General features: G+C 50.2%; 2 protein-coding genes and 1 pseudogene across 7 annotated transcripts; 2 read left to right on the top strand and 1 right to left on the bottom strand.

Annotated features, from left to right (window-relative positions):
* Nucleotides 1-2,396: 2,396 nt before the first annotated feature.
* LOC131746319 (F-box/WD repeat-containing protein 10-like) lies at nt 2,397-49,650 on the top strand. The gene is made up of 20 exons (XM_059047543.2): nt 2,397-2,980; nt 8,928-9,023; nt 11,966-12,199; nt 14,610-14,775; nt 15,210-15,305; nt 18,968-19,538; nt 26,478-26,575; nt 26,757-27,278; nt 29,218-29,394; nt 30,427-30,630; nt 30,735-30,862; nt 31,561-31,683; nt 35,911-36,020; nt 37,611-37,811; nt 38,919-39,040; nt 39,576-39,724; nt 40,687-40,829; nt 43,742-43,900; nt 45,579-45,844; nt 48,778-49,650. The coding sequence occupies exons 1-20, from the start codon at nt 2,477-2,479 to the stop codon at nt 49,596-49,598; spliced, it is 4,890 nt and encodes a 1,629-aa protein (XP_058903526.2). The 5' UTR covers nt 2,397-2,476; the 3' UTR covers nt 49,599-49,650.
* A 1,739-nt stretch (nt 49,651-51,389) lies between these two features.
* TVP23C (trans-golgi network vesicle protein 23 homolog C) lies at nt 51,390-78,132 on the top strand. Of its 6 annotated transcripts, XR_009332652.2 has the most exons (11): nt 51,405-51,553; nt 54,915-54,997; nt 56,183-56,327; nt 60,527-60,616; nt 61,842-61,973; nt 66,568-66,696; nt 68,062-68,191; nt 69,311-69,468; nt 71,353-71,443; nt 76,482-76,523; nt 78,010-78,132. XR_009332652.2 is itself a non-coding variant. In XM_067022008.1 (8 exons), the coding sequence occupies exons 2-8, from the start codon at nt 54,456-54,458 to the stop codon at nt 68,086-68,088; spliced, it is 651 nt and encodes a 216-aa protein (XP_066878109.1). In that variant the 5' UTR covers nt 51,726-51,959; nt 54,366-54,455; the 3' UTR covers nt 68,089-69,245. The 6 variants fall into 6 exon arrangements, 4 of the variants coding, with proteins under 4 accessions (XP_058904465.1, XP_066878111.1, XP_066878109.1 ...); XM_067022008.1 differs by lacking the exons at nt 51,405-51,553; nt 69,311-69,468; nt 71,353-71,443; nt 76,482-76,523; nt 78,010-78,132 and adding exons at nt 51,726-51,959; nt 54,366-54,500 and having other exon boundaries at nt 68,062-69,245; XM_059048482.2 differs by lacking the exons at nt 69,311-69,468; nt 71,353-71,443; nt 76,482-76,523; nt 78,010-78,132 and having other exon boundaries at nt 51,390-51,553; nt 68,062-69,245.
* A 42,787-nt stretch (nt 78,133-120,919) lies between these two features.
* On the bottom strand, nt 120,920-121,572 carry LOC131746783 (DDB1- and CUL4-associated factor 16-like; annotated as a pseudogene).
* Between the last annotated feature and the right edge of the window lie 19,505 nt (nt 121,573-141,077).

A 141,077-nucleotide genomic window follows, 5' to 3' on the forward strand; every position in this document is an offset into this window, starting at 1 on the left:
GTTTATGTGCTTTAATCCAGATCCTGCCAAATCACACGGGGTGGGGGGTGGAGAGCCATGGGGGAGTGCCATGGCTTGGACCCACCCCACCCCTAATCTCAGGGAGGAGCTGGACCAGCCCCCACCCCATTCGCTCCCTGTCCCATTAGTTTTCCAAATCCACTTGAGTGTATATGAAGAAGTCCTGCGGGGGAGCTGTAGAACCTGTCCAGGACAGGGGTCCCCAAGCCCTGGGCCACGGACCAGTAGTGGTCTGTGGCCTGTTGGGAGCCAGGCTGCACAGCAGGAGGTGAGCGGTGGGAGAACGATCGATCGATCGATCGAAGCTTCATCTGTATTTACAGCCGCTCCCCACCGCTCACATTACTGCCTGAGCTCCGCCTCCTGTCAGCGTGGTGCCGAGTTGTATAATTGTTTCATTATGTATTACAACGTAATGATAATAGAAATAAAGTACACAGTAAATGTAATGCGCCCCCGACTCATCCCGAAACATTCCCCCCACCCCGACCCCGGTCCGTGGAAAAATTGTCTTCCGTGAAACCAGTCCCTGGTGCCAAAAGGGTTGGGGGCCGCTGCTCTAGGGTACAAACGTTGGGGGTCAGGTACCCTGGAATAGTCCTGGGCTCCTTGGTGCCCACCTGGCATCCCCACCCAGTGGTGATGCCCAGGAGCACCTTTCTTCTGAGGAGCTAGATGCTTCCCACCTTATCCCCTGGCATCTATTATGGGCTGAATTGTGAACCGCCCGCCCCCCGCCAAAACCCCCGCGTCGTATGTTGAAGTCCTAACTGATGCTGAAAGCTCAGCTTCTCTGTACTGGTGCCGAATTGAATCTCGGAGTTTTGGGTGAAGCAGAAAGAAAAGAATAGCTTTATCGCTTTGCCAGGCAAAGGGTGGGGGGGGGGCACAGCCAGTGCCTGCCTCAAAGAACTGTGTGTCCCAACCTGGGAGGATCTGTTGAGGGCTTTTACAGCAGTGGTCAGAGGTGAGGTCTCTGACAAGATGAGGGTGTGTGCGGGGTCTCAGGTGGGTCTCCTAACCTTGGTGAGCTGCTCTGGTCCCTTGAATCTTGCCTCAGGTGGGTTTTTGACTCCTCCTCCCTTGGTGAGTAACTGTTCAGCAGGCATCTGCCCTTTGGATCTCAGGGAAGGTCACGGAGGCTGCAGTCTTGCCTCCAAGAAATGCGGGACAAAGGAAAAAGCCCTCCATGTCTGGGAGCCCCGTTTGGCTTCATAACCCCCAGTACCTCAGCATGTGACTGTATTTCGAGACTGGACTTTTTCAAGAGGTCATTAAGGTAGGATGAGGTCATGAGGTTGGGCCCTCGTCCAAATCTGACTGCTTGCTGTCCTTATGCAAAGAGGAGATTAGGACACAGATGTGTACGGAGGGGAGAGCATGTAAAGATAACAAGGAGAAGACGGCTGTCTACACGCCAAGGAGAGAGGCCTCAAGAGAGACCAACCCTGTCGACGCCTTGATCTTGGACTTCCAGCCTCCAGAACTGGGAGACGATAAATTTCTGTTGTTTAAACCAGCCAGTCTGTGGTACTCTGTTACAGCGCTGGCAGGAAAACCGTACAGCACGTCTAGGAAAACCTTAGTATGTGGGTAAAGCGCCCACCCCTGTCTAGGAGCCACCGGGCAGGTTCTGCAGCCCGGGAGGGCTGTCTGCTTAGAGCTTTATGTGCAAGGAGGCATGTTCTCCCTGAGCCTCCGGATCGCCACTGACTCCCCCTCCGAGAGAAGTCCATCTCCGGGAATGGGCAAGAAGGCCATATGGAAAAGGTCAGGGTCAGAGACCAGGGAGCCTCTTCCCAGCCGTGTCACGTCCAGTTCTGCGAGGTGGGAAAGGATGAGGGCTGCCCTATCGCTAAAGTCCTTACATTCTGGGTCCCTTTAAAAATCGAAAACGGGGGACTTCCCTGGTGGCGCAGTAGTCAAGGTGTATGCTTCCATGGCATGGGGCGCGGGTTGGATCCCTGGTCAGGGAACTAAGGTCCCCCATGCCACGCGGTGCAGCCAGAAAAAATAGATCGAGAAAAACTGAAAACAAAAAATCGAACCTGTCAAGCCATGTACAGCAACGTCGGCTTTGACTGTAGAGCTCAGGAATCTCCAGTCCCTTCCAGACCGATCCCCCAGCTTGGCTGAGGTTACGGGGGGGGGGGGCAAATGATTCACAGAAGAACAGCAGTCTCAGGTCTGGGCTGGAGGACGGGTTGGAGCCTGTGGGGAGCCAGCCTGGGCCTCCCTGAGCCCGAGGACTCGGGCTGCCTTGTGGCCACTGCAGCTGGCCGTCCTCTAAGCCGAGCAGAGTAATGGCGACCTACCGGGCTTCCTCTGCGGGGAGGAAACAGTTAAAATCCTGCCGCAGCTGCACCCAGCTGGGCGTGGTTCTCCCATCTGACTGGGGCGGCAGGATCCTGGGCCCAGGAGTGGAGGAAGCCCAGCTCCGGCGCAGAACTTCCACATGGCTGAGTTTGATCTGATGGCTCCAGGGCCGCTGCCCGGGGTCCCTGCTCACCCTCCGGCCGCTCTCAGCCCAGACTCTGGGTCGGGCAGCCCAGCAGAAGAGGACGCAGCCTCCCCGGGGAGCTCCCCGGGGGAGAGCGGGGGACAGAGCCATGGCTCTGCCTGGCAGGGGGGTCCTGGGACGGAGGTGGCGGAGGAGGAGGAGGTCCTGTGCGACTTCTGCCTCGGGGCCAACAGGGTGAGGGCCGAGAAGTCCTGCCTGACCTGCATGGTGAGCTACTGCCAGGAGCACCTGCGGCCGCACCAGGAGAACAGCAGGCTGCACGGCCACCAGCTGACAGAGCCCAGGAAGGACCGGGACCTGCTCGTGTGCCCGGCCCACCACAGCCCGCTCGTTGCCTTCTGCTGCCCCGATGGCCAGTGCATCTGTCAGGAGTGCGGCCAGGCCGAGCACAGGGGCCACGCCTCTGTCTCCCTTGATGCCGCCCACAGGGACAAGGAGGCAAGTGCCGGGGTCCGTGCGGAGAGGGAGGTGGGGAGGCCGTGGGTCAGGGAGAGGCCTGGCCTCTGCCTCGGCTCCTGGGGCTGCCGGCTTCACTCCTGTGCTCTTAGCTTTGGCCCCTGGCTGTGCAGCCAGCATCCCTGTCTCTTGCACTTGGCTTTGGAAACCGGTTACTCTGTCGCCATCTCGGTCCTGCTCTCTCTGTCTGCACCTGTCGCTCCCGTGGCTAGTTTCCTGCTATTTCTCACTCAGCTTTTGGTGACTGATCCGTGGGTGGGTGTTGGGTGCAGAAGGTGTTTCCCTCAGGCTGGATCTGAGTGGCAACGAATGCCATGTAAAGCTTGGCAGAAATTCAAGAGAAAAGAGCCAGAACTTTGCCTGAAGTTCTCTTTTTCCCTTTACCCCAAGCAAGAGATCAGTAGCAAGGGCCCCTCTGGAGATACCGGGTATGAAATCCCAGAGCTTGAATAGTGCCGAGATAACAGAGAACTGGAAACTTCCCTCCGGGTACAATGTCAAGGACTGCTTACCTTTAGGAAAACTCTCCTCATCAGATAGAGGTATCAGGAGAGACTGAGAAATACTGCGCTCATAGCCTGTAATTTTATTCCCATCAGGTAGGGCAACCGTTTCTAGAACAGCTGGTTTTTCTTGGCCCTGAGAAAGCTGAGAGCCTGGAGAAGTTCCTGGGAATGGATTCATAACGCTTCGTTTCTCATACTCTCACTTTCCACAAGCACGTTTGTTCTCAGGGGGGAAGTGCAGTTCTTTTGTCCCACATTTCTTGTGTCCAGACGCTGGGCAGCTCCCTGTCTGCACTGAGCACGGCCACCAGGCCCGCGGCAGCGTCTTGGCCCCGGGGTTCCTGGGCTGCAGACAAGGAGCTTCCTGGAGGAGGACCCGCTCCTCCACCCCCTCCCTTAAGTGTGGATTTTATCCAGCATTCGTGGGAATTGTTCCAGAAAGCTCTGTATTCCAGATGCCAGTAAGTCACCGTTATCAAGTCTACAATCCACTTGCCGACAGTTCCCAGCCTCTCCAGTGCCAGGAAATGTCCAGTCAGGAGAGCAGGTCACCGCCACCCACTCCCCACGTTCACAGCCACGTTCACAGAGGCGGCTCTGGGTCAGCAGACAGGTCAGAGGATAAAGCTCCATGTAACTGACTACGTGACCTTCATGGAGCCTTGCCCTGTGCCGTGTGCTTTCCGGGGATTTTCCCATCCAGTCCTGGAGTAACTCACTGAGGTGGTGACTACTTTCCTCTTCACCAAATTTGTCCAGACTCATACAGATGACTAAGCCATGGAGTGGGAATGGAAGCTTCTGGAAAGCCACCCCACTGGAGGAACACAGGGAAGGACCCCAAGCTCACACTCTTATAACCTTACTTTATTTTTTGCCCCCAAACCCTGCCACACATGTCGTAGAGAGATTAAAGCAGAGTGTACTGCTTTTCCCTTGTTCGGGGTATAATATCTGAATTCTGTTACATTTGACTGGAAAAGGGGTGCATGTCCCCGTTCAGGAACAATCTCCACCAAATGCTGAGATAGATTGTCGCAGAAAAGCCCTCCCACCCAGCCTGGATCTGCCCGTCTCCCTCCTCAGAGGCAGATACACCACGATCTACTCTTCCTCCTGTTGCCTTTCAGCAATTCTATGCCTGTAGCAGCGTGGATGCAATATGAATTTTAACGTAGTGGAAGCTGGTGCGTTACAGAGACATAGGGTAATTGTCTCTCTGAGCAGGGAGGGTTGTGCTGCTTGTGTGTGGAACCCCACATTCAGACATCCCAGGAGGGAGCCGTGTCAGGTAACATACAGACCACCGGGGCACTTCTTGGTGCCGAAAGCAGGCCGGCCGCGGCTGTGAGGCAGCAGCCCCGCACCCCAGATCCTCGGTGCGGGCCCAGTTCCCAGCCTCTGCTCCCTGGTGTGTCTGTCACAGCTCCTGCCTTTCCACCCTGCATCCTTGCTTTCAACTCTGAGAGTGACTGTGTGTGCTCTGTAAGCGCTTTTGGGGTGGCCCTGCCGCGGCTCAGGAGCCAAAAGATTTCTTGCGAGGAGCCCGGGAGCCCAGCTCCGAAGACACGGTACCTGGATGAGGCTGCAGCCACCACCGGGATTATCTTGAAAGTCTTGTTAGACATAAGTAAGGCTCCAGAAGCTCCATCTTTCCTCCAGCCCGCGCAAGCCCGCTGGAGTCACTTGCTGAGATCACTTTGGATCAAGTTAAGCGCTAGTCACTCAGGCATGTGGTGCAGGGGAAACCGTGAACAGGGGGTCAGCCACAGGGCCACAGAGCGGCCGGGAGCTGCTTCGGGGCCACAGAGCGATTGATTTCTCAGTTCACCGGCAGGGCCCCTTCTGAGGCCCCCACGGCCTCTAGCTATGCCAGTGGGCAAAAACTCTGGATTCAGGAATTCTGGGTGTTCTCTGATTATTTGTTTTGTGCCGCTGGGCTTCCAGCTCTTCCCGGGGGGCACTCAGCTCTTCCCCTTGCGCGGGCCAGCGTCCCAAAGCCTCTTAGTTTTTTTTTTTTTTTTAATTGAAGTGTAGTTGATGTACAATGTTGTATTAATTTCTGCTGTACAGCAAAGTGACTCAGTTTTACACATATAGACATTCTTTTTAAAATGTTCTTTTCCATTATGGTTTATCCCAGGAGATTGGATAGAGTTCCCTGTGCTCTACAGTAGGACCTTGTTGTTTATCCATCCTACATGTAATCGCTTGCATCTACCAACCCCGAATTCCCAGGCCATCCCTCTCCCTTAGCTTTCTTTTTCTTTTTGGCCGCACCCTGCAGCACACAGAACTTCCCCGACCACTGTGCCCCCTGCAGTGGAACTGCAGAGTCTTAACCACTGGACCACCAGGGAAGCCCTTCCCTTAGCTTTTTTTTTTTTTTTTTTTTTTTTTAATTTATTTATTTTATTTATTTTCGGCTGCGTTGGGTCTTCGTTGCTGCGTGCGGGCTTTCTGTAGCTGCGGCGAGCGGGGGCCACTCTTCATCGCGGTGCGCGGGTCTCTCACTGTCGCGGCTTTTCTTGTTGCGGAGCACGGGCTCAGTCCTCAGCTTTGAAGAGCAGCTGATCTTAACTCCACTCACCTTCTCTGAACTCAGGCTCGCTGCTGGGAAACGAAGCTGTGGCATGCGTGTGCGTGAGTTGTGAAGTTTGCACTCTTTCTGTGCCTGCTTTCCTGTTTGTTCTTTTCTGTTCCTTTTCAAGTTGATCAAACCTCACCGAGCACTTCCTGTGGGCCAAGTGTGCTGCGCTACCTCGGGGAGCGTGGGCTGTAGTCAGGAAGCCAGGGCAGGTCCACGTCTCCCTGGATGCCAAAGGGCCGGGGCAGCACAAAGGCCCTGCCACGTGCTCCAAGGAGGAAGACCCCCGGCAGGGAGGCCAGGGCAGGTATCTTGGGGGAGGGAAGGCTCGGCTGGGCCCCGTCTTAGACCTTCGGGTCCATGAGTGGCAGGTCACTGCATCCAATCTCAGCATTGGTTCCAGAAGGCTCAGGATGTGGTGGGGATCTCGGACGCAGTCTCCAGGTGGAGCGGGAGCCAAGTTCTGAGAGCCACAAGTGTTCCTGCTTCTTTGGGGCGCCATTAACCAGCATTGTTCACGGCCCGTCTGCTGCCAAACGGCGGATGGCTTGAGGCTGTTCAGGAGAATTTCTTCTAGAAGTCCCGAGGAGTGCCTTGGACTCAGTATTATGCAAGTTGTTTTATCCTGAACATTCCACCAGGCTGTTCGTCTTTCAGGAGCAGGGACAGTGTCTTATATAACTCGACTGGCATGTAGTGAGCTCTGATCAGCTGGCCAAGGGGTGAAGTCAGGGCCCAGCTGGGACCCTAGTGGTCCCAGACACAGACTCTGCAGAGGGAAACACAAAGCAAATGACACCATCTGGAATTTCCTTCTCTCTTCTCCCTGCTCCTGCTGTTCCAATTTGCATCTCTAACCCGACCCTGGCCACTGAGCTGGGTACCACCTTTGCCCTGGAGACAGAAGCAAGAACGATTTTGTGAACGTATTCTTGAGGCAGAGGAGGCACTAAACCATGTGATGAGGGTCGTAGAGCCTGAGAGAGGCAGGTCCTGTACCCCAGACATGGTGCCTTTGGCACAACATCTGTCCTCAGCCTGCTGAAGCAGGGTGAGGACTCTCTGTGCCCTTGGACACGGGGCCGTCTACTCTCACTGGCACTGCTGTCCTGCCTTTGTGTGGGGCCTGCCTGGGCCTGCGGTGCGCGTGTGGCTGACGTCTTGGGACACCCCGGAGCCAGGGTCTGAGGCACCCTGTCATTTCCTGGGAAGAGAAAAAACTGGAGATGCTGGTCTCCCAAGTGGCCCCACCTCTTGTCGTAAAAGCAGGAGTGCCTGCTTGGGGGGTGACTCACTCAGAGGTCCCCGTCAGGCACTTGGGAGTCCCTTTCTCCTTTTATGGCAGTCCGCAGACAGTGCAGAGAGGCCCCCTCCCTGGACACTCTGGGGGGCTCCTCCTGTGTCCCCGGATGGTGCTGGGGCCGACTGCTTTAACACGCTCTGCACTCGTTGCTACCGTGTGTTCTGTCGTGTCTCCCACCACCTTTCAACAAGCAGCTCATGTCCCCTCCCGCCCTGGAGCAGGCCACTGGGTAATAAGCCTTCTGGACAGACCAAGATTCCACGTGACCCCCAAACAGGCCGGACCCCCTCAGCTTCCCTGCTTCCCCCACTCCTGGCCGTCAGGTCTCAGGTCTCAGGGGCGGGAGGTCACCCGGGCTCCCTCGGCTCTGAGTCAGGGCCGCAGGGCCTGAGCAAACGTTCCCGGGCTTCTGCAGAGGGAGGCGAGTCCCCTGCCTGCCTGGGCTGCCGCCACTGGGGCCCGGAATTGCCCGCGGGCTTCAGTGGGAGGAAGGGGAGACGCGTCACGGTGCCCCTGCACCCCGAGTTCTGTTAGGGCGCGTGACGTCACAGCTGGAGCGCGGACACACGCTGCTGTGAAAATCGGCGAAAGCTCTTCTTTCTGTGGCTGCCGTCTCGTGCCCTCGTGGACGCAGAAAGTGACAGGGCCTCTCAACTGTGCAGAGGCTCTGGTTTCATGGCTTGGCACGTTCCAGGCAGACCGTGCTTGGGGCGTTTCAGGAGGCGAGAGTGGGGCTGGGCAGGGGCGTCGACGTGGGCAAACCCGGGGTTCTCGGGCGGGCGCTTGCCTCGGCGCGGAGGGTTCGCTTTGCCTGCATCCGGCAGAGAGTAAGAGTCCGTGATGGCAAGCAGCCGAGGTAGTGCCAGTAACGATGATGCGGATGATGACGCCGCCCGCACGGATGGGGCACCTGCGGCGCGCCCGCTGCCGTACAGAGTTCCTGCTGACACGGCTCCCATCCTCGCGGGAACCCTGTGCATTGGGCACTTTAGCCGCTCCCACCTCACAGGTGGAGAAATGCAAGTGTGGAGGCGTTAAGTAGGTTTTCCCGGAGTCTCATCTGCTAAGTAGAAACCCTGGGATGCCCACCCCCGACTTCCAGCGCTCCGCGCTCCTTGTCAGGCTGTTCCGGGGCTGGACGGGCTGGACTCAGCTCCACTGACAGCCGCGTGACCTTGGAGAGGTGGCTCCGTTTTCTCGTCTGGACAATGGAGATGATGTGTTGACCTGCTGTGGGCATGGTCAGGATGATGGGAGGTGACACAGAGAGATGCTTGAAGCGATGCCCAGCGCAGCGTTAGCTCTCCCTGCATTTTAGCCAGTTCGCCCCAGGAAGTGCCGGCGCACAGCTGACCCTCTGTGCCTCCACCGGGGCGGGGGGGGGGGGGCGGTGCTCCAGCCTGGCTTCTGAGAGCAGCTTCTGAGACAGACTCCCCTTTCCGTGGAGGAAGGGCAGACGGCGCCCTTGCTCCTGGGGACCTGCCGAGTGCCCTGGGCTCCTTCCTCCTTGACGCTGACCTTTCCTCTTCTTAGGCTGAGCTTCGGAGCAGCCAGTTAGACCTGGAGCGGAAACTCAAGTCGAATGAAGACGCCATCGCCAGGCTCCAAGCCAACCATAAGTCCGTTCTGGTAAGGCTGGCCGGGGTCACCTGCCAGGCTTTGGCACACCTGGCAGCTGCTGCACGCCCAGCCAGGGCCAGCCGGGGTTGTGGGGTGCAGGGTGCAGGCCCGGCCCCCGTGTCCACGGGCCCCGTGGGTGTTGTCACTGGGTGCGACCCGTGTGCACAGATAAGGTCGGCCACAGCGAAGGGTGGCTTCACCTTGTTATGGGGGTTTGCTATGAAGTTAGCTCAAGGTTCGGAACTGGCAAGTGATTTACTTTTTAATGTTACAGGGTAGAAGCAAGCTAGTCCTGTAATGACGGTGCCCTTATTTGTACACGTGCATATGCTTTCTTGACCGGGAGAAAAGGGTGTATGTGGGCGTCAAGGGGGCTGGTTAGCCAGAGCTCCAGAAATTATGCATATAATCTTGGATTCTTCCAGCATGGGAGGGTGTTCTGCATGTGATTCATTCTCACCGGTCCTAAACCCTGGCAGCCAGAAAAGAGAGGTGAGAGCTGCTGGATTAGTGGATGGTACTTGATAAGGTCAGTGGCGTGCCAGGCTACTTAGTTTTAGTCTCTCTGGTTCATGAGCGCTTTCTGTAATAAACTCTAAGTAGACCCAAACAGTTCCACAAAGGTTTGTCATTAGTGGCAAGCCAGTAAGCACAACTCAGAGGAGAATGCAAAACAACTACCCTATGGCAGTCAGTCAGCGGCAGCCTCTTTGCGTATCAAGAATGATTCTACCCATTCATCCATCCATCCACCGACGTATCCACTTTCCATCCATCCATCCATCCATCCATATCTAATACATGTAACCATTTCAACTTAATTTCTTCCTCCTTGGTGTTTATAACTAACTAGCTGTGGAAGAATGAACACCTATTTCTTACCCATATACTCTTAGGAAAAGAAGAACAATAATTATCCCTTTAAAGTCTTGGAAACCTTCAGAGATTGTTGATTTCCACGCGCAATGGAATCTGGAGAACCTCCTGGAGCATGTTGCCTTTTTTTTTTTGCGGTACGGGCCTCTCACTGCTGTGGCCTCTCCCGTTGCGGAGCACAGGCTCCGGACGTGCGGGCCCAGCAGCCATGGCTCACGGGCCCAGCCGCTCCGCGGCACGTGGGATCCTCCCGGACCGGGGCGCGAACCCGCGTCCCCTGCATCGGCAGGCGGACTCTCAACCACTGCGCCACCCGGGAAGCCCTCATCTTGCCTTTTTCCAGCTCTTTATTTTCCAAACACTTTGATCCCTACTCAGCCCTTCTCTTAACTGCATGGTAACCAGCTGAGGTAGTTACCACAGTGGCCACCACGTAGGAGGTACCTGAGGACACAGAGACGACAAGAATTGTCCAGGGCCCCTAGATGGATGGGACAGGAGAGCCTGGGAGTGTCCCTTGACCTAAGAATGACTCAGTCCGTTGACATGGTGGTGCTTTAGTTTCTTTATCTAAGAAATGGGGACTGTAGTAGTGCAGTCATCCGTTGGTGTCCTCTGGGGATTGGTTTTAGGATAACCCCCAGTCCCCCCACCACAGATACCAAAATCCACAGATGCTCAAGTCCCTTGTATAAAATGGCCTAGTATTTGCGTGTAAACCTGCGCACATCCTCCCGTATACTTTAACTCTTCTCTAGATCACTTACAGTACCGGATACAATGTAAATGCTATGTAAATAGTGGCCAGCTTGGCAGAGTCTAGTTTTGCTTTTTGGAACTTTCTGGAATTTTTTTTTCCCCCAAATATTTTCGTTCTGTGGTTGGTTGAATTCGTGAACGTGAAATCCGCAGATGTGGAGGGCCATCTGTATTTACCTTCTAGGGTTGCCATGAGAGACTGTGTATGCAGTGCTCAGAAGAGCGCCTGGCCCACGATAAGCACTTACTAAATGTGACCGTTATCGCATTACTATGTTATGTAACTAGAAAGTGACCAGGCAGGTGGCAGGACCCCAGGAGAACAGAAAACAGTGCCTGGAGGGGCTGCTCAGAGGGTTCGCAGGTGGGGTGGTCATGGAGGGACATGGGGGAGATGGAGGCAGGCAGGTCATGGGCTCCGGGCTGTGGAGTGGGGTGAAGGGGGCGTGAGCAAAGGAAAGTGTCTCGAGGAACTTTACTTAGCCAGGTAGTTTGTGTTGGGGCAACGATCTGGAGTTGGGCGTGAGGGAGCCGTCAGCACCAGGACCTAAGAACTACCAGAGAGAGGTGGAAACCGTTGGAAACGTGGATTGAAGTTGTAAATGTGACACTGACTGAAGGCATTTGTAAACGATGTGGAAGGATAGAATCCCACATGCACAAGTGCCATCATGCAGATCCTTGCTGTTCATCACATGGGACTTGTTTTCTATATTTTTGAACGTGGCATTCCATTCTGCACAGGTGGGCTGGTCCTGCGGTGCTTAGGTGCTGTGGACACCTGCACACACCCTAAACATTTTGTGCCTGGCACAGACACCATAGGGTTAGATGTGCTCTGGGCTCAGATGGAGCCGGTGGGCAGTTTAACTGGACATACATGAAATGCTGAGAAAGCAACTTCATGCTACTGATTTGTACAAAGAAGCCAAATTATTATTTTACCGCAAGAAACGTGACTGTCAAGTGTACTGAATACGCACATTGTCCTGGTTGGAAGATTGATGTCACAGACTTGAAGAGCAGCCCAAGTGTCAGAGCTGGGCTCAGAAATCAGAGAATTCACTCTCTCATCTGATGGATGAGAGACTAAGGGAATGATTGGAAAATAAGTACTTATACCCTGGAGAGTCCTTCTTGTTTCCGGGAACCCAGGATTCAAATGAGAATAAAGGCCTCCCTTTGCAATAGGAAATCTCTCCCTGATGTGCGGGTTTCTCCGGTTTGATTTCTGAGAAGGTTGGACGCCTCACTAACAGGTTCTTCACCCCCCACCCCCACTCTCCCTCCCCCCCCACCCCACCCCCCGCCGCCAGGTGTCGGTGTCGGAGGTAAAGGCGGTGGCCAAGGAGCAGTTTGGGGACCTCCTTGCTGCCGTGAGGAAGGCCCAGGCGGACATGATGCTTTTCTTGGAGGAGAGGGAGCAAGCTGCCCTGGGCCAGGCCAACGGCATCAAGACCCACCTGGAGTACAGGAGCGCAGAGATGGAGAAGACCAGGCAGGAGCTGCACAGAATCGCTGCCATCGGCAACCCCGTGCTTTTCCTGGAGGTATGGGCCGCCGCCGCGCCGCTGACGCCAGGGAGACCTTCGCGCTGCTCCGCTGCTCGGCCTGCGGCGGCGCACGGGGGGAGGGAACTGCCCGCTGATACACGGGTGCGCAGGGAGCCGTGAGGACGGAGCAGCTGAGTGCGGGAGCGCGGGAGGGAGGGCTTTCCGGAGCGGAGAGGCTGGAGCCGGGTGGTGGAAGACGCATCGTGTGCCAGCAGAGGCAACGGCATGTGCAAAGGCAGAGAGGTTTGAGACAGCGCAGCTGATTTGGGGTGTGGGACGCTTGGGCACAGAGTGATGGGAGGCGAGGCTGGCGCTGCTCTTCATCCTGAAGTCACAGCAGCCCAGCTTCAGGTGAGGGCTGATGAGCTCAGGCCTCGGTGTGCTTTACAAACCACTCCAACAGTGGAGGGATGCTTGCTGGGCCGGGGTGAGACCGGGGACCTGCTGCCTTTCGGAGAGGGCTGCACGTGCTGGGGTGACTGAGGGCAGACAGCCCAGCAGAGGAAATGAGACCCTTCATTACAATGTGCCGTTCATTGTATGTTAAGCCGCCTGCCATCAGACATTCCATCCTCCTGGATCTGTCACTAGAGCGCTTGTAGTTTTTAGCAAGTCACTTAACCTTTTTGGGTCTCAGATTCCTCATTTATAAACAAGCAGGTCGGAGTCAGTGATTTCCAAGGCTCCTTCAGTGCTAATATTCCTACATACAAATAATTCCTTTACTGCATTTTGGGAAGAGATTCCCTTCTAGTTAACGGCAAACGTAAATGTTTATTGTGAAAAAAAAACTTGGAAAATATGGAAAAATATAAAGGAACCCGATCATTCATATTCCCATCACCCAAGATATTCACCGTTAGCCTTGTAATGAGTGAGAGAAAGAGAAGCAGACAGAGACAGACAGACAGACATACCAAAGAATGTCTTTCAGTTCCTTTACTTTTCAATATCAAAACAAAGAAACTATGAAGAAAAATTTGGCTTCCCATGTCATGAGTTTCTTAAAGAGCATATAAATAATTTAAACAAAGAAATAAAATCTCTTTATTTTTTTCTCCTTTTGTAACTTTAACATAAAAACTTTAATATGTATAAAATGTATTTTAGTATAGGACAACTTATTTTAGTTAAACATAACTTCTTTTTCCACAAATTTTTAGCCAATCGAAATGACCTGTATTGTTCCCCAGTGATTCTTTTTTTTTTAGAAATAGACCATTTTATTTTATTTTATTTTTGATTTTTTCGCTGTGCCGTGCGGTATGAGGGATCTTCCTGCCCCGACCAGGGATCCAGCCCTCACCCCCTGCCTTGGAAGCATAGAGTCTTAACCACTGGACCGCCAGGGAAGTCCCCCCCAGTGATCTAAAATGTTACTTTTATCATATATGGCACTAACTCTACGTATGGTGTTAAAATGTTTATTTTTCTCCCTATCTACTCTCTGGCTTGGCCTCTTTCTTCTCTTCCATTAATCTAACCATTCTGGTACAACTGTTTTCATCACTAAGTTTTCTGCTGTACCCAGTCTGTAATTCGGTGCTTCCATTGCATTTGCATTTTGATAATGTGTCACACCTGAAAGCAACCTTTCCTGATCACTGCAGAGTTTTTTTTTTTTTTTTTTTTTTTGTGGTACGCGGGCCTCTCACTGTTGTGGCCTCTCCCATCGCGGAGCGCAGGCTCCGGACCCACAGGCTCAGCGGCCACGGCTCACGGGCCCAGCCGCTCTGCGGCATGTGGGATCTTCCCGGACCGGGGCACGAACCCGTGTCCCCTGCAGCAGCAGGCGGACTCTCAACCACTGCGCCACCAGGGAAGCCCCACTGCAGAGTTTTGAAGCATGAGAGGCTTAATGTGTTTATCTATGTGAAAACACTTTTCCAACTCTAAAGCACAGAACAAGAATTAGAGAACACACCGCGTATTGGATTGAACCGACTAGCAAAATGCAGCAGCAAGCATTCCCGCCTGGGGACTTGTCTGTGAATCTTCCAAGTGCTACACCCGTTCCTCCGTCCCTGTCGTGGCTTGTGTTTAAATTAGTTTAAAAAAAAAAAAAAAAAGTACTGATAGAATGAAGGTTGCGGGAATGTTACCGCCATCTGTGCTGTTGGTGTAACACATTTGCTCTTCGATTCCCTGTCTGGGCTGTGCATCGCATCTGCTCGTGGGTGCCTAGTATCTCTTGATTTTTAAAAGTCCACTTTCCCAGTTAAAAAACACAAATGCTTTCTACATTATCAGACGCTGAGCCGGACCCATTACACGTACGCTTTCTTTGTGAAGTGCACGTCACCATCAGCCTATTTTAATGACGAGGGAGGTGCCGTATTGAGGAGGGCAGCCCTGTTTCAGAAGCACAGAAGCCGGGGCAAGCTCTGCCGTGTGTCCTTTCCTGCAGGAGTACTGCAAGTTCAAGAACATGAAGGACGATGCTTTCCCCAGCGTCTACATTGGACTCAAGGACAAGCTCTCGGGCATCCGCAAGGTCATCATCGACTCCACCGCGCACCTGATCCAGTTGCTGCAGAACTACAAGGAGAAGCTCCAGGAGTTCTCCAAGGAAGGTGAGAAGCTGTGGCTTGTAGTGTCCCGGAGGGGCTGACGGGGGAGGTGGGAGTCGAGAGGGAGAGCAGAAGCGGGGAGCTTCTCATTTTCAGAGCCGTCCTCTGGCTGGCCGTGCCACTGGTGGACACTTACCTTGACGACTGAGACCTGAGAACCTGAGTCAGCCGCCTCACGCCCTTGGCCAGCATCTCCGAGACTAGCTTCTGCGGTTGCTGATGCCTGTACTTGCAAGTGAAATCCAAGTCAGGCTGGGGTCTTTCCTCAGCGTGTTCGACTTTAGTGTGGTCCATCGAGCAGGGGTCTCTGACACGTGACTAGTGTCCGGGCCCCTCTTCCCCGAGGAAGCCCAGGGAAGAGGGGCGGAGGGTTCCTGCTTCTTAGGTTCTCCTGCCCACCCGGACAGGTGTGCATTCACAATTCTCTGATCTTCTAGAGGAGTACGACATCAGAACGCAGGTGTGTGCCGTCACTGAGCACAAGCACTGGACCTCGGAACCCGAGCCCAGCACCAGGCAGCAGTTCCTCCAGTGTAAGTCGTGAACCGCTTCCCTTTCCCCGGGTGTGGAGGTACGTGTGAGGCTTTGGAAGCGAGGATGCCGTCCGTCTCTCACGTAGGTTTCAGGTTCTTGCGACATCAGGGCCTGTGCCCAAATGGTACGTTTTCAAAAGCTTAATTGTTAAAAAAAAAATCTGAACTTTTCATTTTGAAACAGTTTCAAACTTACGAAAACATTGCAGAAAGAGGACCAGGAATTCTTGTATACCTTTCATCCAGTTTTTCCAAACGTTAACACTTTACGTTACAACGGTCCAACTGATCCAAACTGGAAAATGAAATCGCTGCAAGCCTATTAACTAATCTATGGGATTTATTCAGGTTTCACGAGGTGTTCCTCCCAGTGTCCTTTTTCTGGCTGGAAGTCCGGTCCGAGGTCACAGATGTTTCTTTGTCTCCAGTCTGGGTCCAGTCCCTTTGTCCTTCTGTGTCCTTCATGACCTTGGCCCTTTCAAAGATCCTGGCTAGTTCCCAAATGGCTCCCTGTTAAGTCTGACTTGGCCAGAACTGCAAAACCCATCGTCCCGTCATGATGTGGGAGTGTCCTGGTCTGTCAGCATTTTTGAAAACACATTATTTCCAATCAATACTTCCTTCGGGTTAACAAGGCAGGGAGGTTTCATCTCCCAGGAGAGGAAGGGCTGCATCTGGGTACTCAGGGCTCACTTTTAGGGCATGCAGCTGCTTCATCTCTTTGCGACGTGCCGTTGAACCCTGCTTCTGCTTGCTTTCTGGGGGTGAGCGCTGGCTGACCAACTCCAGCGCTGGCTGAACCCCTTTTGCTCTGGTCGTGACATGGAGCCTCGGGTTCAATGACTGTCTCCTGTTCTTTCCACAGCTCCTCATTTTCCCCAGGACCTCTCGGTTTCCACACAGTTTCCTTGACTTATTCTTTCCTGCTTCCTGACACCAGCACATCTGTGTTTTTTAAAAAAAATAAATTTATTTATTTATTAATTATCTATTTTTGGCTGCGTCGGGTCGTCGTTGCTGCACGCGGGCTTTCTATACTTGCGGCGAGCGGGGGCTACTCTTTGTTGTGGTGCACGGGCCTCTCACCGCGGTGGCTTCTCTTGTTGCAGAGCACGGGCTCTAGGTGTGCGGCTTCAGTAGTTGCGGCGCCTGGGCTCAGTAGTTGTGGCACACGGGCTTCAGTAGTTGTGGCTCGCGGGCTCTAGAGCTCTGGCTCAGTAGTTGTGGCGCACAGGCTTAGTTGCTCCGCGGCACGTGGGATCTTCCCGGACCGGGGCTCGAACCCGTGTCCCCTGCATTGGCAGGCGGATTCTTAACCACTGTGCCACCAGGGAAGCCCCACATGTATGTTTCACTAACAGATACAGTTAATACGAGAAGCCAAACACCTTTTGTGCTTAATGTTAAAGTAAAAGTGAACCACATCCTGTTATAATCTGTTTCTTGTTGCATGACAGTTGTCTTTTTTCATGCATGACATTAACTTTTGCTCTTAGAGTATTGCTGTGAACTTTTAGCCTTTTATGGACTCATATCATGTCACCTGTCCAAGTTCTGTCAAATTGCCAGCTTGACTGACCAGTGGGAGCCACTTGTAAGCTGGCCTCTTTGTCCTTGAAGCATTGACCTTTTGCCCTTGACATTCTAAAAAGTATTGCTGCTTTCTGGCACTAACAGAACCTTCCAGACCCGTTCTGGTGTTCTTGTCCCAAGGCAAAGAATCACCTACCCTGTAAGGAGCCCTGGGTCCCCCTAGATGAGAAGAGCACTAACGCAGTCATTCATTTGGCACGTGTATACCGAGCATCTTCTCAGAGCTAGAACCCCAGCATAGAGTCCCACAGAAAATATGGAGCTGATCGAATAAAAGGAGAACATTCATGAAACAAACACACTGGTAAATAATTGCACATTGTGATGAGTACCAGGAAGTTATAAAGCCAGGGTGCCCTGAGAGACATTGACAGGCCGGCACGGGGACCTCTTTGAGGACAGACTCACAGCCACAATCCGAACAGTTCACTCGGGATCTCCCCTGACTCCGGTCAGGGCGAGGACCCCACCGCGGAGGGAACGGTCCGTGCCGAAGCCGCCCGAGCGGGTTCAGCGTTGGGGGGGTCTGAGGTCAGGGTGCTGGGGTGTGGAGGTCAAGGGGGAGAGGGCAGGAGACGAGGTTGCCGACGCAGGCAAGTGCTAGTCACGCAGGGCCGGGCGGCCAGGGAGGCGGGTCACTGCTTTATCCTAAGGGCAGAGACACCATCAGAGGCTGTGAGCTGGGGCGATGCGATTCACCTTAGCTGGCTCCCTGAGGCGAGCTCCTTTCGGGGAGAAGGTCTGGGCGGGGGAGGTGGGAGAGAGCCCCACGACCAGCGTGGGGCTACTGCACGCTCTGGGGGAGATTTGGGGGTGGCTTAGATGGGGCTGAAGTAGGGCGCTGAGAGGGTGGGATCCACAGGACTCATGTGGGTGTATGAGTGCCTGTCTGCCCCAAGCCCTTGTCGACCCTGGGTAGAAAAGTGCCTGGATTTCAGGATGTATTTGTCAAATGAGTGAAAGCATGAGCCCATCCATAGGTTTTATTTCTTGATTCCGTTCAGCCAATAATACAGTAAATTCCAAGCAACTTGAGCTTCAGGAAGGAAGGAGGTGGGTTGACTTGTCAAAAGGGGTCTGGGACCGCTTACGACCTGCATGGGTGAGGTGCCCGCCACAAGCAGTTCTCCGTGACACCGGCCTGGCGTCCCACAATTTAACTCGCTTCCGGCACTGCCTGGAGATGGCGTCAGATCCCACAGGACGGTTCCCACTTCAGATGCCATTCGCAAGTATTGGGTGCCCGGGTGACGGACAACTTCTGTCCGACTTGGCTACAGGACCCCCCACCCCCCACCCCCGCCTTGGACTCGAGCATTTGCTAGAACAGCTCACAGAAGTCAGGGAGACTTCTTCTGTTCACCAGTTTATTAAAGGATGTGATAAAGGACACAGATGAGCAGCCAGATGGAGTGAGAGAGGCGCGGGGCAAGGCCGGGGAGGTCCCGATCGCAGGAGCCTCCGTCCCCATGGAGATGGGGTGCATCGCCTGCTGGTGTGGGTGTTTGCCAACCCGGAAGCACTCAGAACCCCGCACTATTGAGATTTCATGGCGGCTTCATCTCATAGGCACAATGGCCCGCTAACTCCATTTCCAGCTCCTCTCGCTTCTCATGAGAATAGGAGTTAGGGCTACAAGTTCCAAGCTTCTAGTCATGACTTGGTCTCTCTGGTGACCAGCCAGCCCCCTCCAGGAGCCCACCCAGAGTTGCCTCGTCAGGACAAAAGGTACATGTGTAACCTGGGGAATCACAAGGCTTTCAGGAGCTCTGCGTCAGGAACAGGGGCCAAAGACCAAATATTAGAACAACATGTGGTCCTAGTGCTCTTATCACTCAGGAGATTACAGGGAGCTTTGTGCTGGCCGCCGGGAACCAGAGGCCAAATATGTATTTATTATGAAGCACAATATCACACTTGCGTTCTGTTTTCTGGTTTTCACCCACCTCTTTTCTGGGAAGGAACAGGGGTCTGGGAGACGGATGTCTTTTCGTCCTTTGGAGACTCGCTAGGTTTGAGGTGCTGGGTGTGAATCAGCTGTCGGTCCCTGACTTTCTGTGTCCCCTCAGATGCCTGTGACATTGCCTTCGACCCCGACACGGCACACAGGTACCTCCGGCTGCAGGAGGACAACCGCAAGGTCACCAACACCGCGCCCTGGGCGCACCCGTACCCGGGCCTCCCCAGCAGGTTCACACACTGGCGGCAGGTGCTGGCCCAGCAGAGCCTCTACCTGCACAGGTACTACTTCGAGGTGGAGCTCTCCGGGGCGGGCATCTACGTGGGCCTGACGCGCCAGGGCATCGACCGCGAGGGCGAGGAGCGCAATGGTTGCATTTCCGGAAACGACTTCTCCTGGAGCCTCCAGTGGGATGGCAAGGGCTTCAGGGCCTGGCACAGTGACACGGAGACCCCGCTCAGGGCCCGCCCTTGTCAGAGGCTGGGGGTCTACGTGGACTTCCCCGGAGGCGTCCTCTCCTTCTACGGCGTCGAGCCGGAGGCCATGACGCTGGTGCACCGGTTCGACTGTAAGTTTTCGGAGCCCGTCTACCCAGCCTTCTGGCTTTCCAAGAAGGACAACACCATCCGGATTGCGGATCTGGGAGAGGAACCTGAGAAGCCGGCACCGCCCCCGCTGGAGCCTGCTCCCTAGGTGCCGGGGGTCCAGAGCCCAGACCTACGCCGACACACAGACGGGGCGGCAGCTTGCGTTTTGAGGCTGACTGGGGGGCAGAATCCCGGCCAGCGGTTGCTGGCTTTAGAAATCACGTGGTCAGAGGATGAGGGGAAGGGTCTCTGGCCGCCGCCTTGGGCTCCACGCGGCGCTGCTCCCCACGTGTGCAATAATCCTCAGGCCCTAAGTCCTCCTCGCCATCTTCTCGTGGTGTCCTGTCTGCTCGGGTGAACGGCGCACCGTGCCAGGAGGTGGTCACCAGGAATCCTCAGAACCATCCGAAAGGCTGCAGAGGAATCAGAATAAATCGTGAACTTTATCTCGCTTCCCCCGTGTCACCCCGGCGCTGTCCGGAGCTCCTCCCGTGGGGCAGCCGCTCACACCGTCCCCATTTTGCAGGTGGGGAAGCTGTGGTCTGGCGGGGGTCAGTGAACTTGCTTGGGGTCACCGTGGTCACGTGGTGAGCGAGAGGCCGAGCCGGGATTCAGACCTGGGAGGGCTGACGTTGAACTTGCGACCACGACCCCACGCTGCCTCCCTCCTTAGATGGTGGGTGTCGTGTGCACGGGAATAAACCACATCATGAACTGCGTTCGTCTTACGGCCTCCGTCGCTCTGCACCCGCGCGTCTGACTGGGCCTCGCGGCTGTGCTGTGATGGAGAGCTCGGAGCCCCACCTGGAAGCTCACCTGGTTTGGGGACAGTGAGGATTGCAGGAATGTCTTAGTGGGGGCCGAGTCCCTGTGACCTCAGGCGACGGGGCTCCTTCCTCTCTCCTGGAGCCACCCAGACGAAGTGGGCGCGTCTGATTCCTCCTTCAAGGGCAGTTCTGCACGTGTTTGGGGGTAGCTCTCACACCGTCCCCCCCCAGGCATTATTCTTGGCCTCTCGCTCTATCTCCCACTTTCCTTTGTGGTTTCCAGACCTTCTACTCCTCTGATCACATCGCCCTCCTTTCTAGAGACGCGCTCCCTAAGATTAGTGATACACATTCATCAAACCTTTAGGCAAACGACAAACTGTATTTAAATGGGTTCCTGAGGACATAAGCTGAGGCTCCTTTCGGGATTCCCTGGAAATACAACTTCTGGGTCTTTTCCGTGACCTGTGGCAAGTCAAGTCCCTTCCTCTTTGGCGGGTCTGCTGGTCCTGTGTCAAGAGTACTTTACTTCAGTGTCACTCGACTCGTTTCCAGAGACCCTGCCCTACGTTTGAATTCTAGCATTTATATAGTATAGGATTTGAATTTTTAAATTGAATTGAAAAGCTTTGAATTTTATTGACCTTTAAAATGTTTAAAAATTTTTTTATTGGAGCAGAGTTGATTTACAATGTTGTCTTAGTTTCCGCCGTACGGCAAAGTGAATCAGTTATACATACGCAGATATCCACTCTTTTTTAGATTCTTTTCCCATATAGTCCATTACAGAGTATTGAGTAGAGCTCCCTGGACTATACTGTGCATGCTTAGCAGTTTTTAAATTTCATCACATCATTGCTGCTTGCGGAGATAGTTTTATTCATGACTCTGCGCCCAGCGTGACAGCTCTCCTTCCTAGCCTGGTGTCACCTACAGAATTGGCAACCTTTTCTTCTTAAATCTTACTCTTGTTGATATGCATATTGACTAGGTCGATACCTATATAGATTAGAATCTTGCAGTCCTCAGCCAATATCTTTTGGGTTTAGTTATTCAATAAGTTACGCGTCGGTAGAATTGTTTGCTAATGTAGCCCACCTTATGCCCCTTTATCCACTGCACACCATGAAGGACTTTTCAGCGGCAGAGATCAGGATATATTATGTCAGCATTTCCTCTCTAATGATGCTCTCTAGGGGGAAAGTGAGAGCAGCTTGGCCGGGTTGTTGATGCTTCTTACTCTCTTCTCCAAATGCTCACATAATATTTGACAAACCATTTTAGAATTCTGGTGTAAGTTCACGCTTCATCTGCTGTTTCCAGAATCTACCTTTTTTTTCCTTTTAAAAAATCAAGACGATGTTTCCTGTCTTCATCCTCCACCATTCTCCCTAATTTCTCAAACTTTACTGCCCGGATTTCAGTCACGTTGGTAAATTGTGTCAGTGTCGTGAGATGTAATTTGTTTGGGCCGCACTCAGATTCATAAAAGGAAGCCTTTGGGTGTCTCCTTACCTGATTTGAATTTCAGTTCCTCTTTCTGTCCAGTCACTTTTGGTTTTAAGACCTTTCTTCTCGATACAGCAAAATTAAGCATTAGCATTGCCTTCAGTGATGGGCATATCCTTTTTCTTTCCCTGGGTCCAAAAACTGAAAATCGCCTAAGACAAACAAAATAAAACATTAAAAAAGATAACAAAGGCCACTTTTACGCCCTCTGTCATTTCCCCCGAAGCTGTGTCAGTGTGTGTCGCTCTTCTGCACGTCCCACAGAAGCCTCCACTGTCTTTGGCAACTCCCTAAGCATAGACAGGAACGTACGATAGCAGACGCAGCTGAGCAGACGTTCCAGAGGTCCCGGATCCTCTTTCTTCTTCACACCCACCGCTGGCCACTGCATTCCTTCACGGAAGTTTGGCTGAGGCCTTCAGGTTTCCTCTGAAAAGCTTAGGTTTGGGGACTTCCCTGGCGGTCCAGTGGTTAAGACTGCAGCTTCCACTGCGGGCTTGGGGCGCTCTGGTTCGATCCCTGCTCCGGGGAGCTAGGATCTCGCGTGCCTTGCGACGCCGGCAAAAAATAAAAATTAAAAAAAATTTAAAAGCTTAGGTTTTTGGTGTTTTTTTTTTTTTGCGGTATGCGGGCCTCTCACTGTTGTGGCCTCTCCCGTTGCGGAGCACAGGCTCCGGACGCGCAGGCTCAGCGGCCACGGCTCACGGGCCCAGTTGCTCCGCGGCCTGTGGGATCTTCCCGGACCAGGGCACGAACCCGTGTCTCCTGCATCGGCAGGCGGATTCTCAACCACTGCGCCACCAGGGAAGCCCCAAAAGCTTAGGTTTTTAAAGTTAAGGATGAGCGGGGAGGGCTTTGGCATTTTGAGGACCGTTCCCCATTTCTTACCTCATTTAATCTTTGCAGCCCTGTGAGATAGGTAGTACCTTCCCTGTTTTATGGAATGGAAAGGTAAAGGTTGGCGGCTCAGAGAGGCGGAACTTGGTCAAGGATGCTCAGTAGGTCATTTTGAAAAAAGCGTTTGTGTTTATTTCTAAAGCGAGGCTACGTTCGCAGGTCCTGAGACGTGAACATCAGTGGTTCTCAGAGTGTGGCTTCCTGACTGAGCAGCGATAGCACCACCTGGGGACTTACTAGAAAAGCACCCATTCTCGGGCGTCAGCCGGACCCGCTGAATCGGAAGCTCTGGGGCGGTGTTTTAACAAGGCCTCTGGCGATTCTGATGCAGGCTTGGGTTTGAGAACCTCTGTCTGCCTTTCATACCAATAGCAAGTGCCCTCGAGTTCCCGAACAAGCAGGAAGTCACCCGATCTCCTTGAGGACCCGGCCACGTCAGCCGGGTCAGAACTCTTCTGTGCTCTCGTGTTTCTCCTCCTCCCGGAGAGGGAGACATTTCTGGCCAGCGCCCTCGTTCCCCACCTGCTTCTCTTTAAACCAAAGGGCAAACGGCAACTGGACACTCCACGATTTCTCAGGAACAAAGACTTGTCTCGGTTAACTTTGCCCACAAGTGTGACACCACCTGATGGGCAGGCGGTGGCTCAAACACGATGCTTTTCCCACCTTTCCTCTTGAGAACGATCCTAGTACAGCTTTTTCCATGGGATCAGGTGCCTCTGCAAACACGTCACCCGCCTGTGAGCGAGGTGGACTCGTGCTCTCCATCTAGAGAGGCGGGCAGCCGAGGGCGGCAAGTGAGTCGCGGGGTGGAGGTACGTTTGCTGCTCCGTAGCCGAGACCCTCCTGCTCTGCGGCCTGAGCCCTTCCCTGGTTTCCCGCCGTCTGACCCAGGTCAGGTGCTGGGTGGGAACCAGCAGAACCTCAGGTGCACGTCGTTGGGCGGGACAGCGGAGCCGATGGGGGTACAGCAGCCATGCCTCCTGGGGCTCGCTACACCAGGCAGGGGGCGGGCAAAGGAGGTGAAGATTTGGGGTGGTAGAGGCTTTCACCAGAATCATGAACAAAACAGAATGCCAAGGGCAGAAGGAAAGCTCGGGGACGGCGTGGAGCCTTCAGGCTGCTCGTAGCCTGGATATTTGAGAAACCTCCAGATGTACGTCTCAGCCCCAAAGCTTTCCTCCGAGAAGTGCTTTCCCCTCCTGGGTCTTACTCCAACGAGACCTGTCTGCCCGCCTACCTCTTTGGATACCACCGGCGCCACTTCCCCACCCATCAGGCCATCGCATCCCGCCATCCGCCAAGGGCACATTCTAAACTCTAACACCCGATCTCAGATGGCTCCAGTTTCCCTGCCCGAGCCGGCCGACACGCTGTTGTGTGCACGTGGGATGCGGCGGCAGCAGACGTAACCACCAGGCTTACTTACGCTAACGAATGTAAGCCTCACCCTACGACACCCTGCAGGGCACTGGTGATCACACATCTTCTACAGAGGAGGAGAGGTGGGGGCCCAGAGGGGCCGAGGGGCTTGCCCAAGGCCACAGCCCTAGTAAGAAAGCTGCAGGATGCCAGCCAATCTCCGACTCCAAGGCTGAGTTGGATTGTAAAACTGGTCCCTTGAAGTATGTCAGCTTCCCAGATTAAAATCCTAACTTATTTGGACCTTTAGGAACAAGCTATTGCATTTTCAGCTTGTAGCATTTCTGGGGGTAATGTGCTCCCTTATATACTCAGGTGCTTTGGACCTCCCTCCTCTGTCTGGCCTTCCTGGTGGGTGAGATGCTAAGCCACTCTGGCCTTTTCTCCAGGCATCCGTCAGGTAGAGGAGCTTGAGCTGTTTGCACTGATCTCCTTCCCGGCCTGGTTCCTGTCCCCACCGCAGCTCTTTGCGAGACCTTCACGGCCAGCCAACCCAGAGATGACTTACGCAGCCTTTCTCCATCGGTGCCCGGTTGCCAGACGTGTTCACGCTATCGCCAACTTTTTGGTTTAATCCGGGGTAGTAGTAACACCACCAAGAACAGAGGCAACTGGCCTCGCACGTTGGATCTGATACTAGAAGGTCGCGTAATTTTCATCATCTGCCTTCATCTCCTCCTCCCTCATCATCAGTGAGATGGAGGAACTGAGGCTCAGAGAAGCCAGGCAGGGAGCTCCCGATCATCCGGCTCCCTGGTACCAGAATCAGTGGGTGAACCTGCTTCCACCTGAAGTAGAGTTGTCTCGGTGTGTCCTCAGACCTCTTTTCTGGGTTGCTCTACGTTTGCAAGGGCATTTTGGCTGCGGTGGTGAGCTGAGGGGCTATGGTTAGGTAGTAGTCTATTACAGTCGTTTTTCCTAATTTGGCAGTATAGCTTTATTGGTCATTTTGAAAATTTTCAAACCCGTGAAAAGCTGAAACAATAGAGTAATGAACACACATATGCTCTTCACCCACGTTCACCAATTATCAGCCGTTTTTGCATTTGTGCGCTCTCTCTGTGTATACACATACACACACTGAATATGTGCGTAATGTGTGTGTGTGTGCGTGTGTGCGTATTTTTCTCAGACCTTTTGAAAATTATTTGTAGACACTTCATTCTGAGTATGTCAGCATTTAGGAGCGATTTTCAAGCTGTTTTCTGTGGACTCTGGCTTCTCTGGAGCTGCTGCTAATTTAAATTTTGTGGCGTCTGAAGCTGGTGTAAGACGATGTCTGTCATCTTCGGCCTCGGGTGTAAAGGTTTTGTCTTCAGAATAGCCCCGTTGCTCTCAACAACGGCCCTGCTAACAAGTCAACTTTTGAACTTATAAATTTGTACTCACAGACTACCGCTATGTCTATGTTGCATGTTGCGTTTTTACAGAAGATATAATTTGCAAACAGGCTTTTGTGACTAAAAAGTTTTGGAAACCTCAGTGAGCCCCTGGTCTCCTTCCGGGTCATCACTGACCATCTTTTGGGGGCCCCGAGGGCCGTGTGTGCTCACGTGTTTGGCTGTAAGGGCCCAAGTCACCGCTTCTGAGTGGATCACAAGCCAGTGCTAAATGGTAATGATCTCATGAAACAGGTACGTCGTTGTCGTGGCATTTTCCTTTTAAAAGCTCCACACGTATCGTTTCTTCCCATGCACCTCAGTGTCTGTACCTACACATGTATAAACATCATAGTGGACATTGATTATCTGGCTGCCCAGAATAATGATCCCAATGACAATAATACTGATGACAATAGGACGATAGTTAGCATTTATTGAGGGCTGACTACGTACCAGGCAGTCTCCTAAGTGCTTTGCATATAATACCCCATTTCATCCTTACACTGCTTCTGAAGTAGGAACTACTGTTGTTTCCCTTTTGCAGATGAGGAGACTGAAGCATAAAGGGTTAAGTAACGTGCCCGTGTTCGCGGAGCTAGTGAGCAGCTGGGCTGGGTCCACACCCAGGAGGCTGACCCCAGACCCCACACTCCGCTCAGCTGTGCTTCCTCCCAGATACCTGGGTTGGTGCTTGATTGAGGCTGGAAGTCCCCAGATAGATTCTCAAGCCCGCAGACATTTTTTTCCACTAGGGAGTTTTCCCTGCAGAGGTTTCTGGTTAACCTTCTGAAGCAGTTAAGGAACAAATATCTATTAAACATTTGTGTTTTCACTTTGATGATGAGTTAGGAAGATGACTGTAAACATAGTCAGGGTCATTCTAACCAGACAGCCATAGACAGACGTTTCCATCTAATTTCATATCCACAAGTATGTAAAAGTCACGAACAACAACAATGGAAGCTCAACACGAGGCTCCACGATATTTTTTCCCCCCTTTGAAAGGGGTCCCTTCCATTATTTAAATGTGACTACCTCTCTTCCTGTTGTTCTAGAAACGACATGAGCAGCTCTTTCAGAGTATACAGCAACTGCCTCCCCCTGAGCGGCGCCAAGCTTAGGAGATTTACGGTAACGGCGCGTTTCCCGGGAAGTCAGTACAGAAAGCCAGACTCAACGGCCGTTTCTGGGGAGAGCAGTTTTCTGCCCATTGCGGCAGTTTCCTTTTTCGTTGGGAGATGTTCACACTTGAAAAGGCTCAACTGGGATATTGGTCAGCCTCTCCTGTTCCTCTGGGGTTTGGTGCAGTTGACAGCCACCAAGGATAGAATGAGCTGGTCGTCTCGGAACCATGGAAAACACGGAATCGAGGCTCAGGAATGGCCCTTATTTTCGATGTGAGAAGGGGAACAGTTCTGCCCCCGTGTGCCAGAAGTGTGAGACGTGTGTCCTGGCCTGGAAGATCTTCTCCACCGAAGAGTGGTTCCGAAGGGTGGGCAGGATGTCCCAGAGGAGGTTTCTGGCCAGCATCCTGCAGCAGCTGGATAGCTTGTGTTTGTTACACTATTTTCAAAATATCCTTCAGACCACGCAGGGGAAGGATTTTGTCTACCACAGGTCCCGGGTCAACCTCAGCAAGAAGGAGGGGAAAATGGTCAAGTCCTCCTCGAACCAAATGCTGGACAAGATGGTGGAACAGAAGATGAGGGAGATTTTGTGCTGGTTTGGGAACAGCAGCTACTGGACAAAGGCGAATTACACACTCTTGCTGCTGCAGATGTGCGACCCCGAGTTACTGCTCACCGCTGATGATGTCATCAGAGTCCTGTGTCTGAGAGGGCGGAACGATGCCTCAGGTGAGCGAGGCCACGGGCAGAGACCTAAGGGTCCCCAGAGACCAGGAGGCCAGACTTCAGGAGCCCGGCCAGGAACGGGAGGTGTGGACTAGCTTAGGTAGACGGGGATCTTCCAGATTGCAGAACAGAGCGCTTTGTCCTGACACCCGATCCTGTTGGCCGAAGGAGAAGCCGCTGAATGTGACCTCCTTCTGGAAAATTATAAAAGGACACATGCAGAAGGAACTTTCAACTGTCAGGCGTTTCAAAGGGATTTCTGCATCCCTTAGGCCCAGAAGTGGCCGATCTGCGCCTCTGCTACTTAATGCTGGGGCGGTTCCTGCTTTAGCGGGTTAGGGATTGAAGCGAGTTTGAGAAGGAGGTAAGGGGGGTGCTGCTGAGCTGTTTTGCCCTTCACTTTGCACTGCACGGAAACTAGGCCAAGAGGTCAAAACCTAGGGCTTTCCTTCCTTCATCCCACTGTATTCCTTACTTGCACAGAAAATCCAACCTCGACTTGGAGTTTATCCAAGGCTGGATGGAGGTAGTGGAAGGGCCAAATAAGGCTGGAGTAGGCGTTCTCAATCGTTGCTTGTATCAGAATCACTAGGAGGGCTTATTAGAAGCCAGGTGGCCGGGGTCCTCCCCGAAAGGTCCTGACCCAGCAGGTGTGATGTGGGCCACAAGTCTGCGTTTCTCACAAGTTCTCAGCGGATGCTTATGCTGGTCTGGTGACCTCACTTTGAGAGCCGGTGGTCTAGGGTGTTGGTGACAAGGTCTTGGAAATGTTTGGCCAGCTGGACTGGGGCAGCAAAAGCAACCAGAGAGGAGGCAAGGGACTGGGGGTTGCAGGGGGTCCAGTATGAGAAGCAGCGGATTAGCAGACTGGGGCAAGGCTGGGAGAGGGCGTCAGATGGAGGGATTCAGAGGTTGAGCTCTTGAGGGCGGGGAATTCCTGCTGTGCGTGAGACCTCGTTTGTGGTCCTGTTTGCAGACTCATAGAATCCCAGGACAGTTTAAAGCTACGTGACCTTGGGGTCAGTTAGATCCCGTTATATGCCCTTGATTTCTTTGCTGTGTCCAGGAAGTAAAAGAATAATCATCTGGAATGAAGAAGTGGTAGAGAAAAATCAGAGGATCCCATAAGTTAGATTAGAGATTGATCAGTCTAACTCCTTTATTGTATAGGTAAGGAAGTCAGAGTTCAGGGAATCTGAGTGATTCGGCCGTGGTCACCCAGTCGGGGGGTTGAAAACCAGGCCTCCCGTCCTGATCATCTCCCATGGGCAATGCTGGCCCCCGGACAGGGGCGGCAGGCTCGAGTAGCCTCATCTGTACACACACAGGTCCTCACCCACCGCAGAAATCAGCTCCTTGTATTAAAAGTTGTGTAAGTCCAGTTACAGGTTGTGGCAACCTTCCCTTTTTCCTAGGGGAGCTTCTCTCTTAAAAATTAAATTTTCTAGACTTCCCTGGTCGTCCAGTGGTTAAGACTCTGTGCTTCTACTGCAGGGAGCATGGGTTCGATCGCTGCTGGGGGAAGTTCTGCGTGCTGCGCGGTGTGGCCAAAAAGAAAGAAAAAAAAATTAAATTTTCTAATTTGATTCAAGGGCATTTATTCATATCATTGAAGAAAATGACGCAAAAGCTTCAGAAAAGCAGTCTCTCTTCCAGCTCCTCCCTGTCTCTCTTTCTCTTTCCCTCCCTCTCTCCCTCTCATTCTCTCTCTGTCCTCGTGTATATAGAGCTCTGATGAAGTCTGCAGTGCAGGTGGGCTGGCAAAGGCTAACAGAGGCTTTCTGTGATTTTTACGTAGAAACTCAGAGGCCCCAAATAAAAACAGACATAGCTGGCCTGCTCCGTTTTGTGTCGACCAAAAAGAAGCCAGTAGAAATAAAACCATCTCTCTCCACCACACACCCGCTTAAAGAGCCGCTCATCTTGGCCTTTTGTTTTTCAGGGAACGACCCAGACTCCAAGGATGTGTTTTTCGTCCCTGAGAAAGGCCACACGCCCCTGCGCGAGACTTCGCAAGTCTGCTGGGCAGCCAGACCCGGGCGCACATCCTTCCCGTTGTCCAAAACTACAGGAGAAGCAAGCTGGCACGAAAATGTGTGGTGGGGAGCAGCCACTACTGGTAAGTCCGCGGGTAGGAAGAAAGCCGATGAGGAGGGGGTCCCGTGGAGATGGAGGGGCTGGTAGGGCAATGGTATCTGGGGAGGACAGTTGGGCAACTAACATTCACTTGTCACCTACGAAGTGGGTTGGGCTCTGTGATATTTATTCCCTGAGTTAATCCCCCGTCTGGTAAGGGGAGAAACAGGGCTTAAATTCAGTCAGTGTGGGACTTCCCTCGCAGTCCAGTGGTTAAGACTCTGCGCTTCCCCTGCGGGGGGTGCGGGTTCGACCCCTGCTCGGGGAGCTAAGATGCCCACGTGCCGTGGGGCGTGGCCAAAAGGTAAAGTAAAATCAGGCAGTGTGACCTTAAGTCCCCTTCTGCCCCAGGCCGGAATCTCTCGGTCTAGCCCCTGACCTCTGGGGTGGGGGGATGGGGAGGGGCCCCTCCAGGATCCAACCCACCAGGAGCTATTTTTGCAGCATGGGATTCAGTCTTGAGGTGGAAACAAAAGCCGTGGGGAATTGGGCCCTGACCTCAAGGCCGTCCTCACTTGGCTTTTGAAGCAAGACATATACACGGAATCATTCCGGGAAACACAAAACAGATTCAGGAGCGCTTTTTCTACAGAAATTTTCAAGTTTCAAACGTAGGTAGAGCAGGTGTAATCATCACCCACATAACCGTCATCCAGCCTCAATAATTGTCACCATCTTACCAATCTTAGTTCCTCCATCCCCCTCTTTTGAAACGGAGACGTTTTCCTGTTGGGCTCATTTCGAGGAAACTCCAGACACCATGCCATTTCCCCAGCAGGGCAGTTTAGAGGCCACAGACATCGACTTGAGCTGGGAACGTTGAAAACTGCTTGTGCGTTTGGTTGGGGAAGCTCTGTTTTCATTTTGGCAGAAGAAATGACCAAACCCCGGTGGCCTCAGGGTAGACCCTGATGAGCTCTGTTTTGGGGGACAGCTTTTGGCAAGGACTTGCTCTCGGCCCGGGGTCACCCCAAAGGACGCCCCAACCGTGCCCCCTTCTCCGGCTTTCCTCTAGAAGGACAGCGGAAGAGTTCACTCCAGTGTACTTCCGAGGTGAATCGGCTGTCTTCTGAAAAAGCAAGCGTGTCCAAAGCAGGCGCGGCCCCTGCCGCCGATGTGCTGGTGGATCTGGAGGCCGTCAGAGAGCTGTCTTGTGGGGTCAGCAGATACCGCGACTTCATCCGTCACCTGCCGGTCCACCTCTCCAAGTATATCCTCAGTACGCGGGGCCTGTGGGGGGATTTCTCAAGACCCCGCCCCCCCCCAGCCCGCCACCATCGCAGCGCAGTTGGGAGGTCCCCAGGTCCACCTCTTGTTTTCCAGATATGCTGGATAAGAACAGCCTGAACAGGTGTGTGTTCGTGAGCCAGCACTGGGCAATGCTGGTGCGGCAGGTCAAGACCGACCTGTCCGTGCACTCTTTCATCCAGCACCAGATCGCCTTCCTGCAGGTACTTTCTTGGGGAGGGGACAGCTGCAGACCAGCCGCATGTCTGCCCCAGCCTCTCCGTATGCGGTAGCCCCTGAGCTGGCCTCCTGCTGCTTCCTCAGCTGCCTTTTTGTCCGGACTCCCGATTATCCCATTTACTCTCCCCTCGTTGGTGCATCTAGCAGGGATGACACGTATAGAAACCTCTTGGGAAGAAGACAGAGGCAGAGCCTCTCCGGAGCCTCGCAGAGCAGGGAACTTTCCCCAGGGAGCCGTATTGCAGCTCGTGCGATATAAGAAAGCCTCATGTACACAGATGTTTACAGAGCCACGAAGTATTTTTTTAGGTTAAAATGCAGTTTTCCCTGGATAGTAACCATCTCTGGCATTTATCCTTCTGTTCCTTGCCAGAAGCCTGACCCTAAATCATGGCTTCCTGGTAGCTTGGCTTTTTCCCAGCAGAGGGAGAGGAGGCCTCGAGCCAGGGGACGTGCTGGAAGCTGGGAACCGCCCACCGTCCTCGCCGGGTCCCCGCTCCGGATGCTTGGTGGGCGTTACCCTCCTTCAGTCAGTCTGCACGCACCACTGGCCTAGCTGGCCAGGCCCGGGCCTTCCTTGCCCAGAACTTACCCGTCTTTCAGATCTTGCCAAGCTCTAGTGTTTCCCCTCCTCTTGGAGTGTAAGCGCTAAGAGTAGCCATTTTCTGTTATCCTCCCCCAGGGGTCCTACACCAGGGGAATAGACCCTAACTACGCCAACTGGGTTACTGTCCCAGTTCCTAAGATGGCAGATGACGGGAAGCACCTATGTGTGAAAAATCAGAAATGGAAACTGAGGACGAAGGTGGGTTCCGATGGCACCTGGGGCAAGCGACTGTGGCCGTCCTTTCCTACTGGCCACTGAAGGCCGAGGTCCAGACTCGGCCCTCACATATGGATGTAGGATATGGGAGACGTAGGATATGGGAGACGTAGGATGGGGCATATGGATGTCGGATATGGGAGGATGTAGGATACAGCATATGGCTGTAGGGTATGGGAGGCAACATCCCTAAGGGAGACCGCCTGTTGGGTGCTGTGTGTCCTTAAGCGAGTGACTTTCTCTCCTTAAGCCTTAACTACCTCTTCTGTTAAATGAGGGGGCTGATTTGGTTGTCTTCTCAGGGTTCTTCCTGACTGCAGCTCCCACGTCAGGTCCTGTGTCCATGGCATCTGTCATCTAGCAGGGAGCTCAGAGCCAGGAGCAATGTCAGGATTGCTGGGATTTTCCTCACCACCTCTGTCCCTGCCTTGAGAGGCTGCAGGGGGGTCGGTCGCTCGGGACTGAGGACATGAGGGCAGGGCTACGGCCGTCCCCAAATGTCCAGGGTCCAGAATGAATTAAGCTTTCCGACCACTCACTTCCATTTTTTTTTTTTTTTTTTTTTTTGTGATATGCGGGCCTCTCACTGTTGCGGCCTCTCCCGCTGCGGAGCACAGGCTCCGGACGCGCAGGCTCAGCGGCCACGGCTCACGGGCCCAGCCGCTCCACGGCACGTGGGATCTTCCTGGACCGGGGCACGAACCCGTGTCCCCTGCATCGGCAGGCGGACTCTCAACCGCTGCGCCACCAGGGAAGCCCACTTCCACGTTCATTCTGGTTCTAGGACAGAAGGAGAGCGTCACTTAGCCTCAGACCTCTCTACAAAATCTCGGGCAGTAACAAGAAAAGTATCGTGTCTCAGATGGGAGACCCTGAGCTCTGGGTTCTGCCCATTCAGGCGTGCTGGTCCTTCCCCAGACCAGTGGACTCCTGCCCCCTCCTCTCTGCTCAAGGGCCTTCTTTTTTTTTTTTTTTTGTGATATGCGGGCCTCTCACTGTTGCGGCCTCTCCCGTTGCGGAGCACAGGCTCCGGACGCGCAGGCTCAGCGGCCACGGCTCACGGGCCCAGCCGCTCCGCGGCACGTGGGATCTTCCCGGACCGGGGCACGAACCCGCGTCCCCCGCATCGGCAGGTGGACTCTCAACCACTGTGCCACCAGGGAAGCCCAAGGGCCTTCTATTTTGAAATCTATTCAATGGGCCCTGAAAGGATACTTAACAAGGGTGGTCAGACTGTAGCTTTCCATAGGAAGACTGTGCAGTTTCAGTTAGAAGTTGAGAAAGAGAGGGTCCAGTTCTTATGTCTGTAGAGGCCATTCTGGTCACACAAAGGAGGGAGGGGGACGGGAGGGCAGCAGGATGATGGGACCGTGGTGACTCTGGGGGGTCCACTCACTACTCAGGTGCAGCTGAGTATTGCCATGGGATACTGTGCACCCCGGCTTCCCAGGCCGCCTGAGCTTTCAAGGGAAGTGAGAGGGCTTCCCTGGTGGCGCAGTGGTTGCGAGTCCGCCTGCCGATGCAGGGGACGCGGGTTTGTGTCCCGGTCCGGGAAGATCCCACGTGCCGCGGAGCGGCTGGGCCCGTGAGCCGTGGCCGCTGCGCCTGCGCGTCCGGAGCCTGTGCTCCGCAACGGGAGAGGCTGCAGCAGTGAGAGGCCCGCATACACCACCCCCCCAAAAAAGGGAAGTGAGAAATCTGAATTATCACGGGACAGCTCCTGCTTTTCTTTAATGCTGGCAACCAATGAAAAGCATTTCCAAAAAACCCCCCAAAACTACATGGGCCAAAGAAAGCACATTTGTGGACCTGCAAGTTTTGAAATCCTTGAGTTGGCCCCTCCACTCATTTTATAGATGAAGAAACAGAGTGTCAGGCCTCCACTGGAGGGAAAGAGGCATAAGTTCAAGGCTGACCCTCTCTTTCCAAGCCCGTCGCTCTGTTAAGTGTAACAAAACCAACACCCTTCTTCCTTAGGTGATGTAGCTAGTAATTGCCAGACAAACAAGGACTACCCAGACAGTGTTTGATGCTTAGAAATGTATAATTAATTTAAGAAAAGAAAGAGAAACAGGTACAGGTATGGAGACCGGTAGGGAAGCAGTGGGACTGAGCAGTGAGGGGGCTGCTGGGAAGAGGCTGAGGCGAGTGGTGGGTGCTTCCGCGGGCGGTGGCTACAGCGGGAACTGCCTGTGCTTGATTTCCGTGATCTACTTGATCTACTTGACCCTCACAATGGGTCGGGTGGACAGCGTTGCCCCCAGTGTGTGGGTGTGGAAATGAGGCTGTGCTGTTAGAATACTTACCCAAGGTCTCCTAGCTGGTCATAGCAGAGCTGGGATTCAAACCCAGATCTTTTTCACCCCATCGACTCCACCAAGTAGCCTCCAGGCTCTCAAAGCTCAGTGGGTGAGCGTAGAGCCAAGGAATTCCAGCCTGGGCTGTGAGAAGCCAGGGAAGCCTCGTTTAATTCAAGGCAGATATCCGAGCTGCCTGAACACGCTACGGGAAGCAGGCTGATGGATTCTTTTGGGGAGAGACTTCTATGTGGATGTCAGGACCTGGAGAAAGATCGAGAAAGAGAATGGGCTGAGGAAGAGTGGACGGGCCTGGAAGAGAAGGCTGAGGTTGGGAAGGAAGACAGGTCCCCAGACACAAACGTCGTGCTGTGGTCCTCTTTGCTTTCATCGTAAACTCACCTTGTCTTATTGATTTCCTGCTAGTGTGATTGCTATTTCCTGCTTTTTGAGGTTGAAGAATGAGGCTTGGAAGATGACTGGAACTGGAATTCCAGTTGAGTCATCTATACCAGAATTTAGCATCCCTGGAGGGCCATAGCCACTCGGCAAGTGTGTGATGAAGGGAGGGAGTGGGGAGGGAGGGAGGGAGGAGGGAAGGAAGGGAGGAGGGAAGGAAGGAAGGAAGGGAAGGAGGGAGGAAAGAAGGAAGGAGGGAATGAAGGAGGGAAGGGGGAGGGAGGGAAGGATGTAGGGAAGGAAGGAAGGAGGGAAGGAAGGAAGGAGGGAATGAAGGAGGGAAGGGGGAGGGAGGGAAGGAGGGAGGAAGGAAGGAAGGAGGGAAGGATGTAGGGAAGGAAGGAGGGAAGGAGGGAGGGAAGGAAGGAAGGGAGGGAAGGAAGGAAGGAGGGAAGGAGGGAAGGAAGGGACAGAGGGAGGAAGGGAGGAAGGAAGGAGGGAAGGAAGGGACAGAGGGAGGAAGGAAGGAAGGAAGGAAGGGAAGGAGGGGGGAAGGAAGGAGGGAGGAAGGAAGGAAGGAGGGAAGGAAGGAAGGGGGGAAGGAAGGGACAGAGGGAGGAAGGAGGGAAGGAAGGAAGGGAAGGAGGGGGGAAGGAAGGAAGGAGGGAAGTAAGGGACAGAGGGAGGAAGGAGGGAAGGAAGGAGGGGAGGGAAGGAGGGAGGGAGGAGGGAAGGAAGGAGTGGAGGGAAGGAGGGAGGGAGGAAGGAAGGAAGGAGGGGAGGGAAGGAGGGAGGGAGGAGGGAAGGAAGGAGTGGAGGGAAGGAGGGAGGGAGGAAGGAAGGAAGGAGGGAAGGAAGGGAGGGAAGGAAGGAAGGGAAGGAAGGAGGGAGGGAGGAAGGAAGGAGGGAAGGAAGGGAGGGAAGGAAGGAAGGAGGGAAGGAATGTTGGAAAGGGACGGGGAACACCCCTGTTGAGACTTGGTAAAATCGATTGCCCCTCTCTGAGCCTCAGATGCATCATCTGTAAAATGGTGGGAATACTTTGTGAGGCAGCTGTAAGGAGAAATGAAGGTTGCAGATGTATGAAAACTTTGACACACAAGTGCGTAGAGCGTGCAACAGGAATTTCACATGTGACTTGAGTTCCCACGAGTACGCTCTCTACTGTCTCGTGCACACACAACAGGAGCTCGAAACCCCGGCTTCTGTGAAATGGGCACCGGTGACTTTATTTTGTGTGTCGTGAGCTCATTTTTGGAAAAGTTGTGCTATCAGCAACATCGGAAGTTCACAGAATCAGAGGTAGAAGAAGGATCGGGACCTTCAACTCAGTATTTTCTCACTCAGGGGTTCCTTTTGCTCACGGGTCCCTCCCCATCACCACGTAGCAGTGGCCACAGCCTGAAGAGGAGGAGCTCTTGGGCCCCTGTGCCCTCGCCAGGGGGGAGTCTCAGGGATGTGTGGCCGGGGTCAGGTTGCTGCCATCCTTTGACTGTAAGTGTTCCCTTGTTAGAATGACTACGACCTGTGGACCGCATACCAGAACCAGGAAACTCAGCAGGTGCAGATGGAGGAGAGGAATGTCTTCTGTGGCACTTATAACATCCGCATTCTCTCTGACGTGTAGGTACTGTGGTCAGAGTCCAGCTCTCCAGGGACCCCTGAACCACCCACACGGGCATCTGAGGACTCCCAGGACCTTCGCTCACTTGGAAGGGCAGTCCTTCCTCACCTCAAGCCCCAGCCTCAAACCCACATGAGATCCCATTTGGAGAATTAGGTGCTTGATTTTTGCACCATTCTTGGCATTGGGTGGAGGTCGCTCTCCCCTTATAAATCTTCTGTACACGGACCAACAAGCCTTTGCACAAGTCACAGGCATGAAATCTTTTTAAAGAATATCTTTACTGTTTAATTCTTATTTTAGAAGTAATATATCCTTACTGGAAAAAAAAAATCCACGAAATGCCAGGAAATGTATAGAGGAAAGGAAAGCTCTCCTACAATCTTGTCACATAGAGATAACTACCATTAATATTGATGTCTACCCTAGAATTTTTTCTTTGCCTCTATAAATACATATTTTAAATAGAAGTGGGCCTATGCTATACATAGTTCTGTAACCCACTCTGGCAAGGTACTGTGAATGTCTTTCCATGTTAAATATGAAAATGGTATTTATGATAACTACGTAATGTGGCATCATTTGAATATACCGTAAGAAGACCCTTTAATAGGCAACTTTCTGCCATACTTTAGACATAGGACTTCACTCTTTGTTCATAAAGTTTTGTGAAGGCCATCATTGTTCTATTTTTGGCTGTGAACCTTACTAACAAATTGCTTCTTGACCAGCCAGTAGGGGGAAGACAGAGCAGATGGGAAAAGGCAGAGCTGAGATTTTATGGATAGTACGGTGATACGTGCTCTTTAGAAGAGAAGATGACTGGTTGAACTCTAAATAGGACAAATGGAATGAGGACAAAAACGTCAGGAATTGCTCCTCCTATTTAGAGTGACTTTATATCCCTGTTTACTGAAACAATTCCACTTTACTCTGTGGTCCTCAGATAATCAGCAATAGTGTCCCCTTTCACAATAAAAAAATCTCAGTTTGGACAATATTTGGTCATCCTGCTCATATTTTATCTATTTGCTAATAATCTTATGATTGGAAAATTAATGGAGGGCAAGGTCCATTCATATCTTATTCATCTGTCTTTGTATTTCCCATTAGCACCTTATTATCACAGGACTTTGCCCCTAATATATGCTCACTGGATATTGGTTAAGGGAAAAAAGAAGAACAGCAAAAAACCAACAGTGGGACATGCAGTGGGTATAGGGCTTCCCAAGGGTGTTCCTCTGAGGTTTTTCATGAAAAAAGATTTCCATGGTCAAATAAGGTGGGAAATGCTGCATACTCTGTTCTGAGTCTTGCTGATTTATCATACATTAGCAGAAATTATTAAAATAGTTTTGCCTTTTGTGTTTAGGTTTTAAATCTATTTGAAATGGATTTCTGTTATGGTGTGAGGTGGGGATCCATCGGGGACCGTCCACATTAGGCCTTGCCTTCTGCTATATTCCTTGTTGGAAGGCCCTGGATTTTCCATGATAGTATTGCTGCAGGTGAAAGGCACTGTGCCCAGTGAGTTCTAGGAAGGACACTAACGCTTCTTTCCATGGATCATGCTTTTCCTGACAACTCAGGTGGGACCGAAACAGAGTCATCCACTATTCCGGGGGAGATGTGTTAGCTGTGTCATCCAATCGCAAGATCCAGCTTCTGGACATCATACAAATAAAGCAGATACCCATCAAGTTCCGAGGCCACACCGGCCGTGTCCGTACCCTCTTCTTGTGTGAGGAGGAAAACTTTCTCCTGAGCGGGAGTTATGACCTGAGTATCAGGTAAGTAGAGTCCAAGAAAGCTGTGGTGCCCAGGCCTAAATGCAGCTCGTGGAAAGAGCATGCGTGCTTTTACCTTTTCGTATTTATGCAAAAGTTATCCTAAATTACACTGACTTTTAGAATAACCCACTTTTTTTTTGGCAAGATAAAACCCCCAAATTTTGTATATTGTTTAAACTTTGGATGAGATAGATGTACAGCAATGATCAGAGCTCCTTAAAAAACAGTGTGACTCTGGGAATTACCTGGCGGTCCAGGGATTAGGACTCTGTGCTTTCACTGCCGAGGACGCGGGTTCAGTCCCTGGTCAGGGAACTAAGATCCCACAAGCTTCGTGACCAAAAAACAGACAAAAACAAACAAACAAAAAAACCAATGTGACTCATACACGTTCCCACGTTATCTCTTAGTTATGCTTTAGAAATGCACAGAAAATATTCCAGTGGCTCGGGTCAATTGTTGTGTTGTTCTTGTTTGAAGGTCAGCTCTACCACTGAATCAGTGCCATGGATTCTGAGCCTGGTGACCATTCTAGGGACCCTTCCACCTAATGCCAGCTAACAGTTATCAATTATTTTCTACACACTGCTCATTGTTCTAGTGTTATATACATTATTGCAAAGTTTCTCAACCTCAGAACCATTGACATTTGGGGCTGGAAAATTCTCCCTGTGGGGGTTCATCCTGTGAATTGTAGGATGTTTAGCAGCATCCTTGGCCCTTGCATGCTAGATACCAATAGCACCTCCCTACCAACTCGTGACAACCAAAAATGCCTGCAGACATTGTCACAGGGGACGGAAATCACCCCTGGTTGACAGTCACTGCATTAGTGTATTTAATTCTTCACAAAAACCCTGTGAGGTAACTACTATTATTATCATCTCCATGTTATCAATGAGGAAATGAAGCTTACTCAGAAAGTAGGTAACCTTCCCAATGTTACAGCTAATAGGTGCTACAACTGGGATTCAGATCCAGGCCTTGGACTCATAAAACTCTGCTGCCTTCCAACTCCCTCTTGAACTCTATACCGTCTGATCCCTTGGGCCCTCAGAAAAAATCTCAAAAACTTACCATTTTGGTGGGGGGGCCTGATTCCTGCAGATACTGGGATCTGAACAGCGGGGCTTGCGTACGCATCTTCAGCGGCCACCGGGGGACTATCACTTGCATGGATGTGTGCAAGAACAAGCTCGCATCTGGAGCAAAAGATTGCCAGGTGAAAGGTGAGAAAGAAGCACCTCCAGCTCTCTCAGAAGTTTCCCCCAACCCATGGGTTGCCAAAGGACTTGTTTTGCTCATTTCTATGGGCGGTCAGATTCAGAAATATTTTAAAATGTAAACGAGGAGAGACAGCTTTCTTTCCTTGGGGGATAGAAGGTGTGGGTCAGGGGGACAGCATCCGGAAGGAATGAGGACGTGAACGTCTGCCATGACTTTCCTGAAATCCACTCCATAGGAAGCGTTTTTCAGGCTTATTAGAGTTGAGGAGACTTATCAGAGATGAGCTGTCCGACTCTTGGACGCCGAGGCTAAGTTCCAGGGTCAGAGCCAAGGTCCCTGCACTGCCGGCTCTCCTGAGGGCTGTGTTCGGGGAGCGCTGGGTCACAGGTACACGGACTGTGGTTGAGCCTCTGGAGCTGCCGGGCCAGGTGAAGCCTTCCGGGGTCGGACACGATGGGCTCGGCCGGTCTGAGCTTCTGCGATGGGGTGTGGGTCCCCACTGCCGTGCCCCTACCCCTCTCTCCCTCTCCCTTTCAGAGTGGGATATAAAGACAGGAAAGTGCCTGAAGACCTTTAAACACAAAGACCCCATCCTGGCCACCGGGATCAGTGACACGTACATCGTGAGCAGCTGTGAGAAAGGGCTGGTCAAAGTCTGGCACGCCATCACAGGCCAGCTGGTAAAGGTGAGGGGTGGGGACTGGGGGCGAGGGGCTGGAGGACACTGGCAGGCCCCCTCCAGACTGCCCTAGGGCAGCTGAGTGACAGTCATCTAAAGAGGGTGGTCCTGAAAAGGGGGAGGGGAAGGCCCCCCAAGAAAGGGCCATTCTGAGCCAGTAGAAGGTCAAGGCCCACGTGAGCTGCGTTGTCATGGGTGGGTGGTGGCGGCGGGGGCTGCGTTCTGACTCCGCACGCTACGTGGGCTCGGGGTCTTTTAACAGCAGCACGGGGAAAGTGCCTTGTCCTCTTCTGGAACCTTCCAGCCTGATTCTGGTGTGGGGTATAGGAATGAACAAAGCCACAACCGTTCTCCTCCTTCCTCTCATGAGAAGAGAACATTGGCTGCCTAGCAAGTGACGGTTCACACACAAGAAGCGTTCTCGCTGGATTGGAAGCCCCCCGGCCCTAGTGGGCGGTGGGGAGATGTCGTTTGTGGCGGGACACAGGATCACAGTGAGAAGCACTGGCCCGGCTGGTAGGCTCTTGCCGCCAGTGATGTCATCACCGTGGTCTGCCCAGCAGTTGCAGGTACAGGGAAGCCCGGCTGCCTCTGGGTCCTGCCAAGGAGCTGGGGACGCAACACCCGAGCCTTGCCCTTCTGGCAGCAGAGGAAGGTTAAATCGTGGCCCTCCCTGGCACTCTAGGAAGGGGGGGCCCTGCCCCGCCACAGACCCGCCGGGAGCAAGGCCTCTCGCTGCTCACGTCCCCCCTTCACTCGGGACAGAGCTCCGGAGAGCGGGGGACGTGGGGTCCGCTGGCCTCCTGAGAGCAAAGGCGCGGTCAGCTCAGGTCAATGCTAAGTGGCGGTGGCCACGGATCGGTGGGGCGTGGCTTTGGGATTCATCTCGAGAAGCCTCCAGCTCTGGCCTGTGAGGGGCCACGGTCCGAGCTGAAGATGCGCTGAAAACAGAAGCATCTTTTCTTGCAGACGCTCAGCGGCCACGAGGGAGCCGTGAAGTGTCTGTGCTTCGACCAGTGGCATCTCCTGTCGGGAAGCGCTGACGGCCTGGTGATGGCCTGGAGCATGGTGGGAAAGTACGAGCGGTGCCTCGTGGCCTTCAAGCATCCAAAGTAGGTGCCGAGGAAGCCGTGACCCAGGTCCTGCCCCGCTCGGTCTCCTGCCAGAGCCCGGACTTCGCTCTCCGGCATGTCGGTCCCCTCGCTGACCCCTCCTCTGTCTCTGCTCCCTCCTCTCTGCCCGCCGCCTGCCGCGACCACCCCTCTCCCGTCCTCCCTTATTTCTCTTCAGAAATCATGCTAAATGTACGTTTTGAGAGGCTATTTGAAGCTTTACGCTTACGGCACACGGGATAGATTTGTGTCTGTTGCCTACCAAACTCAGGAATATTGGCGGAACTGTCCCCGCAATAATGCCAGCTCCGGTAAGCTTAAAATCTTGGAATTGCATGGTCACAAAAGCTTAAAGTTATCCAAGTGCCAAAGGTTTAAAAATAACCGAGGGCTTAAAGGAGGAGCTCCCTTAAAGCCTGCGGGCTTGATTCTATTCCAGGACAGCAAGTGGATTTCACTGTACAATTCCAGTCCCAGTTTGGTGGTGGTGGCTGCTTGGAGCCAATTTAGAAGTACTCTGAGGTCACATCTAAGCTTATTTGAAAGGGTATTGTAGTCAGTTAATGGTTCTGCCACAGTCATGGGTTTTACAGGCTGCTCTACGCCACTCCAGTACTGCATGAATAATGCTTCTTCCCCTGAGTGCATTATAAGAAATCCCAGGAAACTAAGTGCTGTCCCAATTGATTGAAAGCGTAAATGGGCCTTCCAGGAGGATCTATCACGGGATAGTTATTTAGTGAAATATGGCCCTAAGTTTCCTTGTACCGTCACAGGAACCTCTTGAACAGGCAGACTGGCTTTGTGGGCGGTGGAGGGGGATATGGGCGTTTATGTGTATGTTCTCTCTCTGGGGTGTATGACTGCATTGTTGACAGGTGGGTGTCAGGAAAGGCCAGTGTTCAGTGATTTATCCAACCCTTGGGTGATTATCAGTAAGCTTCTCAGCATACCATTTGGATTGTCAAAACTTGACCTCAAGGAGGGACTCAAACTTTGTGATGTCACCTGAAAATTGTAACTGAGTTTTTAAAACTTTCCAAGCATGATTCAGTAAGATTTAGTTTCGTTATTGGAAAATAATTGTTCCCAGCAAGTTCAGCAGTATGTTCAACATTTCATCAATCTATGAGCCTCCCACTCTTCCTCAGCTATGAGACCTTCTTAGACCATTCCCACTTCCATCGAATGACAGCCCAACATACCATTCACATTGGCTCTTGATGCCTTGCACAGTTACAGCAAATCCATAGACAGTTACAGCACACTTGGAGGACATTGTCAATGTTCTCATTTTTAGGGCCCTTTCTCCCACTCATCTGTAGTAGTGCTGTGTATATGTAAGTGCTTAATAAATATTTCCAACTGACTGATAATGAAGACTGATTTGACAGATCGCCTTCCTGGAGGGTTCTAATGATTGCACTGATACCCATCTTTAGAATGTGACATGGATGAAAAAACATGTATTTGCTCTCAGTCCTTCATGGAAGAAGGACCAGAGAAAGAGGACTCCTTTCTGTTCTCTTGGTCCAACATTTTTTTAATCCAAAGTTAAGATTCCGCATACAGTGTAGGAGAGAATGGACATGAGGAATGAAATTAGAGGATGCAAAGTAGGGCTGACAAAAATGATGATCCGTAGAAAAGCTTCTGTACCCTGTAGTGTCTTTTTTTAAAAAAGCTTTATTCTTTAATGTCTTTTCCATAGCTAGTATTGTACTAATATATTTCTTTGCAATTTTAAAATTAAGATATAATTCACATTACATAAAACCTACCATTTTGTAGCATACAATTCAGTGGTTTTTAGTATATCCATAATGTTGTGCAACCATCACCACTATCTAATTACAGAATATTTCCCTCAGTCAGTAGTAATGCCCTCTGTTTCATTTCTGATTTTAGTAATTTGACTTTTATTTCTTATTTTATTGGTCAGTCTAAGCAAAGATTTGACAATTTCTAGCTAAAGGTTTGTTGATCTTTTCAAAGAACAAACTTTTGGTTTTATTAATTTTCTCTATTGTTTTTCAATTCTCTTTTCATTGATTTCTGCTCTATATTTTCCTTCCTTCTGCTTGCTTTGGGTTTAGTGTGACCCTTTTTTTTAGTTTCTTAAGGTGAAAGGTTAGTTTATTGATTAGAGAAATGTGAGTATTTACTGCTATAAATTTCCCTCTGAAAACTGCTATAGGCTGCATCCCATAAGTTTTGATATGTTGTGTTTTTATTTTAATTTATCTCAAACTTACCTGGAGCGCAAGTTGGAGCCAGCTGTTGTAGGGAGAATTTCGTTGGAGGCATCTACCTAAGTCTTCTCCTGACCCCCTCTCTTTTCCTGCTGGTTGTCACAAAAGGGAGCTCAAAAATCTCACCCCTGGGTACAATTTTCCTTAAGGATGTTTCACTGCAAGAATTAAAGCCACTAATTTAAGAACCAAAAGAAACTGCTCACATACCAGGTTTTTGCTTCTTATAAAGATGATCATTTCCCCTTGTTTTTTCTTTCTTTCTTTGTATAACAATGCTACTTTTAGAAAGATTCCAAACGTTAAATATTTCTCAGCATGAGAAGTATTAGCTAGGAATCAAATTGTAAGAGAGAAGCATGGTCATCTATGTATCAGACCAAAAAGAGAAAAGAATCTGTGACTTAAGCTTTTTTGTTTTGCCACCTTGTGGCACTGTGACCAAATTGCAGGAAAAATAACACAGAATAGGGGGGTAGATTCCACCTGTGTCTTGAGGGTTAATGGTTTACATCCAGAATCATAAAATGATGGCAAACATCGTTCCAAGGACAGTCACGACCACTGCCTCCCAACAGTACCCCAAATGCCCCAACTCCAGACACACCCACACAGTTTGCCAGAAGGTGGGTACTGCCCATTTGCTCTGTTCCCTTCCAGGGAGGTTCTCCACGTGGCCCTTCTCTTCCTCCGGGTCATCAGTGCCTGTGCAGATGGCAAGATCCGCATTTACAATTTCCTAAATGGGAACTGTCTGAAGGTGATGAAAGCCAGTGGCAGAGGTTATCCTGTGCTGTCCTTCTTTATTCAGGGCAACAGGTGAGTGGTAGGTGTGGCGGTCAGAGCCCAGAGCATTTCTGTTTGGATGATGTTTTTTTTCTCCTCTGGGACACCGGCCCCAGATTTGCCAGCAGCAGGAGAGAGTGGGCCGTGCTCCCCTCCAGTCTTGGCTGCAGTTAATAGGCTCATGGGGGACTCACGGGACTTCACACAGAACCTAGCAATCAGGGACCGCACTACTTCTCATTCGTTCTGGGTGTCTGATCCCATCACGCGATGGGATCGATTCAGCTCTGCCGTGGGGACCGAGGTTCCGCCAGCCTGCGGCCCCTGATCCCACGTCCAGCCTGAGAGCTCCGCAGCTCTCTGTGTCTCGCTTCTGATGCAGAGACACTTGCAGGAGGGTGGGAGTGGCGTTGGCGGGCGGCCCAGCGTCCAGCGGGGGCAGAACCGAGCAGATGAGTTTACAGAAAGCAGAACCATGACGACACTAGTTGTACATAATACTGTGTTGTTAGACGCTAGGTTCAGGGTGATATTATGTGAAAATACCCAACCAGACTTCACTTTTAAATTCTGCCGCAGCCTCACTCAAGACGTCACTTCGTCGCTTCGAACCACATTGCCTTCCTCCTAATGATTACTCCTCCTTGCTTCAAGTAAGGGGGTGCTGGTCTACTGAGGCTCAATAAATGAACGGTTTTCTGTTACGAAGTCAGAAGGCTATAAAAAAAAAGGTCACCTTTGACCTTTTCCTAATCATGACGTCCGAAGAGAGATGTCAGCTTGAGCAAACACATGTCTGAAAGAGATTCCTAATTGGAAATGATTCCCCAAGGTCCATGCCAGCCCTTCCAACCGTAACGAGTCACTTTTGCGGAGACTTTACGCTGACAGTGGCAGTCTTAAAATTGCAGCCTTTTGGCGCCGAAAGGAGCCCACACACAGCCTTTTGCATTTCTTGTTTACGTTATGTTATGGGAGACCTAGGAGCAGAGGCGGGGGAGGGAAGGCAGTGCCCTGCAGACGCTGTGAACCCCAGGGACAGTGGGTGGGTAGGAGGCGATGTCGGGGGCCCCGGGTTTAGAACTCTCTCTTCTCTAGTGTCACGAGAGCGTGGATTAGGGAAGACGGAAACCCTCCTGCTTTACAAAGTACAAATGTTCTGTCTGCACGTAGAGCGTGCACAGGCACCCGGAGCGATGGCGTGAAGGGGGTGGGGCTTGGAGGGTCAGCGAGGGCTTGCAGGCCACCCCGATAGAGTTTTCCTCATCCTCCCCCATCACGGCGGTAGAGCCGTGGCGTTTGCATGCTGTGCTTAAGAAGACAGGAGTGAACTTGAAGACATCGGTGTGCAGAGTCGCTAAGCCTTCTGACCCGGGCACCCCGGGTTCTTGGCACTCACTTCAGGAACGGAGATTCATTTAAAAATATTGTAATCCGAGAAGCGAAGTCATCAGGACACGTGTGCCTTGCTCACATCTCAGTTCTGAAGAAGACGGCTACAGAGCTAACGACCCCTGCTGCACGGCCTGCCGCCTTTCTCCGCCGCAGACCCTGCAACAACCTACCCCACTCTGTCTGTGCGGTCATTTCCCGGGCGCTGATCCCTCGGCCTCAGGATCGGATGGGACAGCAGTCCACATGCATATTTGGAAGGCAGGCAGTGGCAGCCTCCGCGCTCCTTTTGTGGGCAACCCTGTTGCTTTGCTTCCAGGATGGTGATCAACACGGAGGGCAACGTCCTCACGTTCCAGTTTGAGGATATCAAGTGGCGGTACTCCCTGGAGCGGGCCAGACAAAAGGAGGAGGACAGAGACGAGGACAGGGAAGAAAACGTCCTCGCAGAAGTTCTCTCCAAGTCGGGCACTCAGATGTACAGCCCTCGGGAATCCATATCTAGCAAACAGACGGCCCAGGAGTCCCTGTTCGGCAAATCTCACTGGTCCCGAGTTCTCCTGAGGGCATCCAGGTTACCTACGGGTAAGAACTGAATCCCAGGCAGCCCCAGTGGTACCCAGTGGAGCAGGTGAGGGGCTTCCAGGACCAGTTTCTCCGTGGAATATTTTGGTCAATGGTTTCTTGATGATGCAAATCCCAACCTTTATGTCATTCTCTTTGATGTGACAATTGGTCAGCCAGCTCAAGGGAATCTCCTGATTTTCAAGGCCGAAGTTTTCAAACTTATTAGAATCTTTCTGCAGTAGATGACACTAGCCCTTCATACTTGCCATTCAAACAAAAAACAGACAACCAGGGCTTCCCTGGTGGCGCAGCGGTCGAGAGTCCGCCTGCCGATGCGGGGGATGCGGGTTCGTGCCCCGGTCCGGGAAGATCCCACGTGCCGCGGAGTGGCTGGACCCGTGAGCCGTGGCCGCTGAGCCTGCGCGTCCGGAGCCTGTGCCCCGCAATGGGAGAGGCCACAGCAGTGAGAGGTCCGCGTAACACAAAAACAAAAACAAAACAAAACAAAACAAAACAAAAAAACCAGACAACCAACATCCTCCCCCTTGCCCGTGATCCAAGCATATAGGACATGATTATTTCCTTAGTCTCTCTCTCTCTCTCTCTCTCTCTCTCTCTCTCTCCCTTTCTTTATTCAGTCTAATTTTTCAGCAGGTCGATCAATCAGTTTGCTCGGATTCTGAATGGATAAAATGCCCAGCTTCTGCTAAGAGTGGTGGGTTTTCCCTAATCGTCCCCTTACTGACTTGAGGCCACACAGAGCGAGTGCCTTTCTCAGAGCTGAGCTTCTGGATTTGGGCTCACAGTCAGCCTCCTCACTTCCTGGACTGTTGTGTCATCAATCTGAGTAATGGGCACAGCGGAAGGGAGGGGAGGCAGTGGGGCTGATTGCAGAGGCATTTTAGGGGGTTTCACGGGGGAGGAGCTGGATTGGGGGGTGCTCTACATGTGAGATAAGGGGGTCAGGGAGATAGGCGGGGAGGGGCTTTGGAGAAGAGTTAACATGAGTCGGGTGTCCCTTTGTTGTTTTTGAGAGACTGTGGTAAAGATGTAAAATGCCTTTCAAATATTTTTGGCTGATATAATAGTGTTTCTTTGAATCAAACTCCCTGCAGAGACTAGCTGCAAGGTGAGAGTAAAACAATTGAGTTTTGTTATTTGTAATAACAATGGGCATCCTTGCATATACCTGTGTCTGTGTACCTGTATAGGTATACCTGCGGGGTAAAGTCCTAGGCGTGGCATCGCTGAGCCACAAGGATGATTGCATTTTTTAAAAAAAAATTTTTTAATATTTTTTTAAATTTTGCGGTACACGGGCCTCTCACTACTGTGGCCTCTCCCATTGCGGAGCACAGGCTCCGGACGCGCGGGCTCAGCGGCCACGGCTCACGGGCCTGGCCGCTCCGCGGCACGTGGGATCTTCCCGGACGGGGGCACAAACCCGCATCCCCTGCATCGGCAGGCGGACCCTCAACCACTGCGCCACCAGGGAAGCCCAGGATGATTGCATTTTAAAAGCTAGAAGGAGATTGCCATAGTTTTCTTTAAAAACTGCTGTGGCAATTTTCGCTCCCACCAGCAATGCACGAGGGCTCCACTGCCCCCAAGCCAGCACTGGATGCTCACCGTCATTTTGTTCATTTGATGAGTAAAGATGATATTTGCACTTCTTCAAGGTTGATCACTCACAAACTCAATGTCCCTCAGTGGGCGCTAACTCAGTAGGTGACGACAAAGCCATACTATGACAAAGGCATATTATACAACAGCTAAAAATGGATGAGGAGCCCCATTTTTGACGTGGAAAGAGATCCATAATATATTATGAAAAAAAGACAAGTTAATGAACAAGGAGCCCATCACAATTCCTTTTAATAGAAGGAGAAAAACTGTGTTTTGTCTCTCTCACACACACACAGACACACACCCACAGACACCCCCCCCCACACACACACACACACGCAGAGTGGTGTATTCTGGAATTGGACGAATCGCGGGGAAGACTTTGACATCTTAATTTCATTTAGATAAGATCTGTTTGGTCAAGGAAAATTACACACTGTTATAAAATTGTAAAATCAATAAATACCCTGTTGCATTTTCTTTGCTAGTTTTATTGGTGTAGTTTGAGGTGCAGATTTTACTTGCTACGTCAGACTAGACAAATGCCTTCTCCTTTTCATGGTTCAGTTATTCCTTTTGTAAAAGGAGGATAATGTTTTCAGTGTGTCTGTGAGGTATTGCAGGGATTCAAAAGCCCGAATGAGAGACAGTAAATTTGCTCTCCTATGAAGTCATCGTTGCTAACTCAAGGGCCTTAGGCATCTTGGAGGCCTTGACCCTAAAGTAGCATGCCAGAATGAATCTCTTATCCTTGTCAGTGGCTTTTGGACCTACAAAATGTTCAAAACATTTTGGGAACTCCTGTTCAGGAACTGCCTTTTGGCCATTTGATAGTTTCAATTTTGCAGGGGTGACATGTTTTTTGAAGGCGGTTTTGATTTTGAGAAACATCCAAAGATCATTTGGAGTCAAATTTGATTAATAAAGTGGAAATCAATCTTTGCAATACAGGCTTTGTTTTAAAATATAGGTATGTTACTGAAAATGTGTAAGGCCTATAAATGGGGTGTGAGGGTCATTCCCACAGGGAAGTTTCACAAATGTGTGGCGCATAGGCATTACACATGTTCCTTCCAAAATATGCATATCTAGAGGTTAATACACACTTGTATACAAGTACTACATATTTGTTAAAAACTTGTGTTAAATATGTTGTAATTTCTCGTCTCATAGAGGATTTTTGCTCACATGATGGCAGCATGTCCATTGGGTAACAAAGACCTTAGTCTGAATAGCAGTTGGAATGGATTTAACTTTCATATATAAGTACTTAATGGTTTTCATGGAACACTGGTTTGTTTTTCTTTTCTTTTTTTTTAAAAAAGCAGATGATGTGGAGAAAATACCAGAACAAGGACAACTGGGAACTTTGGGAGACTTGATCAGTTGCTCAAAGAAGTCCTGGTGCATCCGTATGTCACCTGACCAGTTCCTCCTGACTATGAATGCCCTGCAGAAAGCCCGTAATTCTGGGGAGTTTGCCTATCCCCGGAGGCCCCAAACCCAGGTCATCGATGCCTGGGGACCTTCCATTTCATACCCAAGGAAGGTCCTGAGTTTGAAGGGACGATCGGTCCAACATGCAGTAGATCGGTTGAGATTGAGCAACCCTCCCGTAGGAGTGAAACAAACCAGTATTCCGCTTGAAATCCAGAAGCTTCAGCCTAACCTGAAGAACTCCGTGCACAGCCCCAGAGTCCGGTCTACCATACCCCAGCCGGTGCTCATCCGCCCCAGGTTCTCTGGCAGCTTAAAGGGAGAAGACCCGGCAACCAGTTCAGCTGACGGGACAGGGCGCAGCTTCAGCCCCTTAACCAGCACACAGGTCATCAAACCGAACCACATGCTGGCTCCGCCGATGGGCACGACGGCCCGGGCTGCCAAGAAAGATCGGTCCCGCTTCTCCACGGCCCTCGACCCCTTCAGAGTGAACACGGAGTTCATGCTGCTGACCGTGAAGGAGGAGAAAGAGTACGAAGAGGCCAAGATGAAGGAGTTTCAGGCCATAAAGCCGGCTGGAGGGCTTGATCCAGAAAAAGCCAGCAGAGCTGCATGGATCAGGAAGATCAAAGGCCTGCCCATAGATAATTTCATGAAGCAAGGAAAAACAGCAGCCCCTGAACTTGGACAAAACGTATTTATCTGAACCAGCCTTGGGAAATTACAGCGTCTTATCATAAACAAAAAAACCAAGTGGATGTTGGTGTTTGGCCTCTTTTTGTTTGTTTGTTTGTTTGTTTTCAACGGTTCCCTGGCAGTTAACATGGGGACTCTTTAATTATTTTCCTATAAGCCAAAGAACTGCTATTTATCAAAGTAAGAAAACAGAGGCTGGGGCTGATTGGCATCTGTAGTCCCACTGAAAACCATTCAGTGAGAGGCATGGAAGCCCTGTTTCATTGATGGGAGATGTTGGAAGTTTAATACCACTCATGGCTACCAATTTAGGGCTATCGTGTCTTCTAGCAAATGAACTGAGGGGATTATATCAGAATAAAGCACTGGAGTTCCCTGGTATTTTCGTATGGAAGCCTGATGAAGCTCAATGAGTTCAGTTAAGAATCTAAAAGGAGAAGCCTTCAAGTTGCATTTTTCCTTCTCAGGGCTAACTCCTGTGGAAGAGAATTAGGCACCTTCATCCTTTCTACGTTAATATCATGTGTGTTGATGTTGCTACCTAAGCCTGCTGAGGTCGGTGTCAGGGGCCAGGCAGGTGATTTACATGTGGGCAGCACAGCATAGGGGCTGTGGCCCATCCAAGAGCTCAAGCCCCATATGAAGGGGGTAGCTCCTACTCAGCAGCTCAGCGTGGCATAGGATGGAAACCATTGAAGCAGAATGCAGAACAAAACAACAAAAAAAACACCAACCCCACAAAACTCCACAACCCACACACTGAGTGAGCCACCAAAACCCTGGCATGGGTAGGCTAGATGCACAGGCCACCTGTCCCCAGCCTCCGCTTTCACCTCCAGGTGCAGGAATACCATCATTTGCCAAGCGTTCTCTCCCTGGAGAATTTTTTCTCCATTATTAGGAAATCAGGTCTAAAGTAGCACTGGCAAATAGCCATGTAACAATTGTGATTTGAATGGAAAGAATCCCTTCAATTAAGGAAATGTGCTTCTACACACTATTCCATGAGCCTTCCAACCACAGTTTGACGGCAGGCTGGGCAGATAGGATATTGTTATAATCACAGTTTCAAAGATGACATAAAGTCCCTGAATTTCAGCTCCTTCAAGGGGCAAGATCACAGTATTCGCGGCTAAACTTAAAACCGTGATAAGAATAACACCTTTTCAGTAGGTATGGACCCTGTAGGGATACCATTATCATCACCTTACAGAGGGAGGGAAGGACACATAGAGGTTAGCTAGATAATTGGTTAAGTGGAGTAGACGGGCTCAAACCCAGGGGGCTCAGACTCCGGGGCCCACGCTCTCAGCCTCTCTCCTTACTGTTTCCCAGGTCTATCTTCCTCCCTTAATAAGACCCGCCATGTTTAGGGTCCTCCTGCCTCGTTCTTCATAATAACATTTACCCCTTCGCAGGAGGACATTTATCTCTTCAACTGCTTCCACTATTTAAGGTACAAAAGTAATCCTGTACGAAATTACACGTCATCGTAAAACACTCAAACGAAATGAAAACTATGGAATAATCATGCCCCTGACCCCCACCCCTTCCCCCAGGACATCCACACTAGCGGAATGACACTCTGTAGGCAGCAGCAACATCTCCAGGCGACAAACCATGAAGTCTCTAAAGCAGCATCTTTTATATTCCTCTCCTGCTTGGACCGGCCCCTGCCCCAGCCCGAGACCTGGGTTCTCGCCCCGCCCCCACGCTCGCCCCGCCCCCTATCTAGCCCCGCCCCTATCATCCCACTCCGAATCGCCCCGCCCCCACGCTCGCCCCTCCTCCACTTGCTCCTCCCCTAGGGCCCGGAAGCGGAAGTGGGGTCGGGTTGCTGATGTTACTCCGGCTCCTCCAGGTCCGTTGAGACTCCGCCTCGTCTGTTCTGATCTCTGGTCCGCGGCTGCGGCGCTGACGTGGCTCCCGGAAGTGGGGCTGGCGTGGGCCGCCATGTTGCAGCAGGTGAGGGGCCGTGGGCGCGGAGAGAGGGCCGCGGCGGCTGGGCCGGGCCTGCAGGGTCTGAGGGGCGCGTGCTGAGCGTCCGGGGCCGCTGCCCGAGCCCGAGGAGGAGCGGGTGGGCGGCGGGCGGGGCGGCCGGCGGCGGGGCCGGGGTCCGGGCTGCGCTGAGGGCCGGCGCGGGTGTGAGAGGCCGCGGGGTCGCGCCCGGGCGGGAGGCCGCGGAGACGCCGTGTGTGCCCGGGCGAGGGGAGGCGGGCCGCCGCCCCGCAAGTGGGATTAGGGAACCCCCCCCAAGCCTCGCGTTCAAGTTTGTGCTGTCACAGCAGCGTTGGAGGTGGCTGGTCCACTCCCGTGACCGCATCTGCCCCTCCGAGCTAATTACAGCCCTCACGTGTAGGACCGGAGATTGGTAAGAGTCATATTGTAGTTTCTTACTATTTTAGAAAAAGTTACACTTTTAGTTAGATTTTGTAGGCGTTTTTTCCTCTTGAGGGGTTACTGTGGCCCAGGCACTGTGCTAGGCCCCGGGGAAGGGCTGTGAACCGAACAGACGATTTCCTGCCGTGAATTGGAGGGTGCCGGAGGTGGGGAGGCAAGATAAGTTAGAAGACCGAAGGTAGTTTTCACACGGCGATCACAGAGCCAGGGGAATGTGATAGCAGGTGTCTGCGAATAGGACACCTTCGGGATTTAGGGTCGGAAAGCACCGCTCCGGGGAGGTGACCTGAATGGGGAAAATCCGGTAATGGTCTGCAGCTGCGCCCCGGCTGCAGGAGGCTGGAGAAAAACACACCACCGCACTGACTGTTCCCACTTAAGCGCGTGGCCAGGCTCCTCAAGCGAGCCCTTAGGGCCGCCAGGCAGTCGTCACCCTGCCCCCTCCGTAGCCCCCTCTCCCTCCCACCTAGGCTGCTCTCCAGGGCTTCTCCCTCAAACCTTCAGCGTTTCTTCCTGATCTGCTCTCAGCCCCTAGCCTTGCTGCTCGTTTCACTGAGAAGATGGAAGGTATCGGTGTCCGCACCGCCTGCCATCTCCAGCTTTCCTCATAATCTCCTGTTTACTCTGCCTTTGTTTTTTGTAACTGCTCTGTCTGTGCAGCGTTTTTTTTTTTTTTTTGTTTTTTTTTGATGTGGACCATTTTTAAAGCCTTTATCGAATTTGTGCGAAAACAGTATTGCGTCTTTTTTTTTTTAATGTTTTGGTTTTTTGGTCACGAGGCATGTGGGATCCTAGCTCCCTGACCAGGGATCGAACCCACACCCCCTGCGCTGGAAGGCGAAGTCATAACCACTGGACCACCAGGGAAGTCCCCGTGCTGCATTCTTAAGCCGAGCCCTCTACTTATGCACTGGTTTCCATCCCCTCTTGCCCAAAGTACCCCCAGAGAATTCTAGCCTGTCGCCAAGGTGGAGAGTACTGGTCTCATAGATGTGAATCCATTTTACATTTTCTAGCTTCAGCTGTTACTCCACATTTCCAGTTTCATTTAATATGAGGGCTTTCGGGCTTCCCTGGTGGCGCAGTGGTTAAGAATCCGCCTGCCAATGCAGGGGACACGGGTTCGAACCCTGGTCCGGGAAGATCCCACATGCCGCAGAGCAGCTAAGCCCGTGCGCCACAACTACTGAACCTGCGCGTCTGGAGTCTGTGCTCCGCAACAAGAGGGGCCGCGATGGTGAGAGGCCTGCGCACCGCGATAAAGAGTGGCCCCCGCTCGCCACAAGTAGAGAAAGCCCTTGCACAGAAACGGAGACCCAACACGGCAAAAATAAATAAATTAATTAATACTTCAGTGGAATGTATCTTTAAAAAAAAATGAGGGCTTTCTGCGTACATACTCTGTGTGTTCCCTCTTCTGTGCCTGTGAACAGACACCCCTAGTCAGGGGACCCGAGGGTTCAGGAGGCCCAGCAGGTGAACTCCTGGAAGCCTCCCCGCAGCCTGCCCCTTCCCTCTGCGGCTGCTTGCACTCACGTTTCTTCTGGCACCGGTCACAGTCTGCCACGTGTCGTAAGGCTCCTTTGTTTATTAACTCACGCCTTCAACAGATACTGTAGCGCCGGGCCTGGTGCCCTGCTCGACACTAGGATTTATTACAGTGCAGGGACGGAACTTGACCTCCAGCAGCTTGGCGTCTAGGAGGAGGTAGGAGGAGTAGACCTGCGGTAAGAGTATCCCGAGATACTTGTTCAAGTGGAGATTTGCCCAAGTGCTGTGGGAACGTGCGAAGTGGGACGCCTGGGGATTTCAGGGCAAGTTTCTCAGCTGTTGCAGTGTTTGAGCCGAAAGGTGAAAGATGCTTTGGGGTTTGTCCAATGGTCCGCTTCATAGGGGATGGGGAAGGGAAGAGCTCCTGGGTAGAGAAAACCTGAAGGGCAGAGAGGTGGGAGGGCCCGAAGTGTTTTCCCGGGAGCAGGCGGTGCTCAGTGGGAGGGAGCGTTGTCAGGAGGGGAGCACGGCCTCAGGTCCTGAGCTGTCTTGAGCTCTGGTTTGTTGTGCCTGAGGGATTTAAGTCTCATCCTGTACAGGGAGGGGCGCCACCGAGCAGCTTGGGCAGGGGGGTGACATGGTGTGCTCTCCATTTAGGGAGATACTCTGGGTAACGAGGGGCTGCAGAAGAGGGGGGTGAGATCGGAGATGGCAGGTGAGTGGGGAGGGGCTGGAGGTGTGAAGGTGCGAGGCGTGACTGAGGCTGCGGGTGAGTTGCAGTGAGCTGAGGTGCGAACCACTTAGAGACCTGAGGTTGAGGAGGGAAGGGAAGTAGAGGACAGAAGGGAGATTCAGCATCAGGACTTTAAAACATCTCTTCACGCAGTAAAGGACACCTGAAGAAGCTTGTATGCTGATGAGAAAGATCTACCAGAAAGACCTGAAGATACAGGAAACTAAATAAAGGGGAATAGGGATGGAACACGCCCCCAAGGAGGCGGGAAGAGAAGGGATTCTGACTGCAAGTAGCTGGTTTCGCCTTGGAGAAAAAGGGACGGAGTTGTGGGAAGGGGTCGGGAAAACAGGGCTGCAGTCAGATGATTTTGTGGAGGAGCCAGACAGTGAGTTTATCTCGGCAGCCTCGGCCTTCTCTGACCTGGGAGAGCCGCCTGAGGGTGGCTGCATTGAGTGTGCGCTTGGCAGCTTCTTGGGTGGGATGGAGACGCAGGTGCTTGGGTTGCCACGTGGGGTTTGGCCAGGTGATCAGTGTTGGGGGAGGGACCTGCCCTCGCCCCTTCCCTAGGCTGTGAGTTCCAGGTGGCCGTGACCTCGTCCTACCGTCGTCTTCCGTATTGACTAGCGTGCTGCCTTGCATGTAGTAGGCATGCAACACGGAGTTTCATTCTGCTTCATGAACGTTTGCTTTTCCTATCAGGACAGTAATGATGACACTGAAGATGTTTCACTGTTTGATGCAGAAGAGGAGACAACTAGTAGACCAAAAAAGTCCAAAATCAGGTACGACGATACGTTGCAAGGCTCGGGTTAGTGTCTGGTGCTGTTCTGTCCATCGCCTGGTGCCAGCGACGGGGTTCCGGGCAGAGTGGTTGTGATGTGCTGGTGAATATTGTGTATTGCTGCTTTGCTCTTTAGTCTGAGATGAGGTGACGTCTCACGTTTTCCCTGGGAATGACTGACATATGGCATTTTACTCAATACTGAGTTTTCAAATTTGCAAATCCAAATTTTTGAACACTGGTGTTTTTAATTCTGACTTTTGTACCAAGAATGCACCATTTAGATAGTTTCTGTAGATATATTACATTTTGATTTATTATGCAAATTTCAGAATTGTATCTTTTGTATCAACTAATATGAGAATATCAAGCCAAATATATGTATATTCCAAACTTAGTTACTATCGCTAAAGAAATTCACTTGATGAAATCAGATTCTACCTGAACCTTGAAAACATCTCTAAGTTAGAGATGCCCATCACAAAAGACCACATATTATATGATTTTGTTAATGTGCAATGTCCAGAATAGGCAAATCTATAGGGACGAGAAGTACGTTAGTGGTTGCCTAGGACTGGAGAGGGCTGGGATTGGGGTAAATGGGGGATGACTGCCCATGGGTATCGGCTTTATGTTTGGGGTCATGAAAAAGTTCTAAAATTGATTGTGTGATAATTGCACAATTCTGTGAATATACCAGAAATCACTGAATGATACCTTCAAATAGGGGAATTGTGTGGCATGTGGATTATATCACAACGAAGCTGTTGATAAAACAGCAACTGTGCCTGATGGTTACTTTGTCTCAATGCCTGAAGTGATTTCTGAGGGCCTAGAAATTCTTAGGGCATGATTTTTAGACATGTGAAAATAGGAGTCAGTCCTAAGAGTGTAGTTTCCTAATTCCTCTAAGCTTGATAAAGTTTCTTATTATGTATTTTGTGAAAGTTTATAATCAATGAGGTGTTAAAGTCACATTTACATAGTGTATTTTCTGTGACAGCAGGGCCTAGTCAAATAATGGGACTTATGAAAAAAGAGAGGTAGGCAGTTTGCTTCTTCCTCAAGTCATCTTTATTTTGGCAAGACTCTGCATGGTTCTGCTATGGCTGAAACATTCTCATCTACATCTGCAGTACCTGTTGTAAATGTAATTGCATTTCTTTTATTATGTTTTGGTTTTCAGACACCCAGTGGCATCATTTTTCCATTTATTCTTTCGAGTCAGTGCAATTATAGTCTATCTTCTCTGTGAATTGTTCAGCAGCAGCTTTATTGCCTGTATGGTGACAATTATCTTGTTGTTGTCATGTGACTTTTGGGCAGTCAAGGTAGGTTTGATTGTTTTTATTTTAAAATCGTATTTATATGATGAGATTGAATGACGTGTAAACAGTAAAAAAAAAAAAAAAAAAAAAAAAGACACTTAGCATTTCCAATTGGTGTTAATTTATCTTTTTGTTACCTTAGGCCTCACCTGTGTCAAAGTGCCAGTTGTGGCAGATCACGTGTAGATTTACTGACTTGTCTGTGCTTTATGTTAACCTGCATCAGCTTTAAAGTTAAACAAACAAATAAAAATGTGACCAGCAGCTACAGACTACACGTATTGCGTCAATCCTCACCACTGGTGTTGCTTCAGGATCACCTCCGGCTATGCCGTGTGTGATTTCTAGATAAGACCCCAGGGTAGTTTGTCCACAAATACTCAAGTACTGACCATTGCAAAGGCCCCTGTTTGAGCTTGAGGCCAGTGTTTCTCAGCCAGGGCCGGTTTTGCCCCGCCATGGGCACATTCGTTTGTCAGTATCTGAAAACATCTTCGGTTGTCACAACTGGGGGTGGGGGAAGTGTGCTATTGGTATCACACGGGTAGAGGCCAGGGATGCTGCTAAGTATCTTAACGTGCACACACAGGGCAGCCGCCACATCGAGGCGTCATCCGGCCCCAAATGTGGCTGGTGCGGAGGCTGAGGGGTCCTGTTGCAGGGGATAGAAAGGAGTGTAAGAAATGGTTCAAACTCAGAGCCAGTGGTAGGTAGAGGGATGGATGGATGGAGAGAGAGGTGTATAGATAGAGGGGCGTGTGATAAAGTAACTATGGTAAAATACTACATGGAGACACTAGGTGATAGGTATATGGGTATTCACCGTAAAACTTGACTTTTCTGTGTTTGGAAATTTTCATAATAAAATGGTAGGGGGAAAATTGAAGGCAAAACAAAAGGCAAAAGCTACTTTCGGAATGTGAGATATGTATATCGATTCAAAAACCAGGAAGATGTTACAGGTCTGCTCACGCCCACCAACCCAGCCATTTTTAGATCTTTTTGAGTGTTACAGATATGAGAAGTGGTTGGCTTGGTGATGGCCAGTTTCCGTAGGCCACAAAATGCTGAGAATAAAGATTACAAAGGTCTGTTTCCTGTAGGCTTTTCTTTTGTACAGTCTTCTTTGCCTTGTATTTCTTTGAATTTCTTCTGTTGCTTTATGCTCTAAAGTGTTTACTGTATCCAGGTCACAGTTTTGTTTTGAGGAACATTTCTTTTTGTTGTTCATGTAATTTCTGCTTAGCCAAATAGAACACCACCTTCAGTCAGTTCTTCCTGGTAATTTCCAAAAATTATATAATTAGATCCTTGTGGGTTTAGAGTTTTAAAAAATGTGGCCAGAGGGAGTTCCCTGGTGGCCTAGTGGTTAGGATTCCAGGGTTTCACTCCATACACTGGGTTCAATCCCTGGTCAGGGAACTGAGATACTGGGATGCAAGCCGCAGCACCACGAAATTTAAAAAAAAAAAAAAAAAAAAAAAATGTGGCCAGAAAGTATATTTTCTGATAACATTTTTTTTTAAAAAAAACAAGGGCTTAAAAAATACCCTTTCATCTGTGGCAGAATTACTTACAGATATGCAGACAATTGAGATATGAAATTAAGAAGTCAAGAATGGGGAAATTATTAAATGAACTTGGGGAAGGGGGTGTGCAGGGTTCTGAATGTAGTTAGAACAGCAGTGTGTCATAGTTATAAATCTAAAGGCAGTTGTCAAAAGAAGAGATAATTATTAAAAAAATAAGAGATAAATAAGATAAAGTTATCTTAAAACTGCAAAGAACTTAAATGTTATAACCCATATGGGGCTTTTGTCTTATTCTTTATTTTGAGAAATATAGTAAAAAAAAGAATAAATAGTTGTTTTCAAATTTTTATGGTAACTATTAGTAAAATTGAAAACCTTGTGTGTCTTCCACAACATTGGAGAAGACAGGAGCAACTAAAATATACATCAAGAGAAGGAAAACAAAGCAAGTGTCCAGGAACCTGAAATATCACAGGGCAGAGTGCAAGGGGATGGGAGCAGTAGCAAATTAGTTATAGCCGTAGATGTAATTTGATTAAACCCTCTTTTTAAAGATAAATATTCTTAGGTTTGGTCAAAAATCAAAGTCCATCCCAAAAGATCTAACTATAATTGTAACATTAGAAAAAGTAAAAGAAGGCAAAGATAACATAAGACCAATTCGAACAAAAAGAAACTTGGCGTTATATTATTATTAGACAAAACAGAACTGAGAGTAAGACAGCGTTCAGAGGGACAAGAGAGGTCAGTTGATGAGTCACAGTGAGGGTCATTCACAGAATATGACGTCACATCAAACTATAGTGAAGAACTACTAGAAACACTAGAGAAGATGGAGGAACACTGTTGTGATAGAAGTCTAACAAACCATTGTCTTCGCAGATCAAAGCAACAAAAAATACATAAGGTTTGAAGGATCTGAATGAAATAACAAGGTCACTTTCACAGCAGTATTTGGAACTCCGTATATAGAGGCATAATACCTTCTTGTTCAGTTCCTGTGGAACATTTACAAAAGTTGACTAAATATCACTATGAAGAAAATCCAAAGAAATTGCCCAAAGCAGCTACATTTTCTAGTCCAGTACAACAGAACTGGAGACTAATAAAAAACAAAAAAATGGTTGTCAAAATTGGGATTTTTAAAAAGAGCCATTCTGCTAAATATCTTGGCTTAAAAAGGAAATAAAAACTGTAAATATAGATTATTTACACCTTAATGATAATGATCATCTACATTCAAACTTTTGAAATGTGTCTAAAGCTGAATTCAGAGGAAAAACAATAGACAAAAGGCTTTTATTATTAGAGGTCTAGAAGTTTCAAAAACAAAAATAATAAGCTTGAGAGAAATTCGGAAAATAAACTAATAATGACAAAAACGGAAAGTAAAGAATTGGGGGCTTCCCTGGTGGCGCAGTGGTTGAGAGTCCGCCTGCCGATGCAGGGGACGCGGGTTCGTGCTGCCCCGGTCCGGGAAGATCCCACGTGCCGTGGAGCGGCTGGGCCCGTGAGCCATGGCCGCTGGGCCTGCGCGTCCGGAACCTGTGCTCCGCAACGGCAGAGGCTACAGCAGCGAGAGGCCCGTGTACTGCAAAAAAAAAAAAAAAAAAAAGAATTGGAAATGGGAAAATGGAGGAGTTTGAGACTATTCTAAGAGCTGTTATTTGAAAGTGCCACTAAAATAGACCTCTGGCTGTTCTCGGTCTTCTTTGCCAGCTCTTCTCTTTTACTTAGCCTTTGATTGGTAGTGTTTCTACAAAACGAAATTTGGTCTCTAAGGCTCCTCCTCTTCTTCTCTTCTGTATTCCTTTCATTATGTTAGGAAAGCTATCAAAGCAATTTGTTACATTAGTAAGAGGGAAAGAGCTTGGTGCATTTCAAGTACTGAATGAAGGTCAGTGGCTATAACCATAGTCTTCGTTTGGGCTGCTGTACAGAATACCAGAGACTGGGTGGCTTACAAACAATAGGAATGTATTTTTCCAAGTCCTGGAGGCTGGAACTCCAAGATCAGGGTGCCAGCACGGTCAGCCTCTCGTGAGGGCCCTCCTGCAGTTCCAGACTGCTGATGTCTCGTTGTATCCTCACAGGACTGAGAGCAGAGAGAGGGTGAAAGCTGTCTCTTGACTCTTATGAGGACACTATTCCCATTCACAAAGGCTCCGCCCCAGTGGCCTCATCGAATCCTGATCACCTCCCAGAGGCCCCCTCTTGATACTGTCACTTGGTGATGGGGTGGGGGCAGAGTTTCAACCCATGAATTTGGGGGGACACAGTATTCAGTCATAACCTTTTTTTAGAGATACATAGTTATAAAGTATATGTAGCTGTGGTCAGGATATATAGGAAAAAGTAGGTCCCAGTAGCTAAAGAGCAAGGGGTTTAGAAACACATTAGGGAACTGGAGAAAGGACAAGAGTTCACGAGGGAAGAGAAGGGTAATGTTTATGGGTGTGCTGGCCCTGTCACCTCTGCCCCTGTGGGGCCTGCCATTGCCATTTTATTTACTCTTTTGTCCAGGCCTGGTACGTAGTGGTCTTTAACTGGATATTATGGCGGGAAAGCTGATGATTTCTTGTTTGTGAACTGTTACACTAAGATACGATGTTATGGTACACCTGTAAATAATGTTTTTAAAATGTGTGTGCATATATTAATCTTTACCAGAATGTCACAGGTAGACTAATGGTTGGCCTGCGCTGGTGGAATCATATTGATGAAGACGGAAAAAGCCATTGGGTGTTTGAGTCCAGGAAGGTAAACTGCCTTTGTGGTTTTTGTTGTTGTTGTTTTGTTTTTTGAGCATCATTCAAAAAATTATGTGTAGATACATTTGAGTATTTAAGGGTCAATTACCTAAACACTTCAGATGCATCAACACATAAGGGACTGCCCCAGATTGCTTGGCATGGTATAGCACAGGACTAGATGGCCTTCTAAACTTGCCGTGCGTTTCTCTTTAGTTCCGACTGGAAACAGGCCGTGTCAGGAAAGAACTCTGAGAGGGCTTGGGCTCAGGGTTTATGCCGCATGCTTAGCTGCCTCCCAGGGGCTGCTGCTGAAGGGTCTCTGTTTGGGACCCTCGGCCCTGTGTGCCTTGCCTAGTGTAGCTCCCTCCAGTGGCTCCCTCTGTCCTTGCCCCTGGGGTCCTCCTCCACTCGTGCTCAGGAGCAGGAGAAAGAAAGAGGAGGTTTACAGCTGGATAGAAAATCTGAGTTAAGCAGAGAGCAGTCTGTTCTTCAGCCTGCGCCTTCAGAAGACCTAGGGGACCTTGCTCTGTTTTGGGTTAGCCTGCTTATCTGTAGTGGAAGTCAGTTTGGGAGCCAGAGGACGGAATTCCTGGAGACAGCACACCAGTTGAATTGCTTCCCTTCTGCTTGTTAGGGCCCGACTGGGGCTCCTCGGAAAGCAGCGCTGTGCTCAGAGAGCCCATAGTCCTTTCTATTGTAAACTCTACCTTGGAGACCACTCAGCACCCTTTTAAATTTCTGGGTGTTGCTGAGACGCTCTGGTCATTGTCCGGAATCCCTTGACTCCATTTCTTCCTGTGGACCCTGACTTGACCTTTTAGCCTCCAGGATGACCGTAGCCTTGATTTCCTGAATCCTCAGCTAAGAAGGCATCTTTCAAAGCTTGCTTATGAATAATCAGTATAAGTGCAAGAAGGATTGACTAGAAGCCTATTAGAGGCCACCCTTACTGTCTTGGGTGTGACAAACTGTCCACTCTGCCCTGAAAATGGAACATTCTCGATTTAAAACAAAGTATGTTAAGATCAGTTCCAAAAATTACAGTAGTGGTAGATCTGCTGTTTTGTTTGAGGGGGATTGTGGGGTGGGGGGTAGGAGTTATAACTTGGGACTTGAGTTGTCTGTATTAATTTATTTGAATTTGAGGGTAGGGGGTTTTTCATTAAAAATATTAAACTTTTTGCTGGTAAATATCCCAGAACATTGGTTATGAAATTCATGTTCTTTTGCAGGCCTCTCCTCAAGACAGTAAAACTGTTTCAGAGGCTGAATCAAGAATCTTCTGGTTAGGACTCATTGCCTGTCCAGTGCTGTGGGTAATATTTGCCTTTAGTGCCCTCTTCTCCTTCAGAGTGAAGTGGTTGGTGAGTATCGGTGTGGAGCTCTCAGTAGCCCACTGAGGTGGCTGAGGGACAGTCATAATAAGCGACCACCTGTGTTAGCATCAGGGCCCTGTCTTGAATAGGCAGCTTCATCATGTATTTCCCAAGTTTGGTTTCTCAACTCTGCTTTTCGCTAAGTGCAGAGAGCAGAGTCCTGTGAAAGACTCCATCTCACCAGTTCTCCAAGTGCTTAGCAGAATTTGATTTAGCCCATCTTGTTCAGTGATGGTTACCGCATTTATCACATAATCTTGTTGGTCGGGGATGGTCAGTATACTCCAGACATGCTTAGCTTGGTTTGGAACTAACAGAGTGGTCTTTTCTGAAAATACTGGTTGGTAACCTGTCCTGGGTGTCTATTGCAACAGTCATTTTATGATCTCTCGCAGTTTCACTGGTTCAGAAGTTTGGAAAGGGCTTGTCTGGAAAGTTCTGGCTTGGGATCTTTTGTACTTGTGGTCAGACAGTGGCTGGGGGCTGGTGAGGCTTCTCCTCTTTATGGGGTCCCATGGCCTCTCACACGGTCTTTCCACATTGCTGGTTGGGGCTTCATTACAGTCTGCTGGCCTCATGGCAGTTAGACTTGGAGGGTCGCAGCTCCCGTTGAGAGTGTTGTAGCTCACAAGCTCTGTTACCTTGTGCAACTGTATTAGTTTGCTGGGGCTGCCATAACAAAGTATCACAGACTGGATGGCTTAAACAACAGAAATTTATTTTCTCCCAGTTCTGGAGGTCTGTCTCTTTGGCTTGTTGGCTGTCTTCTCCCAGTGTCTTCATGTGGTCTTCTCTCTGTACATCTCTGTGTCCTAATCTCCTCTATAAGGGTACCTATCATATTGGATTAGGGCCCATCCTAGTGACCTTATTTTTCCTTAATTCTTTAAAGGCCCTGTTTCCAAATACAGTCACATTCTGGGGTCCTGGGATTATATATATATGTAAACATAAATTTTGGGGGAACAAAGTTCAGCCCACGACAACCACCTAGCCTCAGCAGTCACAGCATCACTTTTTTTTTTTTTTTTTTTTGCGGTGCACGGGCCTCTCACTGTTGTGGCCTCTCCCGTTGCGGAGCACAGGCTCCGGACGTGCAGGCTCAGCAGCCATGGCTCACGGGCCCAGCCCTCCACAGCATGTGGGATCTTCCTGGACCGGGGCATGAACCTGCGTCCCCTGCATCGGCAGGCGGACTCCCAAGCACTATGCCACCAGGGAAGCCCACAGCATCACTTTTGGCACCCGTCCATATTCAGGAGAATGGAAATTAGGCTCTACAGCTTGATGGGGGAGTAAGAAGGTTCTAGAAGAGCATGTGGAGATACAGTTGCTACCATCTTTGGAAAATATCATCTGTCACTTAGCCCAAACTGTGTGTCTTATTCTTTTAATAATTGGTTTTATCTCACTTAATACTTACTGTTATCAGATGTATTTTGGCCTTAGTTGTGTTTTTTCCCCTGTTTTTAATATTTCCTTGTCTAGTTCACTGTATAGGTTCTCTTTTCCTTTGTGCATACACGTACATAAATACTTTCCCTTTTGAGATTTGGAATGTTTATTTTCTGTTTTTAGTTTTTCTAGTAGTTATCTGTATCACATAACCCTCTTTCATGAATTAAGAAATGTATTTAATGTCTTGATTTCCTGCTGTGAAAGATGTAAAGTTAACATTCATGCCTTCTCCCACCTTTCCTCCCTGCTTCCACTTCTGGATTTTTGTTGGTTGTCCTCTTACTTTAGTTATTTTAATTAATATACTTCTGTTTATTGACTTAGAGACTGTTTAGAAAGGGAATGAAATAAACACTCTTATATTCCCTCCTTTGTGTCTTCCCTTTCTATGCCTGAGCTTTGTTTGTTCCAGTGTTCTTTTTGTTGTCAAGGTTTATAACAGTTACCTTTTGAAATGATATTTGTTACTGGTTGTTCAGTCTTTGATCTACTTTTAAATAAATTGATTCATTTCTTTTATTGCAGCTTCTCCTTTACCTCTTGGTTGGCTGAATTTCATTGTTGGGTGATTTTTTTCAAAAAACTTGTGGGTGTTATTTTCCTTTGGCTCTGTCCTGTTTAAGAATATGAGCCTGTTGACTTTATTCTTGAATAAACTTTTCTTTTTTCTTTTCTTTCTGAATAAACTCTTTATGCTTGAATAAATTCTTTATTTCATTATTCCTGAAAAAAGATTCTTTATTCTTGACTAAGAATTGGCTAAGTTAATATTTTTGGGTCACAACTTTTTTATCTCACCATTTAGAAGACATTACTTCTTCATTTTTCTAATATTGAATATTGTAGAGAAATCTGAGGCCTGGCTTACTTAACCTCCATGTAAGGGAGTGAATTATTTTTCTCCCTGGACAAATAATTTTTGTTAATCATTCTTGAAGTTTTAAAATAGCATACATAACCAGATTGTCTTTGTGTTTATCTTTCTGTATTGCTTTTTCTGGAAACTGTGTGCCCCTCTAATATGCAGGCACAGGTTTTGCTTTGAATCTGGAAAATTATCTTCTGTTGTCTTTACATTTATTTATGTTCTGTTTTTTTGGTGTCTCTAATTCTGAGGCACCAGTTACCTCTGTGTTGGATCATTTTTATCTGTTCCCATCTAGCATCTTAAATGCTTTCATCTCTCATCTTTTTCCTGTCTGGTTAGTCACTCAGCACGTCTTTGTACAAGAGTCGGCCATACGCCGCCGGAGCTGTCCCGGGCAAGCTGGGGATATGAAAGGGCCTGATAAGCAAGATAACTGCTCCTATAGCTCCACGTTCTAGTGGAGCAGAGTGTAGACAGACAGTAAATAAGGGTTGTTAGAAAGGTGATACAAGGTAACAGTGGAGAGTGCCAGGGAGAGCGGAGTGGACTGCTTTAGCAAGCCCTTCTCTGCGTTTCCTGAGCTCTGGCAGCTCCGTTTTCAACTCCTTCTGGTGTCTTGTCTTACCTTCATTCTCTTTGAATTCTTATCTTTAGGTTCTTCTGTAGGGTGACGTATGCTTCAGGAATGCTTTTATTTTGGTGGACTCTATTTCTTTTTAGAATGGATTCTTCGCCTGCCTTTTGCATACTGTGTTCCTTTCTTCTTTTTGTTTTTTGCTGTGGTTCTGCGTAGCTGCCTTTCCCTGTTCCCCTCCCCATTTTGCTCCTGTTTGCAGTGGCAGTTCTGTCCAGACCTTCTCTTTATGTTGGTTTCGTGTGGGTGAGTTCTCCTTGCCTGCCTTCCTTGTTGTCTGGGACATCTGGGCTCTGCTGTGAGCTGCGGTTTGGTCGCTTGAAGGCGCAGGTGTGAGGAGGGGACCGCAGCCCTGCTGCCGGCTGCCTCGGCTGGCTTGCTCGGGTTCCTTCCCTTATGTAGTGGAGTTCTTGTTGCTCTGTCGTGGTTCTGCCCTCCTGCTTTAGATCGTTTGTGAGCCCCTGGAGCCTTTACCTCTCTCTGGGGAGGCAGCCCAGTCTTTCTCTGGCAGTGTTTCCGCTTCCCTAAAGCAGAGCAGGGAGAGGGGGGTGAAAGGTGGTTTGGGCTCCTGTTTTAAGACCACAGGGCAGGAAGGGGGCATCCCGTCCCTCAAGCTTCCCCACCCACTGTTCTCTGTGGTGATGGGCTTGATGACCGTTGGTCCTCCTGCCTCTCAGACCATTTGCTTTTTCTAGAACAGGGCTTGGCAAACTGTGGCCTGCAGGCCAAATCTGGCCTTACGCCTGTTTTTGTAAATTTGTGTTGGAACACAGCCTTGCCTGTTTGTTTACATATTGCCTGTGGCTGCTCTGGGACTAGAATGGCAGAGTTGAGTATTTGCAACGCAGACCATATGGCCTGCAGAGCCTAAAATATTTATTATCTGGCCCTTTACAGAAAAGCTTTGTAGAATATTTAACCGTGGGATCCCCTCATGTTGTTCTAATTAACTTTTCTTCAATAATATTTACATAGTAGGCTTGTGTTTCTTATTCTCAATCCTTAGCGGTCTTAGTGGGGTCACCTATAGGATTGTGGCCACAAGGAAGAAACAACTCTGCTGAAGTGCATTTCTTCCTAGTGCTGTGTCCCCCTCTGCGCCCTTCCCCACATCTCCCTGTCGCGGAAGGCAAACCCCTGTTGGTTGCTACCTTGAGGCAGCGGTTTGCTTTCTTAGAAGCCAGTTGTTGCCCACACATTAGCACAGAGCAGAGACTCAGCTCTGCGTGCTTTCAGGGTGTTGAACTTGATCTATCTCTTGACCATTCTTTTGGAATTCTTAAGGAAATAGTTAACATTTGAGCCCCTTCTGAGTCTCATTTACTTTTTTAATATCTTTACTCACAGAACCATGGAAAATATTAGAGAGTGGTCCCCCCCCACTGCACCCCCGGGGCTGGCACAGAGCAGTGTGTTGACGGGTGCTTGTTGGGTGGTGCAGAGCGCGTGTTGGATGGGTCTGCTCTGGGAGGGAGGGCGCACAGGAGTCTCACGGCCACAACCCCCCTTCGCAGAGCTTCCTCTTCCTGCTCTTCCCCGAGACAGTCTCCGCGTTTTGGTTATGGCAGAGAGACGGTCAGTCAGCGTCAGGCCCGTAACTGTCGGTTATTCCCCTCTCCCAGGCGGTGGTTATCATGGGTGTGGTGCTGCAAGGGGCCAACCTGTATGGCTACATCAGGTGCAAAGTGGGCAGCAGGAAGGATTTAACCAGCATGGCTACGTCGTACCTTGGAAAGCAGTTTTTAAGACAAGTAAGTGTTTTCTGGATGTCAGGGTAATTTGGATGTGGTCAGTGACTAATGCAATGATGATTTCTAACTCTTGTAGAGTTTAATTTCTATGAAGTACTTAAAAAAAAGTTTTTTAAAGGGATGTACTTATTTAAGTATGACATGATGATGATAAAGTTATTTTAATTTCTCTTTGGAGGCTTTTAGGGCATTCCAGAAATGTTTTGTCGATATCCTGAAATTATTTTAAAACCAGAGGGATAAATGTTCATTGATAATAACTTTTTTAAAAAATTAGCTGAAGTTCAGTTGCTTTCCATTACTTCCGGTGGCTCTAGATGAACAGTTTTGAAGAATGTATCAATATATTGTATGGTTTTAGGGTTTATAGTAAGAACAAGTTAGAAACATAATAAGACCGTATCATTAAAGATTGTTTTATAAAGTACTCAGTTTGTTTTTGAAGAATGTGTAGGTTTTACTATAGTTGCCCGATATGAAGATTTAAATCGGAGTTTTCCATGGGGTAAGTGATATTCATAGGTAAATAGTAATTGGTAAAACCTTTGGGAAATCGATTAAGTGTTTGTATGAGTGATGTCTCGTGTTTGTGTTCTTGCAGTAGGTTGGGCAGGTGACGTTATTACAGGACACTTATGGGTTCTCAGCCTTGGACATGCATCAGAATCTCCTGGAGGGCTCGAGCTCAGATTGTACAGTCCTACCCCCAAAGTTTCGTATTTAGTTGCCCTGGGCCCGAGTCTCATAGGTCGCGTGTTTGCAGGTTCCTGGGTGGTACTGATATTGCTGGTTCAAGGATTACCTTTGTGACTAAAGCCCTGAGAGGCTAAGTGACTTCTCAGGAACATACAGAAACAAAGTGGTGCAAAGCTAGGGCTTAACCCAGCTCTCCTGAAATCCAGTGCTGTTTTCTATACAGTTTCTCTTATATAAAAGTTAAGAGATTCTTGTAGGGACATGACTCTCCTCCTGAGGGTTTTTGCAGAGTCCCAGTATACCTTTGCTGGGTAAGGTCCACCTCATGGTAATTGTCAAGTGTGTGCTTAATAGGTTGTTTTTCCCTTACGATTACCAGCATTCAGGTGAATTTGAACCTTGAGCTTGACATACATGGACAGGGTCAGTAGACTTACATGGCACTTGGTGATGCTCTGCTCAGATGAGAGTGACTTGCTGGACATCTGGGTGGACCCATTGCTTTAATTCTCTAGCATGACAGTAATTTTTAACATAATTGGGCCATAGGATGCCAGGTAATGTAGTAGCTGGCTGTGCTGGCAATTACAAAATGTTTTCCTAGCACTTTAAATCTGGTATGTTAAGTAAAATAGCTTTTAGTGTTAAGGAGTTGTTTCTCTTTTGCAGACCACTGGAGACGATCAGACCTCCTGAAGAGAGTGAGGCAGCCTGCATGTTCTTTCCATTGGGAACAACTGAAGGGGGTCTTGACTTTCAACCTTTAGAACTCAGTACCTATTGCAAAGAGGAGTGTTGGGTTTGTTTTTCCATTTTAAAGTTTACTTTAAAAAAAAAAAAGGAAAAGTAGTTTTCATATTAAGTTTTTACTTTCTAGCATATGGGGCTTGAAGGTGTGGTGTAGCTAGAAACAGTGTTAACATTCGGTTCATGGTGTACATACGTGTATGCACATAGTCGTGTAAGATCCATGTGTCTTAAATGAACAAAAGCGTTTGTGTTCACGCCCGTATGGAATGGAGACCTTTGCATTTCGATCCACAGAGCAAGAAGGATGTTCCTAGTCTATCTCAAAACTCTCTGTGTTTACGTACTATTTCTGTAGATTATTTTAGGTTTCGCTTCCATGGTAAGAGTGAGCACTTTGGCTTATATATAGAGTGAGAAATAATTGTTAATTTTACACTTAATATATACTTCATGATGAGACTTCTTATCCTAGGCGTTTACAGGCAGGTAAAAACCAAATTTGGGCTATTGGTGTTAACTAGTTTCTAAAATTTTGTTTATTTTTATTTATAATGAGTCACGTACTTAAGGCCCACTTAATATAAAAGGAATTTTCATAGTTTATGTTCATGGGATACGTAGGCATTGCTGCTGTTCTATTTATTTGGGGGGAAAGATAGCCAGATTTTACTTTGGAACCTTCCAGAAGCTCTTCAGTGGTCCTTGGCCTAATGAAATCTTTTACCACTAAAAGAGTATTATTCTTATGTCATAGTGAGAATAATCATTTCAATACTTGGCATTGTAAATGCCTAAAAGACGTTTTATTTTACGAATCTATTTTTTTTCTTGCTATAATGGGGATATTGTAAATCACGTATTTGTATTAATGGTATTTCTTAAAACAATGTATGTAACGATCCTCAGCTATTGTAGGCGTCTGTAAATTCTGTTGTAGGTACTGTAAATTTTGTTTTAATCAGCAGATAGGTTATTTTGTGATTGTATTTATACATTGTTAAAAATTTTTTGAAGTTTTGTTTAATTGAATGTATCTTATTGGCGTGATAGCTTTGAAGGTGCATAACTTTATATTTGTATAAAACTCTACTGCTTACAAAGCACTTTGACACTCGTAATCTCATTTGATCCTCACGACAAGCCTGTTATGTGTGATGCTGGTTTATAGGTGACGAAACAGGACTTCAGGTTATTGACTGACTTGCCCAAGGAGACACTGATTACAGGAAGACCCATCAGGACATATTACTGATTTTAGAGGAAATATTTGTCTCTAAATGTCCTTTCCTTTCGTACGAATCATTAATTTACTAAGTCATTAATTTGGTAAGTGCTTGTTTCCCATTTTATTTATACTTGTCTGGTGAGGAAAGTGGTTGCTGAGTAAATGTTTTTATTTAACCTGAAAGATCTGGTGTCAGCCTATAGAGCTGAGAGTCTCATGGGGGGGTTGCTCTTGAGGTAACTATTGTTATTTGAGGCTGCAATCCTAAACCAAATATGAATTGAATTTTGGAATATGCACGTGGCAGGACCTACTGTTTATCCCCCAATATTCATTTTTCCCTTCTATTCATTTCCCACTTATTAGCCAGGACATGGCAACAAAGACGGTTTTTCCCAGATTTTCCTGCTGCACTTTGGCTACGCTTCCAGGAAGTATTCTTAGAAGGCCGGCATGCGCGTCCCCTCCCCTTTTCACCCCCCTTAGCTGAAATGTAGACAGACTAGATGGTGCTCGAACAGCTGTCACGGACAGTGGGGTGGAAGCCTCATTTTGAGAACAGCAGAGAAATAAGGTAGAGATTGAGTTCCCTCTGATGGGGCCAGCAGCCCTGAACTGCCCGTCTGAATTTTTAAGCGAGAAACAAACTTCTGTCTTGTCTAAGTGTTATTGCTTTGGTTTTTCTGTTGCTGCAGCCTAAGTGAATTCTTATCAATACAGTATATTTTCAGCAACCCCCATAATTGTTTCCATGAGTATAGTATTTGAGATGTAATAGTTCATCAAATACATATTTGCTCTTTGTGAGGTAATTAAGCTAACATTATAGATGCTAACAAGTCCAGCTGTTCCAGATGCTGTTGCTGCATAAAAATTCACCCCAAAACTTAGCAGTGTAAAACAGTCATTTTCTTACGCTTACACAAGCTGTGGGTCAGGAATTTGGGTGGAGCGCAGTGGGGACAGCTTTCCTCTGCTGCGGTCTGGGGCTCGGCTGAGATTTGAAGGCTGAGTTTTGCACACTGGCCGGGAGGCAGGAAACATCTGGGGGCATCTTCACGGGTCTGGAGATTGATGGTGGCTGTCAGCTGAACCTCAGCCAGGTTGCTGGTTGGAACACCTACATTTGTGACCTCTGGGTCGTCTCTCTGTGGAGGCTCATCTGGGCTTCTTCACAGCCTGGCAGCTGGGGTCTAAGACAGGCTTCCCCAGGGAATCAGAGAAGTGTGTGACGTTTTTATGACTAGTCTCGGGGTCCACATGGTGTCACTTCTGCCATACCCTGGTTGAAGCGGCCACTAAGGTCCCCCTGAGTTCACGGGGAGGAGACATAGCGGCCGTCTTTGGAAAGTAAAATCTGCCACACATACTTTAATCGTTTCGAGACTGGAAAACTACTTGAAGAGACTGAGGGTAGCGGGTGTTGCTTTCTTTATCATCGTCCCTGGTCAGCCTTGAGCACAGGTGAGCTGACTTAGTGGTGCCTTCAGAATGAAAGTGACATTGCATTCTGTAGCGCCAGTGTGCCTGTTGTTTGGCCCACAGCTCTGAAACATAGGCAGGGGTGTGTGGGGTTGTGTGGAGGTGGTGGCACAGTAAGTCCACCGTGGTGTCAGTACTGTGGTCCTTTAAATATGTACAACTCTTTAGAGCTCATTCAGAGTTCTTTTATGTCTATTACCTCATTTGATTTTCCCCAGTAACCTCTAGAAGAAGGAGAGATCGTGAATAGCCTCATGTTACAGATGAATAGCTAAGACGGAGAAAAGTAAAATAATTTACTGACAATTGCAAGTAGTGGAGACAGTGGTGCTCCCCCAGTATTCCCTTTGTTCTCCCGTACTTCCCACCAGCTCCCTAGTTAACTGAAGCTATGAGATCAGTTCCGGCCCGTGTGATGTGAGTGAAGGTGACCTGCATCGCTTTTGGGTGAGGAAGGTGAAACTGACGTGAGAGTCTCTAATCTTTCTTCCCTTCTGTGGCAGCCAGTGGTGCTCGAGATGGTGCCTCGGCCAGCTCGGTCCCTGGGTGGCTTGTAGAGCAGAATCCCCCACCTGCTCCTGTTGGACGAATGGCGTAAGTGAGCAATAAACTTTTGGTGTGTGAAGTCACTTGATTTCCTGGTTAATTTGTTTCTATAACATAACACAACGTAATAGCCTCTTCTGACGAATATAGGTGCACAGCTGACAAGTAATACTCAGAAAGCTTTTAAGTCCTAATTGAGTAATTTCTTCACTGTTCCATGCTATTTCCTTTTGCAAGGAAAGAAATTGGAATCTGGTCCCTTAGTGCAGCATCACCAGTTCTAATCAGAACAGACAGGTGAAGTTGACCAGGTGAAAATTCAACTAGGAGAGTCCACCTCCCTCTAAAGGGACAGGAGCTTCTCATTTCCAGCCACTTGTGGCCACTCAGGAGCGTGGTTCCTGTGTTGCTAGGGTTTTCAGTTTTTTAAGAGGAATGGAAAACCTGCATGTTTATATGAGATCTGGTCTTTTAATGTTGGTAAATTAAACTTTAAAAGGAAAAAAGAAAACGTGTGAAGTCAAACTGAGTATGTTTGCAGGTCAGGTTCAGCGGTGCTAACTTTTGTGGAAGTGCAGTGATGTTCAAACTGGTAGAGCTCTTTCTTCTAAGTCTTGTGTCAAAGCTGAATATCAATAATGAGCAAAAGCAGAGCTGCTCTAGAGGAAACGGGTTTGGAGGTTCTGGAATCACCCGCTCAGCCCTAACTACCATTTTCCAAGGAGCCCCCGAGCCACTGTTTGCTGCAAACAACTGCTGGGAAGGTGAAACCAAAGTCTGCCTAGTTTTGAGGAACACGTTCTCAAATCATATGTCACATACATTTTTCAATTAAAAATAAAGTCGAAATAATATCAAATTCTTGTGAGAAGCAGGAAGCATTCCTTAAAACCTTAATATTGTTAACTAAAAGGAAAAGAGCAATTCTATCACTTCCTAAAGAAGTTAAATTTAGTGCCAAGAAAAAATGTAGTCTTATATATAACTTTTCCCCCCTATGATTAATTAAAAAATAATAATTAAAGCAGTCATGGTCAGAAAACCGAAGGGCTACAAAGAAATGCAAGTCTTATCCCGCTCTCACCTCAGTTCTGCTCCCCAGAAGCAGACGTCTTCAACTGCTGCAGGTTTTGTATTTTGGGGTATTTACTTCTATACTAAATAAAATGCTTATTGTTTGTACAGTGTTTCTTGACTTATCAACTTTCTATAATAGCTGTTGGCTTCCTGCTAAGAAAAATGAAGATTTAACTCAAACCCCTCATAGTCTGAACACTTTTTTTTCCCCCCACTTGGTTGTAACATCAAAGGCTTAACATAAACCTCCATTTCTTATTCCTTAAGTTATCTGATGTTTAACTGTTTTCTCTATTAGTAATTTGTTCAACTGCAAGTAACAGGAAATTCCACAAATAATAGTGACTTAAATAAAAAAAGGGTTTGTGTGTTTCTCTACAAAGGAAGTCTGAAAGGGGGCACTTGCTGGTGTTGATGCAGTTACTAAACAGTTCCTCAGCTCATTGCCTCAGGGTCACAAGATGACTGTCACAGCTGAAGATGACTCATCTGTTTATAAGCAAGGAAGGAGAGCGGAGGTCCCTGTCCTATCTGTTCCCTTTTAGCAAAAAAGCAAAAGCTTTCTCAGAAACCACTGGTAGACTTTTGCTTACATCTCATTGGCCAAAGTGGTGTCAGCCAGGTGTATGGAAGTCTGGAAAAGCATGTATGAGGGTGGGCACATGGCTGCCCTGAGCAAAAGTGAGGTTTTCTTAGGGGAGAAAGGAGAAGGGGACACTGGGTAGGAAACTGGCAACGCCCACCACACACATACTTCTCATGGGGGCTTTATGTGGAGGGCACCGGCTGCTGCTGTGGCTGATGCTCTCAGCACCGTTTCTACAGTGAATAAATAGCCTTGGATCTGGACGGCCTTTTTATTTTTATTTTTATTTATTTATTTATTTTTTTGCGGTATGCGGGCCTCTCACTGTTGTGGCCTCTCCCGTTGCGGGAGCACAGGCTCCGGACGCGCGGGCCCAGCGGCCATGGCTCACGGGCCCAGCCGCTCCACAGCATGTGGGATCTTCCCGGACCGGGGCACGAACCCGTGTCCCCTGCATCTGCAGGCGGATTCTCAACCACTGCACCACCAGGGAAGCCCAGGACGGCCTTTTTAAAGCCAACTTTTGATGCAAAGCCATTAAAGCACTATTTGGTGAAATAGTTCTGTGAGGGCATAGGCTGCTGTACTCTTACGTATTTATTCTTACTTTAATGTGATTTGGGGGTTGGATTTTTGGATATTTAGAGCCTACACGGTCAAGAGTTCTCTTGAGGTGGTGCCACCCCCAAGGGAGGGTGTTTTTGTAAATGTGTTCATTGGTTAGCACGATGATTGGTTATTTTAGTGGGCGGAGGCTAGGGATGCCTGGAGCTTGTAACGCATAGGACAGTCCTGTACAACCCCAAATTGTCCTACATCTCTATAGCTTCCATGTGTCCCATGAAAATTATGTACACGACAGTCCTGCTATAAAGAGAAAGGAAAAGCAACCCCTGACAGTTGCCAGCTGGAGGCGGGCCTGGCCCTTAAGCTAGGCTCTGGTGTTCTCTTTGAACATGAGTAATTCGCTACGACACCAACGTCTGACGAGGCTGCTCTGTGACCATAGGGCAGCGAGACAAAAATGACGCTTTGTAATCGTGTTGGAACATAGAAACAAGAACACCGTGCAAACCACAGAACATGAGCCAACATCCCCCTCTCCTGGCTTATGCGGAGACTCTGCTGCTCTGCCGAGTATGGTCTTGGCCCACTCTGTCCTTCCTGCCACCTAGGTGAAAATGACCAAGATACCTACTCAGAATTGCTTCGCTTTCTGGAAGCACCCAGCCTGGAGTAAAACCATGGTTCATGGAACCCTGCTTGAAATCCCCTAACACAGGCCCAGATTCTCTGATCAGCCCATCCTAGTGCCCTTGTACTGAGACACCCCATGGTGGGTGGTCTTCCTTGTGCAAAAAGTGCTAATAAACTCACTTTGGTTCAACCACAGTTCTGTTCCGCATGGTCTCTAGCTGGTGAGCACTGACACTGATTAATAATTAGCTTAGACTGTAAGTCCTTTTTTGTTGCCGATTTGCAGCACTTGACTTACCCAAAAATGCAACTATCAAGTGAAGGAAGGTTGTGCTTTCAGTACCTTACCAAGAGTGCCTCACCAGTTTGAAAACGGTCACCAGTTTTCATGTCAGCGTTGCTCATGGCATTTGGATTGCAAGTTAAAACCACTGCAGCTGCATTGGTCTGCTTTGTAGTGGCCACATATACGGGAATTATATGTATATTTGCAAGCACCCGACTACGTGTCACATGCATGTGCAGGATTTGCATGCCCAGGAAAGACCCGAAAAGGCTCTAATCTCTCATCTCTAGATGGTCTTGAGGCTCTGCACAGACAGGAAATAAAGGCTTAGGTAGAGTTGTAAACTTCTCGAGTGTTGAAGGTGTGCCCCAATACACATGAGCCCCTCAGCAAAAGGCAGACGACTTATTTCAGGTGCTTAAGGAAGTATCTGCCTGATTATTAGCTGAAGACGAAGCTAACTGAGTAGAGATTTCAGTGGCTACACATGACAGAGTACGGATTTACAGAATTAGTTCTGGAAAGTCACTAAAAAACCTGCAGCCACCACCACAATAAGCATTAAAGGGAAGGGGCCACAAATCTGGTTTCCAGAGTCGCCGCCTTATATTACTGAAATCGTCCAGTTTTCAACAACAATAAATTGTAAGACATGCAAAGAAACAGGACAATGGCTCGTACACAGGAAAAAAAATTCAACAGAAACCTTCCCTGAGGAAGCCCAGACTTTAAATCAGCTGTCATATATGTTCAAAGAGCTAAGAGAGACTTTGGGCAAAGAACTAAAAGTAGGAAAATGAGCTATGAACAAAATGCAGGTTATCAGTAAAGAGATTAAAAATTTATAGAAAGGAAGCAAATAGAAACCTTTGGAACTGAAAAGTATGGTAACTGACATGAAAAATTCACTAGAGAAGTTCAACAGTCCGATGAAAGAATAATTGAAAATAGGACAATTGTAATAATGCAGTTTGAGGAACAGAAAGAAAGGAGGATGAAGAGTGAATATAGCCTAAGGGACCTGTGGACCATCACACATACCAACATATATGTTATGGGAGTCCCAGGAGACAAGAGAAAGGCAGAAAGAATATTTGAAGAATTAATGGCTGGAGACTCCTCAAATTTCATGAAAGACTTAGGAAAAAAAAACCCTACATTAATCTACACTTTCAAGAAGTGCAACAAATGCTAAGGATAAATTCAAAAGAGATCCACATCTAAACACATCATAGTTGAATTGTCAAAAGCCAGTGACAGAATATTGAAAGCAGCAAGAGAAAACAATCCATCACATATAAAGGATGCTCAATGAGATTAAAAGCTTGCTTCTCATTAGAAACCATGAGGTCAGATGACACATTCAAAATAGAGTTTAAGACAGAATTGTTACAAGCGACAAGGACATTACATACTGATAAAAGGGTCAATCCATCAGGAAGACATAACAATAATGAACATATATGCACTTGACAACAGAGGTCCAAAATGCATGAAGCAAAAGGTCAGAGGATTGAAGAGAGAAATAAAAAACTCAATAATCATTATTACTAGTGGTTCACTATTAATAATTTAATGATTAAGTGAGATAATCCATATAAAATATTCAGCATAGTCCAAAGCATATGGTAAGCACTCCGTAATGGTAACATACTCAGAAAGGAAAACAGAGTTGCTTAGCTAGTTAAAGGTAGAGCAGTCAGGAGGTCTAAGCCCTGGTTGAGTGGCTTCCTTATGATTTAGATTCCCATCCGATATGTGACATGGAAAATTCAAATGGAGAAAAGCTGTCATTTGCAGGAGAGAATGCTGATTCTTTTATTTTTTATTTTGCTTAGAACAGATTAGAGATTGTAAGATTATAAGCTGGTAACTTACTGTAGTGTTCATTTACAATTTATTTTCTATTCAGAGCACATCTTGTTATTTATGTTTTTCAGATAGTTGTTGAAATCCAACAATGCTATGGACCAGTCTTCACGGTAAACATTTCTTTTAGGATTATCGCCTTTCTCTGCGCGCCCTTTTCCTCTTTTGCTTGTAACTTGTGCACTGTCCACTAGATGGCAATACGCCAACATAAAATGGAAAGGAAACAGCCATACTGTAGCATCTTATTTACTTGATTTAGTGGGAAATGATAGTTTTCCTGGAATGAATGAATAGATGCCGAATGACTAAGTACAATCATATATTTAGTGCTTACAATGTACCAGACCCCGAGATAGGTACCACATACAGGATATGTGTCTGCCTTCCTCACATCACCACCTCCCTCCCCCCATTGAACAGATAGGGACTCTGAGGCTTGGAGGTCAGTAGCTTTCCCAGGGTCATACAACCAGAGAGAGATGAAGCCAGGACTGGTCAGTGGCAGGGGAAGATATAATGAGTTTGAATTTTAAGTCTGCTGGGTTTGAAGCCAGTGGTCACATCCAAGTACCAGAATGCAATGGAAGCATGGAATTCTACCTTAGGATTGGGCAGAAGCTATGAATTTAAGAGGCATCTCTGTAGAGCAGAGTTGAAGCTGTAACAACACATGCGGGCTGGCTTGCGCAGAGTGTGTGTTAAAGAAGAAACAGCTGAAGTGTAATCCCCAAGGAGAAGGTGATGGCAGAGGGTTAGGGGCCGAGCACTGGAGGCAGACACTCCTGAGTTGAAGTCCTGGCTTCACACTTCCTAGCGGCGTGTTCTTGGGCGAGGCAGGGGAACTTTGACCCCTTGCAGTAACCTCAGGAGGAAGATGCTATCTCCATTTTACAGGTGAGGAAACTGAGGCTTGCAGAACATAAGAATCGACCCAAGGTCATGGTGCATCTAGTGCGTGATGGCTCTAAGATTCAGATCTGGAGGGTCCGACTTAGGCTTACGCTGTTAAGTACCACGTGATGCTCCCCCAATCACAGCGCGTAGGACGCTGGCTAGTGATGCCTTGTGTGTGTGTGAATCTCCTTGTACCAGTCAGAGGAACAGACCAGTCGGAGATATAAATGTAGATTATATTTATAGATCTATATCTATATTTACATCTTATGCGTATATTCCTCGAAATAAATTCTCTCTCCATATCTATATCTACCTATCTAGTGCATGTACACAGACACACACACACACATTTATTTCAAGGAATTGGCTTATGTAGCTGTGGGAGCCGGCCAGTCCTGGTCAGTATGGTAGAACAGCAGGCTGGGACTCTCGGTGAGGAGCTGATGTTGTGGTCTTGAGCCAACTTTCTTCTTCCTCTGGAAACCCAGTTTTGCTCTTAAGGCCTTTTAACTAATTGGATGAGGCCAATCCACATTATCAAAGGTAAAATCTCTTTTACGTAAAGTCAGCAGATTGTGGACGTTGACCACACCTACAAAATACTGTCACAGCAACACCTGGATTAGCGTTTCATTAAAGACCTGGGTGTTGTAGCCTGGCCAACTTGACACCTAAAACTAACCCTCACTCTTCTCCAAGTGGTCTGCAAACAGCTGTGACAGCACGAGGCTCTCTTTCTTGTTGACCGATGCCAGGCACCCGGCGGCACCCAACCAACCTTATTTGACTGTGTACTGACGCTCCAACAGCCTGGGCGGAAGTGAACTTTGAACTGTAGACCTGGAGAGGTACAGATTTTCAGTGTCTTGAGTCACATGCTACTTCCTTTGGGGCCCCCTGGGTTGAGCAGCAGAAATGAAGGTGAAGTAACTAACGGTCATTGCCAGCTGGGGCCGTGAGCCGGGCGGCTGCCACCACTGAGAGCCGGGTGGGGGTCCTTGTAGAACGCTGGGTGCACGCTGTCTCTGTTGTTAGGTTTCTGCCGGCACCCGTTTCCAGCCACTGGTGCTATTTGTCTTCGTTGGGATGAAGGCACAAGGTTTTTTAAGCAGCACAACCTGTGGGGTTAGGTAGGAGTAGATAACTGTGGATCTCTGAGTGCCCGTGGCCACTGAAAGACCAGCAGCGCCGCACGCATCCTTCTGGGGCCTGGCAGCCTCTTCTGATAAAATACGGAGACAGGATAGTGGATGTGCCAGCCAGCTGGGGGGGGCATCCAGCGGAAATCAGGCTAAGAATAGGCAGCCCTGCGGGGAGCCCTCTCGGGCACCTGGGTTCATACCTCCCACCACTTCAGAGAGAATGGCATCACCTCTTGCCTGAAGAGCATTTAAACACGCCTTGCGACCCTTGCCCACCTTCTCCTCTCTCTTCTCCGGGATCTCGTCCTGCTGCCCCCCTAGAAGCATGGACGCGTCCCTTCCTTAGCTGTATCTGCGGAAGTAACCTGACGACAGCCAAACTCATTTTGATACCCTAAGCCCTAGGGCAGAGGTGGGCTGTGGCAGTTGCTGCTCAAGACTTGTACAGATTTCAGAAACCTTTCTAAAAAACAGGGGTGTTGGAGGCAGAATACCTGCCAGGACTGAGTTGTGTCCCCTCCCCGGCTCCCCCAGTTCTATGTCGAAGCCCTAACCACTGTGACTATTGGGAGGTAGAGCTTTTTGGAGATAATTAAGGTAAAATGAGGTCAGAAGGGCGGGTCCTAATCTAATAGAATTGGTGGTCTTATAAGAACAGGAAGAGAGAGCTCTCTCCATGTGCACATGCCAAGGAAAGGCCATGTGAGGACACAGAGAAGGTGGCCATCTGCAAGCCCAGAAGAGAGCTGTCATCAGAAGCTGAATACGTTGGCACTTTGATCTTGGACTTCCAGCCTCCAGAACTGTGAGAAATGAATTTCTGTCGTTTAAGCCACCTCATCTATGGTATTTTCTGATGATAGCCCAAGCTGCCACTGCAATACTCATCATAATGAATTGTAATATTTTAAAGCTTGTCTCATAGAGGATGTGAAACGAGCCAGAGAAGCATCAAGGAAGGAAATACTGACTTCCCTGAAGTCTTTTCCAACTCCGAGAAGAAAACAGGGAAAGGGCATTCTAAGTCGAAAGAATTCCTTGTGCAGGAGCGTGGAGCATAGCATGCAGATGCTTGGGCATGGGCGCACGTGCACACACACCACTCTGTGCTACGGCCACGGGAGATACCTCATTGTTCTCCAGATGCGCAAGGCTTTGTTTAGCAAGACATCTTTTAAATATTCTCGATATTTATCCCTTGTCCATGACATGTGTTCTGTAACTTCAATTTTTTTTTTTTTTTTTTTTTTTGTGGTACGCGGGCCTCTCACTGTTGTGGCCTCTCCCGTTGTGGAGCACAGGCTCCGGACACGCAGGCTCAGTGGCCACGGCTCACGGGCCCAGCCGCTCCGCGGCACGTGGGATCCTCCCGGACCGGGGCACGAACCCGTGTCCCCTGCATCGGCAGGCGGACTCTCAGCCACTGCGCCACCAGGGAAGCTCTGTAACTTCAGTTTTAACTTGGTTTAGGATGTTTTTTTTGGCATAACAGCTTTTAAAAAAAAATGTAGTCAATTTGTCAACCTTTCCTTTTATGACTGGATTTTTCAGTATTCATTTAAAACACTTGTTCCTTAAGCAGTGCATAGTGTTACTCTATATTTTCTTTTAAAATGACAATTTAGCTTTTCATATTTAGCCTTTTAAATAATCCAGAATGTATTTTGGTATACAGCGTGAGGCAGGGATCTCTTTTTATCTTTCCCCAGATAGACAGTCAGTTGTCTCAGCACCTTGTACAAAACAGTTCAGATTTTTCCCTCTGATTGTAATGCTGCTTATGTCAAATATCAAGTTTGCCATATGCACAGGTCTATTTTTCTTATTTATTTGGAAGGGTGCTTTATATATTCCAGATACTAGTCCTTTACCATTGATATATGTTGCAAATGTTTCATCTCATTTTGAAATTCTGATCAACAGAAGTTTTTGCTTTTAATGTTGAAATTATCAATTTTTAATGGTTTCTTTTTTATGCATCATATTTGGGAATCTTTTTCTTACCCTAAGGATATAAAGATATTCTCCTAAAAGTTTCATAACTTTGTCTTTTACCTTTATGTGTTTAAGCCTCTAAGATGAACTTTTTTTGTATGGTATGAGATAGAGATCCGTAGTAAATTGTATTGTTTTTAAACAATCCTTCCTTTCCTCTGTGCCTTTGCCATGGCTCACTGTGGGCAGAATATACTCCACTTTCTGACTGTCTTTGAACTTAACCATGGGACTCGCTTTGGTGAATGGAATGTGAGCAGACATAATGTGTGCCCCAGCCAACAAGAGACTTTAAGTGTGCTATGTGGTTTGGCTTACCCTCTTGGGTTCCTTACCTGCAACATGAGAAGTGTGTGTCCCAGGTCCCCTCTTCTCCTCCAGCCTGGCTCAGAGAATGAGAGACAGCTGGTGCAGACCTGACTCTGAACTGTTAGATGTCACAGCTGGCATACAGACCTGTATGTGCATGAGAAAGAAATGTTGTTTGTTGTAAGCCACTGAGATCTTGGGGCATGTTTGTTATACAGCATCATTGCAGCAACATGACTGGCTAACACTAGATTTAATTTATTTTTATTTTCAATATGGATAACCAATTATTGAAATATCCATCCTTACCACATTGATCTCCAGTATCAACTCTGCCATAAATTAAATTTCTGCACGCATGTGGGTCTGCTTCTGGAATCTCTTTTCAGTTCCAATTCTCTATCTGAGTACTCACTTTACCATTTTAAAATATATTTAATTGGGTTTGATTTTATATTTTACTTCTTTTATTTATTTTTAAAATGAATTTATTTGTTTATTTAGTTTTGGCTGCATTAGGTCTTAATTGCTGCACGTGGGCTTTCTCTAGTTGCGGTGAGTGGGGGCTGCTCTTGTTGCGGAGCATGGGCTCTAGGCGCACGAGCTTCAGTGGTTGTGGAACGCAGGCTCAGCAGTTGTGGTTTGTGGGCTCTAGAGAGCAGGCTCAGTCGTTGTGGCGCATGGGCTTAGTTGCTCTGCAGCATGTGGGATCTTCCTGGACCAAGGCTCAAACCCGTGTCCCCTGCATTGGCAGGAGGATTCTTAACCACTGCGCCACCAGGGAAGTCCTCATTTTATTTTTAATTTAATATTTTACCGAGGTATAGTTGATGTACAATTGTATAGGTTTATATAAATGGAGTGTAACCTTTAAAAGTTGTGAATCACTATACTGTACACATGTAACTTATATAATATTGTACATCAACTATACTTCAGTAAAACAGGTTACACTCCATTTATATTTATTACAAAATGTTGGCTAGATTCCCTGTGCTGTGCAGTATATCCTTGTAGATTATTTATTTTATACATAGTAGTTTGTACCTCTTAATCCCCTACCCCTATCTTGCCCCTCCCCACTTCCCTCTCCCCACTGGTAACCACTAGTTTGTTTTCCATATCTGTGAGTCTGTTTCTTTTTTGTTATGTTCACTAGTTTGTTCTGTTTTTTAGATTGCACATGTAAGTGAGATCATAACAGTATCTGCCTGACTCTGACTTATTTCACTTCGCATGATATTCTCCAAGTCCAACCATGTCGTTGTTGATTTTATATTTTAAAAGAATATTTTTCATCCATGTTCATGAGTGAGACTGATCTGAAATTTTTCTTTTTCAAATTGTCCTGTTGAGTTTTGATATCAAGGGTATGACTGCCTTGTAAAGTGAGCTGGCAGGCATGCTTGACTAGCGATGTCCGCCGGGGGCAGACATTGTTTCCTATATCATCCCGTTCTTTAACACTGGAATGATTGTTTCCTTGATAGTTGGTGGTACATTGGAAGAACAGCCTGAGCCTGTGTTTTCTTTGTGGGAAGGCATCAGGGTCACATTACCCTCATAAAATCAGTTTGGGAATATTTCTTTCCTCTGGAACAGTTTGTGCAAAATGTGAATTATCCGTTCCTCGAATGTTTAACAGAAACTGCCTCTCAAACTCTCAGTAGGGTGATTGTGTGTGTGTGTGTGTGTGTGTGTGTGTGTGTTAAATTCCTAATTTGGTTACTTTTATTGTTATTCGTCTGTTCAGGCTGCTTTTCTTGAGTCTGTCTGTTCTTTATATATTTTTAAGAGAGTTATCCCTTTTGCCCAGTTTTGAAACATGGGAGTGAAACATGATCAGGCCAGAGTTTTAGAAAGATCTCTTGGTCAGGTAGAGTCGCAGGCACTAGAAAGACACATTGTCCCATTTACACTTTAATTTTAGGTATGTGTTTGGGAGGCTGGGACTTAGAGGGAGGAGCTCTGGCTGTATCTAACTTGGTCCCACCCCTATCAGTGTCCAGGTTCTGTCCTTGTGGGTGTGGAGCTCCGACACTTTCAACCTTGCTAATCCCTTCAAGCCTGGTTTCCTTATCTGAAAAATGGGGGTAATGATACCCACCTCACAGGATTGTGAGAATTAAGTGATAACATATATGCCAGCACCTGGTAATACGTAGTATAGATTCAGACATAAAAGACCCTTTGGAGAGCTCCCGGACCAGACATTCTGATGGGACTCTCAATTGGATGGATGTCTAAAAACGCTCAGAAATAACTCTCAACATCACAAATCTGTGTTGTGGGGACTTCCATGATGTGATAACAAGGACTGGCCCTAACCTCCCATTGTAAACAGTTGGAAAGCTGAACAAGATGCATAAAATAATGTTTTTCTCCCAGGCGTCGGACAACAGGTGGTGCACAATTGTGGTGCCTGAGACAAGGGATAACAGTGAAGTGAGCCTTGTAATCGCCTGGGCTTCCTGCCTGGAGGCAATTTGACGCCAGGATCAGGGAGGAGGAGCCCAGAGAGAGGCAGGCAGCCGCCGTGAGTTGTGACATCAAAGAAGATCCAAAGAAGCCAGCCCAGGGTAAGTCAGGTGATCTGAGAAAACCAGGTCACCTGGAAAACAGGGCAAGTCCTGGGACTGCTTAACTGGGAGCAGGAGAGACGCTGACCTCAGATGAGTGTGTCTGGCCCTGGAAGACAGAATCAGGACGGTTGGATGGACATTAGGAAAAGAGGTTTTGGGCCAAAAGCCCAAGGAGACACTTTCTAGTAGTCGTGGTTGATTGGGTTGGGGCGGCCGCCGTGCCCGCTGCGCTGATGAAGGGGCTGGGCAGCCTGCCGGGTTGTTGCTGAAGGGCGTTTGCAGGGGGCAGGGGCTGGGCTAAATGCCGGGCAGGGCCCCGTCTCGAGGTTGATTGTAGTTTGGTTTTGATAGCCCGGCTTCTGTAAGAGGCAGGTGTGACAACTGACTGTTTTTAAAACCTATTGAGGAAACAAAGTCCCTGAAAACCCCACCCCACAAAAAAAACAGAGCAGTTTTCCCTACGCATCATTTGTATTTATATTTTTATTTGATTTCTCACCTCCGTGTGTTTCTTCTTGAAGGCAGGGACCATGTCACGTCTATGTTTTCATGTCCCCCTCCCGGGAATAAACCCCATGGTTACCAGGTGCTTTCTCAATACCTGAGCGTGGGGGCTCGGCCTGAGGAAGGGCTGGCAAACGTGCGTCTTGTGTGCTGCCCTTCCTCCTGTGCCCCCGGCGGGCATCGCGAGTCAAGCATGGAGCTCTCCTCCCCTGAGCTCAGCCTCAGCCATGGGTCTAGGCTGGTGCTTCTAATTAATTAGAATTAGTGCTGACAGTGTTTAACTATCTGCCATCCTGGGGCTGAAGGAATGCTTAGGGTTCAAAAAGCACAGTAACAGCCTGTCCTGGTCACAGTCTGTGTTGTTCACCAGCTGTCATCTGCTTTCCAGGACGTGGGCACAGCCGGCATGCTGGTGGTCTGGCTGAGAGCCAGGGGGACATTTGGGGGGCACTGAATGCTAGGAATGCCTTGGGGCTGATGGAATGAAAAGGCGTTGGAACGTGGATGGGATATTGATATAGCGTCCAGGGTCGCAACCACGTAGGGTAGGAGTTGGGACTTGATCACGTCTCTGAACCCCTTATTTTTGGGGTGGATCCTGATGCGATATTGGCCCCCACTTGGGACTGAGCGCCTGCAGGTGTTCCTCTCGGCCGAGGGCCGTTTCAGCCCAATTGCGCTGCAGTAGAAAGGGGCCAGGCGTGAGACTCAGCTCTGAGCTCGTGTTCTCTCTCTCTGCCAGTTACCCGGTGAGCAGCCGGGCTTCCACCTCTGTCTAAGGAGGAGGTGACAACATCAACTGATGGTTGTCTGGAGATGAGAAAAACGAGGTAACGTGTGAAGCACACAGTGGATATTAAAAAACAAAAAATGACCAGCACGCACATACTGTTCACTGTGTGCCGTTTGCTGCTCTATGAGCTATAATGAACGCACGGGTTAACTCGGTCAGTGCTCATAATAACGCTTTGAGGTTCTGTAGGTAGCACCCTAACTTGATAAGATGAGGAAGCTGAGGCTCAGAGCAGTTGCTTCTACCCGGGGTCACCCAGCTGGTACTTGGTAGAAACAGGGTTCTGGCCCGGAGCCTGTGCCCTTAGCTGCCACTGCCCGTGTCGCCAGCGTGGCCACCAACACGTATGTGTTGGCCACCAGCTCCGTGTGAGATGCTGTGTTAGGTGCCGGGTGGACAGATGTTAATAAGATACGTTTGGGAATGAGTGGATGGGGACGTGAAATCAAGTAGGACACAGTTTGGGGGCCACGGAAAGCTTGTAATCAGTGTGGGGTGCTGGGATGGGGCAGGAAAGGAGGGTCCCACGGGAATGACCGGCACTCGGGAACCTTCCGGAAATCTCTGCAGGTAGATTATTAGATAGGCACTCTAGTTTACTGAGCCGCCTGTTCTGAGTTTGCTGGGTGTGAACTGACTCACCGGGGCTTGGTCAGCACTTGGTGATCGGACCCTGCTGCATTTCTGACCCTGCACCCCTAGGGGGCGAAGCTGCGCGCCCACCTCGCCAGGCGGCCCGAGGTGGGCAGGCACGCAGGCTCCTCTAGTCCGAGCTTTATGCCCAGACTTGTGTCCTTACAAGAAGAGATTAGGACGCAGACACACGCAGAGGGACGGCCAGGTGAGGACACAGGCAGAAGGCGGCATCTAAGCGCCCAGGAGCGAGGCCTCGGGAGAAACCAGCCCCGCTGGCACCTTGATCTCAGAGTCCTCCAGACTGCGGAAGTGTCTCGTGTGAGCTGCCCGGTCTGTGGCGCCCAGCTGCGGGGGCCTGAACCAGCTCCGACACTAGCCATTTTCCATCTCACCTCTCACACCAGCTTCCAGACCCCCAGGCCCCCCCAGCAAGCACCACCAGGCTTTCTTCTCTGCTCCTGCTGTGGCGGCCCGGAGCCTCCCTGTGTCTGGGACCTGCAGTCTGCCCTGGAGGCGAGAGGCCCCAGAGCAAGGGAGATACTCATGAAAGATAGGATTTAGGATAATTACCGTCTCAACCCCTTGGTGTGCTGCTCAGAGGCCTGTCTTCTATTACCTGGCCTTTCTGGATTCTGGTTCTCCACAAGCAAAAATGATTTAAAAAAAATACTCCGTGATTTCTCTCCTCTGAACCCAAGTGACTCTGGTAACATTTTGTCATAAAAGTGACATCCAGCGTAGTAGCCCGTGTCTCGCTGCTCAGGCCCAGTCCCCTAGGGAGGCCTCCCGAGTGGAGAAATGCTCTGGGTGGCAAGTCCTCCACGGAGCCTGGCGCCGTGCCCCGTTCACCCAGGTGCTGGTTCTGGGCCAGGCCCCCCAGGGAGGGATACTGAGATGACCATCCTCCTGAAAGGCTTGTGTTCCTGGCTCCCGCACAGGAGTGGGAGAAGCAGGGTGGAGAGGGTATGGTTTTAGGCTAAGTCCCGGAGAGGTAACGTCAGCCTGTCCCTGAAGGAGAACCCTGGAGGGTTAGCTAGGCCTTTGTAAGTTCTGAGCGCGTCTCTGGGAGCAAAGAGCAAGGGAGCCGGGCTCTCTTGACTCCTACCCATCAATCACTGGCCATGGGCCACACCCAGCGGGGGTTGGAGGCTCCCCGCCATTTCTGGCTGGTTCTGGAAGAGCTGCTCCAGTAGCCCAAGGGCAGCTGTCCAAAAAAGACTTGCAACTGGGGACTGTTGGAAAGAAAAAGTCCCCCGAAGCCAGGGAAAGGATGCCCCCCCGCAGTGAAGGGGTCCCTGGAGCTGTGGGCAAAGCTCCCAGCTGGGAGCTCCCTAAGGCCGGTGTCTACATCCCTTGCAACCAGCACGTCTGACACGTAACAGGTGGTCAGTAAGTGGGCGCGCTGTGGGCTGAATCGCCTCTCTCCTGAGATTCACGTGTGGAAGCCCCAACCCCCAGGGGGGAAGTATTTGGAGACGGGCCTTCGGGGAGATGATTAGGTTTTATATGAGGTTATGAGGGTAGGGCCCCCATAGTGGGATGTGTGCCCTTATAAAGAGGCACCAGAGCTTGCTCGCTCGCTCACTCTCTGTGAGGACACAGCAAGTAGGTGACCACCTGCAAGCCAGGAAGAGGGCCCTCTCTGGGAACTGACCACACTGGCACCATCATCCCGGACCTCCGGTCTCTAGACCAGTGAGGAACACGTTTCTGTCCATCGAGCCGCCCAGGCCGCGGTGTTTCGTTCTGGCAGCCCGAGCTGAGGCCAGATGGCTGAAGCGCCCGCTCCAACCTGCGAGGAGAGTCTTCTCGTTTTAAAGGGTGTGTTTGCTGCCAGGTCGATGGCCCACGCTCATCTTCGGAGTCTGGATCCATAGGCCCGAGGGAAGGCCCTGGGCGAGCCCCCCGAATGGGAAGGGACGTCTTCTTGGCGGTTTCTCGATGCCGCGGTTTCTGGCGAGTGACGGCCGCTGGGTCTCTGTGCCTCCCTCACTGTCGGCCCCTGGATTCAGAGCTCATCTGAGAACGTCACAGGCGGCACTTTCTCCTTTCAGCTCCTTCTGTTTTGTGCTGGGACCCAGGCAGTGGTTTACCAGGTTCAGTTTTCAGTATCATGAACTTTTGCCTTCCCTATGTCCCCAAATGTATTTTAGTGCGAATTAGGAAAAGGTTGCCTGGCGGGTGGTGAGACCCAGGTGTCCATTTTACCTGTTTCAGACCGTTTACGGATATCTTGCTCACGTCTTGCTAGGAGCAGGCGGGCAAGTCCAAGAACTAAGCATTCGGCAGGTGCCAACTCCTGGCTGCAAAGAACCCTTTGTCCTGCAAGTTGATGCTGGGAGCGGGAACCCTCAAACTATCCGTCCGAAGGGAAAGAAAGCATTTTACCTGTTTTGCTTTGAAAATGTAAATTGAGAGATTTAAGGTTATAAATCTTGGTCCTCTGGGTAGAATCTTGGCTGTTTGGATAGAATCTTAGGACTGGATGGCCTTTTGGGCCCCGACGTTCAGTCCCCCTCTGAGGCTTGAACACCCTCTATATTTCTCATTCTTTTCAGTAGTGAAAAATCTAAATAAAGAAAATGCATAACTGTTTTAAAGAAGAAATGCCCAATTGTTTTCGCACAGAAAGTTTCTTAAAGCACAGTTTAAAATTCAGTCCACTCTCAGGATATTTTTAGTGTCTTGAGAATGTTCCAGATCGCTGACTCAGTAAGCCCAGGCTCTTAAAAATGAGTGTTTTAAACCCCACAATGTAACATTGTCTAAGGTCCTTGCCATTTGAGTCTGACCGTACAGTCTGAAGTCAGCCCTGGTTTCCTATGGGCTGTTCTCAGCCTTTCTGATCATCCAACACACCCCCCCAACTCAAATCTGATGATAGAGCAAGTTCCGGGCATAGCACAGAGAAGAGGGGACCTGTGGTGGCGTGTGAAAGAACAGAAGGTTACTGTGTTCGTGTCGGTCAGAGCCGCGAGGGCCCTGAGCTGGTGGAAGTCAGCATCCTCACGTTGCTGAGGAAGAAATGAGAGCCCAGGGAGGGCCGGGCACTTGCGGAGGCCTCACGGTGCCCATTTGTTTCCCTTCCTTCAGCTACCCGAGTGGGGGAGTGGGGGGCTGGCTCCCTCTTGATTCAGTGGAGCTCCTAATCCGGGCACCTTCCTTTGGTGCGGTTAGGTCTGGTCATGGTGGTAGCATTGGTTTGCTTGACACACATGGATGCTTTAGGAGGTGGTAAACAGGGAGTGTGACCCAGTATTTCCAAATCGGAACTATGTTGCATTAAGCAAAATATCTCAATGATCTATGGGCTATTTAAAATTTCTCTATCTCTCTTTCTCCCCCCTTCTCTCTCCTCTCTATCTATCTATCTATCTATCTACCTACCTGTCTATAATGTTTATCTAATAATCAATATGCACAGCAGAGAGAGAATGCTCCCAGTAGTTGCAGATTGTAGCAACACAGATCACTTCCCACTCAGGGGCTGGATACCACCAGATGGGACCACGTAATCCCCTTCTTTATGAGCCCCTGAGCATTGCAGGGGTTGTGTGGGCTCTCTCAAGGTTACTGGTGCTGGAGAATCCCCCCTGGAGCCTTGGCCTCTTTGAGTCACCTCAGGGAAAGCCCCTTTGGAATTCCAGGGAGGCAGACAGGATCTGGTCCCCAAAGAAAAACCTTAGATCTCATGTCTAGCCCACTGAGGGAGAATGCCAGGGTGCACATACAGCCCAACTCAGAGACACTATGGCAGAGGTTTTGTACACGAGACCCGTCCCCTGCCCAATGTGTCTCCCCAGGTCTTTTCCTAATCCCAGCCCCTTTGCCTGTAGCAACCCACACCCCAAGGAAAGCGGAAGAGAAGGCTTCCGTGGTGTGTCTTTGCTGGCTCTTCCAGTACCATTGTTTGTGTCAGTAGTTCTCAGAGCGGGATCCCAAGACGAGCAGCACCACCATAACCTGGAGGTTATGAGACGCGCAGGTTCTGGAATCCCCCCCCCCCCAGGTCCTCTGAGGACGGGGCCAGACATCTGTGTTTAACAAGTGGTCCAGGGGTCCTGATGCTTCACTGAGCATCCATCACTCCTCTGCGTGACTGCTGAGGAAGCCGTACATTCCAACTCCTTGAGTCTTCCTTGCCCTTCTATGAATTAAATTTGATGTTGAGCTTACTTAACGGTATCAGATTGCCGAACTTTTACATATTAGCTGTTGTGAGTTATTTTCACAGAGTCACAAATACTACTGAAGAGGGGAAGTGAGCAGTATTACAGTGGCTCCTGAGCCGTCAGGTGGAGGCAAGGGAAGCCCATCCTGTAAACTCAAGGGCATACTGATCTGGAGGAAGAGACTGAAATGATTTTCTGATTAGAACAAAGAGAAAAGGGAAAATGGGACTAATTAAAAACCCCTCTATCCTCCATCTTTGTAGGACTACCATTATCTCTATTGGTACTTCATATTTCTTAATGATTCTAATTCTTCAGGACCTAAAATCAATTCCTTTGGGTTCCTGGAATCTGTAGAAACATCTAGGATGCTTTTTTTTTTTCTGCTATGATTTATTAATGAACTATTTATTAGAAGATTCAATCTTGGAAAGATGAAAATGAAAAACATATAAAATATAAATATAAAATTTAATATTAATAAATTGAGTTGATTACAAAATCCCAGAAATGTCCATTAATTCACCTTTAAAAAAGTATACACACAACACACTTTTATTTAATACGTAAACGTCCACATCTATTATAACATCTGTAGAAATTGCAATAAGATCATCTTGATGCTTTTTTTTGCCCTATATTCTGTTTTCTGATACTAGTAATGACTTAACGATTGGACAGTCTCTGAAGGCTTCATTGGGGCAAATGTATGCCTTGAGATCAGGGACTGTCTCTCTTATGGTGATGCATTGGAGCGAAATAGGACCCTTGTCCTCGGTGGCAGTGTGCACTTCCCAATCTGTAATGTCATTGTTTGCCCATAATAACCTCTCACAGTTGTCTGGCTCTGCGGTTTTCAAAGCTCTTTGATGTTCAGTCTTGTATTTTGTCTTTATAAATTACCTCTAGTGGAGACAGCGTATCTGCGATTAACTCTTGTGATCCCGTTTCCTTAGCTGTGAAGCGTGGGTGGTGGCTTGTCCAAGGTCACATGACCTGTGGGTGGCTGCCCCTCCCATTATCCTTCTTAAAAGGAAAAGGGCCAGTGACTCTGGTTCTCCATTTTCAAGGAAAATACATTAATACGTGTAAAAATCTCAGGTGTGTGGTTAGGACTTGGTAAAGATTCGCTGTTACTACCTTGTCATTGTTCAAGGTGGGGCATGACAGAGGGATGAAGGGGCTTTCTGGTGACAGCCAGGCTGTCAGAGAGCTGGGACTCTGGGGTGACTGGGCCCTCAGCCCCAAGCTCTTTCCCTGAACCACGGGGAGCAGACATATCCGACCCATGAGGAAGGCTCCCCGGATTTCATCTTGTCTTGCTTCGTCCGTTTCTGCCTTTATCTTCCTCCAGCCCGCGCTCTGCTCCAGCACTCCCTCCCCTGAGATTTGATGCCAGAACCTCCAGTGAAGCACAGAAATACTTAACTGGACATGTACTGCATGCAGAACACTGTCCTAGACACGGGGTAAGGCAGCTATAAACCAGGCCCTGTGTTTCATTAATTCTAAGTAGCACTTAAAACACATTCCAACAACTCTGAAAGCACAGTGTGTCTTATAACCTATAGCTTTGGGTGCACAGAGAGAAACACTAGGGAAGCCATTGGCGGGGCACGGGGAGGTGTTGCAGGAAGGGGGACCTCTTCCAGGGCCCGAGAGTGGGCTCTTGTCTGACACTCGGAAATGGATTATCCGAGGAGACACACCTGCTGATGAAGCAAGAGACTTTCTTGGGAAGGGGCGCCCGGGCGGAGAGCAGCAGGGTCAGGGGACCCAGGAGAACTGCTCTGCCACGTGGCTCACAGTCTCAGCTTTTATGGTGATGGGACAAGTTTCCGGGTTGTCTCTGGCCAATCATTCTGGCTCAGGGTCCTTCCTGGTGGCGCACGCGTCACTCAGCCAAAAGATGGATTCCAGCGAGAAGGATTCTGGGAGGTTGGTAGGACATATGGGCTGGCAACAGAGGGGTCCGGGGGCTTGGGAGCCCCGTGGGAATGGAACAGGGAGGAGCTAAATTGGACTCCACGTCGGACATGCTTCTTTGACTTGAACCTTTGCTTTTCGTTGCTTTTGTCATTATAATCGTACATAATGGCCCGCCTCAGGGAACCCTGCCCACCTGTGAATGGCTGCAAGAAAAAAGAAACGAACGTAGCCCCTCACCGAGGCCGGTCATTCCAGGCGATGTTTTGCAAGACTGATGGCCCTTTTACTTTACTTCCTCACTGCCCTCTCTGATTCTGTAAAACAAACTGGCATCCAGACCCCGATAAGATGGTTTATCGGAGACACTAGTCGCTCATCTTCTCGGTCTGCTGGCTTTCCGAATAAAGTCTTCCTTGCCTCAACAGCTCGTCTCCCATTCATTGGTCTGTCATGTAGTAAGCAGAGCGAGCTTGGACTCGGTAACATAAAGAGCAGCTGGAAGTCTGGACGCTGGAGACTGGTGTCTGAGGAACGGGAGCACAGCCCCTGGCCAGGTTGGAGCAGGACACGTGGGCAACTGCAGGGCCTGAGCGGGACACAGCCCCCCTGGCCCACGTGTCTGGGTCCAAGTGGACATCGGTGGCCTGTGGTGTCTCTCCATTCCTTCCAGAGGCTTTTTAACAAGACAGGACCATCATTTATTTCCACTTGCTTCATTTACCGCAAATTCCCCTCCTCCTCTAGATTTCACCAGGCCACACACTGACTAGGTAATTTAATTTGCACAGCGTCTTCTCTTGGTTTGTTTTGTTTAACACGAGGTTGGAAGCACAAATCTCCACTCTTCAAAGGACTGGACATTAGAAACAACCCAGCTGGGCTCCAGACTGGAATTAACAACAACAAAAAAGGTTGATAGAAGTTAAGGAGGTAGCAAAATGGGACAAAGAGGGCTGTCTGAACGCCCCATAAATCTTTAGTGCTCTTCACCGTTCATTTCTAAGGACTGAAGCGTTCTCATTTCTGGAACTTTTGCCGCAAGGACCTTTGATGGGGTAAATGGAATTCTTCCACCCAGAGCTTCTGAATTGAGCTGGTCACCGGAAACCTCCAGCCGCACCCTAAAAGCCTCCTCCTTCCCGCTGAGCTTCAGGCCGCGGCCAGCGGGTGGCGCCACCTGCCTGCTTGGGCCAGGGGTGGGGTGCGGGGAGGGCCGCGCCAGGCTTTCTTCAGGCGCCCGGAACGCGTTAGCGACGCCCGCAGGTCTGACTCTCGTCTCCTTGGAAGAGAGAAACGGCCTGAAACACCGGGGAGGGTAAGAGGGCCGAGCAGATGCAGAGCAGCCCGGCGTCGAGGAGGGCAGGGTGTGCCTCCGCCCCTCGCTCGCCGCCAGCCCCACCCCTGGCACGTCCGCTCCGGTGGACGGGGCACACGGCCTGGAGGAAGGAAGCAGTGAGCCAGAGGGTTCCAAACAAAGGGTGACATGACGGGGTCCCCAGAGCGCAGGGCCTGCCAGCCCCCCTCGTACTGGCATGGCGGTCCCTCCTAGGCGGGGACCCAGAGGGAAGGGCGGAGGCCATCCACCTTCCTCCTCTGCAGGCGTACCCTTGCTTCTGTGGGTGACTGATGGGCACGGCTGAAGGGGTCCAAAACCAGAAACTTTCTGTGTCGCTCAATCACCCCTCCCCCCTGTGGATTTCCCCTTTTATTTTTTTTCTGGGCCTTGATGGTGGCCAGTGGTTAGTGCCTAATAGGCTATGTGATCCCTTGTCTAGTGAGGTCCAGACGCCTTTCTGGGTGGGGACGGGGGTCAGAGGGGGACGGACATGGGGGCAGAGGGCCAGCCAGGCACCCTCTCCAGGTAGGGAGTGAGGTCCAGTTCTCCCTCCCCTTCTTGCGGCCAGAGATGCCTTCGTGGCTAAGGTGGGCGGGAGCTCTGCCTGTAGCCCTGCCCGCTGAGGGGTTGTTCACACCTGCTTTCAGGCAGCTGGCACCCCCTGAATCTGGTTGTTTCACCCTTCCCACCTAAGCCACTTTGTTTTCGACCACTGCAGCTGCCTCGCTGGGGACCAATTCATGGTCCTCTGACTGCTCCTGAAGGCTGTGTTTTGGCGGAGCGTGTGGGAGAGTGTTCAGAGCTGTGAGCAGAGCTCCAGGCCAGGCCAGGCTGGCTTGTTGTGAGGCCCTCCTCTGGCCCCCTTCCCCAGGGGCTCCCCGAGGAAATGTCATTAGTAGCAGGTCACAAGGCTTCGGATTGGAGGCCTACTGCAGCCGGTTCCACAAATGTGATGTACCCCTCTTTCTCCAGTGACACATTGAATGAAATAGAAACTATTGTTAATAGGTCGCCAAAGTCAGCTCGAGATTGGGGAGGTAGGCTTTGTGTCTATGGAATTAAATAATCTCCGAGTGGTCAGAATGAACTCCAAATGGAATAGAGGACAAAAGAAAAGGATCTAGCGATCATAGTGAATCCCAAGCTGACGTGAGTCATTGGGATGGGACAGTGATGGCTAGGGAGGGACACTGGGAAAACCCCGATGGAAAGGCTCCAGCTGCACCTGGCATCTTCTCTCTGTTACTAGGAGGCGCTCACGTCTTGGTCTAAGAAGTTTAGGGGAAATACACGTTATAGGCCAAACAAGTTATAAGCTCCTTAAGGGCAGAAATTGTGTCTTCTACATCTGTCGTATCTCCCACACGTCTTTTTTTAAAAAATAAATTTATTTATTTTATTTTATTTATTTATTTTTGGCTGCATTGGGTCTTTGTTGCTGTGCGCGGGCTTTCTCTAGTTGTGGCAAGCGGGAGCCACTCTTTGTGGTGTGAGGGCTTCTCATTGCGGTGGCTTCCCCTGTTGCGGAGCACGGGCTCTAGGCGCCCGACCTTCAGTAGTTGTGGCACATGGGCTCAGTAGCTGTGGCTCACGGGCTCTAGAGTGCAGGCTCAGCAGTTGTGGCACGTGGGCTTAGTCGCTCCGCGGCATGTGGGATCTTCCCGGGCCAGGGCTCAAACCCATGTCCCCTGCACTGGCAGGCGGATTCTTAAGCACTGTGCCACCAGGGAAGCCCTCTCCCACAAGTCTTAAAAGTTGATCATTGCATATATCCTTAAGAGTTTACAACGTATTTTCGCACATGATGAATTTTCAACAAATTCTTATTGAATGATTGAATAAATCATAGAATGAAAAACAACCTTGCAAGTTCAAAGAGGTCAAGTAATCAAGAATCCAGCATAATAATTGTCATACGTTGTATGGCCCGGATGGTCAGGTCTCCCACTGGATTCCATTCAATACAAATTAGATAAAACAAATTGTAGCCTGCTGGGTTGATATGCAGGACAGTTAAAAACAATTCAAAACTGAGGCAGAGAAACCACATAAATCTCCTTTCCTGCAGCCGGGGCCATGGTCCTGGAACAGGACGGGGGCTGTGACCGGCCGAGGCTTCCGGAGGAGAGTTAGGGCCCCGGCAGCAGGGAAGCTCTGTGACCCCGGGGGTCCTGAGTCCCTCTGTGCTAATTACCACCTGACACGTCCCGAGAGGAAGGTCCACCCGTCCCCTCTGGAAGAGGACTCGCCGGTTTGGAGGTGCAAAGACACAGGGCTGCTCAGGAATTTCCTTGGGGCTTCGGGTCATCCTGTTTCTGAGCTGGTTTTACTGTAGGGAAACTGAGGCTCAGAGCCGAGAAGAGGTTCGCCTGATGTCTGCCGGTCGTGGCCGAAGCGACACTCAGACGCGCCCCCTGGCAGAGCCACAACCGGACCCTGATTGCTCTGGAGGGGGAGCTGGAACCAGCTCAGGGAGCGAAGCACCCGGGTCACGCTGTCATGTTGTACTTCCTTGCTGTGTCCTGCTGTCATCCTGGAGGAGGTCAGTACTGAAAGAAATATGTAAAAAGCCCCAACGTTTGTTTTGTTTGCTTTCAAGAAGTGTTAGCCGTGGGTAAAAGCAGCCTGCTCTGGAAACCGGAGAGCCAGCTTTACTCCCAGCTTTACTCCCGGCCACGAACTTGGTGACAAGATTAGGGCGTGTTGTCTCTGAGTCCCCATCTGCAGAAGGAGGTCGCCGGACTGGGTAATTTTGGAAGCACTCCTCAGCTCTAACATCTGATGAGCTTTGTGGTCTGTTTTATGTGGGCGTGTGCTTGATTTTGGAGCCGGCTTCGAAGGATGGCTCTGGACGTGATCGTTATCGTACACTTTCGCCCCCTCCCACTGGCCAAGGAAAGACTGGCTTCGGCCGCGGCTACCACTGGACAGGCTGAAGCTGTTGTCTCGGCAGCCGTTTGGAAGTTACAGGATGAAACTGCTCGTGTTCTTCTCTTGAGCAGGATCCACACATTGCTTGGACTCCTTCTCGTCACCAGCTTCTCTTCCTAGTTCCTGGCCTTCACCCCGGTTTCTGTAAAGGAAGTTCTAGGTTTCAGAAGACTCCAACACCCAAATAATCTGTTCGAAGGAAACAGCGTAAATGACGGATGTTTCTTCTCAACGGTCTCCAAATGTCTCCGGGCCTAGAGCACTCGCGGCGCAGGCGTCGAGCATGTGCTTGGGTGGCGCTTGGGATCGAAGCCAGGGCAGGAACAGCTGTCCCCGGGTTTGGGTTTTTAATGTCGGATGTGGGAGCCTCAGGGCTAGTGTTCCGTCTCTTGAGGCTTTCCCCCTCCGTAGGATAGAAAGCCACGTCTGCCTCAAGCTTCCCCATTTCCAATAAGTTCACGAGTGCCAGGGGCTCACGTTTTCAAACCTTGCACTCGGCTTTGCAAGAAAGGGAGCTCTGTTTCTTACAGTCATGGTATTAACATTATTAGCATCCTTAGATTCTCGATTCTGAGGTTCAGTTCCCCCTGAGAGTAGGAAACACAACTTGGCTGATTCAGAGTCAAGTCAGGAACTTTCTGTGTTTTCCGCTTAAATTCAGATCTAGGGTTCTCACACTGCCTTTGTTTTTCCAGGAAGGTGTCTGAGTCCTGTCACCCATCGTCTAACACAGGCGGGGGCAGTGGAGCGGCCTCAGTCCCAGGGATGCTGTATCAGCACTATACCCACTGATGTGTCCTTGTCCTTACTGGGTTTCAAGTCGCTTGGTCCCTACCGCATGTGTGTCTTGGCCCTCGGATGTCAGGTGCGCTAGCTCTCAGGTCCCCGTCTGCTCCCCTCCAAGCACTGGCCGCTCCCCTGACCCTGGGGTGTGCAGGACTCTCTGAGGAGCTTAGCCATCTGGACAGCCCCCCCTGCAGGGGTCTCTGTCCCACTCTCCCGGGGCCACCTTCCTCTGGGGAATGGAAACACTGTCACCTGAGAGCAGCTTAGATACTCCCTTTGGTCTGGAGGAGAGACAGGTGAAGGAGAAGGACAGACTTAAGTTCCCTTAGAAGGTCCCTCCCCCCGCCCCCCCCCAAGTTACCTCCAAAGCGGGGGTGGGGACGATGGGAGAGCCCCAGGAGGGTTTGGAAACCACGCAAGAGGGCCATGAGGGCAGCTCGCTCCATTCCCTCCTGTGCAAAGGCAGTTTTTGCCTTGAAAATTCATCCTCAGCACAGCAGTGAGATACACCTCCCTCGTGAGCTACCTGGAATCCTGAAAATGGCCTTTCCTGATATAATTTTCATCCAGGAAGTTTTAACTCAAGTACTCTTTTCAAAACCTCAAGAATGTACTTCCTCCCTGAGTCCCTGCGTCCTGCAGGGTGGAAAAGGAGGACCTTGAACTTGGGCTCATTTCCTCACAAGATGAGCTGAAAAGGTGAGCTTTCAGTGACCACAAGTTGACCACATTCACGGTTTTCATGATTTACCTCACCGCTGAGTCATGGCTGGAAGGGCGCTGGTCAGCGTATCAAGCAGAGAGGCTGCACCTGCCTCTGAGCAGAGCGGCTCAGAACAGAATCGTCATCTTAACCAGTCCTCCTCTTCTAGAGCGTGGATTTCCAAGAAAGGACAGAACCAAGAATCTTTGCGCCGCACCCCCCCCCAATCATCTCCTTTCTCCTCCTCTCTCTCCATCTACCCACAGAGCTGACCCGTCTGCACGTTAGTGGTTTAGACCAGAGCTTCTCAACTTTGGCACTCCTGACCTTTGGGCAGATAGTTCTTTGTTGTGGGGACCATCTTTGCATTGTAGGATTTTAGCAGCATCCCTGGTTTCTACACACAGACACCAGTAGCACTCCCCCTCCCCCTGCTCCAGCTATGACAACCAAAAATATTTCTAGATATTGCCACATGTCCCTTGGGGAGGGGGAGGCATGCAAAACTGACCCCCAGTTGAGAACCACCAGTTTAGACAAATTACAGATGAAAGTATCTGCTGTCACACTCAGCAGTAATCGTTCTTACACACAATCACTGATGCTATGGTCAGTAATTTTATATCAGATGGATCCAGTAGGATCATGTGATAAAGGAATTTATTGATAAATTAAAATAAAAGCATTCTTTTATTCTAAGCCCAACATTTGTCATATCTTTTAGTCTTTTCCCCCCCAGCATCTTTGAAATAGTGTGAACTGTTTTTGCTACTCTAGTTTCACTCAGAATAATGTCTCTGTGTTTTGGTCTCTACCATTAGTGACAAAATAAGTTTATTTTCCTTGGGCAACATGATTTTGCATTTTTTTGTACAAAAAATTAATTGATTTACCTGGAAGTGATTTTAAAAAATTAACTAATTAATTTTTGGCTGTGCTGGGTCTCCGTTGCTGCGCGCGGGCTTTCTCTAGTTGCGCCCAGCGGGGGCTACTCTTCGTTGCGGTGCGCGGGCTTCTCATTGCGGCGGCTTCTCTTGTTGTGGAGCGCAGGCTCTTGGTGTGCGGGCTTCAGTAGTTGTGGCTCGTGGGCTCTAGAGCGCGGTGCCTCCCGGGCCCAGGGAGCAGGGCACGGGGGCCAGAGCCCGCCCTGGGTGGCGGCCAGTGATAATGCCACCCAGCCCTCCCGACCAGCGTGACGTGCAGTGAAGGCCGCTTTCATCACAGTTTGCCCAGAATAGCACCATCGGCATTGCCGCCTTCAGGTTCCTGTCGGGCCTCCAGGAGGACAGGTGGTGTTCAGCCCCTTTTAGGAAAGACGGAGCTTGAGTCAGCAGTGTTCCTTCAGACGAGGACACCAGAGCCGAGAAAGACAGCACTTTGTTCCTGTGACTCCAGACACCCAGAGGCCCCTCTCCCGGCAGGACAGCAGGACCCAATGGGCAGGGGCAGGTGTCCGCTTCCGGGAGCCCCCCCGCTGCCCCGGATCACACAAAGCTCTCAGCAGAAAAGGGTGAGGCTGCTGTTTCTGCTCTGGACGCGCTGTGACTGAGGGATCAGTTTCACCAGAGGGTGAAGCCCGGAGCTGCAACGCAGACGGACAGCTCCACAAAGCCGGGCCCCAAAGCCGGGCCCCGGGGGTTTGCAGCGCACAAATCCCTTCTTTTGACAAAGACTGGCGCTCTGGGGTGCAGGACAGCTCAGCAGTGGACGCCGGCCCCCGCAGTGGCTCTGGCCGCCACCCAGGGCGGGCGCTGGTCCCTGTGTCCTGCTCCCTGGGCCGGGGGGCACCGGGCTGTCTTCCCCGCCAGCAGCCCTCAGCCTTCGCGCCGGGACCCGGCGTGGGTTGCGAGCCCGCTTGCTCCCGTGCGAGGGCTCCGAGAACGCAAGCTCGTCTCCGGCTCCCTCAGCCCGGGAGCCGTGGGATCGCACCTCCACGCCCCTTTCTCTCCGCGAGTTTGGGGTCACTGGTGAGGGCGGGGGGTGGGGGGGCCTCCAGCAGCGCCGTTCCTTTGAATGACCCCAGAGTGACCTCCGCGGGGGCAAGACGGTGATCAGGCTGGTTTTGCCGCTTTGGCACAGGGAGGTCCGGGGAAATGGGCGTGTGAAAACCTGAAGTTAGGTTCGTTTAAGAACAATTTTGTGTTGCCTCCATTTAAAAAAAAGTCTCACCGAAGGGTCAGGAGTGCTGGTTAGGAGGATGGTTCGCTGTGGTTGTTGGGGGAGAACTTGTCGGAGAGCCGGGTGGCTCATCTACTATTATTACTGTTCTTGCTATTCTTACCCTTGTAACATGTACCACCTGCGACCACTGGCCAGACGTAATGGGTAGCGTCTCACGTGTTCCTCGTAATCCTGCTGTCATGCCCATTTGACAGTTGAGGAAACTGAGACCCGACAGATTGTGTGTCTGCCCAGAGTGCTGCGTCGCTGAGTGGAGGTTCCAGGCACCCTTCCTGGCTCTGGGAACTTTCTTAAGACTGACGTAATGGTCTCCCTACTTGGAAAATCCAGGGTGGGTTAGTTGACCTTCAGTGACTTTTTTGCTCTCACACGTATTCCCTTACATCCTAATTTCTGAAAGCCGCTTCACTTGGGCCACAACCTAAGAAATGTGTGAGGTGGAATCTTCTATCAGTGCTTCCTTCCTTCCCCAGCCCTCACCAGGGCTTCCCGCACCCCCGAAGGGAACCAGTGCCTTTGTGGAATTTACCGTTATCTCTGCTTCCACGAGAAATCATGAGTGAGAACGGCTTGAAGTACTTCCTTTCCGTCCAGTGATGGAATGGCAGGTGTCGGCCAGCCGGTAGCAAATCATTTGCAGGGGGCGTAGGGTGCTAGTATCACCCTACTTCTAAAAGTCTGTTTTCCCCAAATGGTTCCATCCTGCCTCTCGCCCTCAGTGAGGGAAATGAGGAGATTAGGCTGAGGGGGGCCTTGACTGTGACCGCCAGTGCTCTGTAGACCTGGGCCACGATTCAGCTCTCTGGGTCCTCTCTGGCAGCCGTGAAGCCGCTCCCGCTCTGGGACGCTCAGGTTCATGGCACAGGGCGCTACGGGGCCCTGGAACATTCCAGAGGAAACAAACGCAAGATGAGCAGAGAGACCAAGTGCCTGGGTGAGGGTGGCCGGAAACTTCCCGGGGGTGGTGGCCACCCAGGTCAGAGGACACCAACAGGAAATGCCGCCTCCCCGGGCCTGCAGGCCGGGAGGAAACCCGGCCTTGCCTCCGGGCTGCACTGCTTGGAGGTCTCCCTGCTTCCAAAGACGGTCGGGCCCACGGTGACTCAGGCTTCCCGAGCAGCCTCTTATCTCAGCCAGCACGGACATCTGTGCCTTCCTCGCCCCCAGCCAGATCAATGGCCCTTCCCCGCCGTGCAGGGAGGGTCCCAGGATCGGCCCCATGGCAAGGCGGCGAGGCTCGGTGACTGTCTCTCCAGGATTTCTGTTTGTGTCTGCTTCCCTGTCCTCCTCCCTCTGCTGGGAGGCTGCTGGAAGCCCAGGAGGAGCTGACTCATTCTCCCATGAGCTTCTCGCCTGCAGGAGGGCCAGAGCCATCGCTCTAGCAACCATTTGCTTCCAGACTAGATCAGGACAAGAGGCCTGGATGGAGAGAGGGTGCTGATGGTGCGTGAGGGGCACGTGTTGTAAACCGGCCTCATGATGGGTTCTCTGGACATGGTTTGCCCAGAGGGAGGCGGTGTAGGGTGAGTGCCAGGCACAGCCAAGCTCTCTCCGACCTGACCACCCACGTTCTACCAGATAGAAGACGACCACACACCTTCCCAAAGACCATCTGGGAAGGGGCTAGCAAGGGGGGCGAAAATCCCATCTGATTTTTCCTGTTGATGGTGGTGGAGACCATGGAGCTTTTCTGCACAAGAGGGTTCTGTGCGGTCATCAGACTGTCTCAAGGGAAAGTTCTCAGCAAATGTGTTTCCTGAGGGCTATTCCTTTTCAGCTGAGCTTTAGTCCTGGAGCTAAGTTAAGAGTTAAGGATCTCTGAGCTCCTTTCATTTTAAAACTGAGGAAGTAAGAGGCTCAGAAGAGCTAAGTGATTGACCCAGATCCTACGGTATCAGCGAGGTTGCCAAGACTCAGATGTAAGCTTCCGGACTCACAGCCCAGTGCAGCGTCTAGCAGATCCAACCTCCTTCCACAGAGTGGGCAGTTTTCATTTTCTAAGCAGCTCCTTTGCCAACTAATAAGTTGGTAGAAGATGTCAGGCTCAGTATGACAGGCTTAGTATGACAGAGCCCAGATCCTCTGATTTAAAAACAGCTCTCTTATACCAGTGGCCAACAGGTACATGAACAAGTGTTCAACATCACTAACCATCAGGGAAATGCAGTGCGAAATCACAAGGAGAGATCATCTCACGCCTGTTAGGATGGCTGTCACCAAAAAAACAAGAGCTATGTGATGGCGAGGATGTAGAGAACAGGGAACCCTTGTCCACTGTGGGTGGGAATGGAAATTGGTGCAGCCACCATGGAAAATAGCTTGGAGGCTGCTCAAAAAATTAAAAGTAGAACTATACCATACGAACCAGCAATTCCTCTCCTGGGTATTCACCTGAAGAAAACGAAAACAGTAGCAGGAAAAGATATATGCACCCGCATGTTCACTGTAGCATTATTCACAATAGCCAAGCTATGGAAACAACCTAGGTGCTATGGAAACAACCTAGGTGCCCACAGATGGAGGGATGAATAAAGAGACCGTGGTACATGTGTGCAGTGGAATATGATTCAGCCATAAGATAGCAGGAAATCCCGCCGTGTGTGACGATGCGGCTGGACATTCAGGACACTATGCTGAGTGAAGTAGGTCAGGCAGAGAGACAGGTACTGTGTGATGTCACTTATGCATGGAATGTAGAAAAACTGAACTCACAAATACAGAAAGCAGTTCGGTGGTTGCCAGAGACGGGGGGGCAGAGGGTGAGGGAAATGAGTAAAGGTGGGCAAAATGTGCACACTTCCAGTTCTAAGATAAATAATTCCTGGGGATGTGATGGATGGCGTGGCGATGATCGTTAACAATACTGCCTGCACTTATATATTGTAAAGTTGCTTAGAGAGTAGATCTTAATTCTCATCACGAGAAGAGAATTATAACTGTGCAAGGTGATGGATGTTAACTAGACTTATTGGACATCTATCAAATCTTTATGTTGCACACCTGAAGTGAGTAGAATGTTATATTGTCAGTTATATCACAGTAAAACTGGAGAAAATCCCCCAGCCTTTTAGAGAAATTCCAAAGATGCAGAAAGAGAACAGCTAAGAAACAGATATCTGGACGCTCGCTCACCCCTTAAGGTGCCAGAGACCTGGAGAAGGGCGAGGGGAAAGAATGAGGACGTGGGCTGCTCTCCAGCCTGCTTCCGGCTGCCGGCCACACGGGTTGGGGGACCCCCCTGCCCCCAGGGAGTTGGTCCAGGAGCACAGACACCCCTCGCTGGGCCCCTGGTACCCAAGAGCGGAGGCACCACTGCTGCCCTCTGGGGGCTCACGGTCTGGTGCTGGAGACACATTCAAACAATCGCTTAGCGCTCGAGCACCGATCATGACACAAGCTCAAATCATATGAACACAGTCCTGTAGGAATGCAAGGGAGTGAGACGTTAGCTTGGATTAGGAGGTGGGGGAAGCCTTCCCGGGTGGGGCCTTGTTGGACCGGGTTCTGAAGCAAGAGGAGCGTCTCTGCGGGGGAGAAGGGTTGAGGATTCTCGCCGCGTCTCGTGAGAGACCACGAAGTGCTTCTGGGTTGCCGGGAGCCCTGCTTGCCTGGGCTGGCGCTCCTAGGCTTGTTCCGTGGAACTCTCATCCTTGGACACCGGCCACCTGCCCCGAAGGGGCTCCCTGGTCGAGTAAGTCAGGCAGCGTTGCCTTTCTTCACTAAGCGTAAGGTTTTCTAGTTTCGTCCACATTGTAGTGTGTATCCACACTTCAGTCTTTACGTTTCTGATGCTGTTCCATTGTCTGGATGCATGACGTTTGTTTTATCTGTTCATCCGCTGACAGACATCCTGGTTGTCTAACACGGCAGGGTCTGAGCGTTAACGGGCCCATCCTGGCCGCGGCGTGGAGCGTGGGCTGAAGGTGGGCAGGTGTGGAACCCGGGGGGCCGGCTGGAGGCTGTGAGGTGCAGGTGCTGCTGGTTTGTGGGCCAGGGGCTAGCGGGGAGGTGGTGAGGAGAGGTGCGCTGGAGAACCCGGGCTCCGTGTGGGCTGTCCTCTCCATCTGTCCTTGCTGGGTGACCTCACGTGGTGTCACGGTGTTAAGCGTCTTCTTCGCGCCCTCCAACTCCCGTATCCAGTGCAGGCTCCCCGCAGCTGCCCACCCGACACCTCTACTCCTTAGCCCTCGTCCAGGCATCTGCCGCCGGGCGCCTCCAGACCAAGCTCCCGATCACCTGCCCCAGGTCTGCTCGCTTCATATTTCAGTTGCTGGCAGGTCCATCCTCCCAGTCTCTCAGGTCAAAGCCCTTGACATCGTCCTGGTTCCCACTCTCTCGTCATCCCATGTCCAGTCTGTTGGGAAAACCTGTCCTCAGCATTGATCTAGAGTGAAGCCGCTCTCAACCTCCTGCTCCAATCACTGCGGTCATGAGCTGGTTGGCCTCCCACCCTCCTCCACAGACGGGGGGACACCGTATAAGTGCAGCCCAGATCACGTCACTCCTCCATGCAAAACCCCGCAACGGTTCCTCGTTGCACGCAAGGAAAGCCTGGGTTCACACACAGGACCTTACCGGGCCTGCCTCCTGCCACCTGGGACCTCGGCTCTTACCCCACTCCCTGTGGTGTCCACACAGCTATTCCCTCCCCCTCAAACCTTTGTTTAAAGGTCACGCGTCAGTGACGCATGCCATGGGCTTCCATTGGACGTCACAAACTGGGCACTTCCTTTATCTTGCTTTACATTTGCTTTTCTCCCAGAGCTTGGTAATCCCTTTCATGTCCAATTTAATTTACTTGCTATGTTTGTATTTTATTCACCATTTCCTCCTGCTAGGATGTAAGCTCCAGGGGTGCAGTGATCTTAGTCTGTCTGGTTCACAGCAACTAGTATAATGCTGGCATGTGTTAGTCACTCATGAAATATATTTTGAATGAATGAAATAATTTATCATGTGGATATTTATATAAACGCCACCATACAACATAATCCGACATTTAATTCATTTACTCAACCAATATTGATTAAACACATATGCAACCCAAGGCACTGCATTAAACCCTGAGGTGTGATTTCCCACTGCCTTTGAGAAGGGAATTTGGCTATGATGTTAACTCTATCAGAATAACATGAAAGGCTTGGCTTCAGAGCATTTCGCTAATTAACCCTTCAGTGGGATGAAGGCCAAACTCCTCTCCCAAACCCACAGGGCTTGTTCGCCCTGCTCAGCACACTCCCTTCTTTGGGTTCCTGGAACTTCCCATGCTCTCTCCTGTCCCAGGGCTTTTGCCCTGCTTCCTCGGCATTTCCACCTTGACCCCACAAAGGCTCTTCAGGGTTATCAAGTTCAAAGTCGACTCACCAACCTCTGTTCTGCAAGAGACTCTGTTAAGAGAAGGAAAAGACAAACCCCAGACAAGTCATGTCTGCTAAAGCATTTGTATCCAAAATATACAAAGACCTCTTAAAACTCAACAATAAGAAAACAAACAAGCCAGTTAAAAAGTGGGCAAAAGATCCGAATGGACACTTCACTGAAGGTGATATCCAGGTGGCAAATATGCACGTGGAGAGATGCTCAACATCGTATGTCATCAGGGAAGGGGAAGTGAAAACAAGGAGTCATCACTACGCTCCCACTAGGATGGCTAAAATCCAAAACACTGACAACACCAAGTGCTGACAAGGATATGGAGCAACAGGAACACTCATTCAGTGCTGGTGGGAATGCAAAATGGTGCAGCCACTTTGGAGGACAGCTTGGCAGTTTCTTACACAACTAATCATACTCTTAACCATACGAATCAGGAATTGGGCTTCTTGATGTTTACCCAAATGAGTTTAAAACTTACGTCACACAAAGTCCTACATCAGAATGTTCATGGCAGCTCCATTCATAATTGCCCAAACTTGGAAGCAACCAACATACCCTTCAGTAGGTGAATGGATAAATAAACTCTGGTACATCCACACAGTGGAATATTATTCAGTGTGAAAAAGAAATAAGCTACCAAGCCAGGAAAAGACAAGTAGGAAGTTTAAATGCATATTGATAATCTGAAAAGGTTATATTCTGTATGATTCCAATTGTACAATATTCTGGCAAAGACAGAACTATGGAGACAGTAAAACAAAATCGCTGGTTGCCAGGAGTTTGGGTGGGAGAAGAGAGGAATGGATGAATAGATGAAGCACAGGGGAACTTGAGGGCAGCGAAGCTATTCTGTGTGGTATTGCTGTGGTGGATACATGACGTCACACGTTTGTCAAAGCCCACAGAACTGTACAACACAAAGAGTGAACCTGAACGTAAACTACGGACCTTCGTTAATAATCATGTTTCAATACTGATTCATCAGTTGTAAGAAATGTGTCATACTAGTACAGGGTGTTGGTAATGGGAAAGTGGGTGAGGGACTGTATGGGAACTCTGAACTTCTCAATTTTTCTGTAAAACTAAAACTAAAATTAAAAAGTAAAGTCTATTAATTAAAACAATAACAACAACAAACTCGGCAACTGACTTCTTCAACCCCGCCCCTCTTCCAGCTCTACCTCAGTGAATGGCTCCACCCACCATCCAATTATGTGAGCCAGAAATCCAGGAGTTGACCTTGACACCTTCTCACACTCAATTCTGCATCCAGTCTCATCAGCAAGATCTGCTGCTTTGAGCTCATAAACAATTCCGAATTCGTCCTCTTCCCTTCCTCTCCTCCACTGCCATCCCAGTTCATCAGCCTCGCGGGGGTGACTCCAGGATCCTCTGCAAGCTCTACCTGCTTCCACCCCGACCCGCCCATTCTTTCCCATGTTGTGTCCACCACAGCTTCAAATCACAAATCGGAGCGTATCACTCGCTCCTGGATGCCTTCCCGTCACTCTTAGGATGAAAACAAAGCTTCTTCGTGGGGCTTCTCTTCAACATCTGCCCCCCCCCCGCAGCTTTTCCAGGCTCATTTCCCACCGCACCCCCATGTGTATTGCAAGGCAAATTGAGGGTCCCTCATTTTCACTACTAACCTTTGTACATTTTGTTCCTTTTCCTGGAATGATTGCTTCTCCTTTCTTGTCAACATGTACCTTCTGCTCCGTCCTTTAAATTTCAGTTGAGTTATCATTTCCTCAGAGAAGTCTTCTCTGGCCCCTTTTATTGGGTCAAATCTCCACATTTATGCTCCATGCGACTTGAAATTGCATGTTGACTTGTGATGGATCGATGGGAGTCTGTAGGCTCTTACAAACTGTAAGTTAGGATAACAGGCCCAAAGCTCCGTCGGAGGAGAACTGGCTCTGTTTTTGCTGATCATGCTTGAACGCAGTGCTCAGAAGAAGCTGTCGATGAGCAAATACATAAATGAGTAAAATGCCCCTGATGGTTTGGAAGGTGGTGAATTTCCACTAAAGCCTTTGCCAGTGGCACCACCTTTGCCCTTGCTTTAAAGCAAACAAAGAGGCTATGTCCTTTGCTCGGAGAGCAGAACCTGTTTGAATGATTCAGAATTTCAGAGGGAGCTGCATGTGTTGGGGCCGTTATTTGGGAATTCTGCGTTTTCTGAAAGCTCACCGACTGAGCTGCAAGTTCTCACTCCGTCCGTGATCTCATTCGGGAGGGATCGTTTTGGATTTAAATATGTTTGGATGTTGAAGAATCCTAAGTGCCAAATAGGGTGACTTCATGCTCTTCTCTTTTCCCCTTAGAAGAGGCACAGTTCTCTTCACACTGGGCCGACCTGGCAAGCATTCCCTTGAAAGAACAGAAAAACAGTGTTACAGTGACATCCGGTTTTCACCCCGTAAAAGGGACCATTGTAACAGGCTTTTCTGTGTGTGGGTCCACTTTTATCACATTTCCGTGTGTCTGTCACAGAATGTCACATCACTGGGCAGTGGGTTCTCCAGTTTGTTATTTATTATTATTTGTTATATTATTTATTATGAAGTTATTTATTATCACCTCCCCGGGGGTTCAGAAGTCCACCCGTCTCTCTCTGTACTGAAGTCCCATCCCACGTGGCATGTGGGAATCCCATAACCCGTCTCTATGGGCTTCAGACACAGTGGGGAATCACTAGGCAGAGTCACTTGTTCTCACTGCTGTTCATTTATTCATTAAGTAAACGCTCAGAGCCCACAGGATGACCAGCGCCGAATCCACCACAGTGATTTCCTTGGCCTTCAGAGACTTACTGTTCCTCCTACGAGACTCTAAGCTCCAGGAGGGCCGGGATCTTTGTCCACTTTGCCCACTGACGTAGGACCAGTGACCTAGAATAATGCCGTGCACTCAAGAACGACTTGCTGACTGAATATGGATGCATGAGTCCTTTGTGTTCAAGTGTGTTCCAGAGACCTTCCTATGTTTTAGCTGCCTAACATTCAGCATCTATTTCCCCCACTCTTGGGATGAGAACCCCGGTTTTCCATGAAGAAAAAATCCTCCTCCCGCTCTCAGACCTTGGGGTGTGGGACGAGGCTAATCTCACCCTCAAGATTCAAGTCACTAAGACTGGATCCCAGGTCTTCTGTTGGATTTCCTGGGCAGAGAAGCTCTCCCCGCAGAGGACTTGAAGCCGGAAGGCTGTGTATCTGTTGCTGTTGGGGCCCACCATGTCGTGACAGCTTGCCTGGGAGTGGAGCCCAGACTGAGGAAAGCAGAGCTTAGAGAAACCAAGAAACACCAAGTTCTGATGACGTTGCTTTTTCTGCTTCAGCTAGTGTCCATTTTTTTTTTTTTTTTTTTTTTTTTTTTTTTTTTTTTGTGGTACGCGGGCCTGTCACTGTCGTGGCCTCTCCCATTGAAGAGCACAGGCTCCGGACGCACAGGCTCAGCGGCCATGGCTCACGGGCCCAGCCGCTCTGCGGCACGTGGGATCTTCCCGGACCGGGGCACGAACCCGCGTCCCCTGCATCGTCAGGCGGACTCTCAACCACTTCACCACCAGGGAAGCCCTTAGTGTCCATCTTTATAAGTTTCCTAGAGCTGTCATAACAGAGTACCTCAAACTGGATGGCTTAGAAATCCAGGCATTTTGGATTAGGGCCCACTCTAATGACCTAATTTTAACTTGATTACCTCTATACAGACCTTATTTGCAAATAAAGTCACACATACAGGTCCTAGGGATTACAACTTCAACATCTTTTTGGGGGGATGCAATTCAGCCCAGAGTGCATCTCTTGCAGCTGAGAGCCTTACACGCGTAATGTTTCAGTTTCGTGAAGCAAATCAAGTTCCATAAAGCAAATCAAGAAGTATCACGTTTGTCTTCCTATTGAAAAAGTACCGTCTCTGGCTTTGGTCCATCTCAAAGGAAGTTTGCAATAAAGTAGCAATTGATCAGCAGTTATCTCCTGAATACCTTCTGTACGGACTTTGATGTATGCACAGGGTCTCTTGGAGGTCAAGAGAGCCACAGGCCACTTCAGAGTTCCTGGACTTGTAAAAAGCAGAAATGAGAAAACAAGTTTCCAAATTCACTGTGATATTTTTGATGTTTAATTTGAAAAAGTAATAATTTTATGCTCCACATCGTATGTCATCAGGGAATTGCAAATGAAAACAACGAGATACCACGACACACCTATTAGAATGGCCAAAATCCAGAACACAGATGACAGCAAATGCTGGAGAGGATGTGGAACAACAGGAACTCTCCTTCGTTGCTGGTGGGAACGCAAAACAATGCAGACTCTTTGGAAGACATTTTGGCAGTTTCTTACAGAATGAAACATACTTTTACTATATGATCCAGCAGTTGTGCTCCTTGGTATTTATCCAGATGAACTGAAACTTATGTCCACACAAAAACCTGCACACAGGTGTTTACAGCACCTTTATTCATAATTGCTAAAACTTGGAAGCTACCAAGATATTCTTCAGTAGGTGAACGGATAAACTGTGGTCCATCCAGACAATAGAATACTATTCAGTGCTAAAAAGAAATGAGCTATCAAGTCATGAAAACACATGGAGGAACTTTAAAAGCATATGACTAAGTGAAAAAAGCCAATCTGAGAAAGCTTCATACTGTGTGATTCCAACTACATGACATTCTGGAAAAGGCAAAATTATGGTGACAGTAAAAAGATCAATGGTTGCCAGGGGCTTGGAGAGTGAGATGAATATGTAGAGCACAGAGGATTTCTAGGGCAGTGAAAATGCTCTGGATGATACTATAATGATGGACATAGGTCACTTATACACTTGTCCAAACCCATGGAATGCACAACATCAAGAATGAGCCTTGGGCTTCGCTGGTGGCGCAGTGGTTGAGAGTCCGCCTGCCGATGCAGGGGACGCGGGTTCGTGCCCCGGTCCGGGAAGATCCCACGTGCCGCGGAGCAACCGGGCCCATGAGCCACAACTACTGAGCCTGCGCGTCTGGAGCCTGTGCTCCGCAACAAGAGAGGCTGCGATAGTGAGAGGCCTGCAAACCGCAATGAAGAGCGGCCCCCGCTCGCCGTAACTGGAGAAAGCCCTCGCACAGAAATGAAGACTCAACACAGCCAAAAATAAATAAATAAATTTTAAAAATATATATTTTTTTAATCTTTTTTTTTTTTTGGTATGCAGGCCTCTCACTATTGTGGCCTCTCCCGTTGCGGCGGAGCACAGGCTGCGGACGCACAGGCTCAGCGGGCACGGCTCACGGGCCCAGCCGCTTCACGGCACGTGGGATCTTCCCAGACCGGGGCACGAACCCGCGTCCCCCGCATCGTCAGGCGGGCTCTCAACCACTGCGCCACCAGGGAAGCCCAAAATATATATATATATATTTAAAAAAAAAAAAAAAAAAGAATGAGCCTTAAGGTAAACTCTAGACTTGGGGGAATTGTGCTGTGTCAGTGTAGATTCATCCTCGGCAGAAAATGTAGCACTCTGGAGAGTGATACTGATAATAGGGGAGCTATGCGTGTGTGGAGGCAGGGGGAAATGGGAGATCTGTACCACCCTCTCAGGTTTATTTAAACTGGAAACTGCTCTAAAAAAATAAAGTTTTAAAAATGATAATACTTTTCAATAGATTAGAAGCCCAATGCAGTACAGTTGTAGTATCTTAAACTAACCATGGGATTTCTAAACAACAGTAGCTCATTAATGTATGGCAGGAGGTGTGCCAGGCACATCGCCAGCCTTTCATGCCTCGGATGGAATGGTAACTAAAAACACGATTGCTACCCTTAAGAAGCCATGGATAGTTTCTGCTGGAGAGCAAAGTGAATCAGCTATATGTATATGTATATCCCCTCTTTTTTGGACTTCCTTCCCATTTAGGTCACCACAGAGCACTGAATAGAGTTCCCTGTGCCACACTGTAAGGCAGCTATACTCCAATAAAAGTTAATTTTAAAAAACTAAAGACAAAATTAAGCTCTATAATATATATTATTGTGTTGTAAACACTTTGACACTATTTACAATATTGTTCTCATGCCTTTAGATTTTTTTGTTTTTGTGTAATTTATTTACACACTTCTGAAACTATTGGGAGGGAATTGCTAAGACCAAATACACCAATGAATACCTAATGGCCAAAACAAAAACGAAAAAAGAAGCCATTGAGCCACTGGGGTAAACGCACGTGAAGAAGCAATGCTCTTACAGTGAGACACGTATGAGTGGCGTGTTGGGGGAGCTCCAGGTGGGAGTGAGGGGCTTTGACTGGTGGGGTCAGAGGTCTCACAGAGGTGCAGTGAGCCTTGAAGGGTGAACAGAGTTGGGGGCTTTGACTGGTGGGGTCAGAGGTCTCACAGAGGTGCAGTGAGCCTTGAAGGGTGAACAGAGCTGTGCAAAGTTGAGAAGAAGAGGGCTTTCCAGGTGGAGGGCACAGTGTGAACATGCCTGATGGAGCTGGGAATGTAGAGCATTCTGGAGCTTCACGCTGGCACCACTTACTTGGCTCAGAGGGAAATAAGTCCCCCAGAGGTTCTGTTTGGTTCCTACGGGGCAAGATTTTGCTTTTGTGGGACGAAATTGCTTATCTCATGTTGTAGATGAGCCTGGGGCAGCTTGTTGTAAAAATAGCAAGGAAGCTATCAAAGACCTCGAGGGCCATGTCAAAAGGACTCAGGAGCCAGCGTGAAAAGGTTCTGACTGGCTAGAGGAGGGATACTTGAACATCCCTAAGAATAAGAGCTGTAATGGATTGAAACAGTTCAAATATATTTAAACCCATGAATTCATTACAAACCCCAATAACTCTATTCACTTTGGGGGCATGCAAAGCACCCAGGTTATTATTTTGAAAACTGATAGGGACTTCCCTGGCATTCCCAGTGGTTAGGACTCGGTGCTTTCATTGTAGGGGGCATGGGTTCGATCCCTGGTCAGGGAACTAAGGTCCCACAAGCCTCGTGGCACGGCCAAAAAAGAAAAGAAAAGAAAACTGGTAAGGGGAAGCAATCCAGGATTTGTCCTGCTTTCCCCATGAACTGCGCCTCAGTGTAGCCAAGGAGTCGGCGAGAAGTGACGCCTTATAGAAGAGCTCTGGATGAAAAATGAAGAAGGAATGATAGAATATGACCCACTGAAACTGCCCATGAAGTAACTTTTCTAGTCATGGATCATCCACAGCTGCTAACATCACAAAAGGAGACACGACCGAGTAGACGACATGCCTGCTGAGATTTACAACGTATTACATCTTACAGCCAGTTCATAGGGGACAGAGGAACACATAGTTCAAGGACACCGTGGGGATGTAATCAGCACAGTCCAGACCGTGGGAGACTCAGTTCCTTCTACACACAAGGAACCAAAGTTTTTATTGTACAAACCTGTACAGTAAAAGAGACTTAGGAGGTGGATGGACCGATTGCAGCCCACAGGCCTTGTTTGGGTTTGCCGTGACCCCTCATGGCCTCGTGCTCCTCAGGACATCCTTTGAGCTGGGCTGCAGCTGGTAGCGCCAGGCCTTTCTTTCCCTCCTCTCGGCGTTCTCGAGAGAACTGGGTTGGCCCAGGTCCTCTCTTTGTTCCAGGCCAGGCCACAGGTCAGAGGCCAGGCAGTGGACCACCTGCTGGAATCATCTGTCCATCTTTGACTTACTCAAGTGGAGGTGCAGGGCCATGGGGGACCCTCGCAGGGAGGGGTCCCATGTGCTGGTGTTTAGCACCTGGAAGGCAACTTGAGGACCCAGAGAGAGGTTTGAACAACTTCTGACCCAAAGCACTGATTTTCTTCTCATTTTTCATAGAACGTCTGAGTGCCGAAGAGACACGTCTGAGTCTGTTTAGCCAGTGATTTGGCAACGGGGAGGGGAAAGAGGAGGGCCTGCAGGAGAGGTGGGAGCTAGGGGTCCGGGCAGCCCCCCCGTGGATTTCGAGCGGGACCTCGCGGTGAATTGACGCAGATAGTTGCCTGGGCTTCCCCTTCTCGGTGGCGTATGTTCTGGAGTCTGTTCTCATACTTACAGAGCGTGTGTCCACGGAAAACTCACTCGCTGTCTCTGTGCCTCAGTGTCCTCACTTGTCAAGTTAAAGTAGTGGAACCGACCTGTCAGGCCGTGGAGGAGATACTGAACGGCAGATCGGTGTGTGTGTGGGAAGTGGAGGACAGTCCCTGGCACGGGGGGCGTGCACGGGTGACCCGAAGCCAGCCCCTGACCCCCCGGTGCCCTAACTCATGTGCCCTCAGGGAAAGAAGGGGAGGGCTGGGCTCAGCACCTGCTGAGGCCGGTCGGGTTCACCAGGGACCCTGGAAGCCCTGGGGCGTCTGGGCTGGTTGGCACGGGAGGCCCAGGGCTCGCCCAGCACACTGCTTGGCTGGCCCCTCCGAGGTGACAGCAATTGGGGGATAAGCCCAGGAGCACAGCGTGCTGACTCTCGGGGAATTTGCTGCCCACAGAGGAGGGAAAAATGCCCCTCTCCAAAGCCGACAATCAAAGGCCCGGCAGGCCCTGTAGGAGGAAAAGAACTCGGGCCGTGGATTTTCTTTGTGAGGCTTGGAGCCTCGCCATGAGCGACACAGACGCGGGTGTGGGCAGCATCGTGGCCTCCCCTGTGTGCTGGCAGGTGGCAGGGCTGATGTCACTCCCCAAAGGCTCTTTAACTGGTCGGTCCAGGGACCTGGCTCCCAGCTGGGCCCTGGGCCCTGTCACCTGCAGCGCTAGGCCTGTGAAGCGCTCAGAGAGCCAGCACGTCAAGCTGTGGAAGGCTTTATGGGTTGTGTCTTTGGAGGCTCTTGTGAAACTGTGATCGCCTACCGCTGCCCCTGGCCTTTGCACACGAAGGTGTCCACAGTGTCCCTAGACCCGCCGGGAGAGAGGGTGGAGCTTCTCAGAGCTCATCTCCTTCCTCGCCCGGGCAGACCCTGCCGTGTGCCCGCACAGCCAGGCCCTGCAGGCTCCATCTCCTAATAATGCCCTTCATGGTGTCCGAGAGAGGTGACAGGGAGGCCCCACTGACTCGGGGTCCTAGCCGGGGGGAGGATGCCCAGGGAGAGGCACGGGACGCGAAGAACTAGAATCTGGAGAGAGGACGGACAGAGGAAGGCTTTTGGAGAAGGACGGCAACCAGGCTTTGGCTCGTGAGCAGCAGGAAACGTGGGTCTTTGCCGCAGAACGCTGGGATGTGCGTTTTCCTGCTGCTGAGTGCTGATGCTGTGACACAGAGAGGCACGTCTGCCTCCTGGTCCTGGGCTTTCCCCAGCACGTGCCAGAGAACCCTGGAGACAACGGGACATCTCTGACCATCGTGAGGGAGACGAAGCGCTTGCTTGGGTGCAGAGAGGCGGGAGGACGCTGGATTCCTGGCTGGGCAGGTTGCAGGCAGGGACAGAGCCGTGGGGGGATGGAGGAGAGTGGATGCTGGGAGAGGCCTTTGGGAGGGACTGCCTGGGACACAGAAGTCCAGCCCGCCTCTCAGATGGGTCCCCAGCTGACACCCACAGTTACGCTGCTCTGTGCCGGGTCCTCCTGGAATCGTGGGGAATTTTCCAGAGTTGGGGGTCTCAGGTGAGGTCGGAATCTACACGTTGAACATTCCTTACAGAAACATGGACATGTCACTGGAGTGGAGGAGACGGGCTGATTCCCATCAGCTCCCGGTGACAGCAATTCTCTGCTGTTCATCCAAAGAGCATCTTATTTCCAAAGAAATAGGCTTATTTCCTCTGAAAGGAGCTTGTTGGAGAGGTGAATTCTTGGGCCTCACCCCAGATCTACTGAGTCAGGAACTCTGGGCTGGGACCCGGCAAGCCGAGTCTCAGTAGAGCTTCCAGGAGACCACACGGAGGCAGGCGACCACTGCTCTCCATCTCGCTGGGTCTGGCGCAGAGTAAGGTTTTGTGTTTGCTCCTCTGGGGGCAGAGAGCCAGGTGAGGTCGTGTACACAGTGCCTGGGCTAACCCTGGAGCCGGCTGAGCTCCCTGGGGGAGAAGAGAAGAGGGCAGGAGACTCCAGGGCGGGGAGCATGGCAAGTGCTCATGTCACAATGCCCCATTTACTCTGATTCCGGGCTCCTGGACCACCTGGGGGCAGCGGAGAGAGGACCGAGGGGGAGTGGGGTCCCGGACCGGGGGGCGCTTGCGGGGGGGAGATAAGCCCTGGGCAGGAGAGCCACCAGGATCCCGAAGGAAGTATGGGGAACCGCAGAAGCGTCTCAGGGAACCGTCGGGTGTGTCTGGGGTTCCTGTCTCACACCTTGGAACACCAGGTGTCCTGGAGAGGAGAGTCAGGGGTGAACGTGAAAAAAGCACAGACCCAACCGGCCCGAGGCCGAGCCCTTCACAGCAGGAGCCCTCCTGGAGCCTCCGCGTTCCTTGCCAGTTCCCGGTTCCGCCCGCCACCGCCCCCCCCCCCGCCCCGCGGACTCTGTAAGCCTACTGAGGTCCGGAGTCTGAGTAACTTTGCAGAGGACTCGGGCATGTTTTTAAAGACGGCCAGGTGACTCCACAGGTGCGGTCAAGGCGACAAGTCTACTTTGAGCAGCAAAACGAACCAAAACAAACACACAAAGCACACCCACGTTTCCTCGCTGGCGGCGTGGGCCGGGGCTCCTACCACGTCCCTCCGGAGCTCAGGACCCAGGAGATGCTCGGCCAGGACTGGGAAAGCATCTCCTCAACTCTCACGGTTAAGAACCTGTAGGAAGCCCTAGGGGAGAAGGTTGTTACAGCGACCCGGACAGTAGGTTTTTAAAAAACTGGTGATGAATATTCCAGTTGCTTATTTAAAAATAACTAAGAACAGGAGGAAGAAGGGTCGGTAAATAAACACAACAATCTGTAAACCTTGAGATCAGTGACTCCACAGTGCACAGGGCCGGGGGAAGGGGAGCTAGGACCCCTTTCCACGGGGGAGGGGTCCTGGGCCCACAACCCAGACCTCCCCACCCCAGGCCACTGTCTCTGAATGCCGGCAGCTCTGGTTCTGTTCTTGCTGAGCCGCGTGAAGTCGGTGAGAGAGAAGCAGGGAGGTGAGGGCCAGAGCCCGGGGTTCAGTTCAGATTCTGCCCCGCGTCTGGACGATGGTCACTGACCAGCCTGGGGTCAGGGGGCTGGTCCTGCTCGCTTGACCCTCTGGGTCCCAAGGCCACAGTCTTCCTCCAGGCCTCCACCAGCACTTCGCTCCCTCCTTTTCAGCTGACGTTATTTCAGGGGTGTCCTCTGAGTGCTCACAGCTGGGGCTTGTGCAGGGTATAAAGATGCTTCCTCCCCCGTTGTGGACGGTCAGGCCCATAGGGCCGGGGTCTGCCCGCAGGGCAGCGATGCCAGCGGCCTCTCTCCGCGCTCTTGGTGCTTCCATGAGGGGTCTGGAGCCTTCAGGCTGAGTGAGAGATGGCCCGGGGGTCCCTCCTGCTCTCTCTGGTCAGGGTGCGGGCCCTCGGCTGTCGTATTGGAATGGATTAGGGTGTGTGTGTGTCTTTGTGTCTGCGTGTGTGAGTGACTGTGAGTATATGTGCCTGTGTGTTTACGTGTTTGCGTGTGTGTGTGTCTTTGTGCCTGTGTGTATGTCTTTGTGTCTGTGTGTGTATTTCTGTGTGCCTCTATGCGCTTGTGTGTGTATGTGTGTGTCTCTCTGTGTGTGTATGTGTCTCTGTGTACGTGTTCGCGTGTGTTTATGTGTGTGCGTCTGTATTTCTGTGCGCCCACCCTCCCACTGTCGAGCCCCCCCGAGGCTGTGCATCCTGTCCTTCCTGCCCGGACGCTGCCCGTGGGCTCCGGGCTGCTGGGCCTGGGGAGTGAGGGAGCAGTGGCAGCTGCTACAGGCTGCTCCCCGGGGCGTTTTGGCCGCGAGAAGGAGGAAACTAGGAGCCAGGGAAGCTTGGGGTCAAGAGAAGGATTTTCTAGGGGAGGGGAGACCTGGGATGTTTGAAAGCAGAAAGGGAGGGACATTTGGAAAATGCTGGTGATGAGCGCAGGGAGTGGGGCCAATGGGCGGGGCGTGCAGAGGGGACGGAACGTGGAAAGCGGACGGCAGCACAGCTGCTCTTCGTCCCGGGTTGGTCACCAAGCACCCCGATTGCTCACACACCCAGCCGCTGTGCTGGTGCTGTCGGGAATGAGCCCGGACCAGCGAAAGGGGCAGGTAGAGGGTGCCAAACACCAAGCCCAGCCAGGAGCTGCTCTCTGCCTTTCACCGGCTCCGCATCTCATGCGACAAAGATGTATCAGCCTCTCACAGCTGAAGGCTTGCCTGGCATATGGATCTTCACCCCTCCCTCCACCCTCCCCCTCCCCCTCCCCACCTCCATCCCCTCCCCCTCCCCCTCCCCACCTCCATCCCCTCCCCCCCTCCCCTCCTCCATCCCCACCCCTCCCCCTCCCCTCCTCCATCCCCACCCTCCCCCTCCCCTCCTCCATCCCCCTCCCCTCCTCCATCCCCACCCCTCCCCCTCCCCTCCTCCATCCCCCTCCCCTCCTCCATCCCCACCCCCTCCCCCTCCCCCTCCCCTCCTCCATCCCCACCCCCTCCCCCTCCCCTCCTCCATCCCCACCCCCTCCCCCTCCCCTCCTCCATCCCCACCCCCTCCCCCTCCCCCTCCCCACCTCCATCCCCTCCCCCTCCCCCTCCCCTCCTCCATCCCCACCCCACCCCCTCCCCTCCTCCATCCCCCTCCCCTCCTCCACCCCTCCCCCTCCCCTCCTCCCTCCCCCTCCCCTCCTCCATCCCCACCCCCTCCCCCTCCCCTCCTCCGTCCCCATCCCCATGCCCATCCACAGCCTCACTTCACTAGAGGAAAATGAGGCCAAGAGAGGTTGGTAACTTGCCCAAAGTTACACAGCTGGTAAATGACAGAACCAGGACTGGAGCCCAGCGCCATCTGAGTCCAGTGTTCAAGCTCTGGGCGCCTCTGTAGCATTGGGTTCCTGGTCCCTGGTCCCCCTCTGACCTCTGGCTCTGTAGCCTGCTTGATCTTCTAATACTGCTTTGCCTGCTCCTGAGTTGGTCCTTCACTGTTGAAACCTCAGCCAGCCTGTGTGCCCGTTCAGATTTTCCCACCAGCTACTGGCCCCTGTTTCTTCCCCGGGACCTCAGGGGACGTCCCCAGCCCCTGTTTTCCTCAGGACACCACATTTCTGGGGACGGGACAGACAGACGTGTGGGAAGACAGGCGGGTGCTGGCGACAAGGCCTTTCCAGTTGGGCCGGCCGGTGTCGTGCCTCGTGGCCCCCGGTAAGCGTGCGGTGGGAGTGGGCTGCAGGGAGGGGGAGTGGGGAGCCGAGGCCAGAGCTCGCAGGGCTCGGCGCTGCGGGGGATGTGCCAGGAGATCAAGGAGAAAGGAAGGGCGGGTCGCCAGGTTGCGGGGAGCACGTGGTTGAAACCAGACATCGGGAATGTGTAGCAGGTCAGGCCGGCCGCCCGGCAAATCCTCGGCCCACTTTGATTTTCAATTTTCATTGTTTATTTCCAGCATAAATGTTTATTGCGCCTCTGTAATTCTCGGGGCTGTTAGGAACATGGGAAAGAATGACTTTGTTCTGGTTTTTGACAGTTTTGGCTGTGGAGAGACAAGACCCAATTAGCTAGTTACAGCCTAAAAGTCACTGGCTGGTGGCCAGGGCTTCTCTGAGGGGGGAGGCTGCCTACAGGACGTCTCCAGGCTCTACGTTCTTCTCCAGCCACCCCGGCTCGCGGACACCCTGACCCTCCCTGACCCCGTGGCCCTCTGGTTTTTCCACCACACCTGATCCTTTTTTTCTTCGTCCCACAACCTTCTTCCCAAGTCTCCTCTCTGATGCTAAAGAGACGCCCTCCCCCACATCCACACCCACCCCAGACTGGTGGCCCTACCACCAGTTGCGGGGTTGTGGGCGACACCCAGTTAGTCTCCACAATCCTCCGTTTCCCCTTTCCCTTACAACTTTTGCTCCAGTCCTGCCCACCCTCCCTACTCCTTTTTCTAGCCCTGCCATCCTTATATCTTTAAAGCATTTTTTTAAAAATTGAGATATATCAATACATCAGATGCGCTGAGGCATACATTTTGTATCTTCGTGATTTTTCAAAAGTGGACGCCTGGCAACAGCCATCCACATCAGGAAGTAGGACAGTGCTACCCGCAGGAGCTCCCCTCCAGCCCCCTCCCGTCACTTCCCTCGTCTTCAATCCTTAGAGGTAACTGCTCTCTTGAATGTATGGTAATCAGTTTTACCTGTGCTTTACGCTGAGGAAATGTATTCCTAAACACTATTTTGCCTGCTTTTTTTTTAATTGAAGTATAGTTCATTTACAACGTTGTGTTAATTTCTGCTGTACAGCAAAGTGATTCAGCTATACACATATAGACATTCTTTTTCATATTCTTTTTTTTTTTTTTTTTTTTTTTGCATGTACAAAGCTGTTGGTTTATTCAGCTGGGAAGCTGGGGAAAGGCTTCCTTTGGGAATGAACAGCAAAAATGTGTTCATGAACAAGGCACTTTTACACACACACACACACACACACACAAAAAAAAAGAAACATATTATGGTTACATAACCATCAACATATTTTAATTTTTAGACCCCTCTACCTCTTCCCACCTTCCCCTAAAAAAAGAGAAAGAAAGAAAGAAAAGAAAGAAACAGGTTTTTGTAACATTTTAAAAACCAACTTCATAGGACATCTACAAAGGAACAGTTAACTGATACATTCAGTTACACTAACATTATATGGCTTCAGTTCAGTAACAAATTTTCCATTAACAAATATTTTTTTCTACCTACTACAATTCCCTCCTTTTTCCTCAAGAGGAGACCACTAAGGTTCAGCAGAAACTACTCATTAGGTTATAAACATTCTTCTCTCTCCTTAAAGTTGCTATACATTTATAGAATTTTTGATTCCATTAATGCTTCAATTTTTTGATGCCACAGTGTATACAGCACTTAATTATGGAGAATAGGAAAAAGCAAAACTAAAATAAGGAAGGATACATGATATATCTTTAACAATCTGTTTTCTGATTCCCTTTAGATGCCCAGTTAACCAGGATCACACAAAGGTTTCACTCTTTATTGTAGGTGTGTGAGAAGACTTACTGGTCTCATGCATTTTATGTATGTTGATCTCTATGTTTTTACTCATCCAAATAAACACAGCAAGACTCATTTACAAGGATACATATGCTTTCTATTCAGCCAGAAAAAAAAATCTACAGCTAGATGTAGAAAAACAATGATGCTAAAAAAAACTCTTCAACTGAGATTTTCTGTAGCAAGTTTCTTTAATGTTAGAAGTGTTCCTGAGAAGTTTGCAATGGACCTGGAAAGTGCATGAAGTACTGCTCCAGGAAACGTCATACAGGTGAAATAGTTTAATCCTCTAGCATAAATACTCTTAGTTTTTTCCCATTGGTCTTTGAAATGGGTTTTATTTGCGCTTGACTAAGGTCTGGATGCCAAGATGCAGGAAATATATTCCCTGCACAACAGGTGTCTGTTTACTCCCCAGGTATGATCTTATAAGCCACGTTAGCTAGAGACAGCCTGGTGGGAGCCTATAAAATGTTTATGCCACAACTGCAGGTCCCATAATAGGTCTGGGGTATGTAGGCTACTACTGCACTACTGCACTCCCTCCCCCCAAAATAGGAACTCCTAAAAGGTGCGTGCCATATGTAGGTCTACCAATATAAAAACTGGGAGATAAATCCATATTCCCACCATTTTTGGGATCTAGTTATTCAATTTAATTCAACTACCTCCCTAGAAATGAATATCAGAGACAAGGATGCCCAGAAAGGTGTTCCTGGGAGTAGCTAACATCACTTTCCACAATGGCTGTTCTGAAGGTTGGGTAACCAGTCGGGTAGTGACCTCCTTTTCCTTCCCATTAATAATTAGGTATCTAGTTAAGTCCATTAGATAGGCAGAGGAAATTGTGGGGAGAACTGAGTGTGGCGAATAATCAACTTATTTCTTGTAATAAGGTCCCTTTTGACTAGTTCTCGACGGAAGTTCTCATTTTAGGTCTTTCAAAGGGAATGCTCACGATGACCGTCTTCTGTAGTTGAGTTACAGGGCTCTTGGGTGTGATATTCAGTACTTGATCGTATTTTGGCGTATCAGGACAGGGCATAGTTTGGTTGAGAAGACGTTAGTTTCTCAACTGCGGGCTGTGGAACTGTATTCCTTTCTCAACTGGCAACACGAGAGAGATACGAGAAGGAACGGTGGATCTTTATAGTGATGCAGTTAGGAGTTTGTTACCTGCCTTTTGGAAGTCAGTGTAGGAGTAAGTATTGTTGATAGGTTCAGTGCGGGTTGTTTCCCTAACTGTCTTAGTTAACCAGCCGCAGCAACAACCAGAAACACATGAACTGGGAATTTGTTTTAGGTACTCAGGTATGGGAGTGGCTCTACTCAACGTCTGGCTTAACTGTTTGGTGGCAAAGTGCAGTGCCCCATTTAGAGTGGCATGATCTCTAGAAAGCTGGCTGGGACTCATAAGGGGCTTTTGAAAAGGTGGGACTCCCCGAGAGCCTAGAGGAGGCCATTCAGGAGTTGGTTCCAGTTTGGGTACGCAGTGGGGGCAACGGGAGAGTCTTAGTCCTCTATTTCTCGAAGTATATGGACTGGTGTGCTAGCACCCAAGAGTTTAGCATGATACAACCAGGAATTAGGATTTAGAGGTTTCCACGTTGTAGACTCTTTTAAAAGGCACTTTCCCTGCCAGGCAAGACTCTCAAGAGGTGTTAGGTTGGGCACCCCAGGGTCCTCTTCTTCAGAGGAATCCCACGCTTCCCCAGAACTCTCATTTAGGTAGTTAGCGTTTTCTTCTTCCTCACTTTCTCCTTCTGATAAGGGGTCAGGAGAGGGATTTCTAGGACCCATTAGAATAGAACAATGGTATAGAAAAAAAGGTACCAGAAAAAGGTAACAGTATAAGCCAGTAAAACACTAACACTGGCAAACAAAAGCAGAAGATGAGAAATCCTTTCAATAGGATTCATTTGTCCGTTTCTCAGTCTGTTACACACACACAGTATGCCTCTGGCTCGCACCACTGTGCAGTTCTTCGAGATTATATGATGTATATTCTTCATTTACAAAGAAGACAGCTCAGTTCTCAGGACCAGTTCAGTGTGTAAAAGTTAGTCACTTACCAGTGGCACAGGTCAGAGTCTCTCCTTCAAATCCTGGCTACCCAAGAAGAGTAGGGGTCCTCATCTAGGCCAGCTGATTTTCTTAGCATGGTCTCGTCTCGACTGGTTGTGAAATCATGAAGAGACACTTTGTGTACTCTTTTTTGTTGGCAGGGTTATTGTATCTATTTGGTAATGAAAAGAAACTCAGTGGTCGCCTTCTTTGTCTGCTGGTGCAGCAACTTTTGTGCAGGGGGATGGGGGGGCGAGTTGTCAAGGATCCGTCTGGTGTGCACAGATCCAATGTTTTCCATAGGTAGTGTCAGTGTCCTTGGAAACTGGTGACTTGATTGTTGGACTGTCTGGAAAGGTAGGCTTAGCCTGTGAATGAGAAGACCAAGGAGGATCCTTTCTTCTTCTTTGCCTCATTCCCAGCTGCAAGACCCGACTAAGTGACCAACAGTCACTCCTCCGCAAGGCTCGCGTTCCCCCTATTCTTTTCCATTGTGGTTTATCGCAGGATATTAAATATAGTTCCCTGTGCTCCACAGTAGGACCTCGTTGTTTATCCATCCTACATGTAATAGTTTGCATCTGCTGACCCCAAACTCCCACTCCATCCCTCCCCCACCCGGTCCTCCCCCTTGGCAACCACATGTCTGTTCTCTGCGTCTGTGAGTCTGTTTCTGTTCTGTAGATAAGTTCATTTGTGCCATATTTTAGATTCCACATATAAGTGATATCATATGGTATTTGCCTTTCTCTTTCTGACTTACTTCGCTTTGTATGATAATCTGGGTCCATCCATGTTGCTGCAAAGGACATTATCTCATTCTTTTTCATGGCTGAGTAGTATTCCATTATATATATATATATATATATATATATATATATATATATATATATATATACACATACACACACACACACAGACACACCACATCTTCTTTATCCATTCCTCTGTCGCTGCACATTTAGGTTGCTTCCATGTCTTGGCTATTGCAAATAGTGCTGCAGTGAACATTGGGGTGTATGTATCTTTTTGAATTAGAGTCTTCTCCAGGTTTATGCCCAGGAGTGGGATTGCTGGATCATATGTATTTGCCTGCTTTTTGAACTTGATGTAAATGGACAAATTACAGCGTAGATGATGGAGTTTGGCCACACACACGGAGGTCATTTGCAAGTTTGGCCGCACAGGGGTCATTTGCCAGCGGGACGAATGAAATTTTACTTTATCCATTGGTAATTCAGTTTACAGATCAGCTCAGTTAGAGAATCTGGTTGTGCCCTCTCCTTGCTGCCCGACAAGCATTAGGTGAGGTGGGAGCCCCGGGGGCAGCAGGGCCTCCAGCCCCTCTGAGCGGCCTCCGCAGGGAGCCCCTATGGCCCAGGGCTGGCGGTTGCTCCAAGTGAGAAGAAATCCCGCTGTTTGCTTGCTCCTGCCTCAGCTTCAGAATAAAGCTTTAGAAACCACCCGTAAAGGGGGATCACACTGAGGTGGAAAGAGTGTTTCTAAAACTGGAATCACAATTTCCAGTGACACCAGAGTTCGGTGCAGCAGTTTTGAATCTAGACACACATTCACGCACCATTTCTCCGACTTCCCGGAAGCAAATATTAACCTTTCGGTCTTTGTCTGTCGCCCAGCGGGAAGGAGGTGGCAGAAGGGCACTTTCTCGTGTGCCAGCATCACCTGGCAGGCTTGTTGAACTCCAGGTCCCCGGGCCCCATGCACTAGGCCAGGGTGGACCAGGGAACATGGTCCTGGGACCACCCTTGGTGACCTCTGGGCTGGGTCCTACCCTCACTGAGCGCAGGGGAGGCCTCAGGGGAGGCATCAGTAAGGACATTTCAGTGTGCCTTCTGTGGGTGCCTCGGGGCTGAAGAGTGGGGTGAGGCTCAGGGACACGCGGGAGAGCCGTCGCCAGCTTTGCTGCTGCCCCTGAGCTCCCTGGCAGCCCCCCCAGAGCTTCCTGCAACAAAGCAGCCGTCCTCAGACTCTGCACCTTCTTCCTGAAGCCTTCCCGACTCGCACGTTTCCTCCTTCACCTTGACTGTCAGAAACATTCACAGTTCAGGTGAGGCCTGCATGGTCACGGGTGGACTTTTTTAGGCAGAGGCCCTTTTCCTGGGACCCCCGTGTAGCCCCGGGGAAAGCCAGTCCCTCGTCTCCCCGCTCCAGGGCCAGAGGAAATGGGGTGGGGCCCGGCCTGTGGCTTTTGAGAGATGGAGTCCGTCAAGGCTCCGTCAAAGCCAGATGGATGCCGGCGTCCACAGCCCGCCCGGCACACGCGGCTCCAGGTTGAGGGCGTTGTGGCCCCACCGTGCCACACAGAGCCTCCTTTCTTCCTCGAGGAAAAGTGACTCTTTCACGGCCTGCGCAGCTGAAGGAAACGGAAAGTCCCAGCGCATCCTGAGCCCCTCTGGGTTCCACGAGGTGCCCCCTTTGCCTCCCCCAGCCTCCTCCCAAGTTCACAGACGTGCAGGCCTCTGCAGGCAGGCGGGCTCCTGCCGGCCAACGGGGGTTCTGGAGCCGAGGCCCGGGTTTGAGGGAGGGAAGGGAGAAGCCCCGGCCCCGGGCTCCAGGCTGCACCGCAGCCCCTCCTGGCCCACCCGCTGTGGCAGGCCTAGCAGAGCCGCGCCGCGAAGCTGCTGACCCGTCCCCGCGGGCCCTGCATTCCTGGGTGATGAGGGAGGGATTCCAGTGTTTACTCTGAACAATGTTTTCCTCTGTCTGAACCGACTGGGTGTTAAATTCTTCCAGATTTCTGGCTTCATGTCGCAACTCCAATGGGACAGAGACAGGTTTACGGCAGTTGGCAAGGGCGTGAAAGCAGGCTCGTCCGGGCACCTTCTGCGTGTAGAATTTCCATGGGCGGATGGAAAGACCGCCAGCCACCCTGTGGGCGCCGCGCCTGCCTGCGAGGGGCCGGTGGCGGCCTCGGCCCAGCTTTGCGCCCTGCCTTTCGCATTTCCCTCCCTAGAGGGCAAAGCGAGCTTTCTCTGCTGAAACGCGGCGGGAAGGGAGAACCAGCTGTGTATTCAAGGCCAGGGCTTGCTGTGTCTTTTCAGCTGAGATAAACCCAGAAGGGGGGCTCATAAGGAATTCATTTGGTGGGATGCTGGGAAACTGGCATGCTGTGTGGGGAAGAGGTCAGCATTGGCGGGGAACCCTTATTTTCAAAGAGAAATCTAGTGAGGTGAGGCCTAGAGAGCTGGGCTGGAAAGACCCCAGCACAGCTGGTTGGTGCCTGTGATGACCTGTGACTATTACGGTCGTTTATCAGTGAGCAGGATGACCGCACAACTGCAGAGGGCCGTGGAGACTCTCTTCTCTTTAGTGAAGATACAGAGCCTTTCGGGAAACCGACGGGATCCATTCAAAGAGAAAGGCGCTCTTCCCTCCAAGCACAGTAACCCGTTCCTTCGTTCTCTTATCGACGACGACTTGCTCTCTGTGGGGTCCTGCCTGAAGCCCCAGCCTCGGGGCAGCTGCCCTTCAGCCTCTTGAACGGGAACAGCCCAAATCCACGTCGGGCAGGGGGCAGGCAGTGGCCTTGAAACCCCCGGCATTCTCACCCTGTGCTCTCAAACCCTGGAATCCTACTCTTGAATCCCTTTTATGGTGCGTGTACGTGTCTGTGTGCGTGTGCGTGCGTGTGTATGTGAGTGGGTGGGTGCGTGTGTGCACACACATGTGCTCATGCGCGCACAAGTAGGAGAGAAAGACGGGTGGCCATCCACCCAGGTCCAGAGCCCAAGCAGCATTTATGTAGGGGGGTGGATAAAATAGTTGCTTGACAGAACTTGACTTTATAATCTGGCTGCTTTCACAAAGCCATGTTGATGCCAAAGTCATTTTTCCTTGGTCTTTTTTTTTTTTTTTTTTTTTTTTTTTTGTGGTACGTGGGCCTCTCACTGTTGTGGCCTCTCCCGTTGCAGAGCACAGGCTCCGGACGCACAGGCTCAGTGACCATGGCTCACGGGCCCAGCTGCTCCGCGGCATGTGGGATCTTCCCAGACCAGGACACGAACCCGTGTCCCCTGCATCAGCAGGCGGATTCTCAACCACTGCGCCACCAGGGAAGCCCTCCTTGGTCTTAAAAACAAACCACTAAAAGCTCTGCTCCCTGAACCTCTCAAGAACGTGTGGGAAAAGCACCCTGGCACCATCTCTGAGCCCTCGCTTCCCACCCTGCCCCGTCCCTCACTCCGACCCTGATCTCTCCGGCCACAGCAGTGTGTCCACAGTGTTGAGATGGCCTTGTTGAAGTCGGCTTTGTTGGAGGATGGCTTCATTTCCGTGGTGTTTGATAGCCACGAATCCTTTACATGCATGTGTTCCCTTGTAGCAGGAATTGCACTGTATTCCTCTCCTTCCCCCCCCAACCCCGCCCCGAGACGGGGGCAGAGCAGAAGGGGGAAACATGCAGAGGAATTGCTCCCGTGGCTGGCAGATTCCCCTCTCTGTTCAGTCTCAGGACTAGGATCCTTCCTGGAAAGTCTGATAAGGGCCTTGTACTGGTTATCTCTTGCTGTGTAACAAATTACCCCCAAACTTAGTTCCTTAAAACACATGTGTTATCTCACAGTGTCTGTGGGTCGAGAATCTGAGTGAGACTTAACTGTGCCTGTATCTCCAGATCTCTCCATGGGGGGGGGGGGGGCGCAGTCGTGGTTTTGGCCGGGGCTGTGGTCCCATCCAAACGGCTAACTTGGGAGGGTCCCCACCCAAGCTCACTCGTGTGGTTATTGGTGAGATTAAGTTCCTCACAGGTTGTTGAACTAAGGGCCTCAGTTCTTTGCTGGCTGTTGGCTGGAAACGCCCCTCACTTCCTTGCCTCTGGCTTCTCTGTAGGGCAGCTCATAATAGGGCAGCTGGCTTCCCTCAGATGAAGAGAGACAGAGAGAGACACAGAGAAAGAGAGAGACAGAGAGCAAGCTCAAGATGGAAGCCAAGGTTTCTGTGCAACCTCATCTGCGATGTGATGTCCCATCACTTGCCCACATTCTACCTGTTAGAAGTGAGTCGCTAGATGCAGGGGGAGGGGGTTTCAGAGGATGTGAGTTCCAGGAGGGGGGATCCTGGGGGCCGTCTGGGAGGTTGCCTACCGAGGCCTGTGGGCCCAGTTGCGGCTCAGACTGTTCTGCCCATGGGCTCTGCTACCCCACACTTATTCTGATAAGCCCGTGGCTGTTAGGGGCAGACAGAAACGAGTTCCATGGTCACCTTTGCTCCTCCTGGGGGTAAGACACAGCATCCTAAAGACTTCTCACGGGCCAGTGATTCCGAGCTTCTAAACTGGCTACACTTATACTCCACTCTCCCCTCCCATCCCACCTCCACCCCAAGGAAAGCGAAGGAGCCTCAGGCAGCATCCATACTAGCCACCCCTGCTGTGCTCTCTTCCACGCTCTGGATAAAGCTCTGCGACACTGCTACTCTCTCTGGAACTTATCTAGTTCTTGCCTTGGGTGCGAATGTTACATCGTATTCTTGTTTCCAACACGAGCCCGGGTCACACGCCCAAGAGGGAAGTTTATACCATTAGTTCAGGATTCCTGGTCTTCTCTACAAAAGCAGATGGTTAGAAAGAGCCTACTAGTCATGAAATCCTTCTACCTGAATTAACTGGATCTGAGTAACATCCCCTGAGGCAGGGTGTTTCTCACAGAGAAACGGACGTTCGGAAGAATCAAGTAACCTGCCCAAGATTGGACAGAAGAAGTGAAGTTGGTATTTGTTGTTCTTCTGGCCTGCTTTGCTTAGGACGATGATCTCTAGGTCCATTCGGTATTCCGTGAATGGACAACCATAATGGAAAAGAATATGCAAAAGAATATATATGTATAACCGAGTCACGTTTCGGTACAGAAGAACTTGACACCACACTGTCAATCAACTCCACTCCAGTAAAATTGACACAAACACTCCGCATCCCCTTTAAGATGCCCGCGTACCCAGTTCTCTAGATTCTTCCCGGCCGGGACCTGGCGAGACTCCCTGGCCCCGGTTTGCTCATTAAGTCATTCTAGGCCAGAGCCGCGGTGGCCTGAGACGAGAAACGGGGCTCTGCTGGGACCAGGGGTGTCGAAGCTGAGGGTCACCCAGCGGGCACGCCCAGGGATGTCACAGACTTAACGTGGGGCGTGTGTGCACGTGCGCATGTGCACGTGTGTGTGTGTGTGTGTGTGTAGGTCACAGACCCCTCCTCGCCCCCGGGGCTCAGGGCCGTGCCCCTGTCGGCGCATCTGAACACACGTGGCTGCAGGTGGACCCCGATGCCTCAGAGCTGCCGGCCTCAGGGGTCACCTCCAGAGGGTGTCCTTTCCGTCACAGGTGGTATCAGCGGAGCTGGTGGGAGTGGGGCGGATATGGGGGATGAGTGAGACTTTGGGACAGAAGTGTGGCAGCAGCTGTGTTGGGGGCCCCCCACCCTGAGCCCATTCTTCCCCCTCCCCCCGCTCCAGCCTCTTCGCGGATGTCACGTCCTGCGTGTTGACGCGGGTGAGAACAGTCCAACCAGTCACCCTCACGTGCGCCCGGGCCCCGTGTGCTGTGCTTTACGTGACACGCCTCACGACAGCGTCCTCGTGGCAGGAGAGTTCCTGCCATTGACCCTACTTTACGGATGAGACGGTTGAGACTTAGGAAGTTTAGGTATCCCGTTTCGGGTCACACAGCTGAGCAGCAGCCGCCTGTCCTGCACTCTTGCTCTTACTTCTGTGCTTTACTCCGAGCAATGATTTCGTAGGCAGCCTTGTCCCGTTAGGAGCTCTGGCTAATTCTTGTATGTCGCCTTCCGGAGATATTGAAATGCATACACAGTAAGATCACAGAAGCACGAAAGCAGCAAGGAGAGAGCTGGTTTTCCTGCAAGGCTGCACGAGGGCGGGTCGGCAGGGCCGGGCCTTCACTGGGAGAGCGCGTCCACCCAGCACGCGCCGTGGAGGGCCCGTTCCCGGACTGTACAAGTATTCCGTCCACCCCTCCACTGTGCCAAAGACACACATTAAAGCCCTTGTTTAACTGGATTTCTGACTCAACAAAAACTCCTTTTGTCAGTACCTCAGAATTTCCTGGCATGTTACCCACACATATTTTCTATGTGGATGGCAGTTACGGGTCGCCGTGCACTATTTGTGTATATTTGTGCCTAGAAAGGTTCATTTGAAACTAGTAGCACAGCATTTCTCCCTGATTTCAAAAGACCTCTTTCTTGATCTCTGGGGAACTGATCGTTGCTATTTTCTCTTTTAACCGTAGGCAAGTTTCCTGTGCGTTCAACGGTCCATTTTCCCGCAAACCATCCACGGTAGTTACATGATAGTATATTTTGCCAGTTTGCCCTCCTCAAACTGTTTTTCCAGAAACCTTGTGAAATGAGCCATGCCAGGGACTTTCAGAAGCTTCCCTGCGGGAGAAGTGGGCGCCAGAGGCGACCAGAAGGAGGTGAGCAAGCCCAGGGAGAGAGACCCCCATACCAAGTCACGCACAATGGGATAAACGGCTCTGGTCGGTGAGGTACAGATAGGACACTTGGGAGGACAGAGGAGGGGCAGGTGTAAGCCCACCTGGGGGCTGGTCGGCCTCCCAAAAGAAGTGTCATTGGAACAGTCCCGGAAGGAGAGACAAAGGGACTCGAGAGGGGGCCGCACGTCCAAATGTATGATCATTCTGAGGGAAGCAGAGGCCATTTCATCCACTACGAGCAGGTGGCCGACCCCCAGGTGCCGTGTGTGGAGGGGGTGACATCTGATACGTCTGGTAGGTGTGCAGGCGATGGAGCACGTGTTGGACCAGGTGGGAAAGGAGATGGAGGTTCCGAGGAAAATCGGAGCAGGGCTCGAGTTGGAATTTGGTCCGTTCAGGCCCTGTGGACTTTCCGTGTTAGACAGGGTTTCGGTGAAGCCTGCATCCTGGACTCGGTGGCCCCAAGCTACTGCCTTGTTGCTCTTTTCTGGGCACTTCCCATGCAGCGTCTCATTCAGTCTTCACAATAATCCTACAAAGGAGAGGGGTGTCATTCCCACTTTGCCTAGGGAAAAACCTCAAGCTCCGAGAGAGCGGGGAAGTGACTTGCCCAGTTAAAGGCGGTAAGAGACAGCGCTGGGAAGTAAACCGAGGCCTTTCCCTGCGCCGTGTCTGTTCCCCGTGTTTATTAGGTCATGTTCCGTGTTTTGCCCTCTGACCTCTCATCGCGGCTGTTATCAAGTCAGCCAGCTCGTGGTTTTCCTCTGGGGCCTCTACAAGGGGAGCTGCCCGGTGTTTGGATTCCTAATAATCCTTAGAGATTCCGGGGAAATTGCTGTGGCGGCAACTGCAGTGACATCCTTTAATCTAACGATCCGAGTGCCTGGGGACAGAGCAGTGGATGCGATGGGTGGGATCCCTGTTCTGTGGAAATTGCCTTCGAGTTGGTTCAGAGAAAATAAACAAATGAGTAAATCACGAGACGTGTCGGTCACGGATAGTGCTACGCAGAGGATTAGAACGGGAGCCAGAGTAGTGACTGCGGGCCGTTTCAGGCTGTCCTGAAGTCGTCACTGAAGAATTCACACTTAGCTGCGTCCTGACTCCTAGGAAAGAAAAAACCGCGCGAAAATCAGGGCAAGTGCACCCCAGGCAGGGTAAGCAGCTTGGGAAGGACCCCGACATGGGGAGCTTGGTGTGTCTGAGGTGAGAAGGAGGCCCCTGTGGTCGGGGACAGTGAAGGCTTCAGGGCGGTGGGGGCTACACCAAGGGGAGCTTTGTAGGTCGAGGGGAAGGTATTTGCCTTGTGTCCTAAGTGGGACGGGAAGCCGTTGGCTTCCCATTGGCAGCGGGATACTCCAATCTGATTTATGTTTACAAATGATCACTCGGGGTCCCCTGGGGAGAAGGCCTAGCAGGGAACAAGAGTAGAAGAGAAGCAGGGAGACGAGTCAGGCGGTAGGCGGCTGTTGATTCTCGGCTAAGGATGGAGAGGTCGGGAAGTCAGGTAATGGGAGAGGGTGATGGTGGGGGCGGTGCGTAGGGGGCAGGATGATGGATTGCGTGTATTCAGTGAAGCGGCAAAGAGGAATCAGGCAATCCTGATTTTTTTTTTTTTTTTTGGCCGCAGCCTGCGGCACGTGGGATCTTAGTTCCCCGACCAGGGATCGAACCCGCGCCCCCTGCGTTGGAAGCGTGGAATCTTACCACTGGACCCCAGGGGAGTCCCAACCCCAATTTTTGAACTGGGCAGTTCAGTGAATGGTGGTGCCTCTCTCTGAGATGGAAAAGACCAGAGAGGAACGTTGTAGGGAGTAAGGCCAGGAGTTCCTTTTGAGCCGTGAACACGTTGAGATCCCATTAGACACGCCCGTGAAGATGTAAAGACGGCAGCTAGGATGTCTAGGTGTGGACTTTGGGGAGGGGGTCAGGCCGGAGTGAAGGCTCGGCAGATAGATGAGATGCCAAGGCACAGGACCGATGGGGGTCACCTTGGCACCTGGGTTTGGGGTGGAAGAAGGAAGGAGGAGTTGAGTTTCTACTCTGAGCATGAGGAGGGGTGCTGATGTCACTGACAGAGACAGGCTGTGGGGACACAGGAGGCGCCTGTGGACCGGTGGGGTGGTGGAACCGCTACTGACTTTGGTCTTGAACAAGCTTGAATTTGATGGAAATACAAGTGCTTAGAGGAAGTCGTTTAATAAGCAGTTAGAAACGAGGGTCTAGTCTCAGGGAAGAGACGGGCCCCAGGAGCATGTTTTGGTTCAATGTCAAGGTCCCCGTGGAAGTGAGGATACGGAGTGCTAGGGCTCGGGTGGAAAGATTAATTTTGACCAAATTCTAAAGGAAATGAATCCTCATTCAGGACGCCAACATCTTAGTTTATCATGGGACCTGTGCCTATGAGTTACTTGGGTTAGTGATTTTTAGAAGATTGCCGAGAGCACAGGAGCAAAAGGGAACCCCTTTAACCAGCTCAGATAGCCAACGAGCCCCCCTTGTGTCCGGTCACTTCTCAGAGAACCAGCTCTGCCCTTCCCAAGTCCCTGCTCCCTCGCACAGTGTGGAGGAAACGTGCAAACTGTGCAAGGATCTTTCCCACACGTCCTTGGTTTCTTAGTAGAAAATATGGGACACAACTCGACAATTTCTTGATGGCTCAGGGACCTCACTGAGGACCTCTGTGCTTTTCATTGGCTGTGGTCGTGCTGGGACAGCCTCGTCACGGGGGGGGGGGGGGGCGGGGAGTTGAGGCTGGTGGCTCTTCACTAAGTGACTTGCGCTCCTTGTGCTTCTATAGGAACTCGGTTTCCTTTCTTTCGTTCCCTCCACGGTCGCACGGTGTCTGGACCATCGGCTGGAGTATTTCATCCCTCCTGCTTGGGAGAGGGTTGTTGTGTGGCCTTCGCTTGGCTCCTATGCCTGGAGCCCTAGGGACCCACCCCGTGAAAGTTTAGAGAGTATTTTTCATTGATCCCATTGCTGTTTCCCTGCTAGCACATGCAGTCTTAACAAAGCATCCCACAGCATAGGAACTCAATATTTTGTAATAACGTATGTGTGTGTGTGTGTATATGTGTGTGTACATACGTACATACATACACACATATACACACAGATGCATACACACATGCATATACACACACACATACGCATAGATATATACATGCATGTACGCATACACATGTATACATATTTACATACATACACATACATATATATTCTGTTATATATATAAAACTGTTATATTCAGTTGTATGTATATATACATATATATAAAATATAGGGCTTCCCTGGTGGCGCAGCAGTTGAGAGTCCGCCTGCCGATGCAGGGGACGTGGGTTCGTGCCCCGGCCCGGGAGGATCCCACGTGCCGCGGAGCGACTGGGCCCGTGAGCCATGGCCACTGCGCCTGTGCGTCCGGAGCCTGTGCTCCGCAATGGGAGAGGCCACAACAGTGAGAGGCCCGCGTACCGCAAAAAAATAAATAAATAAAAATGAAATGGAATCACTTTGCTGTATACCTGAAACTAGCACAACATTGTAAATCAACTACTTCAATTAAAGGAAAAACCTAAATATCTGTGCAAAAATTTAAAAAACCCCAAAACAAAGCCTCACAGAGCATAGCGTGCTTCTTGGGCGGTTTCCCTGTGCGCAGCTGGGCTTGGCCTCAGGGAGCTGATTCTCTCTAACTTCTTCCCTGACCTTCTGTGACGGTGGCGCCTGGGGCTTTAGCCGTGCTTCTCCCGCCTGAAGTCGGCTTCACTTTGCCAGTCGCGCGCAGACTCTGTTTTAGCTTCTGGCCTCATCAGTGTGGAACGTGCCGCAGTGAGCGGTGGGCCTTGGAGCTGGTAGGAGCCCTGGGGACGGTGGTGGCAAATATGTCGCTGCTCAGGGAGGATAGGGGATCAGGGAGGACGCTACCCACCCCCCAGCACTGAGAGGGGAGGGGCTTTGGTGGTCCCGAGAACTTTGGGGGACCAGCAACCTTCAGTGGGCAGCATCTTCTGAGCACCTTGCGATGCACAGGTTTATAGAAGCAGGAGGGCACCGAGGAGCTCTTCATCTTCCAACGTCACCACTCACCACTCGCAGTGGCTCAAGTTACAAACATGAGCGGAGGAATGATGGATACTATGACGAATAATGGTTCATTCACGTGATGGATGGATGGCTAAGCAGAGGGATCTCTAAGGCCGCAAGGGTAGACGGTTTAATGGTCGAGCAAAAATGACGGCTTCAAAGACGAAAGTACGTTTTGTGCCCATAACCATGTTAGAACTAGCTGAGAGCACATAGGTCAGAGTCGCGTAACGGTAATGGGATCGTGAGATTAAAACGTAGCATTTCCAAACTTTCTCTAGTGCTGATTGATAATTCCCGTTATGGGAAGGCATACAGATAGGGACTTCCTTAGTGGGCCAGTGATTAGGACTTTGCACTTCCACTGCAGGGGCCTGGGTTCGATCCCTGGTTGGGGAGCTAAGATCCTGAAAACCTCTCGGCCCCCCGCAAAAAAAAAAGAAAAGAAAAGAAAAAGAAATGCAGCTGACCATCATTGACACGGCATATGCCTTGAGTTGCTTTTCTGGGAAGGGGGATAGTTTGCTCGATTTCCTGCTCACGATCTGCTAGTGAACGTGGGGCTGGTGACGCGGGAAGGAGTGTGGAACGACAGGTATTGAACAGTGTTGTCTTTGCACAGCTTCGATTTCAGCCTCCTTCACTCCATCTTCCAGCTTTAACGGTGCCGAGTATCCATCTACGCAGCTTTCCTTCCTTTGCTTCATCCCCAAATGTCACATCTCCCTTTTGTTTCATTCCCATTTTGTAAGCTGTTTTAGGACTGAAATCATTGCTGAGTATGAATGAAGAGATTCAGGACAAGGTACAGCCAGAGTCAAACCCATAATTTTCACAAGGGTGGTTTATCTAGATTGTGGTTCAGCTGCGGACAACTCACCCCAGACAGCTGGGCGTTTGATTTCATTGCAATTTGTGTTTACGGGTGACCCAAGAGTTGGGTAAAATGTGTGATGCCTGGATTGTCTCACAATCCTGGCATGAACTGGGATAAAGCCTGACACTGAGGCCAAGCTGTCAATGTGTTGATGGGATCATTGAACCCTGCAGAAGGCAGCCACTTTAGTACTTTGCTTCCAGGCAGAGTCTCAAATGAAAGTCACTTCTTTTTTTTTTTTTTTTAAACAAGATAAAGGATTTTCATATGTTTAAAGCAAAGTTTAAGAAAATAATCAGGTGGAACAAGGCCTTATGAAAAATTCCCCAATTAAGAAAAATATGTACAGGTAAACAGGCAGAAAAATCAAATTAATACAAGGATAGAAAAATAAAATTTTGCTCCTAATTATGACCTACAATATTGTTTTGTAAAAGAAAGCATTGTTTCTAGGGTTTGCTTGAGATTTCTTTTGTATTTTTTCTTCAAGATATTTTAAATGTAAGTAATATATGCCATGTTAAAAATTCACACTTTTCATCAAGGGATGGAATGAAAATTGAATTCCCTCCTGTGCTCTCTGGTCGCCTGGCCCCTGACCTGGAGGTAACCAGTGTTAGCAGTTAGCAAGTCACCTTCTTCAAAGCAGACACTGGCCCGGGTTGCTAGTGCTTTGAGCATCGTAACAGGGGGTGGCGGGGCCCACTGATTGCGGCCAGCCCTGGGAGATGCCTGTCTGTTTCCCTCATTGTTCCAGAGGAGCAGGACTTCCTCTTTCTGACTGATTACACATTGTGAAGCCACACATTTTCATGGTCCCTTTACGCCTGAGCCAGCTGTCGGGCAGAGGCAGGGTCTCTGAGCACGAACTGCTTGAAGCCTTTCATGTCTCGTTTCCTGAGTACGAAAAGGCAGGGCTAGTTCTTGCTGCCCGTTTTTTCATCTCTTTCCTAGCGGTCTAGCCTATCAGTGTACCCGGCTGCCCCAAAACGGCCACGGAAGGAAAAGGCTGAAAAGCTCTCCTCTGATCAGGGCTGCTGGGCTTGCTTTGGAAATCACATTAAAAAATTTGAAACTTGATCTCTAGACACTTACGGCCGTGGGTGCTTTTAGCCTAACGGGTCTTTGTAGTACATCTTAAAGTGGGAATTTTAATAGTTATAATTGCACATTCCTCAGATAAATATAAAATTCAGATTCGTAGTTTTGCCCGGTGCCCAGTGCTTCTTCCTGTCACGCGTTTGTCAAGGGTTTATTCAGCCAACTCAGCATCGTGGCTCCTATGCCGAATCCATGCCGCTTGGAAACAGCCCGCGTGATCCCCACACAGAGAAGAATGTGGGCTCCGAGCAGAGACGCAGTCCGCTTGGAATTTGAGACCCTCGAGGCCTGCCGTCCCCCACCCCCGGTCCTTCAAGACTCAGCACGATCATCTTCTCTCCTAGAACCTGTTTCTTGCCATCCCTCCCCACCCAGGCTGAGTTAGGAAGCTTGTGGTCTGTCTCCTCACTGGGCAGGGAGCCCCCTGAACCAAGGCTCGGTCTCATTCTGCTTTGGGCCTGGTACGTGCAGGCACTGGACACCCGTCGGCAGAGGGGCCGAGGGGGCTTGTTCTGGTCTCTACCGGAATTTCTGTGCGTTTGTTCCTGATGACTCAGATGGCGTGGATTAGTCTTGTTTGATCTGTTTCCAGCATGGGAAACGAACGTGCCTCGTGGACCCTTGACACTGAGATGGGTAGACCCCTCCCAAGGCAAGAGGTGAGCGTGGCGCATCCACAACACGTTCTGGGTGACCGCGGGACCCGCACCTCTTAGAAGTGCAGTGTTCGGAGCTCCGCGTAGATTTGCGGAATGCCTGCGTGCGCGAGTGAACTGATGTTGCGTGGCCGGGGGTGCTCGGACTCTGTTTCCACTTTTGTGTCCCTCAAAGTCCGTGCATAATCACTAGAGAATATGGAGGGTGCAGAGGGGTTCTCAGGAAGCGACCTGTACCCCTCCCTCCAGCCACAACGGTGAATCGGTGATGCCAGGTCTGTGTTAGAAGACCGTCCCATGTCATGAGACTTCCATCTCCCAGCCCACCCCATGGTGTGCTTGGAGATCGTTGCCCCCCGCCCACCCCGGAGAAAGAGGCGCGGTCTGCATCGGCTACCAAAGCTTCCCGTCACGCGCACCTTGGCTTTTGAACAGAGCTCAGGAATGGGCTTGTTCCTCCTCCCCCTGGAGTGTGTGTGTTTGCGGAAGAGAAGGTGGCCAGCACGTTGTCCCGTAGTGAGGAGTGAGGGGACACCAACTCGCCCCCCCCCATCCCGCTCCCCTCTGCGTTAACGGCTCTGGAATTCTCAGGGCTCCCTAGCATCAAATCATGATCTCGTGGAGGCCCCCTGGAGCCCATCCGTTCCATGGTCTCCGGGGCACGGGGCAGGGTGAAGAGGTGGAGAGAGTCGTGATGGGGGAGGCGCGCACGGGAGGTCTGTGGGGGGCACTGAGCTTCCCCAGGTCTGAAGTGCGGGGAGGGGGTCAAAGCGTCCCCTCGGCCTGTAAGATGGGGGCGCCGCTCGGGGTGACGAGCAGCACAGACACCCCACCCTGGCACCAAGTTGATTCATGCCCAGCTCTTAGGGATGAGCCTCCCAAGGCACTTGTGGCCTAAGTGGAAGCTTCCTCTTCACCCAGATAAATGAGCAGTGGCCAGAGGGCAGGTAAGGAAAGGGCGGGCAGGGGAGGAAACAGGAGGTTGAGGAAGGTAACACGCCGAGGTGAAAAGAAACTCTGCGTCAGCTTCCCGTTGGGGAAAATGTGGCTCTCCCTCGGGGACCAGACAAGCTCCCCGGGTGGTTCAGGGAGAAGAGTGAGAGGAGACGCAAGCAAGACAAGATGCCCGCAGGTTAGAGCAGAGCAGAGAGGATAGAGGGAAGTGGGTCTGGTTTCCAGGGAGTGCTGGGCCCTCGCGTTGGCTCGGCTCTTCGGGGGTATGGGCACCTTCGTGAGGCCAACCTTCTGAGGCTGATTCTGGAGGAGGTGAGTCATTGAAGACCCAGCTGTACCCCGAGCAAGTTGCCCCTCTGTCCACTTACGGCAGAACCTTCTCTGATGCTCAGGGTTCCAAAACCAGGGCCGGCGAGGAAATCGTCTCAGAGATCTCCCAGCCGTTTCCCCGGTTACTACTTCCCTGAGATGCCCTCGCCAGCGAGTGAATGAATGAACGATTCCCTGCTCTTATGAGATTGGGGGACGCAGCGTGCCTGTCTCCCTTTGGAGAGCTCCAGAACAAGTTAGCCGGTCACAGGCTCTGGAACTCCTGCACTAAAGGAATTTAACACGTCCTCCTTCAAGCCAACTGGACTGCGGACAGGCTCGCTGTATTTCTACTGCAAAACCACACAGACCGTGTGGATGGGGCCCCTGGATTAAACAGTATACGCAGCTCTTAGAGGGTGGTCTTTGCCATGGACTTTCCCCCTCCTTTCAGTAACATCTTGAGAGATTCCTGCGTTCCCCGGGGGCAGAGCTCAGGAGACCCCGGAGTAAGACACTGTCTCGCCCATCGGGGGTGTGCAAACAGCATTTGTGGGGCAAACAGCCTGAGTGGGGCGGGCTCGTGCCCACTCATCCAGTCAGTCCTGCCTGGAACCCACAAAATCCTTTTGCAGGATGTTTCTCCGAGGTAAGGATGCAGCTTGTGGCCACAGATAGAGCGTGAATTAGTTCTGCCCCAGAGCACCATCCTCAGCCCCAGTGTTCTTAGCTCAGCACCTTAAGACACTGGTTCTTTGGTCTTAGTGATTCCCGTACGGGCAGGTGGTGGTGGGGATGCTCCAGGGTCCTTTAAAATGTTTAAAGGCCACCGATGTGCACTCCTGAACATACGTAACAAAGAATCCTTGAATATACGTCGGAATTGAATGTGTAAATTCTTAAATCTGTGTCTTAGAACTTTAAAAGGACTGAAGTGACCTCCTGGACCTGTTTCCTATCTCCGAAGTCGTTAAAACCCGATAAATCTTCAGTGTTTTTCTCAGGTTTAGATTCTATGAGAGCGGTTCCCAAACCTTGCTGCACGTTAGAAACCAGCTTTTAATTGCGCTGCCTGTGTTGGATCCTGTTCCAATTAGATCACAATGTGGTGGGCTGGGGGCAGGGCGGAGCCAGGTATTTGAATTTTTTTAAAGCTCCCCAGTAATCCCAACATGCAGGGAAGCTGGGGGCACTGATGTAGAAGCACTTTATTTTTATTATAACATTTTATTATAACGACCACGCCTCTGTGAGAGAAGCAGGACAGGAGCTCGTCCTCATCTCCTAAGTGAGATAACAAAGGTCATGTGGAGTGAAGAGACATGATCCAGGTCACAGGTCAGGTTCCAGACAAGTGTCACTCCTTACTTGGGCCAAACCCGGCCAGTCAGACTAGATTCTGGGAATGTTGGGGTATGAGACGGGGGGGTGGGGGGGGGTGGGAGGAACTGGGCTTGAAAACCCAGAGGATTGAACACGGGCCTTCGTGCCTGAAGGAGAAACAAGAAAACCCCTTCAGTGTCATGCCTCCTGCCCTGGCAATGCTACCTCTGTCTGGGGACCGCTGGTCTGCGTTTCATCTCTAGGGACACAGAATGGACCCTGCGTGCCAGAGTTGGAGGAAATTATCAGAGCCCACAGCTTGTCTTCAGACTTAACGTGGACTATTTCTCTCCTTTGACTTTCTATTTTTTTTTTATAAAGTTATTTATTTTATGTATTTACTTTTGACTGCATTGGGTCTTTGTCGCTGCGTGTGGGCTTTCTCCAGTTGTGGCGAGCGGGGGCTACTCTGCATTGCCGTGCGCGGACTTCTCACTGTGGTGGCTTCTCTTCTTGTGGAGCACAGGATCTAGGCGCACGGGCTTCAGTAGTTGCGGCACGTGGGCTCAGTAGTTGTGGCTCGTGGGCTCTAGAGCGCAGGCACAGTAGTTGTGGTGCATGGGCCCAGCCGCTCCGCGGCACGTGGGATCCTCCCGGACCGGGGCACGAACCCGCGTCCCCCGCATCGGCAGGTGGACCCTCAACCACTGCACCACCAGGGAAGCCCTCTTCTATCCTTTTATGGGGGTTTATAGCCAGAGTATGTTTGGGAAGCTGTGGATTATAGATCCTCATTGTATTAGTGTTTGCAGGGATTTGGGGTGACTTCTTTCAATTCCTTTGAAGGCAGAGTAGTTACATAGTTTTTTGGGTGTTTTGTTATTTCTGTTTTTTAAAACCTCTAGGTGTTTGATACTTGTTACAGGCGTATACTCTCTAAGTTAAAATGGTTGTTTTATAGATAGTATTGTTTAGGTTAGTTTAATTCTCAGCCTGTTACAGCCACACAAGCAGGAGCCAAGGACATACGCACTCTATGCTGTGATGAAAATGGCTTGTGTCCGTGACTGTGGTCCGGACGCATTGTCTCCTGAGGCCGTTTTTGAGAGAGAAACAGTCTAATTCCTTGGAAAGGAGGGAGTCCCTTCAAGGCCAAGCTGGGTTCACAGGTTCACCCCCCCGGGGTGGGGGGTGACTGTGTAAACAAGGCTTCAGTGCTGGTGGGTGCGGGCCGGGTGCTTGGCGGTGGCCTGGGAGCCCTGCACCTGGCAAGGGAGGCGGCGGCGCGGGGGGAAGGCCTAAACCCAGGGGCCTGGGGGAGCCATGGACTTGATTGACAGCAACTCCTCCTCTTCCTTTCGTGGGCCGGAGGACCTTACTGTAGGAGGCACGACTGCCCCCGCAGTCCCCTTAATCTTTTCTTAGGACATGGATAAAAGCTGGCTACCCCGAGGTAGGGATTTTGACCCCTGGGATTGGGTGGGGGTCCCGGGAGGTGGAGGAGAAGCCACACGTAGCCCAGGGACCCCAACCAGGGACTGACTCCGTGTCCCTGGAGACGGAGACCCGCAGCAGGTCCCAGCCCGTGGCCTCACTCCTCGCGTCGGCAGAGGTGATACAAAAAGATCACAAAAGTGCTTTGTGACATGTGGGCTGGCCAGGGTGCCTGTCAGGCCCGAGGGGCTCTTTTCAGCTTTAGCTGAGTCACTCGTTCCTAGAAGCTTCTTGGAAGCCCCTCCCTTCTGGAGCGACAGGCAGGGGCAGCAGGTTATCGGGGCCACAGATAAGACAGGATGCGAGCCGGAGCAGGGAAGTAAACAGGGGCCTGGGGTTTACTGTGAGCTGATGTCGTCAGAGCCCGGACTGAAGCTCAGGCCTGGGTTTGTGTTTGTCAAATAATCAGGAAACCCTCCCTCTTCCTCCTTCACCACCCCCTCCCCACCCGCATCTCTTCCCAGGGACCCAGCGCCTCAGCCAGCTACCTGGGCTCTTGAAAATCACACTGCAGTGCCCTAAACCAGCGGGGCGGTGCTGGGGGCCGTGTGCATGAGGGATCCTGTAGGGCAGTAGGGGTGGGGGTGAGGGCAGGCAGGGCCGGCAGGGGATGCGGGAACACCCCAGCTTTAGGTGGAGCCCGCTGCCACCCCATATTCTGTGCCTTGGTCCTGACCAAGATCCGATATCCATAGGGGACAGGGCGGGATAAACAGGGTCATGAAAATGACCTTGGGCTTAGTGCTGAGACCCCGTCTCTTCTCCCAGGCTCTCTGTTCCAGGGCAAATAAAAATTCCCACCTCGCCCGAGGCCTCTCTAGGCAGCTTCTACTGCTGGAGGCCCGGCAGAGCTCGTGGTACCAAATCCCCTTGTGCTTCAGACCTAACTGTTCAGCCGCCCGGGGCCCTCCAGTGCTTTTGGTAGACAAGGCAGGTGAGAAGCACGACACTTCTGGCAAAAGTCAGCACGGTTTCTG

The sequence above is a fragment of the Kogia breviceps genome, chromosome 19 (genome assembly GCF_026419965.1).
Source record: "Kogia breviceps isolate mKogBre1 chromosome 19, mKogBre1 haplotype 1, whole genome shotgun sequence".
Classification (NCBI taxonomy): Eukaryota; Metazoa; Chordata; class Mammalia; order Artiodactyla; family Physeteridae; genus Kogia; species Kogia breviceps.

Excerpts from the sequence above, each read along its gene's own strand:
- LOC131746319 (XM_059047543.2), top strand. The coding sequence starts at position 2,477 with ATGGCTGAGTTTGATCTGATGGCTCCAGGGCCGCTGCCCGGGGTCCCT. Across the intron at positions 37,812-38,918 it reads AGTTATGACCTGAGTATCAG|ATACTGGGATCTGAACAGCG; the intron begins GTAAGTAGAGTC and ends TGATTCCTGCAG. Across the intron at positions 39,725-40,686 it reads TCACAGGCCAGCTGGTAAAG|ACGCTCAGCGGCCACGAGGG; the intron begins GTGAGGGGTGGG and ends CTTTTCTTGCAG.
- TVP23C (XM_067022008.1), top strand. The coding sequence starts at position 54,456 with ATGGAACACGCCCCCAAGGAGGCGGGAAGAGAAGGGATTCTGACT. Across the intron at positions 54,501-54,914 it reads GAAGAGAAGGGATTCTGACT|GACAGTAATGATGACACTGA; the intron begins GCAAGTAGCTGG and ends TTTTCCTATCAG. Across the intron at positions 66,697-68,061 it reads GAAAGCAGTTTTTAAGACAA|ACCACTGGAGACGATCAGAC; the intron begins GTAAGTGTTTTC and ends TCTCTTTTGCAG.